We start from the raw sequence: 127,998 nt of genomic DNA on the forward strand, positions 1-127,998 counted from the left end.
CACTTGCTGAGTTGGCGTATACCTAGAGCGGGCCCTGGTAGTATTACTAATTAGTAAGCGTGCATGAACGTTCATGACATTTAATAGCATTTTAATAATTTAAAAGCACTCTGTTATAATTAGAAATATTGCAAACCATTAGAGCTCGATATAAGCCAGTTCAACAGTATTTTATATTTGGAATGATCTTTCAAGAATATAAATGTAAAAGCACCACCTATATAATTATAAATGAATAATTGCATTAAAACCACATAATTATGAATTCTTTTAATTACACATTACAAATACAATTATTACAATCTCGAATAATTATTACAATCTATCTGTATTAAGAAAAACATTTTTAACAATTCAAAATAAAGTTTTAAACACCATAATTATTCAAACATTATAAAAAACAGGAACTATATAATCACTCTCTGACTTCCACATATTGAGATTTCAAACTTTTTGTGACACCGATTAAAAACTCCTCTATTAAGATACATTAAATGCTGGGTGATTCGTAATCATTGCCCTTAATATACTTTTTTTACAGTCTTTGTCAAAAATGGAATAAAAATATACACGAATTAGGAGGCACAAATTAATGTTCTAGCCAAGCAAAATAAGAACAAATTATTACCGAGGAAGTCATCTCGGATTCCTAAAGAAAACTGAGAAGATATGAAAGGTGATTATTAGAAACAAGGTTCACCAGACAATCAAACTTGTTTTGATGTTTTTCATTCTACCTTCCTAGCATTGTTTTTTTTTCTCCATAATTCAATAATTATTTATAACCCTTGATGCATACCTTTTTGATAAAAATTTTAAAAAATATACATTAAGAGCAATGTTATGGAATAATATGTGTGTACTTAACTAATTGCATTTCAAAATGTTATAGGTTCTCATTATGTCTCAGTTGGTTTTTGCTGAGGCTAACCAAGACTATACTCTCTTGTGGATGTTATGATTTAAAGATTATCATATTATTTATATATGATTATGATTTAAAGATTATTATTTATATATGATTAAAGATTAGGATTTAAAGATTATCATATTATATATATATTAAAGATTATCATAGATATTTCTAATGCCAGCTGAATGAGTAGTAGAAATATTTTACACAATATATTGAGTTTTTTTAGTCTTACTATATGTGTTATTACCACCATTCTGTTGACCTTTCATCATAGGAATTGAAAAGTATGGGTGAATCGCATAAATTTTCAAAAATTGATTTAAAAATCGAAGCAATTTTTGTTTGTTTACATTCTCACGAAAAATCTCTGGAAAAATCACTACAGCAAAAATCAATAGTTTCCAAATACTTTATAGTACATCCATAGTACTTATCCTTAAATAGTTTAAAGAAAGGATAAAAAAAAAAGACTTAAAACATGCACAATTAAACCTATAGATCAAAGACAAAATTCTTACATATCTTTTAAATGCTCAAAGTTTTATTAACATTTAATTTTGTAAATTGAATGAATGAGCCTTTATTGGCTAGATGCCTTCTCTGTTTGGCTCTCCAAGAACCTTCTGCATGCCATTAAGAAACTTTTTGACGTTTCGTACAGCATTCTAAATCATGTGTTTCGCGATTTTCTCTCTCTGTTGATTCCAAAGAAGCTTTATTACCACATCTGTAGGCTAAAGTGAGATTTATCATATCAATTTTAGATAAATATGTTGCCAATGTTTTAATTGTATCACTGTTTAAATTTACTTTAAATTTGTCTAAAGAAGAATCGGATATCTGCTGCCAAGTGTAAATTTTCTCATTACATAATACTTCTAATATGCACCTTTTTTTCAAAGAAGCAATGATAAGATCTTCACAATAAGGATATTGATTAAATTTTGATAAAACTTTATCAGTAAGAGATGTCTTTAAATCATCTTCATTCATTTTCGCAGTACTGCATCTCTCATTTATATACGAAAATAGAGTATAATTTTTACTTATCCTTTCTCCCCTCATCGCATTTAATTCTTTTAAGCAACCCTGTTTGTATGCAACCAACTCGTCATAGTATTCTAAATGCTCACAAAATTTCAAATTCAACAAAGAAGAATAGGTACTAAAATCAGTCAAGTTTGGTTCTAGTTCAGCATTTGATATTCTTTTGATGAGAATATACTGTAACAAAAGTTTCGCTACAGGCATGTTTTTGTCTAAAAATCTTGCACAGTCATTAGCATTAGCCCCAAACTCAAGTAGCATAATTATGGAACTTAAAGGTACACAGGGGTTCATAAGAGCTTCTCTTAGAATACTAGTATTTTCATTATCAACTGCATTCACATCTGCTCCATATGATAGTAATAGATGAATTGTGCGCTCTTGAAAATCTTCGTGCATCGCTTCCAGCAAATCATGTAAAGGAGTACGATTACGGGTTTCTCTAGGATTAACTCTTGATCCATGTTCAATTAGACGTTTCATCACACGATATTGATTTTTTGAAGACTCCATTCTAACTATGGAAATCAGTTGTGCAAATTGGTCAAGCTAAAATAAATTAACATAGTAAGATGAAAACAAAATGTATATGCGCACACAATCCACAAGTATCTGCAAGCTCATACCATTTTTGATAATAGAATAATTCTATTAAATGGGAAGATTTCCAAATCCTGATCTGAGGCAGAATAATTGCCAAGTCTTGGCAGCGACTCCGCGAAAAACTTTTTAAAAAAAACATCGCAGAAAGGAACCAACTTGAAAAGTATAAAGTTGTAGTCTACCCCCTCAAACATCTACATGTTGTTTAAAAAAGTTTTGCCAATTTAAAATCCCTTTGGCACTTTGGCAATTGTAGTCAGCGCGACAGATCAAGATACGGAAATAACACCACATTAAGAACATTAGAGAAAGATTAATATTACACCTTTTGAGTTGGTCCCCTTTTGCAATGTTTCTTCTTTCGTTCTTGTTTCTTGAGCGCCGCTGCCCGGAAAGTGCCAATACGTAACGATTATTCTGTCACAGATTATGAAAATCTCCCCCTGCATTCATATAAAGTAATTATATTAAGTATCGGTCGCCAACAATGGGATCGCTAATCTTTGGTTTTTTGGGCTAAAGTGTCAGTAATATCTTTTCTCTTTGGGAGCAGCCTGCACACAACTAAACACTGACTTTCTTCTACCTTGCTACCAATGATATTTTCTCTCCCCCCCCCCCACTGCAATTTTTTTTTGCACACGGATACTTTTTATCATATTGCAAAAAAAGAAGTTTGAAAAAGTGTCCCCAAACTTGGAGAATCACCTTCAATGTATCCGCTCGCGACGTGCGCCTATATTATCTATGATCACTAAATTGAGTTGTTACTCACTCGAATGCATTAAAAGAAATATCTATTCTCATGATAAATGTATATCTCAATACATAGTAGTACATAAATATTAAAAAATTTACAATAATTTTAAAATTACATTATTATTAGATTTGTGGCATAAAATTCACCACACACCAAAATTGTAAAAGTGATTAAAATTCCACTTGGGCAAAAAAAAAAAAAGAACACTGTGAAAAATGATGAGTTAATTTAAGATTATTTAGCATTAAAATTTAAGCATTCTATTTTTACAAACGAAGATTAAATTAACAGTGTCAGGGGTAATTGTGAGCCCAATTCAAAATTCCGGAAAATTTCCAGAGTTTTTACTGATACGAAATTTATATTAATCATGAATATGCTTATAAAGTATCTCCCTGGCTCTCCCTTACAAACAAATAAAATAAACTGTGTTTTTAAGTTCCACCTATGAAAATTTGATTTCCGGAAACTTCCGGATCACTGTTAGCGAAAAATACGATTTTTTCCAGAGCACAATCATCCCTGCAGTGTTGTAAAATCACATGTGTTATCTATATGCAGAAAAAAAAATTTAATACATTGTCCATTAATGTTAAAAATATAATATTAGAACTCAAATTTTACAATCTTAAATTAGAATTTTGCACCTTAAATTAATTTTGCAATCTTAAATTAGAATTTGATAGTGTATTTAATGATACGTTTCATAACACCAAAAGTGTAATAATGATTAAAATTCACCAGGAATTACAGATTCTAGGAATTACAGAATTTTTCATTCCTACTTTTTAAAAAAATCCTATATCATATCTGCCATTCCCCCTTCAAGCACAGTGACAGCCAAAGAAACGGAATAATGCACCTGTTTTTCAATTCCTTCGTTCTGAATGGGGTGTGAGGAGGGGGGAGAACATGAATTCTTTTTATTCTTCAGCGTCTGTCTCTGCTTGCTAATTCATGTTTAACTGGAGTGTAGGAGAAATAAAATCGGTCAGCATAAAGATGAAAAAGATTGTGATACACGTGTTTTTCTTTCTGATTTCGATTAATATTTTAGCAAAATCTTGAAAACCAAGTTAAATTCTAAATTAGATAGTATTAATGTGTGCCAGAATCACGGTGACATTGTTGCATTACGGTAGAGAGTTTTTGCTGAAATATGCTCGTTATTTTTCTCTTCTTACTTGACAATCAAAAATTAACTCATGATTAATTATTATTATTAGTTAATTTTACGTTTTTTTTTAGAAATTAATTATTATTAATTAATTTTAATAAAAAATTAAGAATAATGAAGTATCTTTTCTCTAGATATTTTTGAATGATTTTCTTTCCATCCAGAATTATATTTATACGAAGTCTTTCTGGCACATAAAATTGTAAAGAAATGCTTGCGATTTTTCCATTTTCATTTGCTAACAATAAAAAAAGTAAAAAAAAAAATTTTTTTTGCAGAAATTTTTGAAAGATATCTAACTTGAACTAGTTTCAAAAGATGCTTTTCTCACCCATCATAGTGGGAAGAAATGCTCCTGATTTTTCTATTCTTATTTGAGAAAAAAAAAAAAAAACATAATGATTCAGCTACAATTTCAATAAGATAATATAAAAAAAATGAAATCGCGAAAGTTTAAAAGATAGTTTGCTCAAGAAATCTGGCTCTTTCTTTCAATTTTTTAAAAACAACTATTGTTCATTTAAATAAAAATTTGACTGGATTGACTTAATAAAAATCTCTATACTGTACAAATAAAAAAAAATTTTGATTTCAGATTTTTTGCAAAATAATTAATTAGTAAATGTGCTTATCCCATCGGAATAAAATATGCGTAGTGTGTTGATAATTTTTTTCGAAAATTGCTACGAATTTTTGCCTCTTTTTTTTCAATCTAATTTTTTTTAAATTAATACTCTCGAGATTTTTTTTTTTTTAATATTATTATTACGGCACGCTAAAAGTTAAAATCGCTGATTCTATATCTTGGTCGAGCTAGGTTTGCGCTCGTTAGTCTGTGCGTCTTTTAATCGTTCGTTAGAGAGCTATTGTTAGGAATTTTCCCTCTATAGAAAAAAAAAAAAAATATCCCGAGGTTTTTTCATGCAGTTGAAAAAAAACTTGAATCACCAACCACAAAACTCAAATTACTTATTTGTTTTATTACTTTTGATGTGACAATTTCGTCGTTTTTTTTTTTTTTTTTGTTTTTTCTTTTTTAATTGCTGGTGCTACCGATTTCCGTGGGGTTTTAAAATCCCGGTTATTTATCGCTTCATATTATTGCTACACGTGAAATTTGAATCACTTTTTGATGTGTTGAATTTTTGCCGATATTATTAATAATCCATGTCGTGTTTTCGATCTCGTTTTCAGCGATAATTGTTATTAATTGTCTTGGGGTTTTTAAATATCCTATTATACAGTAGAGAACCAATTATCCGGGATGCTCGGGGCCATCGCTATCCCGTATGTCTGAATTTCCCGGTTTTCTGGATCGGCAAAGAAACGTAGTTTATCGATGTTTTATCGAACCCAAATTACAATGAAAACAAAGTAAAACATTTTAAGAAAAGAAAAGTTCTCTTCAATTAACAAAAATAGAAAAATAACATTTACAAGAATAGAATAATAACATTTAAAAGTTTTGACAAGAAAAGTAAGTTTAAAAATTACAAAATTCGCATATAGTACTTCTGAAAATATGGGGAATTTTAATCGCACATTTCAATATTTAATGATTATCGTTACGATTCGATCGATTTTTCTGCTGTTTTTAAAATCTGATATTTTTGATTACAACTACCGAATCTTGAAACAAAGCATTTGATTTAGTATCTCGTTTTTGAAGAGTGACTTGAGTAACTTCGCCGTCGATCTTTTCTCGATAGTTAGTACTGCAGATTTCCTAATTTTGTGTTGATAATTTACAAAATGCGGAAAAGGAAATAATTTATGCGTTTTCTCCCCCTACACATTGCGAGAATTTCGCCCATAATTTTAGAATGACAATTATATATCTAATTTTAAAAAAATTATTTGCAATTTGATTTTATTCTAATATTTGTTTTGTAAATACAACGTTTTTATTACGCTAAATTAGTACTAATTTGTATATCTGTTTTTAAAAGTATTTTGCAGAAACTCAGAAAAAATTCTGCCACAGGGTTAATAATAGTTGCATTATAAATTAATAATAATTTTAAAATTGAATAAATGATAGAACAATAACGTAATCTAAATTTCTTTAACATAAAGAAAAATTTCCTTCGCAAAATAACTCTTAAAAAGAATTTTATGAAATTAATGTATTTTTAATTTTATAAAATAATAGTTTCTAATATAAGAATATTTTATTTTTAAAATGCAAATTTGGCAAAAACAATTTTTTGATAAACCTATTCGATTCGATATCCTATTGCGATATATTTCTATAAAATATATTCGAATAAAATTCTTAGCTGAATTTTATAAAAATATATTGTTTATACAAATTACTCATGCATCATAATTGTATTGTTAAAGCCTCTTTAAAAGTAAAATATGTCTTACTTGAATTTTTAATTTTTTTCAGCAATTTTATTTTTAATTACTGTTTCTAAAATTTAAATTGATTATGTAGGGAAATAGATATTTTTTTATTTAAATTATTTTTCATGAAAATTTGGTTTTCAACACTCCTATTTTTTTTTTTTTTTAAATCTTCCTATTTCCTGAAAATTTCGGCTGCTGTCCCTGCATGTTACACTTTTACATGGATTAAAAGAGATATCTATACACAGGATAAATTAAAATAAGAAAAATACACTGCAGATAATATTAAAAATAAATTTTATAATTTAAAATAGAATTGAGAAATAAAATTTATCATTATAACACCAAAGATGTTAAAGCGATTAAAATTCCGTCTGGATTAAAGGAATGTAGAAAATCCCACTCAATAAATTGAATTAATACTTCTTCCATTTCCATACCAAAAATAATATATTTCAAATTAACATTAATACCAGTTATATATTAATTTTAACGAAATAAAAATAGTAAAATAAGAAAAAAAACTATTTTAACACCACGTGTGTTACGAAAAAAAAGTAAAGGTTCAATATATTTTGTTACATTACTATATAACATTAACTACATTAAAAATTAAAGATAAGAACTATCAAAATAATTTTACAATCCAGATTAAATCTGATATATGTTAAAATTCCACTTACTAAATTTAATGCAGACTATATTTTCAACTTTTTTTCCCGCTTTCTTAACTCTTCACTGATACGTAATGAAATGAATAAATATTTCTTAGTGGCTACGGGGCGGGGTTATGGGACTATCACACCAATGCGCATGCGTGTTCAGCCTTCGAACGCGGACAGTGACATCACTATTCTCCGGAGTCAATAGACAGGGACAGTGATGACGTATTTTATGACGTCAAACCCCGCCTCCTTCCAAACAATTTTTCGAACGAATCATTTCAATGGGCATTTCCTATGTGAATTTAAGACGGCAAGATTTTTAGTTTATTATTGAAATAAATAAATTTATATAGAGCTTCTAAGGGACTTATTCCTAATTTAAGTAGTTTTCTTTATACGGAGTATCAGTAGATTTTACGAGTTAAGCGCATTAAATGCTATAAAAAAAAGTTTCAAAATGGTCAAGTTATCTTTAATTTTGATGTATAAAAATCTAAGCGTCAATATTTTTAACTCTTGTTTCATGTTTAAAATAATGTCTTATTTTCTTTAGAATTTGTTACATATTCTTGACCTACATCTAATTTTTTTCTTTAGTTATGGAGAGGCATGCATTGTTTTAAAACGTTTTGTAATTAATTTTTAATCTATAATTAGATTGTATTTATCAATACTAATATGTCTGTTTATTTAATTATGTCTGATGATAAAATTTGTAGTTATTGTAAACTTTGTTCGCTTAAGATTTTCTGATTATTGATGCTAATTCTCATAAGCTTTAGTTTTTAACTACTAAATAGGAATAAATTATGTAACTAACTTATTTAATTTTAAATCTGCACAGAGTTTTAGTTTAAACTCAGATTTATTTTGACTTGAGATTTTATCTTGTTTATATTTCTCAACATCATCATTAATTAGTTTTTAACTATAGTTTTATGCATTAATTATTTGAGAAAATTAAGTTACCTTATTATTAGATAATAAGGTATCTATTATCTAATAATAATATTAGATTATTTCTTAACGTTAGTAGTGTAGTGCTATATTAATGTGTAGTGTTATCATAGTACAGTGTAGTGGTATGTTAAAAGGGTCAATATTATGTTTAGTTTCCAGAATTTTAATATATAGAATAGCTAAATTATTTTAGAATTTTAAATTTCTAATTTTCTTTTTAAAATGTGAGAGGAACAATTTTTTTTAGGTGTTATATATGAATTTATCTTAAAATCTCAGATTCCTATTTTATTCGATAAGAAAGTGCAACATGAATTTTTTTAGAATTCTTTAAAACATACTTATCCCATACATAAACTTTTATTTAACATTCATATTTATTAATCTATGTATTCACATAGATGTTGAAATTTTACTTATTTAATAATATTAATTTCGCATGCACTTCAAATAAATATAATTCAAATTTTTAATTTAGAAACTTAATTCTTTAATGTATGTATGCATATTTAGTTATACAGCTTTTATTTTGGCAAATGTTACTGTTATCACTTTTTACAGAATAAAATTTGCATTTGACAGTCTAAATCAAAATTTTTTAAATTACCTTCATAGTAATATTCTATTTGTTGCAGTGAACGTAACATTCAAGTCATCCATATTTATTTCATAATTTGGTTGTAAATATGTTTTAAGACCTGTCAACTCTTTTGTTTATATAATTTTTTTTTTTTTTACTTCCTATCATTTTAGTAAATTTACCAATTAATTTGAGCTATTTTAAAAACGTGTATCTAAAATGCTTTAGAATTTTCACTAATTTATCTGACTTTATTCATGCTTCTTACATAACTTTTTAATTTGTTTCAAAATTCTCATAATTATTTACAATTAATAAGTTGTCTCAATATTATAAAAAAAAATTGATTTAATATAATATACATATTTTAAGAAAAATTAAACATAAATTAGAAATAACTTTTTCCAAATAATAAAATTCACAAATTTCCGATTTCCAGATTATAAATACAATTTATATGGTAAATATTAAATACAAATTCTCTCAATCATATATACAAAAAGTTTTCATAATCATTTGCAATTAATAAGCTATTCCAATTAATATCATAAAAAGAGATTAACGTAATATTAATATATGCAACACTTTTTATTGCCATGTCAGTGGTTAAATTCGACTCTATATTAATATATTCAAAGATTTAGTTGACCCACTTTTAACTACATGAGAAACGCCATATTGTTTGCTCCGTTCAGAACTTTGTTTGGAACGAGGAGTGTGGTTAGTCGAGGAGGGTCTATACCGTCTAGATCCCCGTCTAGTCTTATCTAGTTCGGTCCGTTTTTTTGTGGTCAAAAATGCATTTATTTCAGAACAAAATGAATGAACAGATTAATCAAAGTATTGTCTATCGCTGGCTACTACTTTTTCCCACCTCTCGGGTAATTTTCGAATTCCATCTCCTCTTTTGAGGCGATCCAAGTTAGGAGCCAATTTTTGATTTCTGCGAAAGAAGTTAATTGGTGATCTGCAAAATCATGCTGCATACGTCGGAACAACCAGTAGTCAGAAGGAGCAATGTCCACTGAATACAGCGGGTGTGGTAAAATATCCCACTTGAGCGTTTCCAAATAATTTTTTACGATATTTGAGAAATCAGGTCGACCGTTACCATGCAGAAGAATAGCTTGGTCATGTCTTTGCTCGTATTCCGCCCTTTTTTTCTCGTAATGCACGGCTCAAATAAATCAATTGTAGCCTATACCAATGGCCTTTAATGGAATCACTAGGTTGTAGTAGCTCATAGTATACAAAACTATTCACCATTTATCATTCAGCATTTACCATTTACCATTCTTTATTCACCATTCTCGAAAGGTCGAAACCATTCCCTACTGTTTGTCTAAGATATGTACTCTGACCACCACTAAGTCTGCGGCAGTCTGGTGCTATGGAAACAAGAAGAGTGCATTTTAGGGAGGGTAGCTTCGATGAAGAGGTCACCTATTCTATCGCCGAAACCAGTCCTAAAGAGGGACCCCGCACCCCTACTTAAAATAATCATACCTCGTTGCCATAGTCACCGCCACAGCTCCAGACGAATGTCTGGCAGAGTACCTAAGTTAGACAAACAATACATGATTTATCAGTTGGAGCATTGTCAACATAAACTTCTGAAAGCATTCGATACAATTCAGCTGCACTTTTCTTCCAATTAAAGCAGAAACATAAAACCTCCCGCAAATGGTGCTTCATTACCCCAAAATTTGACACATTCAACAAAGTAAAAAACAGGGTTTATGTATGAAACTCAAAGCGGTATAAACTGAATATTATTGTCAGATGTTTAATCTCTCTGAAACCACCGAAACCAGCTGTCACTATATAACATTCATAACAGCAGAGTCATTTTTTAAAAACGGACTGAACTAACTTGTACCCCCAATATTTCAAATATTAACATTTCTTTTAATGTTTAATTACGTTAAATTTTGATACCTGAATTTTACCAGCAGTTAAATCCATATGATTACTAACAAGGTGATTTATCCTATTGGTTCCTTTTTAGTGTTTTTTTTTTCTAATTTTCTTTGTTTCTTCCAACCAATAAAAGAGGGACTGATGTAAACACAATTTTACAATCATTTGAGCTTCCTAACTATGTAACACAAATGCAGACCAGTTCAATCAAAAAGTTCAGCACGAATACCATTGTCCTAATGCTTGATCCAAGAGTTCCCTTGTCTTTTGGGTATCGATCAAAATTTCGAAACTGCGGAGTTGAAACATTAATAGTCGCAAACCCAAAAATGAATGGGCTGTTCAACATCAGTTTTAAAATAAAATGAGATAACGTGAGTTTCTGTCTTGAGTAAATTTTATTTGAGTGATATTTATTATTACAAAATTAGAAAGAATAAATGTTAAATTCAGAATAACGTAATATTATTTTAAATCTTATATTGAAAAGCAACAAGAATAGTGTTATTTCTAAAAAGTGTGACAGTTAAAATTTAAAAAAACTTCTTGGGGTGCACAACAAAAATGTATACGTATACAGTCCCTGGGACGCCCGGTGGCTGAGTGGTAGCGCTCCCGTGCCACAGGTCCTGGGTTCGATCCTCGGGCCGGGCAAGGTTGACTAAGCCTTTCATCCCTTCTGTGGGTCGATAAATGAGTACCAAGCATGCTTGGGAACTAAACACTGGGGGTTCCGCGTTCGACTGACCACCTAACCGGATCATCTGCTCTTGCACCCCAGAGTCCAAGGTCAAGAAAACTAAGATGGGCACCTTGGCCCTCTATGGGCTGTCGCACCGCTGAGTTTTTTTACAGTCCCTGGCCAAATTAGTAGACGCACTGTAAGATTCTATGCAAAATCTTAATTATCAGGTGATACTATATCGCTTTATTGCTTTTATGTGACTGAAACCGGTTTGAACTTGTTTACGTTAGTGTATCAGTTGGTTAAATTCGGCGATATATAATATAAATTTGAGGATAGGACAAATCAGACGATATATTATATAAATATAGAATATTTATTATATCAAGCATTATATTAGTACATTATAAGAATTAGATCAAATTATTATACACACTGTAGTATTTTAATAATTACATGATTTGTACGAGTTTATATGCAATCTTTATACATAAAAATGAATGTCTGTCTGTGTGTAGGTCACTTATAGACTCCTAAGCTATTGTGACGCTTATCGTCACTTAATTCAGAATCACAATAAAACATTTAAAATAGATTTATCGTAAATTGCAAAATAATTGATTAGATTTAAAATACTGTGGAAACTTCCATTAGTACATAGAACTTAAGCAAATACAAATAAACACTCTTGATTAAAGTTAAGAAATACGTGTCGAAAAGGGTTAATCACAAGTCTATAGTCCAAGTTTGATCTCTTATGTGACCTTCCCAGAATTTAGCAATAGTTTTATCGAGCAAAAAGTTTAGTATAAAAGATCCAAAAAAAGACAACAAAACGAGAGCAGAAGTAGTAGAGAGAGTAGAACCGAGTCATTAGAGGTTCACCAATTTCCACTATGAACATCAGTATGGGTAAGTTCTCTCCATGCCAATTAGTTTATTTGTTACTAATCAGAGCCTTTTAATTAGTTTCATTTGTTATTTAAATTTGTATTTGATTAAAGCATTGTTAATTTAAGTATTTTAAATAGTTGAGGTATGTAAATTAATTCGACAATATATGCATAAAATAAACGATCACTGGTTAAAAATTAATAGTAGTAGTTGTGTCTTTAAACCACCGTAACACTATCCAACCGAAAGTTTTGAAATTTGGCTAGTTTCAAGCACGAGGAAGGTCACTGTCAACATTCGAACATTCTACGACAAATCGTTCTAATTGGATAAGCGAAAAACGAAATGGAATGTTCTGACTGGTTAAGCGTTAGCCATTCTTTTAAATTTAACGAATCAATTTTCGCATATTTTAAAGATACATCGGTGATAATTGCTAGCTCATAGCTCTTTTTGATCAAAAAATAGTTTATTGCATGTATTTAAATATTTAATTATTTTATGTTGTAGTTGTAGTTCATTTACGTCGCATTAGAGCTGCGCAATGGGCTATTGGCGACGGTCTGGGAAACATCCCTGAGGATGATCCGAAGACATGCCATCACAATTTTGATCCTCTGCAGAGGGAATGGCACCCCCGCCTCGGTAGCCCAACGACCTGCACGCGAAGTCGAGCACTTTACGGTAGCACAGTTTAACGAGGACCAATACCGCACACCCTCGGTCCCTACGCAGACTGATCCAAGTGGTCACCCACCCGCACACTGACCGCAGCCAGTGATGCTTGACTTCGGTGATCTGCTGGGAACCGTGTCTTAACGATCAGTCCACTGCGGGACGTGCAAATGCCACTAGTCCTGCTTGAAGAACAAAGAGACAATAATGAAGTTCTAATCGAACTTACTTTGCACAAGAGAGAAAAAGTAAAATCATATTCAGTCAAGGATTTTCTCGCTACAGATTTCAAATTATTAAATTTTGTATTAAATTATTTCAAATTAATTTGTAAGTTAGCCAAATATCAAAAGTATTTACCAAATGCAAATCTTAAAAAATTTCTACGATAAAAAATTTTTTTCTTCCAACTATTTTACGGTAGTTTGTTTTAGGCTCTTATTATTTGGACCCAATTCTAATTGGTTATGCAGGGCATCTACGGAAAATTACAGTAATAGAATAAATAATACTGATCTGTTTTGAAAAATTCAGTTTGACGAAGTTTTAATTTCTTTCCAGTGGAAAAATTCATTCGCCTATGCTTTCTCCAAGGCGCAATTTTATCGCATTTGCTGAGGTGACGAATGCTTAAAGCAGGCCCTGGTATTATTACTAATTAGTAAGCGTGCATGAACTTTCATGAATTTTAATAGCATTTTAATAATTTAAAAGCAATCTGCTATAATTAGAAATATTGCAATCCATTCGAGCTCGATATAAGAAAGTTCAACAGTATTTTATTTATTTCATATTTGGAATGATCTTTCAAGAATATAAATGTAAAAGCACCACCTATATAATTATAAATGAATAATTGCATTAAAACCACATAATTATAAATTCTTTTAATTAAACATTACAAATACAATTATTACAAACTCGAATAATTATTACAATCTCTATTTAGAAAAACATTTTTAACAATTCAATATAAAGTTTCAAATAGCATAATTATTCAAGCATTATAAAATCATAATTTATAAAAAACAGGAACTATATTAATCACTCTCTGACTTCCACTTGTTGAGATTTCAAACTTTTGCTGACGCCGATTAAAAACTCCTCTATTAAGCTACATTAAATGCTGGGTGATTCGTAATCATTGCCCTTAATATACTTTTTTAACAGTCCTTGTCAAAAGTGGAATAAAAAAATACACGAATTAGGAGGCACAAATAAATGCTCTAGCCAAGCAAAATAAGAAATTACTGAGGAAGTCATCATAGATTCCAAAGAAAAATGAGAAGATTTGAAAGGTGATTTTTAGTAACACAAGTTTCACCAGACAATAAAATTTGTTTTGATGTTTTTCATTCTACCTTCCTAGCTAATGATTCAACATATTGATAGCATTGTTTGTTTTTTTTCACCATAATTTGACAATTATTTAAAACCCTTGATGTATACCTTTTTGATAAAAATGTTGTGAATTTTTTGATTCAAAAATTATCACTTAACGTAGATTTTTATAATTCATATCGAATGTCAGCTAAATGAACAGTAGAAATGTTTCCACACAATAAAAGGAATTTTTATAGTCTTATTACTTGTGTTATTACCACCATTTTGTTGACCTCTCATCATAAAAATGGAAAAGTATGGGGCAGAAATTTTCAAAAATTGATTTAAAAATAGAAGCAAAATTTATTGGTTACATTCTCACGAAAATACAATTTTCGGGAAAAACCACTACAACAAAGTCAATAGTTTCCAAATACTTGATAGTACATTCACAGTAATCATCCCTAAACAGTTTACAGAAAGGTTAAAAAAATAAAATAAAAAAGACTTAAAATGTGCACTATTATATGCGCATCAAAGACAGAATGTTCTTACATATCTTTTAAATACTCAAAGTTTTATTGACATTTAATTTTGTAAATTGAATGAGCCTTTATTGGCTAGATGCCTGGGTGAATTCTCCGTTTGGTTCTCCAAGAATCTTCTGCATGCCGTTAAGAACTTTTGTTGATTCCAAAGAAGCTTCATAACCATCTCATCTGTAGGCTAGAGTGAGATTGATCATATCACTTTTAGATAAATATGTTGCCAATGTCTTAATCGTATCACTGTTTAAATGCACTTTATATTTGTCTAAAGAACAATCAGATATCTGCTGCCAAGTGTAAATTTTCTCATTTCTTAATACTTTTAATAGGCACCTTTTTTTCAAAGAAGCAATGATAAGATCTTTACAATAAGGGTATTGATTAAATTTTGATAAAACTTTTTCAGTAAGAGATGTCTTCAAATCATCTTCACTTACTTTTACACTACTGCATCTCTCATTTATGTACGAAAATAGAGTATAACTTCTACTTATCCTTTCTTCCCTCATTGCACTTAATTCTTTTAAGCAACCCTGTTTGTATGCAACCAACTCGTCATAGTATTCTAAATGCTCACAAAATTTCAAATTCAACAAAGAAGAATAGGTACTAAAATCAGTCACGTTTGGTTCTAGTTCAGCATTTGATATTCTTTTTATTAGAATATACTGTAACAAAAGCTTCGCAACAGGCATTTCAGAGTCTAAAAATCCTACACAGTCATCAGCATTAGCCCCAAACTCAAGTAGCATAATTATGGAACTTAAAGGTACATAGGGGTTCATAAGAGCTTCTCTTAGAATACTAGTATTTTCATTATCAATTGCATTCACATCTGCTCCATATGATAGTAATAGATGAATTGTGCGCTCTTGAAAATCTTCGTGCATCACTTCCAGCAAATCATGTAAAGGAGTACGATTACGGTTATTTCTATGATTAATTTTTGATCCATGTTCAAGTAGAAGTTTCATCACATGATATTGATCTTCTGAAGAATCCATTCTAACTATGGAAATCGGTTGTGCAAATTAGTCAAGCTAAAATAAATTAACAATAAACAAAATAAATTAACATAGTAGGATAAAAACAAAATGTATATGCGCACGCAATCCAAAAGTATCTGCAAGCTCTCAATATTTTTGATAAAAGAATAATTTTATTAAATGGGAAGATTTCCAAATCCTGATCTGAGGCAGAATAATTGCCAAGTCTTGGCAGCGACTCCGCGAAAAACAAAAAAACATCACAGAAAGGAACCAACTCGAAATGTACTCGTAAACACCTGCATGATATTTGTTAAAGATTTACAAATTTAAAATCCATTTGGCACCTTGGCGATTGCACCTGGCGATTTTTTTTTTGTTTCTCGCGGACCGATGCCCGGAATTTGCCAATACTTGGAGATTATTCTGCCACAGATCACCATACGAAAATCTCACCTTACATTCATATAAAGTAATTATCATATTCAGTAATAGTAATTTTTCTCCAAACAAAATTACATTAAATGATTTATTATACTGTCACCGCAATCGTCTATTTTCGTTCTATTGTAAAACGATAGTCGCATCGATCGAATTGTAAAAAATCAGCTGATTGTTGGCTCGGTCGCTAACGATGGTTTTCTTAACGTTTTTGCGTTAGTTTCGTTGAACTTTACTTAGCAACATATGTATGTAATTTCATTTCGCGCATCCTAAAAATGTATATTAAAAACTGTGGTTACGGAGTTGCCAAAACTGGTTGATATAATTGCTCGTTCCCTTCCTGCTCTGAAAGAGGCATTTCTTGCCCTTGAGGTGGCTGCAAGGCGAATGGGCTTGGTCATAAATGTAGAGAACACAAAATATAAGTTATTCTTAAGAAACAGAGTCCCAGACCCCTATTTTGAAGTAAATTCTTATAGATTTGAAACGGTGAGGAGTGTTACTTACTTAGGATCAATTATTACTATTGACAACAGAATTACTCCTGAAATAAAAATACCCGACTATCTGGAGAATATGGCTGTACGGGCTGAGAAGATTTATTAAATTTAGGTTTCTTTCTAGAAAAACAAAGTTCTTAATCTACAAAACTCTCGTCCGGCCAGTCTTGACATACACTTCTGAAGCTTGGACAATGTGACAAAACTGGAGGAAAATTGTATCGCAATATTTAAGAGAAAGATTTTGCGGGGTATGCTTGTGTAAATGAAAACAATAACTGGAGAAGGAGATTTAACTTCGAACTGTACAAGATTTATAAACAACCTGATATTATTAAATGCATAAAAATAAATAGAATGAATTGGATCGCTCACTTGATTCGAATGAGTGACGACAACAGAATAAAAAAGATACTACTTTTTAGACCCACTGGAAAAAGAAAGCGGGGAAGGCAGCGATTGAGATGGGCTGACTCAGTGGAGTCTGATTTTCTCGCAATTAATGAAAAGAATCGGTGATCAAAGATAAATCGGAAGTCGTCATGGAGAAATCTTCAAAGGAAGGCATTGGCTCTCATCGGTCTGTCTGGCCAACTATGATGATGATGATGGTTACGGAACTTTCTATATATGAGCTTATCAAAATATATGATAGCATATATCTTAAAACTTTAGCTCAAATAATTAAGTAAGAACACAAAGATTTCGAAAATTTTGTTAAATATTCTTTCCAAAACCATTGAAACTAATAAATTTTCTAAAAAGTTACCATTCCGTTTTCACCTTTTATCAGATGTGTTTAGAAGATTCACATCCACCATAATGTATAATTTGTAATTATTCGATTTAAGATATCAATAAAAACTAAAAAAATAAAATGTTTAATTATGGATTTTAAATTTTTCGAGCCTAAAAAGACTGAGAAATTATTGCCAGCATCAGCAATATTTAATATTATTACTGGTGCTACTGGAGTATGAGTAATAATGTAATGCATTCAGGGCATGTTGAGAAACCATAGGAACCCTCAATTGTGATGTTTTGTTTTATATATATATATATAAAAAAAAAAAAAAAAAGCAAAGTTTCACATTAATTAGTTTGAGTAAAAGCTTAAGGTAATTCCCACTCAAAGTATTGTATACACAAAAAGAATATTTTTAAGTGCATTTTTAAATATTCTATTTTCTACAAAGGTAAATATAACAAATACTTTAATTTAACTTAATTCAGTTATGATTGAAAAATAGTGTAAATTATCTTGAAATACATTTGCAATAGAAAAATTGTATTTACATAAATTTGTCTAGGCTTTTATTTAGCGAAATAATCTTTTTGTCCAGAACAATCAAATTGTGAAAAAGTTGAATACAATTTTTTTCATTCATAACTTATTTCCGAAATGTTTTGAGAAAATAAGACATTTTATCACATACATTTATAATTTAACCGTGTAACTATTAGAAATGGAATCTCCTAAAGCTAAAAGAATAAAAACTTTGCTTAATCTGCCACTTAATATTGTTATGCATTTGACACAATCCGGTCTCACAAAGTAGAAATGAAATTTTTGAAAGTTATTTGGTAATCAAATAAAATAGTTTTAACACCACTATTTACTGAAACGTCATATTTCACATTAATCAGAAGTAAAAAAAGAATATATCGTATGAAATGAAACTTTAGTTAAAAAGTCTAAGAACATTCATCATAGTCTGTCAAGTTTTACCAAGAAATTAATCCTTGAAGCAAATCAGATTATAATTTGATAATGCAGTAAGTTATTTAAAATTTTAAAAATAACTAAATATAAAGGGTAATTAAAAGAAAATTTATCTTTCGTAAATAGCTACTAACTCCAATTATAAGCTAAATAACTACAACATTAAAATCTTACAATTAACAATAATGCTTAAATTTTGCTGCGTAGTTATATTTAAACTTTTATTCTGCTAAATTACATATCAATTATCTAAATTTTAAATACATAAAAAATATCATTTTATGGATTTTATAAAGTCTAAAAATATAAAAAAGATAATTGGTTTGCAAAAGCATAAATAAAAGTAAAAATATTTAAAAATAACAGGCTGGCAAAAGCATAAATAAAATAAAATAAACATATAAAGAGATAAATTTAAAAAAATAAAAGCAGACGATAAAATTAGAAGTCAATTTTTAGAACGACAGAGTTGTTGGTTTTCTTTAGATTAGTTTTTGTTTGGAATTTGAATTTCCTGATATCCCGTTACGGGTTTTTCTTGTTGTCTTATGATCTTTTCACTATCCCATTACAGGTAATTCATATTTGTTACTGTTTGTGAATAAAAGTTTTTTATAAAAAAACTGAACAGTTCTTTAATATAGCTTGATACGCTAAAATTTAAAGAAAGAACTTATTTCGAATTCCAAAACATCCTGCATTGAATACTATGAGACAGGGCTCGAAAAACAGCCCGTCCGCCCGTCCTCGACGGTCAAAAATTCTCCGCGGACAACGAATTTCTCGAATCCGACGTCCGCGCGGACGGCCATTTTCCCATTAATGTTCGTGATACATTTTCAGTTTTTGTTATCTTACAAGAGTCTTGTAAGTTACAAGGCAGCAAAATGACCCACAATACAGCAACATACTGCGCATATATTGATGTTTTCTCTGTCTGGGAGTACTGCAGCGGTTGAAAGGGGCTTTGCAGCAATAAACTTACAAAGAAACACAATACGTACTGGTCTTAAACAAGAAGCTTTAAAAGCAATTATAAACATCTACCTAAATGGAAAACCCCTTTCAGATTTCTGTTCAGAAACCTCTGTAAATCATTGGCTTGATTGTGGAACTGGCAAACGTCACATTTGATTCATTTAAAAAACGCAGTACAATCGGATAACTTGACATTCCAGATAACTTGACCCTTGTCATTTAAATTATTTCATAAAAGAAATATACTAGGTTACTATTAGTAACCTAGTATTTCTTTTATTACTGTATAATGTAATGCTAGTAACGACTAATTCATTGTGCAATTTATATAAATGTTTGTAATAAATAGGAGAAAATTATATTTTTATTTATTTAAAAGCGACGGGTTAGTTTCAACGGAGGACGGGTGCATTGTTGGACAAGCCGTCCTCGGGGACGGGTAAAATTTCTGAGTTTTTTCGAGCCCTGCTATGAGACAAAATTCAATTATAACAGTAAATGACCGAAATTGTTGGTTGTTAGCTTCCACCAGTGAATGCTGACAATAACATGCTGACTTTGGTAAAAGTCCGAATTATATACCAGGTCTATTTAAGTGCCTCTGCTCGATATACATTTGCCCGGTATGCACTACATCGATGTTTTTTTAAGGTCAAGGGCCACTGCCCAATATGCATTTTATCGGTTCTCGGAACACTGATGTTTCCCCCAATCTATACTAATATATTAAAATAGCGAATAAATAAAATATCAACGAATAAAGTAATATCTAATCGGATATAATAAATATTTCGGACATTCACCAAAGCAACTATGTGATTGTTGACATTCACTGGTAAGAATCGACATTCTTTTGATTTCAATCATCCATGGTAACAATCATACCATACAATATTTGTCAGAAAGAAAAAGTTGTTTTTGTTAATTTACGTCGCACTAGAGCAGCGCAATGGGCTATTGGCGACGGTCGGGGAAACATCCCGGAGGATGATCCGAAGACATGCCATCACAATTTTGATCCTCTGCGGAGGGGATGGCACCTCGGCTTCGGTAGCCCGACAACCTGAGAGCGAAGTCGAGCACTTTACGGTAGCACAGTTTAACGAGGACCAATACCGCACACCCTTGGTCCCTACGCAGACTGATCAAAGTGGTCACCCATTCGCACACTGACCGCAGTCAGTGATTATTGACTTCGGTGATCTGCTGGGAACCGTGTCCTAACGATCAGTCCGCTGCGGGACCAGAAAGAAAAAGTAGTAATGAAAAAAAGTATTACAACCAACACATTTTCACAATGCACGTACGAATCTGTCTATTGCCACAGTAGCATAGTTTTTGCGTGGTTCCTACGAACTTTCAATTGTAGTTGAAAATTACCAATACCCAAAATTTTGTTTTATTTCGTTAAAAAATTGTATTTGAATTATGTATTTTTTTTAAAAAAATCTTTAAATGATACTTACAATAACACTTACATGAATGCGATAATCGTTAAATGATTTAAATTAAAAACCCTCTAAACTTTTTAAATTTTTAATGAAAAAATAATCATTTTTTAGGATGTTAAAAGTGACTTTGAAAAATTATGCGCTTACTACGCCTATGCTTAAACGAAAAAACATAAAAATCTGATAATTTTTTAATTTCAGTCACGTATAGCATGTATGTAATTAAAATCATAAAATACCTGTTTGTCTGTCATAGACTAAATGGGGATGTAAGGTGATTATTTGGATTGCTAGATTTATTAGTTAGATGAACTGGATTATTATTATTTTTCGAATTAATTTTAAATCCATCTTTGCTGTGATTAGCCTCAGCACCGATTCCTGAGATTTTGATAAAACTGAGACTTTTTTTTGCAACATCAAACATGAAGTTTTCAATCAAATTGTGTTTCATGTGCCACAAACATTTTTAAAATATGTGAACAGGGTGTTCCGTTTTCTCGTTCTGATTGTTTAAATATTTATGAAGAATTTAATCTAAATAGTTCGCAATTATAGGTCGCAGCCTATTATTTAAGCGATGAAGTAACAAAAAGACAGTTGGAAACTATCGAATCACTAGTTAAGAAAAGATGACAAAAAGGCAAAACCAATTTGATTGCCTAACTTAGATATAGTTCCACCGATCTCCTTTCAATTTCTTTCTGTTTAACCCGAAAATCAAATATTTTTCGCTATTTACCACAACTGTTATTCGCTAGTTTTCACAGATATTGTTTTTTTTTTCTGGCTTAAATTTTAATATGCATGAAATGTATTTGAGGCCTCTGTCTATAGTTTCTTTTAGCATAATTTTGACTATAATTTTTTTTTCCTTCTTTAGACGAAGTTAAAAAGCTAAGGAGTCAAAACAACGGTTTTTCAAGGAAACATTCTATTTCAGAAAATGCTAACATTAGCACACACAAGATAATTTTTAAAGCTATAGATTAAGAATAACGTGCTTTTCCCCCCTTTTGTTTAAGTTTAAATATCTTAATTCAAAAACTAAACTCACGTATATGTGACTAATATGTTTCTTTCTTTTCACAGAAATGCATGTCAATAATGCTTCTTCGAAGAACGCTTATTGCGCACTTACAATCTTAAATTAGAATTTTGGTATAAAATTTATCATAACACCAAAACTGTAATAATGATTAAAATTTCACAGAAATTACAGAAAAGCGCTAGTTCAGGTCATTACATTTAACATTTAATTAAACATTTTACTTAAAATCAACTAGCATATAAGTTCATTTAAAATCAATCAACATTTTATTTTTACAACTTAAGATAACTATAATTTTAAGTTTTACATCTGAAATAAAAATAACAGTCACATGTTACACTCCAACATAGATTAAAAGAGTCATCTCTACTCGGGAGAAATTAAAATGAATAAAAATACACTGCACATCAATATTAAAAATTAATTTTATAATTTAGAATAGAATTGAGAAATAAAATTCATTATAACACCGAAGATGTTAAAGCGATTAAAATTCCGTCTGGATAAAAGGAACGTAGAAAATCACACTCAATAAATTGAATTAATACTTTTCACATTTCAATACCAAAAATAAATGTCAAATTCAAACACAAAAATGGTCTATTTCAAATTAACATTAATACCAGGTCTATATTAATTTTAACAAAATAAAAATAGTAGAATAAGAAAAAAGCCAATTTTTAAAACCACGCGTGTTACGAAAAAAAAAAATTAAGGCTCAATATATTTTGTTACATTGCTATAGAATGTTAACTACATTTAAAAACTTTAGAAGAAAAGAACTATCGAAATAATTTTACAATCCGGATTAAATCTAAAATGTGTTAAAATTCCACTTACTATATTTATTGCCGATTATATTTTCAGCTTATTTTCCACTTTCCGACACTTAACAGAATGAATAAAAATTTCTAAGTAGCTACGGAGTGGGGGGGGGGGACTATCACACCAATGCGCGTGCGCGACAAAAAGGTGCGCTGCGTTACGATGACGTCTAAACTCGCCGCCTTCGAAAGCGGACGGTGACGTCACTATTTACGGGATTATTACTATGGATGGGTGGTCTAATGTAAACAATAACAAGCGTCCTTAAACCGGAAGAAATTTAGAACATTTCCGGTGTATCCCTCCGCTTATGTTATGACTACGAGGCGATGTGTGAACAAGCCTAATATTCTATGCAGTTTTGTTATTGTAATTTGGGTTCAAATCTAAACATAATTGTACCATTCATAAGAGCTTTCAGAAATGTATTGATTCTCAGAGATCGTAAGGCCAAAAAAAATTATGGAAAGTTAATATCTCATTGTGAATAATTCTTAAGGTTTGCCATGTTTTGTATTTCATCCCTTATTTGGCTACATTTGAATAAAATGTCGCCAAAAATATCTTTAAAAATATCTTTTTAAGTTAGCCTAATTAGAAAATATTCTAATGATTATAATATTAATATGATAATGCTGAAGTTTAAAGGCTGAAAGAAAGAACTCGGTACATGTGAAATACTGCAAAAGATATGATGCAATAATATGATGGCGCGTTTTTTCAATCTGCGGCGTAAAAATATATCGGAAGCAGTAACCCGGTCTGAAAACGCTAGTCTTGAAAGAGCAATTTTACCACTAGCACCACCACCCTTAGCTTTACACGATCACCCATCCATATCCCCGTCCCGTATGTAAAACAAAATCCTAAGCTCGCAAACCCCGAAGAGAGTGGTGGATGGAACTCCAGCACTCGAACAAAGGTTTGGACCCTCCCCCTAGGTATGAAGAAACGTTGTGTATCCATAGTCATAAGAAAGTTTTCAATCACAGAGTTTTTTTTTTTTTTTTTAATGGCGGGGAATTGGGACGAAGACCCATTGGCCTCAGAAAATACCAGAACTGCTACTCTCTTCTCGTTACCCAGTGGGCACCTGCGGCGAAGTCACGGCGGTGGAGCAGCGTCGCCCACGTCACACAACCACAAACTCATTTACAGGGCTGGTCACATTCACACACAAATGAGAAAGGACATAGAACACAGAGGGAGAGAGAAAGAAACATCCATGCCCTAAGCAGGATTCGAACACGCGACCATCGGTTCCGCAGTCAGGCACACTAACCACTCGGCCACCTGGTCAGCCCAATCACAGAGTTCACCTCATTATTTGTGAAAGGGGATGAATTCTTTCATTTTGACAATTACGCTGTCTAAAATAAAATATCTATTTATTTTTATCTTTGATCTTTCTTCAAGAATTTAATGTTTAGTATTTGTATTAAATTTGTTTGCATTATTGTATTTATTATAAGTGTAGTGAGTCTACCACTACAAAAATATAATTCCAATTCACTAGTATATAAGACATGTTAACTTGAATCTTCGATGGGGTGCCTCTTCATAGATGAAGGTTGACATAGTCAATTACTCACCCCCCGATTGGTGACCCGTGAATGAATACGTGCATTTTTGTTTCTGCAAGCTGTATTTGGGAAACTCTACTATTTGGTGGATTACGAAGGAATGTTGACACTTTTCAAGTTTTAAAAATTTTGGCAAGCTGTGAGTACAAATTTTTTCTCTTGTTGGACTTTTATATTTCGGATTAATGCAAAAGATGCCCGAGTCTTAGGAAACTACTGACTAACAAATTGCTCGTGCTACTGTAAAGCCGCCACCTTTTTGGAGAGCTAACGCAGAGATATGGTTCAGACAAATCGAAAGTCAGTTCACGCTTGCTTGAGTGACAACAGATTCAACGAAATTTCACCACGTAGTTTCTGCTTTTCAACCGGAGGAACTAGCGATTATCAGCGATATTATTATCAGTCCACCTGTAGATGAGCCTTTCACAGCACTGAAAATGAGATTGTGCGCTCAATATGCTGAACCTGAAGCCCAGCGTTAAAAGGATTAAATTTCGGGAATGCAACTCGGTGACCATAGTCCTTCAAGACTGCTTCTGGAAATGCGGAATAAAGCCAGTACAAGAACTAACGATGAGCTTCTTGAATCTTTAATTTTGCAGAGGTTTCCCTCTAATGTTCAGCAGATTTTGGCGATTTCCAGCAATAGGCTAGGCAAGCTGGCAGAGATGGTCGATGGTATTATGGCTACGATGGCTAGAGTGGACAGTCAGTCAGCACAGTTGCAGGTTCGACGGATCATCCGGATTTGCGGTCTATATTAACAGAGATCACAGCTCGTCTCTTACGGTTGGAAGCTCGTACAAGTGACCGGTCAAGAAGATCCAGTTCGACTAGCCGAAGCCAACAGACTTCGAATTTGCAGTATTGCTGGTATCATAAAAAATTCCAGCAACAAGCGACGTGCTCGTTCCAGTCGGAAAACTGCTGAGGCCGTCATCCAGTCAAAAGGGCGGAGGAGAAGGGATGATTCAGCGGCTTTATCTGACAGATAAGTCTTCCTCCTCACGTTATCTCATCGATACGGGAGCGGACGTCTCTGTTGTACCTCGTGCTGCCTATACATCTAGAGAACATACAGCACAGATGAAATTGTTCTAAGCAAAAGGGATGATCATTCCAACGTTTGGCCTACGCCTGTTGAAATTAGACCTGGGACTCAGAAGAGAGTTCAGCTTGTTTTTTATCATCGCTACCTTGCCTCGTTCAATTATCGGAGCTGACTTCTTACGCAATTTTGAGCTATTAGTCGCCATCAAAAATGCTGCAGTAATTGATCCTTTGACCAAGTTGCAAACAAGAGGTACCCGGTATGCTGAGATTTCCTCAATGGTAAAAGTAATTTTAGAGAGCTCTAAATTCCACCATTTGTTGACAGAGTTTCTTGCTTTGATCAGGTGAGGTGTCACGCCAATAAAGGTTATGCATCGAGTGGAACATTGGATGCAGGCAAAAATACCGCCTATTTTTTCGAAACCTCGACGTTTATCGCCAGATAAACTGAAAGCAGCAAACCAAGAGTTCGAATTTCTGGTAGCATCAGGGGTTTGCCAGCCTTCCAAAAGCTGTTGGGCAAGTCCGTAACACATGATTCTAAAAAAGAATGGCGACCATGTGGGGATTTTCGTCTTCTTAATGGTGTGACCGTGCCAGATAGGTACCCTATTCCCCACATACAAGATTGTTTTCAGGTTTTGAATGGTAAAAAGATATTTTCAACGTTGGACCTGGAAAAAGCATATTCCCAGATTCCAGTGCGCAAGGAAGACGTGCCAAAGACTGTTGTAACAAACCCATTTGGATTGTTCATGGTTTTTGTATATGCCGTTTGGATTATCAAATGCTGTCGCAACTTTCCAACGTTTCATCCATCAAGTGTTAGGTGAGTTTGACTTCTGTGTACCTTATTTTGATGGTGTGTTAGTAGCTTCGAAGAGCGAAGAAAAACGTTTAATTAATTTTTCAACGTTTTGCTGAATATGGTGTGTCAGTTCTCGACTTCGCGTGCGGGTCGTTGGGCTACCGAAGCGGGAGTGCCATCCCCTCTGCAGAGGATCAAAACTGTGATGGCATGTCTTTGGATCATCCTCAGGGATGTTTCCCAGACAGTCGCCAATAGCCCATTGTGCAGCTCTAGTGCGACGTACATGAACTACAACTACAACTGAATATGGTGTAACACTCAACGTAAGCAAATGTGTCTTGGGACAGTTTTCAGTGGAATTTCTAGGGCATTTGGTAACGGAAAAAGGCATTATTCCGCTTCCCGATAAAGTTTCTGAAATTATTAATTTTCCTCAGCCAGTTACAGTTAGAGAGCTTCTTCGATTTCTGGCGATCTTGAACTTTTATAAAAGATTTACACCGAGAGCTGATCATACTCAGGCAATTTTAAACGAATATTTAAAAAGTTCTAAGAAAAATGATAAAAGCGCGATCAAGTGGTCGGAGGAGGCAGTTGCTGCGTTTGAGAAAGACTTGGAGGAGTCAACCAAGTTGTACCATCCTGTCACGAATGCACCGTTGGCGATTGTAGTGAGCGCTTCAGAAACTGCTATGGATGCTGCTTTGCACAACGGGTTGGAGAGAGAGTGGCAACCACTTGGTTGTTATTCAAAGAAGCTCGCACCATCTCTGAAAAAGTGCACTGCTTACGACAGAGAGCTCTTGGATGCGTACATGGCAGTCAAATACTTTCGGCATATAGTAGAGGGACGGCCGTTTACTATCTACCACTGGCGTCGGAACCATAGGGGTCCGGACACCCCCCCCCCCCCAATAATCCAATAATTGGGAAGCCAGGGTCCATTATTTTGAGAAAATATTTCTGTTTTGTTTCCGTAACTTGAATTTTTTTTCTCTCTTTCTTATTTTTACATAGTGCAACTTATTATATAATTAAAAGAAAATTAGTCAAAAGCAAAATACACACATAAAAATGCACTATATAAAAAAAAATACAGGTGTTTAGAGAACTACAAGAAATGTCACTGCAACCCTTTCCTTCAATAAGCAATAAAACACTCTTCCCACCATTCCTTTTCTTCTCACTGTTAACTGATGAAGATGATTCTCCCTCAACATAAAACACGTAGTCATTTGATACCCCAAAAATAGCCGCCTTATGGGAAAGGATATGGGAAAATGGTCTTAGCATTTTAAAATTATCTTTATCGTATTTATGGCCCTGGGCTCTTTTGTCCTCTTTTTTAAAAATGTCAAATATCAACAGACCCTTACCTATTCATAAATTGTCTCAAACAGGCAATTATCTAGAATTTCTAGGGGGGATTTCTTTTAGGTAAGGGAAAATTCTTGTAGATATTTTCTGTTTTTTTTTTTTTTTTTTCCTTGGTGGTTTTGTCAAGAAACTTTCTCTGACATACAATCATTCTAAATCTTGTCTTACGTATAAGCGCTCGCAGTGTTATTCCATCATTATTTAAGTATAAATAATTCTGCTTACTTTTATATTTTGTTTCATTAATTGTTTTAACTTAAATTATTAGTTGTTATTTTTTTTAAATAAAGTTTTTATAAAGTTTTTGTAATAAAGTTTATCGTTGGATAACAAGAGATCATTAAATATATTCTGGGGAGGTAAGCAAATGTTTGTATTAAATCACTTAAAACATATAATTGTATGTTTATATACAGCAAGAATTGTTTTATAGTTTGTATATTAAATTTATTTCTATCGTACATTAGTTCATGGTTTTACTGTTGACTGTGCATGAATTTATTTTGAACGCACGGAGTTACTTCTTGTTTTATATTTATAAAATTAATGCAACTTTTAAATTTTTAAAATTATAAATCAAAACTTGGAATTTTTATGACCTTCCTATAACTTTGTTTTCATTCAGAAATTTAATGTCACATTAATGTTTATAAGGAAATTTACATATAATTTAATAAAAAAAAATTTTAAATACAAATATTGATCATTTATGCCCTAATATAAATAATTAACATTAACTTGCATTTTAATTCATTAAAATAATGAAGAATTACTTTAAATGTAAAAGTTTCATAAAAAATTCATATGATTTTATTACAGTCAGTAATAAAAACTAGTAAAAATAATTTTTTTCCGAATGGGATAATTTGTTAAACTTAATTTATTGTATGAGTGTTTAATGCTTACTTCATGTAATTTTATTTATTTTGTTTTTATCAAAATAATATGGGATTTTTAAAGTAATTATTTTGTGCTAATTAGCATTTTCATAATTTGGTATTTTCAACAAATATTTTTTCTGGATTAAAAATATTAATTTTTAAAATTTTAATACTGAAACTATAAATGCTGCGATAGAGGAAGGAAAATAAGACTTCTATGTGTTGTCTTTTTTATTTCTTCGTGTACATTTATATGAAGTTTTTATGGTTACCAAAATGGATCATGCTATCCAAGAAATCCAAAATATCTCATCTTGTCTGTTTCTTTGCTTGAAAATAATAAAAAGGTAAATACATTAACTAAAATTTGCATAAAAATTATTCCCATCACAATTATTATAATTTATCATTTCTTCAAAATATGAATACTAGTTCTGTCAATCAACTGAATAATTTTATTTTCCTTTTTAAACACAACAATTTCGATTTTTAAAACTATATAAGTTGAAACGGAACAAGATGAGAAAAATAGCTAAACTTAAAACTGCTTTAATATTTTTGAATTTCTCACTTCTTTTTTTTGCAATTTAGGGTTTTATAAATATATTTATTTTAACCATGATAATCTCTACTGTAACCAATATTAAAGATAGTTTCTTTAGTATTATTTTTAATGTTGTATCTTTCATCTCAGAAATCCAGATCAATTCAAATTCATAGTAAAAAAAAATTCTTTTTTTTTTGTTAAGCAAAACGTTTTATGACTTTTTTCTTATATTTCTTTAAAAATTCGACTACAATTTATAATGTTAAAATATGTCCCAAAAATATATCTCATTCGTGATTGTTTTATCACGTAGGATTACATTACATAATATTATGCATTTATAAATTTCATGTCATTCTCATCAAAAACTTTAACAGACAAAATGTTCTTTTCAAAATAAAACTATATTTTTAAGACACTGTACATATTGGATTTAAGTAACTTTACTTCTACTTCAATGTATTACTTAAAGAAATTATGCTTATTTTTCAATTGAGACTTTTGAAGAAGGGGACATACGTGATACATAAAAATGATATGTGATACATGATTACTTCATATATTTTTAATACTTTATATGTTTCAAATTTTACATATTTTTAATTTTTTTAATTATTTAATATATAGTATTGTTATAAATAATGTATCAATCAACAGTCTCTCAGGGGCTAAATCTTTTAATTAGTTAAAAATATAAACAAAATTTTAATTTAACAGTATCTTTAAAACAATACCTAGTCGAAAAAGCATTGTTTGATATTATTACATCGCCATACTATAAGTGTGTTTTAGAGAACTTAAGAACAATTTTGAAACTATTTAATCCTTTACTGCACATTCTCCATGTCTACAAACCTACAATTTGAATTGGATTCTAATTTTAGATTTGAATTGGATATTTTTCATGAAATATGTATAGATAAACCTCTATTCGTTCCTCACAAACTTGTACATCCCGACAAAAGAAAAAAGAATTAAAATAAATAAACTATACCGAAAATACCGGTTCGGGAAAAAAAATCTAACTTTTCTAACATTACTAATTTTAGATTTGAAATCCCCTTATCCGAATTCGTTAAGATCAAGCACTCGTATAAATGCAGCAAAAAATTTGGTCCCCAGTGTTATTCTTCTATTTTAAAAAAATGCGTAGTGGAGGTGTTAAGAACCGTAATCACTTTCCTAAATACTTTGACGTGTTTAAATAAATCCTTATGTATTTAAATTTTTAAAAATATATTTATAATTTCATTCGAATGAATATTTCATTACTTTAAATTGTGGTTTAACGGGCCCATTGAGTAGGCTGTTAAATTCGTATAGTTACTTATGAGGTGTTTTTTTCTGTACCTTTTCTTCAAGTGTTTATTTTTCATCCACCGTCAAAACAACGGGGAGGGCATACCTAATTATTAATTAATATCAATTTGTATAGTTTCAGTCGTTTCGATGATACAATTCCTTTTATAATCAGAGAATAAATTTGCTGTATTTCATTCATTATATTGTAATCAGACATGGAATACAAAAACATGAGAGGTTCAAAAGTTAAAAAATAAAATTGATGAAATTTTGCTTTCAAATAAGGCTATTTTATAAAAAATGTATTAGAAAAAGAAGAAATAATCATTTAATCAAAAAATGGAAAGTAAAAATCGAAATTATCAATAAATAAAATATTCATTTGTGAAAATGCTTTTATCATGCACTATTCTGCGGTTTCTGCCTATGTAGTAAAAATGTGACTAACTAAACTCTTTTTTTTTTTTTTTTTTCTTTTTCTTTTTTAGTATGCTACTATAATTGAAGTAAATAGAATTTTTATTTAAAAAAATATTTAGCTTTTTTAGACTAAAAAGTTTAGCTCTCAAGGCAGTTTTTAGGGACAAATATATTTCTTCACCTGAAATAAATTACTAACTTACGACTCACCACAACTCAATTTTTATTGATATTAATGTAATAATTGTATTTACTGCTTATTCTTTTCATTCCCATTTTGAATCACACCATAACATTGCAAAGTTACATCAGTATTATCCGGAAAAACACTCTTGTTTAAATTTTTTTATTTATTTACCATCTGAATACCAGTTATGCGCACGGGGTAGAAAATAGAAAAGTAAATGATCAATAAATCGATATTAATCAGCATGCACAAGCCTGTACCAAAGCAATTAATAAAGTTAAAATAATTAAATTTTGTTATTTATTGGTCTTTTTAATGACTTTACGTTAGATTAAGAGAAACAAATTTTTTAAGAAGTTCAATTAACCAAAATAAAGATTAACAAAACATAGCTGCCACTGATGAGACATGCCAACTCATTATAGTCAAAATTTACCTCAGACATATTTCTTCATTAATTTTACTGTAAAAAGACCTAACTTTTGCTATTTATTTCAATTACCGTTGATTTTAACATATATATTTTCATAAAAATGTTACAAAAGCGTAACTAAAAACAAAATAAACACGACACATAGACGTGGACCTTGCGCCTAAATGCCGCTTATGTTGTTCCTTGAGTTAACCTGGTGAAACAAATCAAAAAAATATTTTATTATTAAAGAATCTGCAATAAATGACGTTTTTTAATTAAATCTAAAATTATATTTTTCAATTTTCGTAAGAAAATATTAGGAATTTCGGGTTTAAAGTCATGTTTTAACAAGCATATTTGAAAAAAAGCTTTTTGAAACAAAATTTATTTTTTTAATCTCTCGATATGAGATAACTCGTTTAACTACTATGACAAACTTCATAAATGAAAAATACTTCCGTGATGCTGTCAAAAATGTAATTGTTTCAAATAATGCATAACAAATATCTTTGAGAATATTTTACTATGAATACGAGGTAATGACTGGAGTTAGCATACTTCAGGTAGACGCGTAGATAATGGAAAAATCTGTATTCCTTCGTTTAATAACTTTAAATTGTCATCAATTTACTAAAAAATAAAGTTAACTTTTTAAAAAAAAGCATCAGTAGTATTTTTATTAATGTAGGATAGGAATTTAAAGACAAACAATAATATTTTATTCTTAGGGAATGTTTCTGTCGTTTCGTCATATTATCCTCATCAGTAGTGTGCTAACATGGATCCGTCAGACCCAGATTTTTCCTTCTTTTTTTTGCGCCAGAGTTACATTAGAGCAATGATCACCTTGCTTTAGTACGCTTTGTTTTACGTTACGCTTTGTTGTACGTTACGCTTTGTCGTACGCTTTGTTTTTAGTACGCTTTGTTGTACGTTAAATTCTGCATTTCATTCGTCTGTAACTATATTAAAAATTAATACTACCTATCTTCTTCTAATATTCTAGTTTTCATTGAAGAAACTAGATTTTGATAAAGTTAGGTGTGTGTTTTATACCATTGTAATCTCGTCATTCATCACACGAGGACACGGTTTCTTCTTTCAACATCCTTTTTTACCATTATCGTCTTTCAATTTTTTGAACTTACTGACTAGAGTCTTTGATCTTGAACTCCCTTTAAATTGTTGCTCTTGAACTTTCTTTATCATCGCAATAGCACGAATATTTATTGAAGAAAAGGCTTCTATCTGTTCTTTTCATGATCAGTTAATCTCTTTGCCTTTGGCAATTTTCACAAAGAGCACCAAAACTTCGAACAAATACAATAAAAATGCATAACAAAAATACCCGGCAAATTTGCAAATACAAGTGTTTTCACGATCTTCGTAGTTACCTAAATATTACTAGTGGCCTCAGTTGCCTAAATCTTACTAGTGGCCGTAGTTGCTTAAATATGAAGTTTTTACTCAGGCTAAAATACAAATTTTGAGCATAAAATTTTTGATTACAAATCTTGTATGTAATATTATTTCTTAATAATATACTTTAAGAATTAAATAAAAGGGATTTAAATGTATTTTTCGATTTTCTTAAATGTTTTTACTAGTTTGAAAGTTTCCACTCAGACGGTACTTTATGTTATATTCCATTAGACATACTACAATTGATTAGTAATTTTCTGCGCACTTAATAGTATTTTTTCATAGAATAGTTTTCAAGATGTTGCATAAAGACTACTACTTGGATAAATTTCTTGAATTCTTGTCACAAAAAAAAAAGGATTACAAATTAACACATTAGGGGAGAAAAAGAAAATCAAAACATGATCTATCATCAATTAAGAAGGTGAGATTAAAAATGTATGTTTATTTGCCGAAAAAAACATAGTGCAATTGAAAGACACTTCAAACTAAATTCGGCAATCAAACTGGTTTTATAGTTTTAATTCCGTTTATCTTAATAGTGATTCTTACTACCTTCTTATCGTTTTTCCCTGCTTTTAAATGGTAGTTTGCGATTTCTAATTTGTATATTTTTTAAAACTTAATTCTTAAAGATGATTCTAAAATTATATATGAGGACGTAGATTATGGAACACTCTGCATCATGGAATCAAGATGTTTCAGTTTTCATAATTATATATTGAATGTTAATAAAAGATATTGATTTGATTCTGAAATATAATTTTCTTCTGTTTTATATCATGTTTTTGTCATACATTACGATATATATATATATATATATATATATATATATATATATATATATATATATATATATATATATATATATATATATATATATATATATATATATATATATATATATATATATATATATATATATATATACATATATATATGCGCTAAAACTTAAAATAACAGTTCTAAGTATGGTCCCCCCCAATAAATTTTATCTGACGACGCCAATGCTATCTACACCGACCACAAGCCGCTTAGATTTGCCTTTAAACAAAAGGAAGATAAGTGTTCGCCAAGATATTGCGTCATTTGGATTTTAGGCCAATTCACTACGGATATCCAGCACGTAAAGGGAATAGATAACGTTGCTGCGGAGCTGCAGATGCGCTGTCCATAGTAAACATCGCTACCATAGAAACACCTTCCCACGTCAATTATCAAGAAATGGCCAACAACCAAAGAGGTGACCAGGAACTGGCCGAAATTTTAGCTCAAACCGGTTACTCATTTTTGGTACTTCAACATTTCTTAATAGGTGATCCTGGTGTGGAGCTGTTTTGTGATGCATATACTAACTGGATTTGAAAATTCGCGTCCGAAGTGGACAAAAAAAATATTTTTTCCAAACTGCATTCTATTTCACAGGTATTAAAGCTTCTTTAAGGTTGGTGGAGGAGCGATATGTTAGGCCTGGTATAAAGAAAGATGTTAGGACGTGGGCTCAGCAATGCTTGGCAACGTTCTAAGGTGACACGTCACACGCAGAGCAAGCTTGGTACGTTTGTTCCACCTAATGCCAGGCTTGAACATGTGCACATCGACATCGTAGGTCCCTTGCCGCCATCAGAAGGTTTTCGCTACTGTCTTACATGTGTCGACGGTTTTTCCAAGAGGCCAGAAGCTTACTCGCTAGCAGATATATCAGCCAAATCTGTTGCTTCAACTTTCTACCCCGGATGGTTGTTGTTAATTTACGTCGCACTAGAGCTGCACAATGGGCTATTGGCGACGGTCTGGGAAACGTCCCGGAGGATGATCCGAAGACATGCCATCACAATTTTGATCCTCTGCGGAGGGGATGGCACCCCCGCTTCGGGAGCCCGAAGACCTGCGCGCGAAGTCGAGCACTTTACGGTAGCACAGTTTAACGAGGACCAATACCGCACGCCCTCGGTCCCTGCGCAGACTGATCCAAGTGGTCACCCACCCGCACACTGACCGTAGTCAGTGATGCTTGACTTCTGTGATCTGCTGGGAACCGTGTCTTAACGATCAGTCCACTGCGGGACCTACACCGGATGGATTGCTAGGTTTGGAATACCCCTACCAATCACAACAGACCAGGGAAAACAGTTCGAAGCCTCACTGTTTGATGCCCTGACTAAGTTTCTGGGTTCGGCCATCACCTCCTCCATTAAAAAGCCTCCACACGGTCTTTTACAAGTAGTCCACGCAGACTATTTAAAAAGTGAACCTTTTGTAAAAGTAATTGAGAGAAATTCATCATATATATTTGAGAATTGAATCTGTAGTGGTTGACAAGTGAATAAGGCAAACCAATAATATTCATAAATAAAACAAATTTTTAGTCATATATTTGCTACCACTCTCTTATTTTAACTAGATTTTGTATTAAATAACTCGTTTGGAAAGCAGGGTTTGTTGATTTAAATCAGCTTGATTTTAATCACGATTTAAATCAAATGATTTTTTTTCAAAAAATCATTGATTTAAATGAATTAATTTTTTTTTATGTATACATTGATTTAAAAAGTTAAAAAACAGTGTTTTAAATTATTGATACTTTTATTATTTCTTTTCTTAGTTTTAAAAATTTATTTTAAATAAATTGCTGCATTAATTAATTTAAGCTAACTAAATTACTTTCTTTCTTGGTATGTGTTAAATTCATTTGTCACACATTTGAAATTACATCTATAAAAGTCTTGACTCTTGAGATTGAAAGTACAGATTAAAGTAAACATTTAAGTACTTTTTTCTCATAATATGTTTACAGTATCTTTGACATTATCAGATTTTCTATAAAGAAATTTTGTGAAAAAAAAATTTCAATGAGTACATAGATTTTTAAATAAATTTTTTTTTAGCTTAACTTAAATGTTTTGATATAGGATTAAAAACAAATATTTTAATATAAAAATATATAGATTAAATATTTATTTATTTTTTGATTAATGACTACATTTATAAACACAATCTGCTACATTTATTTAGTCGTTTTAAAAATCAGGAGAGAAAGAAAAAAAAAGAAATCACAATTTTAAATTAAAATTATGATTTGGTAATTGAAACTTTGTTTTAATAAGTTGAAGTATTCCTAAAATACTCTATTTCATCTAGTCTTTAAATTTCAATCATGCATTTGTTTCAAAATAGTTGCTATGCATTCAAAGCTATAGTTTTTTAGTGTGGTGTAGTTTTAAGTAGTTAAGAGCTTCTAAAATATTCCTTTAATATAATTTTATTATTAATTTAATTTTAATTAAACATTTATAGAGTTTTTTTTAGTCATAAATCAAAGTTCTTACAGTGTATTTGAATAAAAATCAAAAAAATCTGATTTAAATCGAAAAAATCCGATTTAAATAAAAAAAAATCACGAGCCTTGTCGGAAAGTGGATATCATTCATAGTGGTCTGATCGGACTACCCATAAAAAACCGTGTGGAGGCTTTCAGTTATAGGAGGCGTTGGTTCGGCCCGTCATCGAACAAGCCCTTACCATCCCGCAGGAAATGGTCAAGTGGGAAAATTTCACAGACAGCTGAAGAGAGCGATTAGAGCCTACATTACAAGTCAGTGGACCAGAGTTTTACCTACCATTCTATTAGGCTTTAGGGTCACGTGGAAGGAGGACTTGCAAGCAAAGAGAGCAGAAATGGTTCATGGAATTCCGATACAACTGCCAGGAGAATTTTTATGTTCGTCTACTGGTACAGCGAATCCCGCAAACTTTGTTGGAAAGCTCAAAGAGACCATGCAGGAGTTGCTGCCAGTGAGGTCGAGACATAAAACAGTTGTTGTAAGTAAAGACCTTTCATCGTGAAGTCATGATTCTCTGAGGTCCGATGTCCTAAAAAAAAGCCTGCAGCCACCATATGAAGGTCCATTTCAAGCAGGGCTCGAAAAACCTCAGAAATTTTACCCGTCCCCGAGGACGGCTTGTCCAACAATGTACCCGTCCTCCTTTGGAACTAACCCGTCACTTCTAAATAAATAAAAATATAATTTTCTCTTATTTATTACAAACATTTATATAAATTGCACAATGAATTAGTAGTTACTAGGAATACAAATACTAGGATTGCATTATACAGTAACAAAAGGAATACTAGGTTACTAATAGGAAACCAGTATTTCTTTTATAAAATAATTTATTTCTTTTATGAAATAATTTAAATGTCAAATGTCAAGTTATCTGGAATGTCAATTTATCCGAGAGTACTGCGCTTTTTAAATGAATCAAATATGACGTTTGCCAGTTCCACAATCAAGCTAATGATTTACAGAGGTTTTGCACAAAAATTAGAAAGGGGTTTTCCATTTAGGTAGATGTTCATAATTGCGTTTTACGCTTCTTGTTTAAGACCAGTACGTATTGATTTTTTTTTTTTTTTTTTGTAAGTTCATTGCTGAAAAGTCCCTTTCAACCGCTGCAGTACGAGAGAGAGAAAACATCAATTCTACCAATCGCAGTATGTTGCTGTGTTTCTAGATTAGAGGGTCATTTTAGAAGTGAGGCGCTAGACTCTTGTAAGATAACAAAAATTGAAAATGTATCACCAACATAAACGGGAAAATGGCCGTCCGCGCGGACGTCAGATTCGAGAAATTCGTTGTCCGCGGCGAATTTTTGACCGCCGAGGACGGGCGGACGGGTGGTTTTTCGAGCCCTGATTTCAAGTGCTAAGTAGAGGGGAGAAGGTTTTTTAAGAGACTTCATGGCCGAGAGAGTACGGTAAACGTGGATCCTCTTAAGCTTGCATATGTATCCCGAGAAGAAGGAAATATTTCCTAAGAGCAAATCAACAGCTATAAACGAATCAACAGAGGATGAATCTACTATCCCGGAGCCTGGTAACATGCCAATGGATGGTGTTTTCAATAGAAATGTAAACAATAACAATCTCGAGCTTGGGACCTACTCTAGTTCCGGTTAAAAAGTTTGCAGCTGCTTACTACATGTTATTCTGATAGGCGATGTTTTCAAAAGGATAATTTCTGAGCTCAAATCTGCCGTATTTCATAAGATATTAATGTTATTATGTAATTCTGGGGAGTTTGGAGTATAAATTTGTTTTAGTTATTTTGTTATTTATTATTAAAAAAGGTGACATGGTTGCTAGATTTTGAATAACTCGCTTTTTTGGCAGTCTTGATTTGGCCTCTTTCCATTTGTTTATTACTGTTTGTTCGTGTTGCAAGCTGTGCACCATCTTACGTTAGTGTTAACACTTTTAGTATTGTAAACAATATTGTTAGCATTGTAAACATAAGTAATAAGTAATCAAATACATTGTTTGCAAGAATCTCAAAACACAATGATGCCAAATGGCTTTAAAATACAACTGAAACAGTAACCCGGAAATTTAGGCAGTCCCGAGCTTGCAGTGCTCCCTAGTGTAGAAAACACCATCCATAGAGGTTAAGACCCGATCAGGCCGTCGAGTTAAGTTTCATGAGAAGTATCAGCTAGGAGCTGATGCTTCTCATGAAACCTAATTTTTTAATCTCATGAAACTTATTTTTTTAAAGAAAGATATCATTTTTGAAGTGGTAATTAATGAGCATAAAAAATAGGGGAGTGTGGTAATGAATAGGGCACTAATATATGAAAAAGTATTAACATGAAATGACTTTAAATGCTAACAATAAATAGAGTGACTTGATCTGCCAAACACATTAACTGCAAGGTGATCAAATGTGAAAAATTTGTTAGTGATTTTTTTTTTTTTTCTTTTTCTTTCTGCAGAATAAATATTAGTACCTAAAAATTATCTGTTATTTAATCACAATTTGAAAGCCTTTAGTAGACTAACTTTAAATGTGTGTCACTGTTTGAATTTAAATGAACTTCAGAATACATATTCAAAAAATATACGTTCGGTTGAATAGACCACCTTGAAAGATTCTTTTTCCAATTTTGCTTGCTCGCTTTTTCTTTTTATTCCAATTTAGAATTCTCTCTCTTTTTTTTTTATACATAAAAACAGAGAGATGATTATCAAAGCATGTATTAAACTATTATATGTTAATAGTTTCATACATGTCTGAAACTATTATATAGCTATTAAAAATTTTAGATTAAATGGCAGTTCAAAAGGCCTAGTTAATAGTCATTTCTAAAGAAAAATTTTGCAAATATATTCAAAATATTAGTTTATTAGAAACTGATTATAATTTGATTACTTGAAATTTATTTAAATTGAGTTTTTGCTTCAGGTGGACTGTGTTTTTAAGTCAAAGACAGACCAAGGATATCAATTTTAACAGATCTAAACAGTTTACAGAAAGGTTAAGAAAATAAATAAAAATACTTAAAACATACACAATTAAACCTATGCATCAAAGACAGAAAGTTCTTACATATCTTTTAAATGCTCATTTTTTAAAAATCAATTTGTTAACGCACTTTATCTGTGAACTACGAAAAAATTTTCTGTTAAAATTTCCAAATCACTGAAAATTGTTATTTCACAAGAATAACCACTATCATTAGAAAACAAAATAGAAATTTCCTGCAGCCTAAATCTACAATAACAAAATCCATGAAATAGAGATTCTGATTATAATGACAATTTAAACATTACTATTACAAAGACAATGACTAATTAGTCAAATAAAATGAAGAAAAAATTAATTAAGGTCAGAGACAAAAAAAATTGTACTTTCTTTAGGCAGATGGAAGAAAACAAGTCTATCTTCATTAATTATGTAAACAAACTACATATTTCATAAAATTTAGAGCTGTATTTAAATAAACATGAAACTTAAGGGAAAATATTGAAATAAAATTAGTAAACAAAATATTTTACTTACATAATATTATAATTATTACACAGTATAATATACTACATTTTATTATAATTTGCAAGTTTCACATCACTTTTACTCATATTTAGTTTATCTTTTAGTGTATTTTGAACATCAAATAATAATTAACATGTCTTTTTCATCATTTCGTTTTAAAAAAAATTTCAAGATAAATAAAATCAGACTTTTAAGTATAAATTACACTTACATCCTTAAGAGTATAGTTATAAATTATTTTAAAAAGTATTTTTTAGCATAAATTAATGTTTTCTGGGGGAGGTGATTTAATTTTTTTAAAAAAAAATTGAGTTATTTAATTTATGCTAAGCCTGAACACAACATTAAACATTTTTAAATAAAAATTATCAATGTAAAAAAAATAATCATTAAATTGTCAATCAATTAAACTCTTAAAGAGCTTTATGAAGTACGTATCAGTTTTACTATAGTTCAAAATTATTAAAAAATATTGGCAAGTTTTTAAAAGGTACAGAAAATACAGCTGATGAAACATTTAATACATTGAGTGTTTCACAACAAAAATTAAATAAACAAAATTCTGTAAAACTTCAGAATTCAATAAATGTGTTTTCACTTTTTAATCAAGATCATCAAACTAATAAGCATTGTCAAACTAATTCAAACCAAGATAATCAAACGAATAAGCATTTTTATTATTATTGGTCAAAAGTTTTGTATTAACCCTGGAAATAGATTTAGTGAACTTTTATCTATCATCCAAGCTCTTCCTTAAATATGGGTTCTATAGATAATTCATAAAACCCTAAATATGACAATTTTTAAAAAAAATGCATTGTAAAATTCTGTTCGTATAATGCCATTTGATGCACATCAAATTAAAAAAAAATTATCTTTAGACTGTATAATTTGCTTTAGAAAAAATGATGAAAATTGATTCATTTTAAAAGATTTATTTTCTTTTTTAAAAGTGGTGTTGCAATTCATAAGTAAATTCAGTTTTCCTATTGATTGAAATAAAAAAATTAACAAAAAACAAACAATTGAACTTAATGTTATTTTATTGCTGACTTTATCACTTTGGAGAATTGCCTTAAATTTCCTCCTAGTATATTTTCCAAAGCATAAAATTTTTCTTTTATTTAGCTTTTTTAACACATAGAAGAGTATTATTTGATGCTTTAGAAATACCAAAAATTTTTTAATTTTCTGTTTCCTTGTTATCTCATAAAATTATGCAGTTTTAAAGCCTGGAAGCTTAACACATAAAAATTTTTATTTAAATAAGTGTTTCAATTTGTTAATTGCAAAGTCTCAAACTATGCAAATGTATTTGAAAAAGTAAAACTAATGATATTTAGGAGAGTTTTAATAATTCATTTCTGTACAAAAATAAAACAATTATACGAAAAATGGAGAAAAAAATTCATGATTAATAGTTTGTGGTCAGAAAGAGTTATCGACAATACCAACCTTCATCTATCAAAAGGTACCCAGAGATTGAATCAAGTTAGCATGTCTTATATAGTACTAGTGAATTGATGTTTAATAATCGTTGATGTGAGAGCTGTATTAAGTTCACTGAGTTTTGAGAGTTTGCAGCGACAGTCGTACTAAGTTCACGGCTGTGTGTCCGGACTCTCCTGAGTTGCTATCAGCCGTCGAGTGAGTGCAGGATCCTGTTGTGTGTAAATGTGACTGAGAAGCAACAGCACAAAGAGGACACAATAAAATTCGATGAACGTATACAACTAATTGCCGTCTTTGCAAAAGACGGTGAGAGCTGTATTGAGTTCAGTGGGTTGGGAGCTGCACCAGGTTAATTGAGCTTTGCAGTGACAGCTGTATTAAGCTCACTGTTGAGTGTGTGGTCTCTCCAGTGTTGCTATGGGCAGTATAGTGTGTGCAGGATCCTATTGTGTGTAAATGAGACGTAGAAGCAACAGTGCGAGGAGGACACAATGAAGCAGTCACAAATAGCAAGTCAACTGTTCAATGTGAACCATCCATTAAAGTGGACATTAAATTTCAATTATCACGTCCGATGGTCATCAATGTGGGATAATGCCAACCTTCATCTGTCAAAAGGTAACTTAAGATTGAATCAACTTAGCATATCTTATATACTACTGGATTGATATTTAATAATCGTAGTGGCAGTTGCGCCACACGTTCAAAGGAATAAAATTTTTAGAAACTGGGTTTTTTCCGAAAAAGCATTGAAAAATTACATTGTTAATTGAAAAAAAATTGATAGGGACTTTATGGAAAAAGACTCAAAAGTTCATAGAAACATTACTGTAGCAGATCCTGATAATGTCCACTGCAATTGCCAAGGTGCCACTAATCAGTACTTGCAACAAATTAAAAAAAAAAATAAAAAAAAATTCATGCCAAGAGAAGTCCATAAATTTTACCCTTCAAGCCAGCAACTTCTCTGAGTTTTGTAAGTTTCTAAGGTTGCTGCCAATTTATTATTGAAACTACACCCATTTTCGTACAGAATCTGCTAGAAAAATATTCCAAAGTTCAAATTAGCATTCAAAGTTCAAATCAGAAAACAATCAATTAAAAACAAGTGACAACTAAAAAACAGTAAAAACAATAAAAGTTGACAGTAAAAACAAGTGACATTTAAAAGCATCAATCAGAGTTTTCAAGAGTAATGAGAAAGGGCAGGGTGCTTATTCACAGAATAAGGCACATTGAGCTTTGAAAGTGCACTCACTTACCAACGCAAAACGCGTAATAACTGAGTTTGATCCTCAATTTTTAAAATACCCTCTAATACTACTTTATGTGTATATTTCACAAAATTATTCTCACCCATTATCAAAATAACAGAAAAATCCAAAGCTTTTGAAAAATAATTAAAGGCAAACTAAAAGAAAATCTTTGTGTTAAAATTTCCTTTACAAAAAAAAAAGTAAACTGAAAACAAAAGAGTTGATAAACTTTAAAGCTTTTTTTTTCTTATTATTTTAAACTGAAATTTACATTTAAAAGTGCATATTTAAATAAAATTACCATAATTTAAAAAAATAATGGTAAAATTTAAAATTACTAGAAAAACCCATTACACTCCCTTTCCTCTCTCCCCCTTCAAAAAAAAAAAAAAAAAAAGATATTAATATCTTTAGGGTCGAATATCTTGTGAATTTTAACTATGTATATAAGAAAAATCTTAATGAAATGAAATTAAAAATAAAATAACTATGAATAACTAAATAAATCAGAAATGTACTTTTCATTAAAACAGGAGGTTAAGGAAATAACCTTTTCTTGAAAAAATAAAATAAAAAGGCAGTGTTTTCAAGGCACGGCAGTTTATTTTCAGAAAAAGAGAGCACTTATAGGGATCAAAAGACAGGCAAATCTGGGGGTTCATTTAAAACACTTAGAACACAGCATCAATGACATACAAAAGGTGGGTAAATGCTCAGTGACATTTTTTGATTAGACACTCCTAGAAATAGGAATGTAATTAGTAAAGGAAACAAAAATAAAATCTAAATGAAATTTAAAAAAAAAAAAAAATTCAATAGAAAATAGATTCATAAAAATAAAAATCAATTTTTCATGTAAATATGAGCAGAAATTATTGTAACCATAAGTATTTCCAAAATAATATCTTAATTTTGTTTCAAATGTAAAGAAAATTTAATTTTATAGAATATATTTATTTTCATATTTTAACTTCCTAGAGTTTCCTTTATTAATTTTGTTTAGAAACCTTACTAATTTCTTAACAAAGTCTTAAATAATAACAAATTTAATGTTTTATTGACATTCAATTTTGTCAATTGGATCAGCCTTTATTGGCTAGATGCCTGGAGTAGATCTTCATTTGGCTCTCCAAGAACCTTCTGCATGCCCTTAAGGAACTTTTTGACGTTTTGTATGGTGTTCTAAATTATGTTTTTCACAATTTACTCTCTTTGTTAATTCCAAAGAAGCTTCATAACCATATCTGTAGGCTAGAGTGAGATTTATCATGTCACTTTTAATTAAATATGTTGCCAATGTTTGAATTGTATCACTGTTTAAATGCACTTTATATTTTTCTAAAGAACAATCAGATATCTGCTGCCAAGTGTAAATTTTCTCATTACATAATTCTTCTAATATGCACCTTTTTTTCAAAGAAGCAATAATAAGATCTTTACAATAAGGGTATTGATTAAATTTTGATAAAACCTTTTTAGTTAGAGATGTCTTTAAATCATCTTCATTTACTTTTGCACTACTGCACCGCTCATTTATGTACAAAAATAGAGTACAATTTTTACCTATCCTTTCTCCCCTCATTGCAATCAATTCTCTTATACAACCATTTCTGTATGCAACCAACTCACGATAGTATCGTAAATGCTCACAAAATTTTAAATCAAGAATTTTTTTTGGCAACAAAGAAGAATAGGTATTAAAATCAGTTAAGTTTGGTTCTAGTTCAGCCTTTGCCATTCTTTTGATGAGAATATACTGTAACAAAAGCTTTGCTACAGGCAATTCTCTCACTGAGTACCCTATACAGTCATTAGCATTAGCCCCAAACTCTAGCAGCATTTTTATAGAATTTAAAGATATACAAGGGTTCATGAGAGCTACTTTGAGAATACTAATATTTTCATTATCAATTGCATTGACATCTGCGCCATTTGATAATAGAAGATAAAGTGAGCGCTCTTGAAAATCTTCTTTCATCGTTTCCAGTAAAATATGTAAAGGAGTACGATTATGGAAATCACGATTATTAACTTGTCCTCCATATTCAAGTAGAACTTTTAACATAGCATATTGAAGATGGCTGTTTCTACCAGCTGCTGTGTGTAAAGGAGTTGTGTTAAAATGCACATTATCAACTCGGGCACCCTGTTTTAAGAGTTCAATCACATTTTCCACGCTATGGCCATGGCATATAGCGAAATGCAAAGGAGTGTCTCCTGCGAGATTATTTTTGTTTAACATGGATGGGTCTTCCTCTAAAAGCTTTCTAATTTCGATAGGGTTGCAGTTCTCGTTGGCTACAGCAATCATAAGTTTAGTGTTTGAAAGAAATTTATTTACAAAAAAAAGTTGATACCGGCTCATAATTAATATCTTACAAGTACATTTATTATTTTTTTTATATAATTCCAGTAAATTGAATGCAGTAGTTATGATAATCCCCCCAGTGTATAGAAATCTTAAAACAAATCACTCTTATTCAACTTGTGATAATTAAAATAAACAGCAGAATTACAAACCGGAACCAAAACAATTATATAAGGCTTGAATGTTAGAAGCTTTAAACTGCCTGTTTTTGTATCACCAAAAAATGTTGAAACTAGTTAATTTTTTAAAATTTTTTGACTGGGGGATCTATTTTCAATTTTTAAAGCATTTAAATAATGCAGATAAACATGTTTTACCAATTTTTTTCCTTGATAAAATCGTCCCGCAGTGAACTGATCGTTAAGGCACGGTTCCCAGCAGATCACAGAAGTCAAGCATCACTGACTGCGGTCAGTGTGCGGGTGGGTGACCACTTGGATCAGTCTGCATAGGGACCGAGGGTGTGCGGTATTGGTCCTCGTTAAACTGTGCTACCGTAAAGTGCTCAACTTCACGTGCAGATCGTCGGGCTACTGAAGCGGGGGTGCCATCCCCTCCGCAGAGGATTAAAATTGTGATGGCGTGTCCAATTTTACATTCTGATTGCAGACCAATTTTACATTCTGATAAAGTTGCGTTTTCTCTCTTAAAATTGTTCGCGCGCGTGTCGTCGGGCTACCGAAGTGGGGGTGCCATCCCCTCCGCAGAGGATCAAAATTGTGATGGCATGTCTTCGGATCATCCTCCGGGATGCTTCCCAGACCGTCGCCAATAGCCCATTGTGCAGCTCTACCCAAGTAGCACAGGGATGTTGTAACAGCTTTAGTTTACATCGACCGACATTGTCAATATTGGCGTAAATCGAAATTGTGTGTACGATATTGTACGATTCCCGTCGATTTCACATTAAAAATATGTTTGTAAAACTTATCATTTAAAACTTTATTGTGTCCTTAAATCAAAATTAATCATTTAAAAGACAAAAAATTACGTCAAATTGTTATAATTCCAAAAAATAAGTTTGAAATATAAATTTAGAGACATCCGAACAACCCCGGACAATATTTGATATCAATATTGCAATCGTGTTTTTGTCACCGCACTGTCTTGGCTGACCGCCCTCTTATAACCCTAAACTTTGGCGATCAGCTGAAATGGGTGATTGCCAAACGAAATCTGTCGCCAACTGCTTGGATGCCCGCTTTTTGAACGTGATTGAAAATGGCGAAAATGTTTGAGCTGGACGTACTCGGAATGATTAAGCAATGAAACGAATTCGCTAGGTAAGTCATATTTTTAATTGTAAATTTACTATATTATCTCCAATGTTCTTTCGAATGCTAAGAGCTGCACCATTTGCTCAATTAATTCAAAATGCCTTGGATATTTTTACTTGCTACCCATATATTCCAACTACCTCACTACTGAAACCAGTTATTTTGCATCTATAGTTTCCTGTCATATCATAAACAAAATTATTTTTCAAAGCCATTTTCTAGATTTGATTGAGCTGGATTTTATATTTTGTCATCATGAAAATTTTATTTACAGGTAATTCTTATTAATTAAAGATTTATAATATAAGTGTATGTTTTAAAAGCATTATATTTTAAAAAATCATGAGATTTTGTTAATATTAAGAGATCATACTAAATTTCCTGAAAATGCAAAGATTTAGAATTTAAATTACATAGTTTGTTTTCCTTTATGTGTAAAATTTATGTATTTTTGAAAATCATAAACCAAAAGAAAAAATTTTCATTTATCAAAGTTTTTCCATGTTTCCAGAAATCTTTAGTTAGATTGTCTAAAATTAGCAACGCAGTTTAGTAATGAAATTTTTTAAATTTAAATGATGAGTTGATTTACGTTTATTTCAGAGACATAATACAAAGAGATTTTTTTTCTAGAAAATATATTAATTAAATTTTATTTTGATAGGAAGCTTTTGTATTGAATTTTCTTCATAACAGGGGAGAGTTCTTAAATCATATTCAAAATAGTTTTGTTTCAATTTTATTATAAACTTATGTTAAAAAGAAATTCTAAATATGAATCTGTAAAGAAACAGAAAAATTCTTATTTTGAATTTTAGATAATATTTATCATTTTCGTTCACAATTACTGCTCTTATTATTCTTTTAGATTGTCTAAACTATTACATAAATTATGAGCATGCATACTATAATCAAGAAATTTTATTCTATATGTATCACATTTATGTGCAAAACAATTTGTACACATAATTTAATTTTTATTTCAAATGCATATAAAATTATTATATTTCTTTAGAATATAACTCATATTAACAAATTAATAACAATTTAAATTAACTTATTTAGATTTTAATTTGAAATTAAATTTTTCATTTACTACAAACTATTTATATTTTTTTCTATCTATAATTTTTATTTTCTCAAAATTCCAAGATTTTTTACAGTTAATGTTTAAGTCAAAAACTACTATGTAAACCAAACCTTGCTTATTTCTTCTGTACTTCTGTCCCCTTTACTCTTTTTACTAAGGGATTCCATGGTGACATATTTAACTGTTTTCTTAAATGTTTAACCTTATTGAGATATTGATGTTGTCGCAGATGAATGTATTAGCAAAGATGGCATTCATTAAAACTGACAGGGCAATATTCAGTCTGTGAAGAATGCATGACTAAGTTGCTAAAAAGAAAGTGTATGTATACACGACTTTATGTTTACTTACATATATGTTAACTAAATTCATGAAAACATTGTACTCTTGTCTTGACATTTAAGCCTGATCACCACAACTCAGCCCATTCAAACAAGAGAGAGTAGTCAAAGAACTGCATCAGACTTAGCACTTTGATGCTGTAAGGAAAAATATTCAGTAGAAAGTGTTTTTTTCCCTGATATTCTTCTTTGTACTACTTTACACAATGGAGAAAAATGTTTAGAGGCAATAGAATGTTATGAGTTAATTTAAGTACTAATTCTCACAACGGTTGTGGTTCTGCCCCTGAGGGACAGAGGGAAGATCGCTAAGAACATTGCCCCTGAATTATAAATACTCTTTCACTTTAAATATATTGGTATATACAAAGTAACATTATACAAAACTAAGTTGAGAGATTACTGTAATAAAAATTTGTCTATTGCACAGAGATTCATCTAATTTTATTCTTTTTTTAGCTTAAATGACAGACAGATTAAGAGGAGCCAATACGAGTATTTCAGTTAGTATCAGTAGTTAGTACTATTGCTACCAGTATAATGTTTTTTATTTTGATTATTCAACTAATTGTATATTAACTGTGGCATTTTAAGTGTTTTAGGTTTTTTTCTTCAACTATATTGTTGTAGTATTCTGTTTGCAAATTAAAATTTTAATAAAATAATAAAAGTCAAAATAAATATCTTTTAATGTTTATCAGTATTTGTCTTTAATCAAATGTAGGTTAAGAAAAAGTCAATGTTTTGCTGGTTATTATCTTCCTCTATTATTAAACAATAAATTTATTAATATATTTTTTATATTAATTATTTTAAAAATTATTTATTCTATTTGCTTTATCAATTTTAGAAATTTATTATTTTAGCATTCAATCTCTAAAAATGGTGAAAGATTTTAAAAGTATTTAAATCTTACCTCTTAATAAATGAATTATCATGCATAAGTATTCAACATGGTTGATTTTTACTTATAAAACTTTCAAAGTAATGTAAGGTCTCTTTTTTCTCCCTAAATGACATATGGGCTAAACAGGGTTGGCAGGTTTTTGACATGTGACAGTTTTTGACAGTTTAAACCATGGTTTAAACCGTCACGTCAAAAACCTCACTGTCAAAAATGTCGAAAATGTCAAAAACCTATATTCATATGTGAAATTTAATTAATACAAAAAATTTATATATTTTTTATAAAGGATAGTGTTTCTAAATATGTTCTAGAAAAAATAAATTTAAAATTTTGAAGAAACACTTACATTTTGAATACTCACATCTTTTGTAATATTATGTATTCATTTTCATGTGTTATTGAAAATCTGCAGTGATATTATTAAGAAATTTATTTATAACCAAATTTAGTGTATAGTATAGATTATACTAAAAATTAGACATTTTTAAAGATAAACATTAGCAGTTTTGTACATTAGACATCTTTTAAAGAAAAATCTTTTTAATATTCTTTTAAATCTTCTTAATAATCTTTTTAACATAAGACAATACAAATTTAAGTGCTTTCTGTTAAATACACAGAGTAGTTAGTGTCGATTTACAGTATATTCAGCCTATTCATTTACTATGCTGAAAATTTAGTTTATCCAAATACTTGTGAATTTCATTTTGCTGAATACTATATACATAGTTTTGTTGAATATCTAAATATTCAGCTGTTGAATAATTACTTCTTGCTTTCAAGATATGCATTATTTGTATTCTTAATACAAGTGGGGGAAAAAATTAAGAGGTAAAAATTGTTTTAAAATGATAAGTGTAATAATTATAAATAAATATAATAAACAATATGAATTATATTTATCATTATTCACAAATATAACTACTTTTAAATTCAAATTAACATACTGGATAATAAAGATATTCGGTATAACATTAAATTTTTTTTTCATACACTTGTATCAAGTTTGTATTTATACAACATAACTTGTAAGTTCCTTATAAATATTAGTTATATGTTCCTTATATGTCAAAAATGCATAGTAATGAACTTTTAATTTTCTTAAGTATCAAAAAAAAAAATTTTTTTTTTCAAAATATAAATATTTAAAAAAATTTTGTGCAAAATTTTTCAGCACATGCATTTGAATATAAATTTCTGAGATTTTAAATCTGTTATTTTACCTTAATTTTAATTAAAAAATATTTTAAAACCTGCTGATTACCTATAGTATAATTAAATTTCAATATAATGCATGGCAACTGTTGGTAGTTTTGAAGTTTATATATTTTTTTGGCAAACTTTAGTTTTTGACATTTTTGACGGTTTAAACCAGTATTATACCCTTGTCATGTCAAAAACCACTTTTTGACGTCAAAAACCCAACCCTGGGGCTAAAGAAGAAAACAGAAAAAAAAGCAATGAAAAGTTTATAAACTTTTATTATTAAACCATATTTTTGTTAATATTGGTTTGATGCTGTGGTTATTTTTTAAAGATTTGTATTTTCCCCTTTAAGGTTAACATAGTTCTTGTATCAGAAAGTTAGTTGTTTATGTTATTTTTTAAAAAATTTCTTATTTCAGCCATCAGTCTGTTACTGTCTGATCGGAAAAACCAGAATTAAGTTTGCAAGTTGTGTGGTATAAGAGGCAGTCTAAAAGAAATATGAGGTTTGTTTTTTAATATTTGATTCTATTTAAATTTTACTTGCTGATTTAGTAGTATTAGCATAATTCATAACACAAATATTTATCATGTTTTCAAATAAACTACAGTTACATAGTTTGGGCATAGTTATCCAGTAGCACAGTTTATTACTAGCAGTTTAGATGTAGAAACCATTATTTATTTCTCTTGAAACCATTATTTATTTATTTCTTAAGTTATACTTTAACAATACAAAGTTGAAAAGAAGCCCCTTTTTTTCTCTTTTGAATAAAAGGTTAAATTAATAGTATGTTACACCCTAAACTTAAAGTTACCAATAAGAAGTTATCAACTTTCCTTGATTTAGCAAGTTGAAGCAAGCCAGTCATTGGCAATTTTTTTATTTTTTTTATTCTAAAATTAGAACTGAAAAATCAAGTATTTCTTTCCTTATCAATGAGCAAGAAAAGTATTTTTAGAATATAATTTTGCAAAAAAGAAATTAATTGCTTTTGTATTTTTCAGCTATTTTATTGCTTCAACTCTTTATTTATTCTGTTTTTTAAATTAAAAATCAACTGAGGATGCAGATTACAACAGTTTTGGCTATACCAATCATTTCAATTAATGTTATTATAATGCTTTTTTAAATTTGCTGTTGTGTTTTTGTCAGAGTGTTGTGTTTTGTAAAGTTTTGAAAAATTCTTGGAATTAATCATGGACTTGGTAATTTAAAATGTAGATTTTATTATATTGCTAGTTTTTGAAATTTGGATTACATGTGCTAAAGTTTTTATGCTTACATACTTCATTATTTGTTTGATGATGCAAGAATAACATTACTACTATAAATGATATTTTTAAATTAATATTAAAATTTTGAATAATATTAAGGGTTCATGAATCAATAATCGAAAAGAACAAGTTCTGTTGTATCACAATTTGTGCTTCATGTTTTGTTTATCCAGTTGCAATGCTTTTAGTTTTCTTCCAGGTTGTTATGATCATCAGTTATTGTGATGCATCCTTAAATGTAGAGAGAAGGCTCCTTCATCGACTGAATTTTCAACCATGCTGGCCTGAGAATTATTACGATTTCCAGGTCAGTGCTTGTTGAAATTCCAGTTTTGATCCGTCGTGTCCAGTTTTCTGTCAAATCAACATTAAGAAGGAAGTTATGATATTGAATAAGTATAAATTTTAATTTGTTTTAAAGATATATTTAATCTTGGTTTGTTTACGGAGTTAATATATTACGTTGTACTATATTTTATATTAACCTTATCTATTATTAATATTTATAGTTTTATATAAAGAAAATTCTATTAAAAATATATGTATATATAATTTATATGTATTTTAATATCTTACATAATTATTAATATGGTATCTCATCAAATTTTGTTTCATTATTGCCGCATCATTATTTTTTACACATTTTTTGTGGTTAAAAGTCCAAATTATTTTTTGTTGTAGTGAGTAAAACAATTAATTGCAAGAAATATGAAGAATTTCAATGTACTTTTACTATGTCTTATTGCCTTTATTAAATTTTACATACATTAAAGTTTTAGATTTTGTGTTTACGTTTTTTATTATTTGTAAGATTCTACTTATTAAACATTTCTGTAAATGACATTTTTAAATCTAATATTATAGTTCAGAATAATATGGAGAGACTAGTATAGAATTTGAATAGTTGAGAAGAAGCACAAGTAAGTAGCAATTGTATCACAAATTGTAATTTGTGCGTCTTCGTGTTTTGCATATCTAGATTTGTTGCAAGTTGAGACTTTCTTTTCATCAACTAATCAGGTGTATCCTTTAAAAGCTCCTTCAGCATGTCTTTGTCTTAAATGGGAGTGATGAAATTGCTTGTTATGACCATAATTTGTCGGAATAGAAATACCTACTGGAATACATGCTGTCAAAGACTTGTGTTGATGCTGAGTAAGTATAAGTGTCACATTTCTTGCCTAAATAATTGTTAGTGTGACAATTTCACTTGCTAGTCATTTATTGTTGCTGCCTCTCTGCATAAATCTAAAATTGGTATGCACCTCCGACATATTTTATATTTGTAGATATTTTAATCTCTTACATTATAATTAATTAGGTATCTTTTTCATTGCATTATATCTATGTGGGGTAAAGCAATTTTTTGTGCTTCTAATTATTATATTGGATATAGTTACTTATAATAGTATGAAAATATGCATATTTGAATTAGTTACTTGTGTATATTGAATATTATTTGAAAGGAAATATGAATGACTAATAAGTTATACTTTAATAATACACGGTTGGGAAGAAATCAGTTTTTTTTTTCCTCTTTTGAAGGTTAAATTAGTATATTACACCCTAAATTTAAAGTTACCATTAATAAGTTACCAATTTTCTTTGTATAAATATCTTCAAATGGTATAAAAAATTGTTTTACATTTTATTATATTGCTACTTTTTAAAATTTAGATTACATGTGTTAAAGTTTTCTGTTTACATACTTCATTACTTGTTTAATGATGCTATGATTACATTACTACTATAAATAATACTTTTAAATTAATATTAAGAGCTCATTAATTTTAATAATTGAAAAAGCACAAGTTGTGTTTCATGTTTTGTATATGCAGTTGCAATGCTAATAGTTTTGTTCCAGGTTGTTATGATCATCAGTTAATGTGATGCATCCTTAAATGTAGAAAAAAAGGCTCTTTCATCCACTGAATTTTTAACTACTCTGACCTGAGAATTATCAGAATTGCCAGGTCAGTGCTTGTTGAAATTCCAGTTTTGATTCTTCAAAAATTCTGGGTACTCCAAATCAACATTATGAAGGAAGTGGAAATATTGATTTAGTATACATTTAAATTAGTTTTAAAGATATATTTAATAATGCATGGGTTATTTACAGAATTTATATATTATATAGTAGTATATTTTATATTGACTCTATATTAATTTGATTGAGTTAAGAAAATTGATTCAGGGTTATCTTTATAAATATAATGCTTTTAAATTTATTTTTTTTTACAGATTATTACAATTTTCAGGAATCTTTTCATGAGTGGAATTTTAGAACTTAAGTGACTTTTTTGTAAGCTGTACTGTGATCGTTTTCTTCTAATTAGAAGAATCTGTTTGCTTCACTATTTATAAAAATTTATGCTAGGCTGTAATTAAAGTGTAGAAAATTTAACAATTACTATGATTTTTCATGAACATTATCAATTAGCTCAATATCAATATTATCAGTATCAATATTTTAATATGAAATGCAAATGCATACTAACAATGTACCACAAATTATTTTATAAATAATATATATATGTGTGTGTGTGTGTATCTCTTTCCATAATGATTGAACGAAAGTTCTAAAATATTTATTAAAAAAATTTATCAGGGCCATGAAATTCAGCTAATTATGGAGCAAAAAACCAGGGTTGGGAATTTTTAACTTAATTTTTTCAGTGGTAAAATATTTTAGGCAATTAATTAAAGTTGTTTTATTAGACTATTTAAAAAGTATTTCATAAAAACGTTTTCTACCATTAATATTTTAATAAAAAGTAAGAAATTTCCCTTTTTCCTATACATTATGTTAACAAGTCTACTTACAAATATAAATGTATTGGAAGCATATGTATAGGAGTGAGTTATGCTGGCTCTTTGCTCCTCAGTTCTATACATAAAAATGCTGTTCTTCAGAATTATATAATGTCCTTTTTCCAGGGTAGGTATATAGTTCAATTACTTATAAATTAAAGATATCTTGTTTTATTTTTCTCTTGACATAATGAAAGTTTTAATATTAAAGAACATGGAAATTCTTATGAAACTTTTAGGCATAACACAATATACTTATAAATAATGCAGTATTGGATAAATGCATTTATTACTTTAAAAAACTTTAAAAAAAAATTAAAAAAATATCGAATCCCTGAAAGAACCGATTCAGGTTTTTTCAAGGAATGGGTTTTTCCAATTTCGTCTGATTTTGTCTTCATTTCTTTAAATTTTTGTAGTTTAGTCTTGCTGCATAAATAAATACCATAAATTTTATTCCTAACCAAGCCATTAATAATAATTATTTAAACATTTCATTATCTATGTCATTAGTCACAAGTAACAATACTATTTTAAATGAGAGTAAAAAAGTCCAATTACCTTTGTAGGATTTACCTATTCTGTTTTAAAATAGAATTATTAAAAAAAACTGCTAAATGTTTTAACAAAGAATTAAATTATTTATTTTAATTCAAATAAAGTTTTTTACTTGGTTGTTGTTAATTTACGTCGCACTAGAGCTGCACAATGGGCTATTGGCGACGGTCGGGAAACATCCCGGAGGATGATCCGAAGACATGCCATCACAATTTTGATCCTCTGCGGAAGGGATGGCACCCCGCTTCGGTAGCCCGACGACCTGCGCGCGAAGTCGAGCACTTTACGGTAGCACAGTTTAGCGAGGACCAATACCGCACACCCTCGGTTCCTACGCAGACTGATCCAAGTGGTCACCCACCCGCACACTGACCGTAGCCAGTGATGCTTGACTTCGGTGATCTGCTGGGAACCGTGTCTTAACGTCCACTGCGGGACGGTAAAAATTTTAATAATATTACAAAATAGCATACAATGCCTTTTATGTAGAGTTTCATTAGAATGAATTTATTTGTAAATATTAGTTAGAATATTAGACTTAGAATATTTTCACATCCTACGAAAAATATAAATATTAAGGAATAAAAGTTCAAATTATATTATCAATGTTTGAATTTCCTTATGGGTGTAATATTCTAATTTAAAAAAAATTGTTCATTTAAAATTAAATTTTACATTACAACCGAAATTTATTGTAACAAAAAGTTTAGGACCAGATATCAAATTCGTAGAAGTATGCTCCGAAATGCTATTGAAATATGGGAAATGTTGCAACAAGTTTTTACGGATTCGTTATCGAACTAATGAATGAACAACCGGTATAATAATTAACGTTATAATGATACACTCAAGAGCCAAAACATTATGACCACCTCTTAATAACGAGTTGGCTCACCTTTAGCCCGTAACACAGTTGCAACCCGCCTTGGCATGGATGCCACAAGTCCTTGGTAGATGGCCGGAGACAGATTGTACCAGATGTTTAAGCAACGGTCACACAAATCCGAGATATTGCGACTCAGTGGTCTTTGAACTCTGAGCTGCCGTTTCATGACATGTCAAATGTGTTCTATCGGATTGAGATCCGGTGAGATAAGTGGCCAGGACATTAACTGGAATTCAGCGTCATGTTCCTGGAACCAGTCCAACACAATTTGAGCCTTGTGACACGGAGCGCTGACCTGTAGGAAAATTCCATTTCTAGCTGGAAAAACAGAGGCCATGTAAGGGTGCAACTGGTCCGCAATGATGTTCAGATACCCTGTAGCATTCATGGTCTGCTCTGCCACAACCACGGGCCCCAGTGACGCCCAAGAGAACGTCCCCCAAAGCATGATACCGTCACCACTGCCTGTGTATGACCTACAGTACATTGAGGGAGCAACTGTTCGCCTGGAAGACAGCGTATCCTGACACTGCCACGGTGGGATGAATGATAAACCGTGATTCATCTGACCAGGCAACTCTCTGCCACTGATTCATGGACCAGTCGCGATGTTCCCGGGCCCAGCGCAGGCGTAGTTGGCGATGACTCTTGGTTAGCAAAGGCACACGAGTGGGACGTTTGCTGCGTAGCCCCATATCCAACAGTGCCCGCTGAACAGTGTGCTCTGATACTACTCTACTTGACCCTGCATTGTATTGGGCTGTCAGCTGAGCCACTGTCTGGCTCCGGTTTTGCTTCACCAAGCGAAACAATCCCCGACGACCTCTTTCTTTGATAGCGTGTGAAAGTCCAACACCATGTCGTCTACTGCTGGCTTCACCGTCATTCATCCACTTTGCATAAGCACTAACAACTGTAGATCGCGAACAACCCACGAGTCATGCAGTTTCGGAAATACTTGTTCCGAGCCTTCGAGCCCTTACAATCTGCTCTCTATCAAAGTCGCTTAGATCCGCAGCCTTTCCTATCACACAGAAGTAAGTGAAAGAATGATTCTTCAAACTCTCCAGCAACAGTTAATACCGCTTCCACCTGATCACGTACCTTCCACGTCATCCAGGAGAGTTCGTTGCAAAATGTAGGGGTGGTCATAATGTTTTGGCTCTTGAGTGTATAAAAAATAAACTTCTCCAGAAATCTTGATAATTTTAAATAATTTTTTTATTATTTTATGTATTTCTTTAATAAATTATATATTAATGTCTTGTCTACAACCAATCATTTCTTGTTTACATAGCCTCTAAGATGATTTAAGGAGAAATTTAAGACAAAACAATAATAAAAGGATGGATACGAACAAAATTGATAAATTGGTTGCATATAAAACTATCCTCATTTGTCCTGATATTTAGTTTTCAGTCATCTCTTCAGAAGATCTTTGTTGATAGAAAATATCAATTCAAAGATTTTGTAAAAATCGATTTGAAGAATCAAAAGATTTAGAATTTTGATCTAACATCTTTTTATTCGCATAATAGTGCTAGTAAAAATAGCAAAATCTAATAAATCAAACTTGAGGACCGCACGCTGTGTATATACAAAGTTAATTTAAGCTCTGTGATTTTAACCAGTTTATAACATCTCAAATTTACAATCCGCTATTAATATTTAATAGGATAAATGTATCCTAAATTTAAACATTATACTATAACTTAATAGTAAAGTAGAAAATTTCTTAATTAAAATTTTTTTTTCTTTCTCCCTTTAAGTAGCACTAAAACTTAATTAACTTTATTTCAGATTCATTACGCATAAAAAAGTAATATTCATGCCGTGTAAAATGCATATACAAATCTTACTTAACACTAGATTGCCTAAGGAAGTCATTTTGACCGCTTTTTCATTTTCAAAAATTGTACGAATAATAATGCATAAATTTTTTTCCCAAGTGAAGTAATTTTTATTCCCTTAATATTTATTATTAGCTTGTTATATAACTGTAGATAATATAAAAAATTATAAAAATTACATAAATTAATTTTTTTACACATTAGCCATTCTTTCAGAATGCAATCATTTTGACTGCTTTTGGGCAATATAGGTATATAGGTAAAAATACTGTAGGTAAAAGGGCAGTATGGGTGAAAATTACATAAATTAATTTTTTTACGCATTAGTTACTCCTTCAGAATGCATAGTAATACTTTTTCAGAGTGCAATATAGGTAATACTAAGTTTCAGTCTTTCTAGTATTAATTAAAAATGTAGTAAAATTTTTGTGATATAACTTTACAAAAAGGTTTTCATGTCTCCTTTTCAGCCGTGTTACTGAAGACCGTAAACTCTTAAATTACCGGTAGAGGAATATTTAGAGTATGTATTTTTTATTGTTCTTTGTACTGCGCTGAAAATTTAAGGAGTTACTCGTTTTTTTTTTTTTTTTTTTTTTTTTTTAAATCCTGAAATGTGCCTCAAGAACGATTGCAAAATTCACTTTTTATTTATAGCATGTGAGCAGAATACCTTTTCTTCGTATGGACTGAAAAAAGCAAACAATGAATTAATCAGTGCTTAACCACATTGTGGAATATGCACAAGACAGAAAGACATAACAATTAAAAAAAAAGCGAAAATTTTTTAAATATTTTTATATAGTATTTAATTTAGCCTTAACGCTTGACTTTACATAATTATAATGAGCGAAACACATTTTCAGTTGTTCGTTATGATTAAACAGGGTCATGTTATGCACGAAAAAGATTTGCTAGATTTTTAAGAAACATATTATTTTACATAAAATGGTTTGATTAAAAAATATAACTAAATGTATTAATTTATATAAATTTATTTTAGAAGTTAAAACCCAATTTTTAAGCTGAAATAGTTTATCTACGCAAATATCTAATTTCAGAAAGAAATTTTCCATCCTTATAAGTTTTTTTTTTTAATATCTAAATTTAATTTGTTAAAATCAATTATATATTGTTTATCTAATCTCTTCTGCCTTGATCTTATTTTCTTAAAAAAAATAGTTTTATTTTTAAAATTCAGTGATTTTTTTACGGAAAAAAAAAAGGCAGTTATTGTTTAGAGAATATAACTATGATGAAGTTAAATTTATTCCTGTTCTGTTTTCTGCTCTAAATGAACTCTTAATTATCAAATCGTATACTGTTTATTAACTTTACTAAATGAATATAACAACAGTTATTAATTAGTTATTTGTAGAAAAAAATTATAACGAAATCATGTAAATATTAAAGAAGTTATCAAATACCTGAGTAAAATTTATATAAAATTTTTAAAAGCTTGTTTTATACATCTGAGAATGCATCCAAAGATTTTTTTATCGCTAAATAGTGTCAATTTGAATAAAAAAAATTTCAAAATTTCAGGAAATTGACTTGCATAACGAATAAAAGAAATTGAATAAATTTGCAATACATCGTAGTAAACTTGACATTTAGTGATAATCGATATACTTATATTTATTTCATTTAATGCCCAGACCAATCATATAAAAAATCATTATTATTGATAAAGGTTCAATTCTAAAAAAAGGACACATAAGTCATCTCTGCTAGAGTTAGCTAACTAGAAAAAAAATTCAAGTAAAGAAGAGTTAATCACTATATAGAATATATCATACAGTTATATTCAATATGAGTTTTACAATATTTCATTCATGTCAACAGGGTGCTCTACAAATGGGGATCTGAAATTTGCAAGTAAAACAAACACCATATTCTTAGAAGAATAAATAACTGGTGTTCATTTAGCATATGATACGAACATGCATGAGTAGTGCCTCTTAATGTAGTTTCTAGAGAGTTACGGGTGCGTGTGGAACACTTGAATAAAATGCTAGTTATTGAATTAACTGCTAAACGTTAGTCCTGAGATATAGTTGCAGATACATAAATTATAGTTTTGAAACAAATATTTATCACTCTAAACACAAACCAGCAGGAAAACTTCATGAAAAAAAACATTCTCACGTGCTTATGTAAAAACTGAGATATGCTTTTATCCTGACATTATATGTAATTAAATTAAATAAGTGGCAATGAATGATTTAAAAAAACAAACGTAACACATTATTAAAAAAAGAAGGAAAAAAAAACCAAAGCATTTACGCATGATATTGATTACTTTTTTTTTCAAACCTCTTCTTAACGTACTTTATGAATATTCAACTAATCATCTAAATAATAATTTTCTAAGAAAAATTACGATCGCAACAGAATTACATAATTGGGTATAAAATATTATACAGCTAAATTTCCGAAAGCAAATATAGAAGGAAAAAAAAATCTATACGCAGAAATCAATACAAGTATATGTACCTTTGTACTATGTTAGCACTTTGTTGTAAAATACCTTGATAAGTATGAATACTATTTAATTCGTTAGAATCCGGAAGAAAGAAAAAGAGAGTACATATAGTATATTTATTTGATTTGAATTAACTCGCATGAGTCTGAAAAAAAAAATACGCTTGCAAAACTTTCTTGCAACGATTTTTAAAAATAATTATTAGACGATTTCACCACTAATTTAAAAAACATATCATCAAAGAAAGCTCTTATTTTATTAAGCATTCAGTTAATTCCTTCTCCTCAGTTAAGTTCATTGACAGTTAGATTTTTATTGGATGTCATTGATACGTGACACCGATATGGTTGACACTGAGATATGATCACACACAAAAGTATCAAATTTAAATTAAATAACTGCCATTTTTGAAGAAGATAATTCAGTTGTTCTCTAATCCGGGCAGTTAATATATATTTTACGAATCCTTATAAGTAATGGAATAAAAAACGTGTGTAGGGATCAAATTAATATTTAGGAGAGAAAGAACGCACACGCTGCTGAACTTTGATCAAAAGCATGATATAACGAGGTTAATAAGAGATGAAGGATTAAAATCATCTGAAATTATTTTTATCGAGAACAAATTTTTTAGGCGTTTGTGATAGAAAGCATATTTCAAAAAAATCAACAGGTATTTTTTGTCTCTTCCTGACTCAAAGAACATTTGGTTAGAAATTTTTTTTTCTCCAGATATATCAGATATTTCAATATACATATATCAGATATTTCAAAATACATATATCAGATATTTCAATATAACATATATCAGATATTTCAATATGACATACTAGAATAAGTTATTAGTAAAATAATAAAATCATAGGAACCCGAGTACTTAAGTTTTTTAATTTTAACACTGTAAAAAAAGTTCATGTTTATTTTATCATTTGGATATTTTCGCCATTACAAATATAATACTATTTGCTCGAATTTTATTCAGATGTTGACAAAAGACAACCTGATGAACCGTCAAATTTTCTAACAGTAATGTAGAAGAATCATTTTTCACTTAAAAAAAAATAATAATAATGGTAAGAAGGGAAGCAGAAAATAAATCAGTTTATTGAATCAAATTATACAGGCAAGTTCATCATAATTCCAAATTCTGGACGTATCAGTTTTATAATAAAGCATTTACTCTGGTTTTTGGAGTGGTTAATAATGGTATAAATATTTTTCTTCCTTGCTTGAATAAAAATTTGAGAAAACAATCATATTTTGCATTATACGTGAAGGGAAACCACGAAAATATCTTTCAGATGGCTTGATTCCATTTAGAAGTTCAGTAATCGCAATGAATTTTTTTTTATAATGAATCATTTTTCAGCATCTTTGAGAGACTTCTTTGTGACTATAACGAGATGTTATTCAAATTTTTGTAGTTTTTAACCGAAAATCAAAGTAACTCGCTATTTTAGTATCGGAATAAAACCATATTTACGTTATAAAAATAATTATGTTTATAAAAATAATTGAGTTATAAATAAATTAAAGTTAAGTTAAAATAATTAAGTTAATTAATTATTTTAATTAATTAATTATAAATTAAGTTAAAATAATTAAGTTAATAAATAATTAAGTTGTAAAAATAATTAATTATAATCAAGATTAAATTGAAATTAAAATTATCAAATTTCGCGTTACACGCTATGAAAAACAGACAAAAATGTTTTTCAGATCGCTGTTATTGGTATATAAAATAAAATAATTTGCAATTTAAGTATCGGAGAAAAAATTATAGATAAACATTTTTTCATTGTTATTATCCTTAATAGATAGGGTACCATCTTTCTGAACAGAACGAAAAGCTCTTCTTATTAACTCAACCCAGAAATCAAAGTGTGAGTTTTTTTATTTTGTGAATGTAATGAAACACCCTTATTATGCTTAATTCAATTCAGAGATCAAAGTAATTAACAATTTAAGTATCAGAATACAATCATATTCATGAAAGTTATAAGAATAATTTATTTTAATGAAGATTAAATTAAAGTAATCAAATTTGTGTTACATGCGAAGGAAAACCACGAAAAAGTCTTTTAAATTGCTTAATAGTAATAGGTTTCCAGCTTAATGTTGATTATCGCAATAAAATTATTTTTTAATAATCAATAATTTTTTTTAAATCATCTTTGATAAATAGTAAATGCTGTGAAATGCTCTAAATTTTTTTTGTACTTTTTTGAATTTTTGTAGGCCACCCAGATATCAAAGTTACTTGTAATTTAAATACAGGAATGAAATTATATTTTGAAAGACTTCTTGAATGAAAATAATTAGAATTTAGATTACGCACAAATGAAAACCATGAAAAAGTTTTAATAACTAACTAACTGAACGCTAACAGGCAATTATGAGACTCTATCTCAGCAATTATTAACATTTTCCAATTTATTGTTCTTCATGAAATTAAATGCTTTGGGCAGCTTAGATTGCTTATAAAACTGTTCTATTTTATTTTAATTATTTTATTTATTTTTTAGTTACTTTTATATTTTTTATATATTTTTAATAAGCACTTAAATTGTTTTTTTAATATTTATTTCAAGTATTTGAATTTCAGAACAATATAAAAATCAATTTTTTAAAATACATTAATTTTTTCATTTAAAATTTACAAATTATAAATCTTTAAAAAAAATTTGTTCAGATTTTTCTGGCACAGAGACAGAATGTTATTATTTATCATAACAATTTATGAAAATCAAATAAAAAAAATAGAGACCGGTGATGTGTCCAATGTTTCGTTCACCCTGACATCTGTTTGGTACAGTGATTGATCTTTCCATCTTTATGTCTTTGTTTGAGTATACGCAAGCAAAGGAGAGGATACAAGCATCTATATTCATTGTCTACGAAGTACTTCGATTGGTTTAAATAAATTATCAAACTGAGCATGCGCGTTATTAAAATTCTGCCAAGCAAAAATGCTAAAAGCGCCATTCTAGTAAACCTGACAAAACGATTAAGCGATAACGATGAAAACGATGATGTAATCGACCAATCAAATGCCTCTATTTATTAAAAAAGCGGTCAGCCAAGCAACAGCCTTTTGTCACGACATCGATTTTTTCTCTAAATACTGAAATCTACGATCTATACCACTCGGAACCGTAACCATAACCCGTTAAAATGCTGTTTATCATTTACCGCTACACCTGCGATCTATTTATCTTTTGTCTACTTATATTTAAATCTAAATTCGTCTCATAAGATTTATACCTTAGCTCATAATGTAAATGGAATGAAAATTATTTCGATTTAGCGAGCCCGAAAACTCAAACCAGCTGAAGATGAAGGGGAATTAATGCACCTTGTTGAAGTGAACGAATTCTCTGATCTTGGCAGGTATGTGCTGTTTTTAATATATATAATTAAATTATATATTGCAAGAATTACATTGATTTCCACCTTTTTCTTGTCCAGGCTGCTTAACTATTTAATTATATCACGTTATTCAATTCTCATATTCACAAACAGTGGCGTAATTTTATAGTATGTTTGGAGATGTTAAGCCTTCTGACATGCTTATGTTTATATTTTTCACACCTGCCAAATTGTACGTTTGATGAAAAATATTTTTTAATACTTGAACTAATTAAAAATTTAAGAGCTAAGTGAGTTAACAAATGGATCATATTTGCATATTTTTTAATTATTAATTTGTCATGGTAGATTGAAATGTTTTTTTTCTTCGAAATTTTAAATTGAAGATTTAGTATGTCTACTAGATTGTTTTAATATGTATACTGAAGATTTAATAAGATATCTAATGTTGCTGCTAGTAAGAAGTTTTTTTCTCAACCGTACAAGTTTGCAGTATATATATATGTGTGTGTGAGTTTATGTGTTTAATTATTATTTAATATTATGCTTACTGTATCTAATTAATATATAATGTTTAAATTACAAAAAAAAAGAATTGAATCATGAAAATTTTATGTCTACATCTTACTTACCGAACCGAGTAGCTCATTAATCAAGAAATTCATAATTTCAGAAGGGGTTTTAACTTACATAAACTGAAGTTTGTTAACTATTAAATTATATCACATTAATCAATTCTGATATTCCCAAAGATCTTGTTTACTTTTATTAGTTCTGTGCACTATAACAATTTGTCTGCTTTTCTCGGACTAAAGAAATGTCTGAAAGATGACGAACTTGTTCAACGTTCCTCCCATTTGCTCGTGCCAAAGAATAGATATCTCTCCTGATACTATTCTTTGGGTACATATATGTATTTATTAGGGTACATATAGGGTATCAGCACACCTAGAAAGTAATGGATTTCTATATGGAACAAAATTTGTCATGATCTTTACTATTATTTTTTTAAAAATTGCGGATTTAGGTTACTGAAAAATCTTAACTTTAAAAATAGAATCCCCCTAATTTCATAGCGTTCTGAATATCTGAATTTGTAACAAAATATCCAATCTTAATCGTATTTTATTAAAATATAAAATGTTTCAATTGTGTTCTTTAAAATAATTAAGGAAAGAACATCCTTTCTAGAGCGAATAATCTTTTAAACTTCAGTGATTTCAGAATCTCATTAATTATTTTATTTGTTTAATTTTTTTATTTATTTTAATCAATTTAAAATTCTTGTTTAGGCTTTTTATGTTACACTTACTTTTAAGAAGAAAAAAAGCAGCCTTAAAAAGCTATATAAAAGTTATTTACTTTTGTATTTTTATTCAGCTATTTAAATGCTTTAACTCTTTCTTTACTCAATTTAAGTTTAATATCAATAAATGAGAAGATTTAGAGCCCCGTAGCAGATTTGCAGAGACACAGCAACATTTTCGCTGAACATTACAAAGTTCTTGCAGAAAGATTTTTCTTTTGGAAAAAAAAAAAAAACCTTTATTTATTTTTTGACAGAAATTTACCAGTTATATTTGAATCATGCATTTGAATAATAACTTTTTGGCGTGTTCAATATACGCCAATAGTTGCATGTAATGTTATAATAAAAATTATACGCTCAATTTTAAAAAAAGTTATACATAGTTTTTTGTTTTAAACACAGTGCTTTTGTTATTTTAAATTAGTAACATAACTGTTTATTTTTGTGAAAAGTATCTTGCAGAAAGATATTAGTGCTAGAGAGTTTTGTCGCAAATAGCTCGAAAAAATTCTGTTTCAAGGATTCAGAGTATAACAGCTTTGGTTATACCTATCATTTCAATTAATGTTATTATAATGCTTTTTTGAATTTATTGTAGTGTTTTTGTCGGATAAAATAGTAACTTTGGTAAATCATGACAACTTCTTGGAATTATTGATGGAAAGTCAGGGATTTGAAAATCTAAAATGTCGCAGATACCATATACATATCAAAATGAAAAGCAATCCATAGCTGAATATGTCCCAACTTTGCAACATATTTTAACTTATGTGATTCTTAGTCAAATATGACTGCACAGTCAATAAAACACTTATCACATGATAAGTGTTTTAATGGTATGGGTATTTCTCTGCACACTATTTATACATAGAATTCTTGATAATTGGATTCGTTAACATACAATCTGATATTGCAATGTTTAATATATTTATGCACAGGCCATTGCTTTGGAAGCTTCTCATATACAAAGTAAAGAACTAATGCAAGAACTCTTTTAGAGAATAAAGTGACTGAAATAAGAAATAATATATTATAAAAATGAAAAATGTAGATAATTCCTTTCTTCAGCAATCCTATGCCCGTTTTACTTGTGTGGTCTTAATTGATGATAAAATATGAGGTACATTTTGTAATGGTTATTAAAACATTATATATATATATATATGGTATATCTTTTTTTTCTTTCAGATATGTTATTTTGAAACCATCTGTAAAGGCTATTTATGTTCTTTTACTTCAACACCATCTTGGAATTGGCGATGAGGAAACAGTGTTTTGAAAGCCTCTCAGCTGTTACAAACACCATCTTAGGTAATTTTATAGACTTAGAATTTTAAAATTTGTAATAAGACTTTACTTTTTCGTGAGTCATTATCTTGCACTAAAATGGATCAGTTATTCCTTAAATTAACTACCCTGGTCCTTCCTGTTTTATTTTGCTTAGTTTGTATTCTAAACTCTAATACATTTACAGCATTGTATGTTTCAAAGTTCAAAAGTTAGCCGCTCTTAAGGTTTTGTAATGTTTTTCATGGCATCTTTTTTCAACCATGGCATCTTCTTCTAGTTATCAGGGTTTGTTGATTTAGATCAGCTTGATTTATTACATGATTTAAATCAAATGATTTTTTTTTAGAAAAAAAGCATTGATTTTGAAAGTTAAAATACAGTGTTTTTAAATTATTGATGCTTTTATTATTTTTTTTCTAGTTTTAAAACTTATTTTAAATAAATTGCTGCATTAATTAATTTTAGTTACTCAAATTGCTTTCTTTCTTGGTGTGTGTTAAATTCCAACACATTTGAAATTGCATTTTTAAAAATTTTTTTTGATTCTTGAGATTGATTGATGGCATTAAATGTACAAATTAAAGTACACATTTAATGCTGTCTTAATATAGACTTCCATAGCTGTAGAGAGTAATTAATAAACATGAATTTTTTCAAAAAAAATGCAAATAATGTTAATTAAAATTCTACCTTTTGATTAAAAAAGCATGGAATTAAAATCTACATTATATTTTATTAGTGGAAAATGTTTATTTCTAAAGCTATAGTAGAAAGATGGGTTATATTAGAAAGAAATTACCCTAATATGTCAAAAATAGAAGGAAAGAAAAGGGGGCTGATGAATTCAGATGTTTTTTTCCTGATATAGTGTCATTCTTCCCTTTCAAAGTCTATTTGAAGCAGCAGAGTTATTAACTGGTAATTTTTTCTCATAATATGTTTACAGTATCTTTGACATAATCAGATTTTCTATAAAGAAATTTTGTGAAAAAAAATTCCAATAAGTACATAGATTTTTTAAATTTTTTTTTTAGCTTAGCTTATCTATTTTGATATAAGATTAAAAATTTATTACCACTTAGCAGTACCTTTACAAAATACTTCACTATATCTAAATCAGCACTGTGGTAACCTCATGTTAGATGTGGAATTTGTATTGACTAGCCGGGTTCTAATCTCAGCCGATACTGGGATTGGAACCCGGATCACCTCATTGAAAGGTGACCAAATATTTTTTAAAAATTATTCAAGGAAAAACTTTTTTCCGTCTATCATATTATAAAATACATAGCTGCCAACCCTTCTGCATTTTGCAGAAGCTTTCTGCATTTTTACTTATTTTAGCTATTTTTTCCTCTTTTATGCGCAGAAGATAAGATCTTCTGCATTTTACCCATCTGCCTGATAGCTAGTATTTTCTTTAAGTCAGACGTCGCTGTTCCTCTTGTAACAGCGTTTGGCAAGGCCGTAACTACATTTTTAATCGAATATTGTACCATCAAGTAGCTGGTCGAAAGTTTTTTTTAAAATTATTTCCTTTTTTGTTTTAAAAAAAGATGAGTATTGCTTTTTTTTGCTCAAAAACTGCTCTGATTCTATACAAAAGAATTGTCAACCTAGGGCTGTTAGTAGTACTTGCATTGTGCTCATGTCTACTTTAGTTCATGTAATTTTTCAATATAACTATTTGTCTTTTAATTTAAAAGTATTAAATTTAACCACAGTTTATGTCTTATTTTTTTTCAGCTGCTACCTTCAGACTGTTCAAAGAGACTAGCTGCTACCTTCAGACTGTTCAAAGAGACTAGCTGACTAGAAAAAGCTGAAAAATTTGGTGAAGTTCTTGCCACCGCCAATGGCCGGGAAGGCAGGAAGACTAAGTTTGCGCCTCAACTGCCACAGTTTTGTTTTAGAAACAATTGATTGTATTAAAGAATACAATAAATTATAGAAATTAGTATATTATTCTTTACTGTTTAATAAAAATTATATTTCATTTACACATTTGACAACCGTTCAAGCCCTAATAAATATTTTGGCAACACTTTAATGGATAAAGGCTATAAGTAAATTAGATCGCAGCTTATTGTACCATGCTTGCCCTTTTTTAAGTCAGAAATCTGAGGAAGTGACTCCTGTTATTTTATTATGACAATATCAGTGTAAATATTGCTTTTTTTTTTTTTTTTTTAATCAGTTTTTTTAAAATCGAACCTGATGCTGTGAAGATAAGGAGTTTTGTTTTCCATAGATACTATTTTATTAAAATACAGATTATATAATACTAAAACGTCACAACAAAAAAGTTAATCGTTTTAAATTAAACATATTGTAATTTTAATCTACATAGTAAAATATAGATGCTTTAAAAATTATTGCACAAATCACTTAAAATATTAAAATAATTTCACAGTATAAATGGCTGCTTGTACCCTGAAAAAGCGAAGAAATATCTTAACAAAACTATTTACTTTCTAGCTTATTTTCTAGAATAATAGTAAAATATACCTGCCTACCCAAACTTATTAAATATTAATAATCAAAAAATTCTACAGGCTTTGGTAATAACAAATAATTTAATTTTAAACAAGCTAGAACGGTTTTGTTCGGTTTTTCCAGGGTACAAACAGGCATGAATATTTCAAAAACTAATTTTTATTTTCTCAAATAACGTAATTTTGGCGATTGTCTGCATTCCACAGCATTCGTTTTTTGAATATCGTGTTGACGATGTCGGTTGACATAGTACAACGTTTGTAAATGCGGAGAGATGTCGATCGACGTTCCCCAACGTTTCTACAATACCGTACAATATTGGTTTGCAATATTGAATATACGACATAAAAGGGGTCCATTTTTATATAGTACAATATTTCGCTACGATATTGTACAATGTTCAAAGCTACGTTTTTACGATATCGTTTTTGTGAATTGTGCTACTTGGGCAATGCTTTAAGTGCTGATGACACTAGGCAACCAAGTGGAGGCAACTAAGTTAAGAAACCGGTTTTTGGTTTCTCGTTTGTGATCACACGTTACAACCTTCGCTTATTCAACCAACTCTGAATAGTCCAATACCAGAACGGCACTGGTATTGGACTATTATAGTATATAACATTCCAATACCAGAACTTATATTTTTCAATAAAGTTTATTGCTAAAAGCTCTTTTAATTATCATGGAAGCGATTATTGACGATGTACTTGAAGTAGGCGTTGAGCTGATAGCTGAGGTTCTGAAAGAAGAACTAGAACAGAAAAAAGGTGATTTAAAAGCAAAATAATTTCTTTCGTTTGCTTTCAAAATTTCATTAGTATTCGGAAATATCTATCAAAATCTGTCAAAATGAGTTTAAAAAGCTTAGCGTTCAAGCTATATAATTTTGAATTTTCAAATATTTAAACATTTGTAATTAGTAATATGCTAGTTTTTTTTTTCATTCACTTTTAAAATTCAATAATAATTTGTAACTTTTAATATCTCCACAGAGGAAATTAGTTTATAGGGAATTAGTTTATTCGCATAATCTTTGTTATTTAAGTCCCAAAGACAAGGATACGTTTGAAAAATTTCAAAAAAAAAAAAAAATACATATATTACTAGAATTCCATTTAAAACTAGTCATAGTTAGAAGATTAAACCAAGTCCAAATTTAAAAGATAAAAATTCAGGATGCGTCAGAATCAGCACGCGTATTTTGTTTACTAAATGGTTGCTAGTTAAGGTTGAAAGTATTTGGAAACTACTATATGACACGTTTCAACTAATCTGATTGCTCCACTAAAGTTGAAAGGTTTTAACTTCAGTTGCTAGTTGAAAGCAACCGGGCAACCATCATATGACACGTTTCAACTTCACCGAAACCGCTAGTTGCTTTCAACTAGGTTGCCTCGTGTCATAAGTCCTTTACCAATTCTTTTCCTTGATAAAATCGTCCCGCAGTGGACTGATCGGTAAGGCACGGTTCCCAGCAGATCACAGAAGTCAAGCATCACTGACTGCGGTCAGTGTGCGGGTGGGTGACCACTTGGATCAGTCTGCATAGGGACCGAGGGTGTGCGGTATTGGTCCTCGTTAAACTGTGCTACCGTAAAGTGCTCAACTTCGCGTGCAGATCGTCGGGCTACTGAAGCGGGGGTGCCATCCCCTCCGCAAGGGATTAAAATTGTGATGGCGTGTCCAATTTTACATTCTGATTGCAGACCAATTTTACATTCTGATAAAGTTGCGTTTTCTCTCTTAAAATTGCTCGCGCGCGTGTCGTCGGGCTACCGAAGTGGGGGTGCCATCCCCTCCGCAGAGGATCAAAATTGTGATGGCATGTCTTCGGATCATCCTCCGGGATGTTTCCCAGACCGTCGCCAATAGCCCATTGTGCAGCTCCAGTGCGGCATAAATTAACAACAACTCTCTTAAAATTGCTGAGCTTAAAATAATCTAAACAATTGCGAAATTTAAATTTTCCGATTGTTATTAAATAAAATAATGACTTGTAATTATTATCAAAAAAAAATTTTTTTTTGTAAAAAACTTTGTTTAAATATTTTGTCCAGTTTTCCCCAAATTTTATTTTGTTATTCTTCAGTTGTTTTTACTCTCTCTCCCTTTAAATTACCTAATTTAAAATAATCTAAAAACTTGTATCTTTCAAATTATAATTTTTCGATAATTATTAAATAAGATAATTTATTATTATTAAAATTTTTTGCCTGAAATTATCCTTGTTAACCCATTTTAGGCCAAGCATAGAAATTTTATAAAATGTGGTGTTATTTTAGTTGAAATATGCTTGCATTAATTTGTCAATAACCGTTTTAAGTTAATAAGCTAGAGTAGCTTAAAAATTTCTCAACAGAAAGTGTTTACACGAATTGAAGAATTACTAATATTTTATCATAATATACTTCAGAACTCTTGACAATAGCAGAAAAATAGAATTAGTGAAAAATATTCGTCACAGTGTTAATAAAAATTATATATATGGATGGTGCGTTGGTGCACCTTTGGTCGAAAATGGGTTAAGCAAATTTTCTAACTGCGCGAAAAAGCTAATGTTTCGCTTAAAAACGTTCTCTAGATATGGAGAAATACCCAAAAGGAGAACTTTTAACTTTCAGCAATTTTCCTCATTTAACTATTGGGACCATATTTTCCAGATACTTGTCATATTTTTACCCATTAAAGTCTGCATTTTTTTAAAATATTAAACAACACAAAAAGCTCCTATTAAAAAAAATGAATATAATTTTTTAACTAAATTAATATTTTCTTCTGTTAGCTACTACTTGATTTTTGAAAAGAATAAAAAACATTTGCTTGATGTGAAAACAGTCCTTTCAGAAGAGTTCAAAACAGAATTCTCTCAATTCCCATGTATATGTTACGCAAAATTAAAATGGGTTTTGTAAAAAAATGAAAACTTTTACCAAATTATCCACTACTCATTCTGCCCCAGAAGAAATATATGGCTGACCGATGAGAAAATTCTTGGCTTCAAATGTACAGCAAACAGAATTTAAAAAAAAAAAAAAAATAGTGAAACAGAATTAATAAAATACAGTAGGGAACCGATTATCCGAAACGATCGGGACCATCGCTATTCCGGATAACTGATTTTTTCGGTTTTCTGAATCGCTACAAAAAGCAGCTTTTTTTATTGTTAAACCCAACTGAAAATAAAAATATTTGGAAATAATCTTGAAAAACCGAAGTAATACACTAATGATTATTTCCAAAATGATGGTAGGGTAAACATCTTTCAAAAAAGAAAGAAAAATCCTAAAATCTTATGAGGAAAAAAAATAAAAATGGCGGGAAAATTTATCGAATTTCGTTCCGGTTTACTGATAACGGGTTCTGTACTGTATCATTAAATGAGAGATAAATAATTTATAGGTAAATATTTTAATTTTGAAACAATTGGAATCATGAAGTTGAAATGGTATGTTCAAATTCTTGATCTTGCAGATAATTATGATCCATTTAATAAAGGAGAGAAACCCCCCACCACTCATGAGTTACTCCTTTGGTCACTGGTAAAGATTGAAGAAAAAAGACCCTATGTGGACTTTTAAATGAATCACAGACACCCACAACTCATCCCATTTAAATTGTCTCCAAAATCACTGCCTCTTTGTCCCCCTGGAAACTATCTGTGATAAAATTCAATAATAGCCCTATAAGACATTGGGCTTTTTCCATTCAAATGTTTTTGAAATTTGATGTGATAAGTTAAGCTGTTTCCTGATGAATTCTGAGAAACAAAGATGAAACAAGATCACCCATAAATGTCCTATCCCTTCCTCCATGAAAAGGCTTTAATTACCTTGACATCAGCCGAAACAAACGAGTAAGGAAAGATTTGAATAGGTAGAAAAGGAAGAACTAAAATAATTTATTTTTCGATTTTTTTTAACAAAATTGAATTGAAGATTAAATCAGTGAATTGAGTTTTTTCCTAAGAATGCATTAGGGGATGAGGTGGAATGAATGATTTTCACAGTGCTCATGAGAATTAATTACACAAAATAAGCTGTAAATAATGCCTCCCCCCCCCCCAAGAAGTTAAAACTTATAAATTAAAAAAAAAAAAACAATTATTGTTGATAAAGCTCTGTAGATTTTTATAACCTATTTAACTTAATTTCTTTTTAATATTAAACAGAAGTTAATAATCGCTGCTAAATAATAATAAACAGGAATATGTTTTTGTTAGTACGCTTTTGTTTCATAATTTTATTCATTAATACAAAGCTGAAGTATCATTTTGCTAAGAAGTATTTTTTTTTTTGTATTCCTTCTATTTTTAAAGGGGTTGATTTTTAAGAGGCCCCATGGTCTAAACTTTTTGAGGGTAGGTCATCATTTGTTTGTCATAAGCCATTAGGCAAATAAATTTAAAGAATCCAGAATAACAATTTAGATTTTACTTTATGGATTGATTTTCAAAATAAAGTTTTGACACTCTACTATCAATAACAATGTCAATTATCCTTTTATTAAAAGTTAATAATACTCTGCTGCAGAAGCAAATTGTTCTGCATAGGCATAAAATATTAATACATAAATAGATATTTTACAAAAAGCACAGAGCATATTTATATATATGAAAAAAGGAATTTTAAAAACATGTAACTTATTTTAAAAACAAATGAACAGCGTTTTTTTTTTTAAACAACATTTCACTTAGTATGAACAAAGGAAAGTAAAATATTTCAAGAGGTTGGGCAATATTTTTTCCTCAAAAAAAATTATAAATAAAAAATTGAGACAAAAATTAACTATACTAATTTTATAAATGGAATATTGGTCTCCTATAAAGTAGACAGGCCCAAAAATATTTAAATAATTTATGGCTTAAATTAATGAGAGCTAAACCTTTTTCAGTAGTTGGCTGCAGAGTTTTTTTTCTCTTGGGTTCTAATGAATTTCATATTAAATAAAATAATTAATTATTAAGTGCAATAAAAGCAAGATAAATTTGTCTGAAAAATTAAAAGATTCAGTGCATAGATAATACATAGTTCTCCCTAGGAGTAACAAAGGGCAGGGCGCTGCCTAGCAGAAAAAGGCATGTTAAATATTGAAAGGGCACTCAATTAACACTGTAAAAATTTATTAAAATGTGTAATATTATGTAATAATTGAATTTGATCCTCAACAATTTTTAAATTACCCTCTTTTATGTGTATACTTAAAAAAAGAATTTTCATTAAAAAATAGAGCATAGAAATAAATAAAGCCATGCTAAATCTCCGTGCACACATTTTTTAAAAAAATAAACTAAAATTTTTTTTTTTTAAATTGATAAACAACTTGAAAGCGTGAAAATTATGAGAAAAGGGGCAGTTAAAGTTGATTTTTTAAAAAAGGTATTTATTTAAAGAATAATTTTAACATCATTAAAAAGTTTATTAATCCCCTCGAAAAATTGATACTTATAAAAATTAAACGAGTTGAAAATAATCCTTAGTAAATATTTGTAGTAGTAATAACAATTAAACCTGTTAACACAGATAATTTTACCAGTGTGTAATTATTATTTAAACTGAGAATTTTTTTTTAAAAAATAGTATATGAATAAAAAGGTAGTGTTTCCTAGGGGATGGTGGCTTATTTGTACAAAAAGGGCACACTTGTAGGGATCAAAGGGCAGGCAGTCCCTTGTAGTGTTGCATACAAGAATTTTCAGAAATTTATAGCGCGCTGACTTCAAAATGTTTCTTTCTATATAATAATGGTATATACATTAAAACAATTTGCTTTTTTTTTTCATTTTGTTAATTTATTTTTTCACAGCAAACAAGATAAAAATAATAGTTATCCTTGTAGATCTTTTTGCACCAATCATTGAATAATAAACCATTAATTTTTTATGAAGCTACACATAGGTCTGAAGCTTTTAAGCCTGATGTATATGATCGAGGCATTATGAAACTTTTTTTTTGCTACATTATTTATTTCTTGTCTACCTCCATAATTTTTTTATAAAAAAAATCTTAATTTTGTTCTGCATTTGAAAACGTTAGGGGAAAAGATAACTGAAACAAATTTAGATCCAACAATAGTACAAATTTTGTTTAAAGCAAGCAGGCACTGAAGTTCAACCAATCCTGTTCTCTCATTGCAGTGCAACACCATTACTAGATCAGTTAATTATGAAAAATAGCAATATTTTCATTAAAATGTAATATGTGTATGAAATTAACTAGAAAAATAAGTAGAAAATTTTTGTATAAAATTAAAATTTTAAGGAAAAAAAAGGACATTTTAATTAAAAGAACTAATGGAAAAGAAATTAATTGATGAAATTCAGTATGATTTTCTTTCGAGAGACTGATTTCAATCCCGAGAACTGAAGAATGGCACCAATGCATCAATGACAATTTATTCTTATTAAATTGAGTGGTAATGGATGCAAACTTAATGAATGAACAAATATAGCTGCGGTAAAAGATTTTGCATGACCCCCGAAACAGATTGGTACAAAATTTAACATGTCAACAGAATTTGAAATAAATTAATTGGTTAATGTGATAAAAAAGCTACAAAGGCACTCTTGATCATGTTATCAAGATTTTTTATTTGTAGATTATAAAATATATTGTTTGCTTATCAAACTAGTAACAAAACAACAAAAAACAATTCATTTTACAACTTCAAACGCTTCATGCACAACATTGAGTCACTTAATCCATCATGGAGTCGCTTAGTCGATTTAGAGGTAAATAATTTCCTTTTTGTTAGATCTCTCTGATTATTTTCATTAATGTAAGCTAAGGCGAGGTTTATAAGGTCTTTTTTAGTTACATATGATGCTAAATCTGTAATTGCATAATAATTCAAATAGATTCGCTTGTGTTCCAATGACTTCCTAGATTGTACAGCATACAAACCATGTTCAGATAATATATTCAAAACATCGTGAAATTCAAATGCAGCATCTATTAGATCACTACAGTAGGAAAATTTATCATATTTCATGGATAACAATGCATCTTCAAATAAAGACCTGTTTTTATTGATATCCCTTATCCTAGCATTAGAAGACTGTTCAGAGATAAATTTAAACAATGTACAACTTTGGTTGATATTTATCTTTCTCATAGCCATTAATTCATTAATACAATTATCACTGAAAGAAGATAATTCTAAATAAATCTCAATGTTTGTACAGAAGGTTAAATCAACAAATTGGTCTGGTAATAAATCAAATAAGCCATCTTCAATATTTTTAAAAACAGTTTCAATTTTTTTTACAGCTATGTGTTGAATAAGTAACTTAGCAAGAGGTAAGTTTTGAATACAATATTTAAGATGTTCCTCAGGATTGGCGCCAAACACAAGAAGTGTTTTGATAATATTCAGAGATATGTACGTGTTCTGTATGGCAACTTTTAGAATACTGTCACTGTAATTGTCACATGCATTAGGATCAGCGCCTTTTTGAAGCAAAAGGCAAACTGATTGTTCTTGCACATAACGATTTTTAACTAACATATGCAATGGTGTTTGATTTTTATAATCAACACAATTAACATTTCCGCCAAATTCTATTAGAATTTGGAGCAGGTCATATTGATATTGATTATTGTTGTATGCTGCAATGTGCAACGCAGACATCATTGACCGTTCTACAGCATTTACGTTTGCGCCTTGTTTCAAAAGCTCAATAACAATGTCAAGATTTTTTGCACAATACACAGCGCGGTGTAAAGGAGTAACTTGAAAAATATTTTTCTGATTCAACTGCGAAGAATCTTCAGCAAGAATACTTTGAACTAAGGCAAGACTGCAATCTTTCGAGAGGACAGCAACGTGAAGTTTAGAACTCCAAAGAACGTCATCACTAATAACATAGTTTGGATTGGCATTTTTAAACAGTAATTTCATGAGGAAATCAGCATCAAATAGACCCTCGAAACTAAACACTGCATCGAAAAATACCCGCGCTTTCTCCTCAAAAGCTAACATGTTTTAAATTAATGAATACTATTTAATTTTAATTACATTTGTATTAATAGAAAAGAACTTCTCAAATTTGTAATGCTTATGTTTACGTTACATGAAAGTTTAAAAATGGTGAAGAAAGGTTTCTTTCTGCCCGTTGCAAAATTCAAACATAAAAGCAGACCGACTCTAAGGCCATTCTCACTGTATCTAATTAACGATAAGAACCCTGCTGATTGGTGAAATTTTATCTATCACGAATAACTTTCTCTCGAATTATTTCACGTATAAATATTTTTTGGCATCGTTGATATTGATGCTAGAAAAATTCAAAATAACTCTTTACGGCGGCTCTTTTAATTTAGATTTTTATTACATAGAATAAATATTAATTTGGAATTAAACGTTTTATTTAAAGGATATAGTTAGACCTGGGGACTTTAGTAAGTGAGAGTGTTTATATTTTCTATTGACATAGCTTGTTTACTCTTAACTATTTTTTTTATCACTCTCAGCTGTTAATGAAAATTGAAGTTCTCACACTAAATATGAAGTTTAACGCTATAAATGCAATTGAAAAAAGTATACTGGGAAATTGCCATTTAATTAACTTAAATATAAATATCTTAATTATCGCACTTATTTGAGCAATTGATTCCGTGATTTGAAAATAGTGATGAGGAATAGAAATAATGATATTTCTTATAAAAAATTTGGTAGCATTATAAATGAAAGAAATTAATTTTTTTTTTTAGTTCCATTGTATTTTGACTGATTTGTTATTAAAAATAAGCTTTGATAAAGTTGTGGCGTAACTACCACTATAAATATTAAATATGAAATATAAGACTTTAGATGAAGGTTGAAATAGTAATGGTAATGAATGGTAATTAAAATCCCCTCAATGGTGACCCGGATGTGATTTGAACACTCCAACATCAATGGATGGTTTACATTAAACAGTTGATTTGCTTAATGTAAAAACTGCTCAAAGAAAAAAAAAAGGAAGTAAATAAAGCCTCCTGGTAATAAACAATATAGAAAAAAAAAATAAGCAAAGTGATATAAAAAAAAAAAAAATTAAAGAATGAGCGAAATGCTATATAAAAAAATAATGAGCGAAATGCCATTAGGAAAAAAATATAATGAGCAAAAATTTTATAAATAAATAAACAGCATGAATCAACTAGTGGTATCTGTTCATCGAATTCTATCACAGATAAAATTCTGGAAGAGGATTAATGTGGGTAACTACCACTATAAATATTAAATGTGAATTCACTACTATATAAGACATGTTAACTTGATTCTATCTTGATGTACCTTTTGATAGTTGAAGATTGATATAGTCGATAAATGAAATCCCCTCTAAGTATTGAAAATTTGAAATATAGAAAGTACATAAAATTAATCCCTCTGTTTGCAGTAAAAATTGTATAAATACAGCAGCCTAATTTAAAAACTAGGGTGAATTCTTTCTAAGTATATTTTGCGTAAATAGTTTTTAGTAATAAATGATTTTGTATCATGTATGTTACTTATGTTTTGGACATTATTCGTAGATTAGAAAAATGGTTTCTAATAGAGCTGATGGAGATACTGATTCCAATGTCAGTAAAAGGTAAATAAACTATTTATTTTATTTTGAATTGACTATTAAATTTGCTAAAATGCCTTCAAGTGTACTTTTAGGTCATATTATAAAAAAAACTAATAAAAAAATGTTTCTATGATTGATGGAAATTACATCTATTTTTTATTCATTTAAACCACTTAAAAGTATATCTTATCATTAATATTTTTATATATGTTTTTTTAATATTCAAATTATAACATATCATATTCTTTTATAACATATAAGGTTTCATTTTGTTATTATTCACCATTATAGTTATATATTTAAAGATAAAATAATAAATTATAAAAATTACATTTGTGTTTTATTATTTTATATATTAACAGTTTTTCACATTTCAATATTTTCATAACATAATTTATTTGCCTTGTCAAGGAAACTTCTAAAAATGCAGGGAAAAAGAATTAAAATGAAAAACTAAACTTCAGCAAAATTCGAGCCTTAATGATCATGAATAAGATTTCACAAATTAAAATTACCACTGACTTCTATGTTATTGTAATATCACTGTTTTCTTCTTTTATAATCCTTACACAATTTATCATCTGAGAAAAAATAAAGTAAGAGTTAATGGAGAAATATTGCATCTAAAAAGTAAAATTTTATATAAAATTTATTAAATTAAAATATTAATTATATTATATAAAATTCAAAATGAAAGTCTTATATTGGAATTTAATTTACTTACGTTAATAAGGCAATTTATGAATAGGGATAAATTTAGGGTTTTATATTTATCGGCTGCTAACAAATTTTTGCAAGTAGAATGTTCTTCCTTATTGACTCAATAGCCCTTTTTGAGCCAAAATTTATTAAGAATCTTCTTTTCGCCAAATTGTTTTAATTGATACAGTTAATTGTTTTAAAGTCTTCTTTAATGTACCTAACTTACTTGGGGCCTGCCTCTAATTGGGATATCAATTTGTTTGAAGAATGAAACTTTGGATGTCAACATAGATGAGTTCATTCTAAAGATGTCATCAAATTCAATAAGGTTTACTTTAAAGTAATTGTTAATATCTGTCTCTTGTATCTATAGTTGGTGCAACTCATTATTGCATCTGTGTTTCTATGTACCGTTGATCTTCACTTCCCTCAAAATCTTTATAGCTTGTTAATTTTTTTATTTTTTTTACCTCAACTATATGTGAACTCAGACATAATAATTATATAACTTAATTCAAACAGGTCAACAGTAAATAATAAATGATGTAGCAATTTAAATCCAGTAAAAATTATATTTATATTATATTTTTGTCTTCTTTCAGCATCTTTTATTGTTATTTAAAAATTATATTTTATAACATATTGTTTTTATTTCTTTAAATTGTTGATTAGTGTTTTTAGTATTTGTGTTTACTTCAGTTCTTAGTGTTTTTCGTGCATTTCTTATAAATATGTACTTTTCTTTAGTAAATCTGATGCTTTAACTGATATGAGTGAGGAAGAAATGGTACAACATTTAGCGCTCTGTTTAAAGCTAGATGCTGAAAATGTAAGAATACTTTTTATTTAGAAATTCTTTACTAAGCTTTTTTCATATTTTCATAAAAGATTAACTGATTTTATAACGAAATGGGGAAAATATATTTCGCTATTGTATCTCAGAAAAATTCTTATACAATGCTTGCCAATTTGTAAAATAGAAATTCTATTACTGTTTTAACTTACTAGTTAGTGTAATCAGCTGCTTAATGCCATCAAATCTTCAAAAGAGAATAATTTGTTTATGATAGCTTTCTAAGAAATTTTTTTTATGTAGTACTACATAATTTATGTACTACATGATGTACTTACATCATGAATTGCATTGGGATTTTGTTTTACTATTGTTACTGGAGTAGAGATTATTCTTATTTCCCTTTTTTGTGCCTGGAGTGGAGGGTTTTTTGCATAACGATTAATCTTGTTTTCCCTTTCTTGCTACTGCTTTTACCTTAACATGATGTTGAATATGACACCGCCTGCAGGCATCCAATCAGTTGCCGTTTTTGCACATGTTTTCTCCGATTGTTGCGTCTTTTTGATGCCCTCTCTTGTTTAGCCGTTAGCTTAGAATCTGAGGCAGTCGAAATTTTTTTCTCTTCTAGATAGGACGTGTTTCCTTTTGCTTATATGCTATAATATATTTCTTCATTAATCCTACTCGCATCCACTGAAGCAAAATAATTTTATAATTTGTGGAAATTCTCTGAAAGGTGAAAGGGCTTTTGAAATTTCCTGTATGTATTTATTATGCCTGTTTTTCTTTTCTTATTTTATTGAGTTTTTTTAAAATCCAATTATATCTCTAAGTTATTATTCTAACGCAAACAGCATAAATGTAAATTGTCAATTGTAAAGTGCAGTGATTAATTGATTGTGCTTTATTTTTTGCTCCAAACACAAACCCTAAAAATTTTTAGGTCATCTCATATTTTTTAGAGTAGAAAAAACTATCAAAGGTGTGTGGGGAAGAAGGGTGCATAAGGAAGATTGTAATAAACATTTGTAAATGAATTAATTATATGTAAAAACTATTTTGCTTACCATAGCATATTTGTTATGTTTTACTGCATTATAAATAATATCAGGTATTTTTCTTATGGAATTTTTATTCTTATATTTAAAAAAAAGCCTTAAAGAGAAAGTGCTCTAAACTGCTATACATGTAGCAGAATAATCAATCCCTTCAAAACTCTTTATGCTTGGAGTAGAACGATTTACCTACATTTATAATTATCAAAATATTTGTAGTTGAGTTATCAGAAGTCTTATTGCAAAACATTAGACATAATTATGCTCTTGGGCAGAAATGTAACTTATCTTTTTTTCTTTAGAAAATAAACACAAAGAATGCATTTGGACTTCATCTCATTGATATTATGCACCATAAAATAAAGCACAGCATTCCGGATTTACAGTCTGCAAGTATGTCACTCCAAGCAAGCTCAAAGATATATGCTGGAAGAGTAGATGCTCTGTACAAAGAAACAATGCAATTCCATAATCAGTTGCAGACCATTGTATTAAACAAAAAAGGTTATATTTATATTTTATTAATTTTAAATATCATTTATATTATTTTTTCTTCTTCTTGCATTGAGGGTGCAAAACCTCTTTGAGTGAAGGACTACTTGTTCAGCAGGTAGATTAATGAAGGGGCCGCATGCATATTTAGTCATTTTAGCGGCAAATAATATAATTTTTATCTAAACATTAGTGTTCTAAGCACTAAATATTTTAATCATTAAGCTTAATAACATATTTGCAGAAAATAAATACTTTTAATTATTTGAATTAATTTAAAACCAAAAAGAAAAAAAAAACTAATACTTTTTTTAAAAAACTTTCTCCCTTATTCACATTCATTAATTTATCAAATGTATATATATATATATATATATATATATATATATTAGGGGGGATATAGACTCTAACCAAAAAGAAACTGACAGAATGAAAATTTAAACAGTATATGCATTTTATTGAGTAATATAAATTTTAATTAAAGAAAATTTATAATGTTTAAACAAAAACCAAATAAAAAGAAATTTTTGTATTGCATTCGAAAAAGCCCACGGGCCGCACATAAACAGTCGGTGGGCCGCATGTGGCCTGCGAGCCACAGGTTGGGCACCTCTATCTTACATAAAAGCTAAAACAAATTGAATTGTATCTTAGATACTGGTAATAAATTTATATTTATTTTTAAGTTTAATGTGAGGGAGGAGACAAGAAATAAAATTTTCTCTGAAAAAAAATCTGCACTATTTCTTTCTGTAAAGTAATGTACTTAAAATAGAGTTAATAAATTTATTTATTTTAACACAAGTTGAGGGATGTATAAAAATTTTTTTAGATTGTATGCAATTTTTAATAAATTGCTGTTTTATTTATTTTTTGAGAAAAATTTTTTTTTCATCCTTTTGTAAAATTTTATTTCTTTCAAAGATATTTTATTAGTGCTATGCATATAATTTATTTTTCACTGGCATGTGGTTTTTCAGTGCTAATATTAAAGCAGGAAAGGTTTTTAATTTTTTCATAAAAAGCTGATACATAGAGGTAAAAACTTGTGTACAAACTTATCAGTACTATAATATGTGTCGACAAATTTGCTTCATCATGCTGTTTCATTTCTTAATTTGGTCGCATAAAAAAAGTTTTTTTTAAAAAAAATGTCGTAGCTAAAATTATTCATAATTTTTTATTTTGTTTCTTATTTGATTCATTTTATATAAGTTAATGTTTTTGGAAAATTAATATTATTTTAATATTGTTTTTTTTTTGTTTATTTTATATAGTTGTTGAGGGTAGGGATCAAGACATTGATGGTGAGGATGACAATGTGGATGATGAGCCCAAAGAAAGGCGGAGAACCACTAAAACCAAACAAGTATTCTCATAAAGTTTTCCTGATATATTTTTTTAGAACATAGAAATAATTATTTATGATATGAATAAAAAAAAAAGAATGTGACCCCTGTGGCGGAATTTTTTCCAGCTTTCTGCGATGTGTCTCTCTAATACTAATATTTTTCTGCCAGGTACTTTTTAAAATAACAAATATACATGTTACTAATTTAAAGTAACAGAAGAGTCAACTTCAAAAGTAAATAAATTACTTTTTGGTTAAAATAAAATATAGCTTTTTTATTTGAATATGTAATATTTTTTTTAATTCTAATATTGTGGTCAATATTCTCGCATTTTGTACGGGGGAAACACGTTAATTATTTCCTTTTTGTAAATCATCATCACATTAAAAAAATATAAAGAAATCGTGAAATCCGCAGCAGTAACTAGCAAAAAAAAGTCGATGATGAAATCATGCGAGTCGAACTCTTCGAAAAGGGGATGTATGTTTTCATTTTGAGATTCAGTTCCTGTAATAAACAATATCATATTAAGAATATAAGTTTTTAAAAACTATATGGAAGTCAAAAGTAATAAGTACATAAAAAATAGAACGAAAATTTCTGCAAAAAAGAAAACCCAAATTTTTTACTTCCCAAAGGAAAACCAAAGGAAAAACCTCAGTAACGTTCTGCGACAATGTGACCCTGTCGCCACAACTCTGCGAACAGGACTATATTAAGATAAAGGTCAATATCATTAAACAATTTGAATTTGCAAAGCCTTTGTCAAATATAAGGATTGTTATTTTATTTTAAAATCTAAAAAATAAACTCACTGAAGTTAAATTTTCAATAGGTCTGTTGTCAAATGTTTTTAAAAATTTTCTGATATAGTGAATTTACTGTATTTAAAGATAAAACTATTGCAATTTTTATAAATACTGAATAAGAGAGGATGAATTTTCATCTAACATACAGCTATCATTTTATTGAATTTACTGTAATATTTAAAGATAAAATTATCGCAATTTTTATAAATGCTGAATAAGAGTGGATGAATTTTCTATCTTTATGTAACTATCATTTTATTGAATCACTTTCTCAAAAAAACAGTTGGTTTAAGTTTTCAAAAAAATTTATTAGCATTTTTTTTTAAATAAAAACAAATTGGACCATTGTATGAATTTTTTTTTATAAGTATATTTTGAAAATGTTTTATTTATTTCGCAAGATTTTTTGTAAACTTATTTAAAACAAATCAATTTATGAATCTATAATAAATTAGTTTAAATATATAATTTAAAATCTGTGAGTTATGTAATCGGGTATCAATTCTTATTTATGAAATCAGTAGTGAGTTATGCAATCAGTTGTGAGTTAATCATTCACATGGATAATTTGGTTTCATATTTTCTGTGTAAATTTTATCGTACCAAATTTCATTATAATTTACAAAATTGTAAAGTTAATCCAGTTTTTTTTTAAATATATTTTTTTTAACAGAAGAAATTGATTAGAAGATAAATAAAGTATGATTCCATTAAATGTCTTGCTATATATGCCGTTTTTATAATCAACAAAAAATTAAAAAGTTAATATTTTATATTTTCAATGGAATTGTTTTATGTTTACTTGTCAGGTAACAATAGTGAACTATTAAACAGTTATGCAGGTTAGTGACTAAAGTCCTTTTATGTATAAAGCAGTATTACTTCACTAAGTGTGTTTTTCAAGGGACTAAGGAAATAATTCTTCTATAAAACTGTTCACTAATGGAATATCAGTTGTATAATTACTTCACTAAGGGTGTTTTTCAAGGGTCTAAGGAGATAATTCTCCTATAAAACTGTTCTCTAATTGAATAACAGTTGCATAATAAAAGCTTGAATTTTAAACTAAAAAAAAAAATCAATTTGAAAAGATTTTCCACTCAGGTGAAAATCACGAAGATCAATAAATAATTCTTGAATTTTGCACATTTTCTTATGCTATGGAGTAGTTTTTCAAATATTGAAAAATAAAATTATAAATGTTTTTTTTAATTAAAAAACTGATTTTTCTCTGTATTGATATTTTGCACCATTATCGTGGCAGGGAGACAAAACTTAACCTAATAGTTTTTTATTAAGTTTAATGTACTTTCAACTGTAATAAAAATAGTTTATTATTTGTTAAAAAAAACTTTGTTGTGGTAAAAGATTCTATGAAAAAGAACTTTAATATTGTTTTTCCAGGAAAATGTTTGAAAAACAATTTAACTATTGCAGATTTAACTTTTATTTTCAACTCATCAAGGTTTTTCTTTAGATTATAATTGTTATATTTTAATTTAATTTTAAATAAACTTTTAACTATATAACAAAATATATTTAAAATTTTTGGAATGACATAATAAATTATAAATTTTTAGAAGGACACAATGTATTATAAATATATTTTAATTAGAAATTTTTTCTCGTTTTTCAGTCATGCATCTCAAATGAAGATATGTGTCCTTTAAATCTGAAAATACACATATAAAAGATCTGCAAATTTATAAATTGTATTTATATCTTAGTCTTATATCCTTAGCAAAGATAATGCACCTTTTAAATCTAAAAATATATGTTGAGATAATGTAAATTTATAAGTTGTTTCATTTATATTCCAGTCATATATCACAAATGAAGATAATGTGTCTTTCAAATCTGAAGCTACATATCAAAATACAATGCCTCACGCTAATTACATTGCAATCAAGTCAGCGTTTTGTGCTTCACGGACAGCTCCAAAACTGTTGGAGAGACTTCCACTGGAAAATGATTCTTGTAAATTAGCATGTGTTACTGCTCTGCCTTGTTTCAATCCTTTGGCTCCTGTACCTGTAGTGGATTTTTCATATCCAGCAAAACGGAAAGGTATGGTTTCTTGACCTTTTTTTATTTATTTTTATTTCCATTGAGCTGCACAAGTGCACACACATGAGCAGACCTAGTGCAGGGATCTCTTTAGAAGAAATTTGGGTCTGTTAATGGACCCTTCACAAAATATCTTTTTATGAAAACGGACCCTTCACAAAATATTTTAACTTAAAAACGGACCCTTCACAGAATGATTTTTCTTTCAATCGAGCCCTTCACATATTTGTTTATCTTCATTATTGTTTTGTTAATCGAATAAACCCTTCCCAGGGCAGAAAACAAGACAGATGGATGTAAGCGAATTAAGTTCTGTCTTCGGCAGACGATTCTTCCTTTACTCGTCCGAAATGAATATTCTGCATTCAGCAGTATGGGCTGAATACCAAACATTTGTATGTTGCATCTCTAATTTAGAAGCAGCAATTGCTGTTTATTTTTGAAAATTTAATTTTTTTTATTATAATTTGACAGTGCCGAGCATAATCTTGTATCTATTTACAATTTAAAAACTCCTTGAAAAAGATATTTACAATAACCGGACCCTATTTGCACAAATTCATAAAAGCGGAACCTGGTTGAAAGAATGTGAGTAATGTTTTCACAATTTCACGAAAACCGGACCTTTCACAAAATGTCTGGACAGACCCCTGTAGTACGTTCTCCAGAAGTAGTATCCACTCTTTCAGGACTACCAAAATGGGTGAGATACCGTTGGCCATGTTAATTTGGACGTCTAGTTTCTGCCACACTAGATGGCAGCACTGAGACTCTTTGGTATAGCATTTGTGTAACAGTTAATGCAGTTCAATTCTACAAATCTAAACTTCTGTCATTTGAACCAATAATCATGAGGTTTCTCTGAATATACTTAACCGCTTCCCTGGTTATCCCGAGTTAACTTGGGTATGTATATATTGCAAATATTTATTACGAGTGAACTCGGACATAGCACAATTCGTCAATACGTTTTGTTTTATCACGTTTTTATTCGGGCGGAAGCAAAACAAAAAATAATTATAATCTGTTGTGATTGGAAGTAACTGATTGTTCTGTATTCCGATAGTTCCCATTCCAAAATTAATCTGTTTGTTCTGTATTCCGATAGTTCCCATTCCAAAATTAATCTGTTTGTTCTGTATTCCGATAGTTCCCATTCCAAAATTAATCTGTTTGTTCTGTATTCCGATAGTTCCCATTCCAAAATTTATCTGTTTGTTCTGTATTCCGATAGTTCCCATTCCAAAATTAATCTGTTTGTTCTGTATTCCGATAGTTCCCATTCCAAAATTAATCTGTTTGTTCTGTATTCCGATAGTTCCCATTCCAAAATTAATCTGTTTGTTCTGTGTTCCGATAGTCCCCATTCCAAAATTAATCTGTTTGTTCTGTGTTCGGATAGTTCCCATTCCAAAATTAATCTGTTTGTTCTGTATTCCGATAGTTCCCATTCCAAAATTAATCTGTTTGTTCTGTGTTCCGATAGTTCCCATTCCAAAATTAATCTGTTTGTTCTGTGTTCCCATAGTTCCCATTCCAAAATTAATCTGTTTGTTCTGTGTTCAGATAGTTCCCATTCCAAAATTAATCTGTTTGTTCTGTATTCCCATAGTTCCCATTCCAAAATTAATCTGTTTGTTCTGTATTCCGATAGTTCCCATTCCAAAATTAATCTGTTTGTTCTGTATTCCGATAGTTCCCATTCCAAAATTAATCTGTTTGTTCTGTATTCCGATAGTTCCCATTCCAAAATTAATCTGTTTGTTCTGTATTCCGATAGTTCCCATTCCAAAATTAATCTGTTTGTTCTGTATTCCGATAGTTCCCATTCCAAAATTAATCTGTTTGTTCTGTATTCCGATAGTTCCCATTCCAAAATTAATCTGTTTGTTCTGTATTCCGATAGTTCCCATTCCAAAGTTAATCTGTTTGTTCTGTATTCCGATAGTCCCCATTCCAAAATTAATCTGTTTGTTCTGTATTCCGATAGTCCCCATTCCAAAATTAATCTGTTTGTTCTGTATTCCGATAGTCCCCATTCCAAAATTAATCTGTTTGTTCTGTATTCCGATAGTTCCCATTCCAAAATTAATCTGTTTGTTCTGTATTCCGATAGTTCCCATTCCAAAATTAATCTGTTTGTTCTGTATTCCGATAGTTCCCATTCCAAAATTAATCTGTTTGTTCTGTATTCCGATAGTTCCCATTCCAAAATTAATCTGTTTGTTCTGTATTCCGATATTTCCCATTCCAAAATTAATCTGTTTGTTCTGTATTCCGATAGTTCCCATTCCAAAATTAATCTGTTTTTCCAGTATTCTAATTTTGAGATAACGACAATGTGATAATAAAATAACTCAATTTTGAAAATAAAGTATTGAACTCTTTTTAAAGGTGAAATTCTCTCGCTAGGTGAAATCGCTCGCTCGCTCTTTTCGCTAGGGGAAAATCTCTAGTTTATGCTTCAAAATATTAATATCTTTATTACATTAATTGTACTAAAAGAAGCATATATATGATTTATTATTTATATGGTGTAATTTCTTTTTCTAGGTTTAATTCAGAAAATACAAAATGTTAGACTTAATTACGTAGAATCTCAATCGGGGACATTTTGCTCTGATGTAAGTACTATGAATATAAATTCAATTCAGTGCCTATATATATTTAGAACTTCATTATTAATTTATAATATATTATTAATTTATAATATATTATTTCTTGAATCAATTTATTTGAACTTCATTAAATTTCAAAAACATATATTTCTGAAAGTAAAAATAATAAAGTTGGCTTGCATCTGAAAGTGCAGAATAGATCAGAAATACAGAATAGATCATTTAAGCATTTTGCCAAACTCATTCCTTTTAGAGAATGACTTGCATATTTTTCTTTTACTTTTTCTTTTCTTCACACCTGCAACAGAAGAACGGGAAAATTGTAATTCCTTCAATGTTTGTTAGAGATTATTCGCCATTTTGTTATGGGACAAGAATTTTTCAGCAGAGCGTCTGTTGAGCTATTGTTACATTCCTGCAAACTGTTTTTCATCAGCATTGTTAATTTTTTAAATTATTATTGATCATAAATTATAAAAATACATCACTGCAAGAGAGAAAAAAGGGGAGAGTGATTAGAGAATCAATTCAACAAAATAAAATTTTCATGCTCAAGTAGTATTAAAAAAAAATGCGAGATATGCTGTCACCTGCTAAAGTTTAATGTTTTAAAAACCAGAAAACGTTGTAGTTTATCTCCGCAAAATTGCAGTAGTTATAATTTTCCTTCCCCATTTTTAAATGATTCGATTTGTGCAGTGTGTTTAGTTTTCCTGATACTCCTGGTTTTCCCGATAAAAAATGTTTTGTCCTTATTTGTAACTTTTTGTTCTGATATTCATGATTTATATCGTATAAAAATTAAAAGAGGGAGAATTTTGAAAAAACTCTTGTTAAGTTTATAATTCAAAATGTTCCTATGATCATACCAAATTTCATTTCTGTAGTTGCATTTTAGCGTACAGTAAGCCGATCAAAAGGTTTTATTTTTTCATCATAAGATTAACAATTAATAATTCTTGTAATAATAATGGGATCTTATTATTTTTTTATTCCCCCAAACACTTTGTACCTTTTTCTACACAAACACACCTTCATAATTTCAAGTTTCTAAATATTACAGATTTTGAGCAACAAAGCAAAAAGAAATTAAAACAGTTCACTTAAATTGCAATAACTTTAACAAATTGGAATTTTGAGAAAACTCTGTCTTAATTTCATAAGCAAATAAGGCCCTTTCACTATGTCAAATTTCAACTCAACTTCCTGCAGTATCAGTAACCCTGATGGCATTTTTTAAAAACAAGTTCAACAGTTAAATATTCTAATTATCGAATGTAAATAATTTCATTCCATTGTAATTGCTGTACTATTTTCTACATACCTTAGTAAGTTTCTAAATCTCATAGTTTCTCTGCATTTAAAACTAAACGTTAAGTTGAACACCCAAACAAAGCAGCAGCAGTCTTAATGTAGAGAGAAGTTTTTATGGGTATGAATTCAGGGGTCATACCATTTTTTAAAATTATTTTAAAGTGAATCTAGTTACAGGTTAAGTAGCGACACCTTTTAGTTTCACAATTACTGATTCATCTCTTTAGTATGTATTTAAAATTGGTCGATTCCAATCAACTATTAAATTTATTTTATAAAAGAAATCTTAACTCAATTATTAATTATAGAGGTATAGGGGAATATATTTATTAATCAATATTGCTGGTTATTTTTTTAATGCATCTGTAGAGTAAAAATGTTCCATGCATTTATTTGAAGTTATTATGAGTTGGTCGCGATTGATAAAATTTGACTGCAAACTGTTAAAACTTAATTAAAAATATTATATTTTTTATTCTATTTTAGTAAAGTAGAGCTTATTGTATAGTTAGTATTTTATATAATATAATATTATATACAATTATATAATATACATATAATATATAATTGCTAAATATACAATTATATAATATATATATATAATTGTATATTTAGTATTTTAAGTATTAGTTTACTGTTTACCTTTTTTAAAAGTAGTTTGTTATATTTTACCAAAAAGTGATCTGATTCTTTTTTTTTGTTTTGTTTAATGTTCTCTTGATTTTTTCTTTACTCCACTGTAAAACCTAATTTATGTATAAGCTTAATACATAAGCGAATTTAAAAGTCAGTTAGTATGAATCATCTTCATCAATCTTCGCTAGTATCAATCTTCTTCATTTCCATGAAGCAAAATGACTTAATTTGTTATATACCTATTGTGTTTTAAATCTTTATTTTTTTCTCAAACTGTTCTATTTTTCATTTATTTATATATAATTAAACATTCTATTGCTTTTTTAAAACAGTTTTTGTCTAAACCTTAAAATAATCATAAGGTTCATTAAATTTTCTAGATTAAATTTATAGCTGACGTGCTCATAATAGCTAACTCATTAGCTGATTCTAAATTTTTTATTTTTTTTTATAATGATATATTTTAATTATTGCCTTGTTGATAATCAGTAAATATTGCTTTAATGAAAATAGTTATTTGCATCAGAAATTCGGGAAGATTCATTTATAAATTACAAAGTTTATACAGTATAAGTTCTAGAAGTTACATTTAATGACATTCTGAATATTTTTTTCTAAATTGCAAATTAGAATAATAGTTGAAATGTATACAAAGACTAATGTATGCTTAATAACATCAGAAATATTATTTTATGACTAAATCATTAATACACTAGCTGATTTTAAATTTCAGTTTTTAGAATATTGCTTATTATATTGTGCTTTAATTTTAAATGTCTTCCTCACCTTAAAATAATGTCAGATAAGACTCAAGAATCGCCAGATAATCAAAAGCTTGTATTTTTAGTTTATATCTTTACTTATTGTTTAATATTATTAATTTTATGTTTTGTTAAAAATTATAGTTTTTTCCATATTTTATTCTATGAATGATTTTTATTGTGTTTTCTTTTTTTAAAATCTAGGTATTTCCTCCCCCTTCATTCAGAAGTCCTGTTGGGGCTCCTGATATGGATGTAAGTTTGTCCCTTATTTTGATAGCATTTTTAAAACTGTACTAATTATACAGCAGAGTAGAAGGACTAAAAATGTTGAAGTATATGTCTGAAGTGTTGATATATATGTTAGCATTAGTGTGGAAAAATCTGCCAATAATTTTAGATATATATAATATTTTTAGGTATACATAAGTGGACCTCAGGCTTTAAGTAAGTTAAAGAATATAAATATTTCAAATGTTAAATTACATCTAAAATAGGAACAAACATGCATATTGCTATATTATGGCCTATTTAAATACAATAATGAATAGATTTAATAATTATTTAGAAAAAGAAATTTAAAGACAAATATTAAATTTTTTCTAAGCACAATGCAATACTGCATCTCAGTTTCAAAACTATTTTAGCTATGCAAACCACACAAAAATAAATTATTAGTGAAAAGAATCTGATATTAATTATAAAAAATATTTCATTCTTGGGGGTAAAATCTCGAAATTATGAAGAAAAATAAAATTCAAAAGTTAGTTCTTAAATGTATGTATGTACCTTAACATGATACAATTGATTAAAATACACATAAAAATACTAAATCGATATAATCTCTCATAAACTCTAAATAGATATTTCTTATATAGATCTCATAATATATGAGATTTCTCTTGAATACTACTGTGTCATAAATTTTGCCATGCGATATTAATGTACACATACGTGATCCAGCATGTTCTTGACTGTATTTTTAAACATTAATTCATATAAATTTAAAAGCTTTATACAAATCATAGAATTGCTAAGTCAAAAGAGAAAAATTACTTTCAGAATAACTAAATATTTGAAATTACTAGTGTTTTTGAGCCCGTGAATTTAACGTCATTTTTCGAAAATCACTTCTGTTTATGTGGAATTCTACCCAAATAACTTACATGTTCTGCATCTCTTAGAATCCCCAAAAAGCTTTAACATCCACAAATGATTCAGTGAGGGTAAAACTGTAAGTTTTTTTTTATAACTTGTTTTTAGAAGGTTAGACGAGGTTAGAAAGAAGACAAAATCTTATAACTCTTTCATATTTTCTGTTGCCTCAATGGCCCGAAAGCCGCTTAAAATTCAGAGCATTAGATAAAAAATACAGATTTTATTTATTTGCTTGTTATTGTATTTAAATGTTGCCATTACTTATCTTTAGAATGTTTGTATAAAATTTCAGAATGAGTTAATTTCTTGTCGGGCTTCAGCCATGTCAAATTTTTAATATTAAATTATTGTATTTGGATTGAGTTAAGTGAAGTAAGTGATTTTCTATATATTTATTTAAAAATATGGGCAAATGATAACTAAAATGCAGTGCCATTAAGGTAATTCAGAATTCATGAGGTGACTCAGAAGATATTAAATGGTTCTAAAGTTTTGTACTTGCATTATTGTTAAGAGGTGGTAAATGTTAAGCACGATTGCAAGCTAATTAACAAATCCTGTAATTTTTTTAGTTTTATCTTAACTACTTTTCGACCATTGAGGAGGCATTAAATGCAAATTTAGTGTTATAAGATTTTGCAAAGTCTTCATCATGGTAATTACAACTTTTTTTCACTACTGCTGAAAGATTTAATGTATTTTATCGTCGTCAGCCCACCTTTGTAGTACATATGAATAAAGTTAGGTGAGAAGAAAAAGAACGTGTATAAAACACAAATTTTTTCATTTTGTGCTTTTATTGTATATTTTGTTTTATTGAAGGTTATTTCCCCTTACAGCCTTCTTATACTAAATTCAATATTTAAACATTAATTTCGATTCAAAATTACGATAATTCTTATATTTGATTAAATTTTTTGGGATATATGTCAATATTGCTGTTTGTTTTTTCCGCTATTCGATCGCAGAAATAATGTATTGTTTAGTCAGTAAATTTTGAAATAAAGATTGAGTTAATAGACAATGTTATAAAATCTCTAAACTTTGTTTATTTAGTAAAATTTCTTTATTTTTAAGCCTTTTTCTTTATTTTAGACATTACTTAAAAATAAACTATTACATACAAATCATTTTAGCCACCTTCTGACGATTCATTTGTAATTGGCTCTTCCCCTGTACGAGAGCCACAAGATGCTGATGTTGAAGAAATAATTGACAAATTTTCCGTTTTGGATATAACTGCGTAAGTAAGATTTAACTTCAATTTTTTATTTTTCTTAATGGTTTTAATTTTTTTTTCCAATGCCCACCTGGAGAATGACCTTTCATCATACAGGCGTCTGAAGGACAGATTTGTTGGCCACTCTTTCAGGGGCAAAATATTAGGTGGGCCAACGTTGCTCCCATAGTAAGGACAGATAATACAGATAATGAAAGAACATCCATGCCTACCAGTGCATACCAATTCAAGCATGCCACGAAATAAATTGTTAACGAATTGTTGTTTCACGAATCCAAAATTTTCATCGTAATAATGTATCAATTACAAAAAATCGGAATTTAAAATACCATCCAAAAACAATGAAGATTAACAAGAATATTGCCTAGAATTGAATTATTTTTCTTTTTTAAATAAATTGGGGAGCGTAATCATTTTTTAAAAACATGTAGGGCGAAAATGTTTCATCCAAAAGTCAAATTTGCGTAAATTACTCCACCTAAAATAACCCTGTATTGATGATATAACATATTATTGATGATTGTTTGGTGCTCTTTGATGGTAAATAAAGTGTTATTTGAATTAGGAATTCTATTTAGTTTTTTCAAGTATTGTTGCCATATAAATTTATCGAATTATTTATATATCAAATAGTATATTGTATATATCGAATTATTTAAAATACATATTTAAATATGATTGAACATTTTTAGACTTTATTCCTGATGAAAACTATGGTGTAAATATTTTCAATTATTTATTTATGTACTTCCCTAGCATTTCTATAATGTTATTTCTATTTGACACTTTCTTTCTTTATTTTCTTTAGAGCTTGGTTAAATATTATAACATTAAATGTAAATTTAAATTTTCATATATGTTTTTCTATAAGCTCTATGCTGCTATGAACATAAAAATTATTAGCGCCAATTAATTTAAAAAACCAAACCTACTTGCTCCAAGACGCATTTTTTATGTTCCAAAATGATTATACAGCCCTTTCATCCCTGCATATATTAAAATAAACTTTAAATAATTTAATAATAATATAAATAAATTAGTAATGTAATGAAATGCAAAAAATTATTTATCTTTTTTTTATTATTTTTTTTTATTTGAGTTGATTGGTATTTTCAGAGTTTTTGTTGTTTTCCCATTCTATCACTATTCATGTGACACTATTATCTCATGCTTTTAAGATTAATAAAATATGTGAAAGTTGCAATTTTTGTCTTTGCTAATTTCTTCTTCTTTACAGTGACATACTGGTTAAGGATTTGTCGCATGCAGTTGTTGATGCAAACACTGTAGATAGAAACCGTTTTCCACCTAATTCTGCTCTCAAAAGAGTTTTAAATAGTAAGTGTTTTCAATAGTAATCTTCTATAGTTAATGATGCTTTTTTTTAAATTAGATTCATGGTAGCTTAATCTTTATTAATCTGTTATGTGTGCTAGCGTCTTTGAAACAGAAATAGGAAAACATTATGACACTCGTTATTTGTAACCATTATTCTATGTTATTCGACTTGAGCAGTTACTGGTACTAAAGAAATACACTGTAACTCAACCTATTTCAGAGATAAATACATATTGTTGGTTCATCATTCCTGGCACTCATTTTCAACAATGAACTGATAACTAAGCAAACTTGTTTTTTACTATGATCAGGGTTGGGTTTTTGACGTCAAAAAGTGGTTTTTGACATGACAAGGGTATAATACTGGTTTAAACCGTCAAAAACCCGTCAAAAATGTCAAAAACTAAAGTTTGCCAAAAAAATATATAAACTTCAAAACTACCAACAGTTGCCATGCATTATATTGAAATTTAATTATACTATAGGTAATCAGCAGGTTTTAAAATATTTTTTAATTAAAATTAAGGTAAAATAACAGATTTAAAATCTCAGGATTTATATTCAAATGCATGTGCAGAAAAATTTTGCACAAAATTTTTTTAAATATTTATATTTTGAAAAAAAAATTTTTTTTTTTTGATACTTAAGAAAATTAAAAGTTTATTACTATGCATTTTTGACATATAAGGAACATATAACTAATATTTATAAGGAACTTACAAGTTATGTTGTATAAATACAAACTTGATACAAGTGTATGAAAAAATTTTTTTAATGTTATACCGAATATCTTTATTATCCAGTATGTTAATTTGAATTTAAAAGTAGTTATATTTGGGAATAATGATAAATATAATTCATATTGTTTATTATATTTATTTATAATTATTACACTTATCATTTTAAAACAATTTTTACCTCTTAATTCCCCCCCCCCCACTTGTATTAAGAATACAAATAATGCATATCTTGAAAGCAAGAAGTAATTATTCAACAGCTGAATATTTAGATATTCAACAAAAATATGTATATAGTATTCAGCAAAATGAAATTCACAAGTATTTGGATAGACTAAATTTTCAGCATAGTAAATGAATAGGCTGAATATACTGTAAATCGACACTAACTACTCTGTGTATTTAACAGAAAGCACTTAAATTTGTATTGTCTTATGTTAAAAAGATTATTAAGAAGATTTAAAAGAATATTAAAAAGATTTTTCTTTAAAAGATGTCTAATGTACAAAACTGCTAATGTTTATCTTTAAAAATGTCTAATTTTTAGTATAATCTATACTATACACTAAATTTGGTTATAAATAAATTTCTTAATAATATCACTGCAGATTTTCAATAACACATGAAAATGAATACATAATATTACAAAAGATGTGAGCTTTCAAAAGTACAAGATTTTGGTTACTATTCAAAATATAAGTGTTTCTTCAAAATTTAAAATTTATTTTTTCTAGAACATATTTAGAAACACTATCCTTTAAAAAAAATATATAAATTTTATGTATTAATTAAATTTCACATATGAATATAGGTTTTTGACATTTTCGACATTTTTGACAGTGAGGTTTTTGACGTGACGGTTTAAACCATGGTTTAAACTGTCAAAAACTGTCACATGTCAAAAACCTGCCAACCCTGACTATGATTTTATTAAATTTCTTTAAGGCATGATATCTTGCAATCAAAATTCAGACTGTTTTCCGATTTGCTTAAATGCTCAAAAAAGCTTTGCTCCGGAGATAATATCTTCTCCAGATAGACACAAGCAGAATTTACTGTTATTTTATTACCAAATTAAATTTATTGTGAAAAAAATTTTCAACAACATTCAGACTAGCTTAATCAATCAAATTTTATCAGCTCTGTGCTGGATTATAATACAAGTTCCCAATGTTTATCGACTAATGCGAGAAAGATTTGTTTTAACAACAGTTAGAGATTACCATTGATCAAAGTTCCCACCAGATTAAGTGTTTAAATTTTTTAACTGGAATTCTGTGCTTGTTGGCAATACAAATTTTTATGGTTTCCTGACTGTTACAATTACATTTTATTGCTTGCTCATTAAATCAGAGTGTACTACAAAAGATTTAAAAGTGCCTTTTTTCTCACATTTCTCTTTATTGTTTGTTTAAATGCAGTTTTTAAACAAATTGAACTAAGGTGGTGTTTTTAAACTCTTTACAACATAATGAAATTTCTATAAAAGTCAAATATTTTTTTTTCTAGCAGCTTTACTCTAAAGAATATTATAGAAATTTGAAGAAGAAAAAATTACTCATCGAGTTTGAGTTCTGTTTATAATCCAATCATATTCTTAAATAAATATCTATTAAAAATTTGTGAACGTGCACCATAAAACATAATATAACAAATACTAAAGCCGCATATTCCAAAATTTGTCTTAATGCATATAATAACAGAATTTTGTACAAGCTTTTTAATATTAAAACAACTTGATATTTTTTCTTCATGTAATGCAAATGTGCATTAGTTCCATCAAAAAGTTTTTCCACTAGGCTAGTATATCCCAAAGCTTAATCCAGGAGTTCCTTTGCCTTCTGGGTTGGGCTCAAACTAACAATCAAGAGTATCTGCAACAGTTTAGATTTTCAAATTCATGACTTTCCATGAATAATTTTAAGATTTTATCTGACAAAAACACATCAAAAATTTAAAAAAGCATTATAACAACATTAATTGAAATGATAAATATAGCCAAAACTGTTATACTCTGCATCTTCATATTTATTGATTTTGAACTTAAAAAACAGAGAAAAGGAAGAGTTGCAGCAATAAACTAGCTGAAAAAATACGAAAGCAAGTAACTAAATACAGTCAGATATATGTAGTTATTTAAAGTTGATTTATTTCTTCTTAAAAGTAAGTGTAATATAAAAAGCCTAAACTAGAATTTTAAATAAACAAAATAAATAAAAAATAAAATAATTTTGAAATCACGTAAGTTTAAAACATAAATTCGCTCTAGAATTGTTATTTCTTTTTTTGAAAAAGCACCATAATTTGTAAAGAATAGGATAAAAGCATTTAATATTTTAATTGAATATGACTGTAAGTGGGGATTTTGTTACAAATTCAGATATTTGGAACACTGTGAAATTGGGAGGGAAAATGTAAAATTCCATTTTAAAAATTAGATTTTTCGTGGTAAATTTTGTTCAACGCCGAAGTCCGTGATTTTTCATGACTTTCCAGGTGTGCAGATACCCTGTGCAAGGCTACGCAGTTGAACATTGAAAGCTCTAAACTCAGAGTTGTCTCGGTTGTATGAGGCTGCTTATTAAAAAAAAAAAAAAATCAAAGCTCTTATTGAATAAGTTATACTGTACTTTACATTTATATGTTTTGCTTAATTGTTCAACTTACAGTAAATTTTAATAACGTATTCTGATATCTATCTATTTTAAGCTGCTGAAAAATCTAAGGTTGGAAAAACACCTGTGAAAATTAGAAAAGAAAAAGCACCCAGAGAGCCATTTTTTAACCAACAGCGTGTGGTGGATAAATCCATTCTGAAGAAAACACGTAGAAATGAATTAACCGACAAAGACATCGATCAGTGGACAATGAATGACATAACTGCAGGATCTAATGGGATTGAGCTGTTTTCAACCCTCTTTTCTGATAATATCAACATTGACAATAAGAGAACAATTTTGTGCACTTTGCAAAATTTAATGCTGGAAAATACGCCACAGTATTTTGATGGATGTTTTTGTAAAGAATTACAAGTAAGTTGTTCACTTTTTTTTATCTATAAAATAAATAGTAAGATCCCTTTATCAGAGCCGTGGTGGCAAAGGGAAGAGAGCGATGGCTGGTCAATAGGAATTCTGCATCTGGCTCGGACCGACCACAATGCTGATAAGAAATATCCTCATTGGTTGACTGATCATGGATTAGAATCCCCTTGCTATCAGGCTAACCGTAGGAGGTTTTCGTGGTTTACCTCTGCATGTAAGGTAAATGTGGGTTTGTTCCATCGAAACGTGCTCTACAAAGGCATATTTCTCCTAATACATGATCCAGGAGTTCCCTTGTTTTCTGGATCGGGTTAAAAATTACAAGGATACGGAGTTGAACATTGGTCGTCGTAAACTGACAATTGGATCAGCTATTCATCCCGGTTATAAAATAAAATATTTGTTGGTGCATGAAGAAAAAAAGTATGGTTAAAACTAACAGAATATGGTAAAATTTACCGTGCTTCTAACTCTATGGGAACATCAAAAATCTCGGTAATATTTACCAAAATGCTTTGGTAATGATTTTGATAAAATTAATGCTAAAATAATAGTTTTTTAATATGTGACAAAATTTGATAATTTTATCATTGCATAAAGCTATTTATTTGATAAAATTTACTGTTTTGTTATGTTTACTAAGTGTGTGATAATAGGAATTATAATTTTAAAAGACAGAATTTCCGGTAAACCGATACCATATGAACGGAAAAGTTATAAAATGAATGGTTTAAATGCCATATATTGTGGTTTAATCAACCAGAATTATGTTTGTTTTTTTACCAGAAATGTTATAACAGAATGGTTATTTAACAGAATATTTTTGCCCGGAAAAATATTCTGGATTGTGCTCTGGAAAAATCCGTATTTTTCTCTAGCCGCGATCAGAAAGTTTCCGGAAATCCAAAGTCCGGATGTTTCAAGAAATCATCCATCACATTTATATATAAAAATTCTTGTATATTTTATTTGAAAATATTAGAACTGGAATTTATACTTGGCATCTCTTTCATTTGTAAATATTTTTTTCTGGTAGATTATTAATGTGATTAGAGATAAAAGTAAACTTACACATAATTATTCATTTAAATTATGCTGCATATAATTCATTTAGAATATCATGTTTTGAAAATTTCAATGATTTAAATTTATAAAGATATTAATTTTTGTGAATGATTTTACTCAAGAAATTTTCAGGATTTTTGAGTTGGACCCACAATCACCCCTGAAATTACAAGGTTTCAGGGTTGAACATTAGTAGTTGTAAACCCGAACTTCGGTCGGTTGTTCAACGCCAATTATAAATAAAATTTGAAAGAAAACGGTGGACTAGCAATGGAAATTAGCAGACTTTCGGTTGATTTTGCCAACATTTTAAAAGCAGGGATGCCAACTGCTCCACTTTCTTATGTAATTGCGTTTTTTTTTTAAAAAATGGTAGTTTTAGTTTTTTTGCTAAGTTTATCTAAATTACTTGCAAATTAGATGGTACAACTTAGAGAATAAATATTCCTCTCCATGTAACGCAAATGCAGGTTTGTTCCATCAAAAAGACAATTTCTCCGGATAATTGATCCAGGAGTTCCTTTGTCTTCTGGATTGGGTTCAAAATTACTAGGCTATGGAGTTAAACATTAGTAGCTGTAAACCCTAAATTGGGTCTGCTGTTCAATGACAGTTATAAAATAAAATAGAATCCTTTTATCAATACCTTGCATTGCTTATGCTCTTAATTTCTTTGTGGCTTTTAAGGCATTCAGCCTACCACTTCTATCTCTACCTCCATGCTTCATATCCTTTAATCCAATCAGCAGGGTCTTCTTAACTCCTTCAGGAAAGAAGTGCTTACTCTGGCTTGCACACTTTGGCAGTATAAGTTCTAAAAAGTATGCATACATACTAATACCAAAGTACTGAATTGAGATTTTAGTCTTGGTATTCTCGCATTTTTTTTTGGGGGGGGGGGGGAGACACTAATTATTTTCTTTGTCGCATTTTGGAAATAATCATCACAATAAAAAAATTAATTAAAATTGTGAAATCCATTATCGAAGAAAAGATTGACGAACTCACGCGAATTGAACTCCTCAAATGTGTGTTTCGAGATTAGGTTGTAATAAATAGTATCGTATATAAAATTTCGGATTTAAAATCTATAGCAATCACTGCAAAAAGTTTGATAGTAGTCAATCAATAGCAATAATAGCAAAAAAATCTGCCTTAAAAAGTAAATACTCAAATGCACGATTCGAATATTTCATATTGTTTGAAATATATCGGGATATTTAGAAACCATGTGAAAATGAATATCAATATCTGCTGTAACTTCGATCGAAACATTACATCGATTTATGATACTATCTGTGTAAATTGAGCGCATCAAAAAGTGATTTATATCCACCTTCCCACCCAAAAAATTGTCTTAAAAATAAAATTAATTGTAGCTAATAAGCTAAATGAATTTTTCTTTATCAACCAATCTTTATCCCAAAAATATTTTAACTGGAAAAAACTATCCTTATACAGGGTTAGCTCAATTATATAGCTCCTAACTAAGCTATTAGGACTGTTTCGACTGTTTCTTCATTTTTGCGAATAAGAACTCTGTATTTTGAAGGTAAAAAATCAGAATAGGTAGAAATACTGTATGTTTAATATTCTTATTTAAATTGTTTAATTGTTTCTGCCTAGTAAACATATCTTTAATGTACATCCTTTAAATAATGAAAATTACAGTTCTGTGCTTGAAAATGTGATTAATTATTTAAAAATTAAAAGTTTAAAATATGTCTGTTTTTTCACACTCTGAAGCTAAATTTTAACTAAAAAGACAATTTACCCATGCTCCACTTTTTTGTATGTGAACATTATTTTTGTTTTTAGCTTTTAATTTAAATTTTTTTTCTGTTTTATCAAAAAGCTTTGGAATAAATATGGAAAGCAAAGAAATGCTCAGCTTATACGTCCATCATCGTTTGGCGTATGTATGAATGTAAGTATTGTTTCCTATTATAAATTTTTTTTATAAACAAAATATTTGTTTTCATGTAATTTTACTATGAATATAGTTTTTAAAAGGCGTAATGTTTTGCTATTATAATATTTTTTATATTTATTCTGTACCTATTGCACAAAGCGTAGTTTGGACTGAAATTTGTGTGCTTAATTGTAATGTATTGCTTTTTAGCAATGTTACTCAATAAAGTTGGAGCGGTTAACTTTTGTTATCAACAAATAGTTTTAGGTGACTTCAAGCACTAATAATTTAAGAACTGTAAAACATGCTGTTAGTGCCGATCATTAGTTAAAAGAAAGCAGGAATGGCATTTTGTCTTTAAAGAACCTTTTTTTCCAAGGAGAGTGGAAGAAGTTGAAAAATATTTGAAGAAATTTTACAAAATAAAAAGAGCACAACAAAATGGTAACCAAGATAACCAATGCTATTTTGTAGCAATGAGTATTTTCAGACATGCTTAAATTAAAAGAAATTATTTTTACTATTGTATCAGAAATAAATATACTTATGTTATTTGTTTTAGTTTTAGGTAAAATTTTCAAATGTATTTATCATTACATAGTTCTCCCTAGAAATAAAAAAGGGCAGGTTGTTTACTCACAGAAAAGGTCACTTTGAGTTTTGAAAGGTTTACACTTAACAAATTTATCAAAATATGTAATTTGTAATAATTGATATTGATCCTCAATTTTTAAAGTACCCTTTTATAATATTTTATGCATATATTTCACGAAGTAATTCTCTCTCATTATTAAAATAACGGAAAAAGTTAAAGCTTTTGAAAACTAATTGAAGGAAAGCTAAAAAAACAATCTCTGTATAAATTTTCTTTAAAAATACAGAAAAAAAAAATATTTGATGAACAACTTTGAAGCTACTTTTTTTTTACATTTAATCTTAAAATTTGAGAAAATAAAAATTTAAAAGTACATTTTTATATAAAAAAGATATTTGTTAAAATTAAGTAAATGGTAAAACTTAAAGCACTAAAAAATACATAATTATACCTTCCCACCCAAATAAAAGAATATCTCTGAGGCCAAATCTAATGCTAATTTTCTCTATATAACTAGACACAATGTAGTATTATTATTAATCGATTCATGAATCGATTAATGAGATGATTATAAATATTTTATTATATGTTGGATGGCAACAGCTACAGGAAAAAGATAGAACAGCAACGATGAATAAATACTTACTTACTAACCTTCTGAATAAGATGTCTTGTATTAAAGCGGTGAAACAATGATACTCTGTAGTATTATTATTAATCGATTCATGAATCGATTAATGAGATGATTATAAATATTTTATTATATGTTGGATGGCAACAGCTACAGGAAAAAGATAGAACAGCAACGATGAATAAATACTTACTTACTAACCTTCTGAATAAGATGTCTTGTATTAAAGCGGTGAAACAACACTTCAACAACATTAAAAAAAATGATATTAAAATGAAGGAATGAAATCAAAAATTAAAGTTAAATAATTATCAATAACAAAATAAATCAGAAATGGATTTTTCATTAAAATAGGTGGTTAAAAAAACAATCTTTTCCTGAAAAAAAAAAGGTAACACAAAGTGCTTTTAAGAGATGGTGACTTACTTATACAAAAAAGGTCAAAAAGGTGCATTTATAGGGATCAAATTTATAGGGCCACCCTTCTAAAAACGCTTAAGGAGAAACACTGTCGTTATTTAAGAGTCAGTTTGAATGCAAACATTTTACAGGATAAAAAAATTATGCTATTTGTAACAGTGAATTTAATATGTAGTTTATGTGTTTAGTATTTTATTTGTAAATTAATTATGAATTCAATTTGATTATAATATTTTAACATCCCTGAATATAATTATAAAATTAGGTTCTATACTCAGGGATGAGATTCTTCCGCGGATTCGCGGATTTCCGCTTTTTCTCAGATTTTTCCATTTTTTCCGCTAATTTCCGCTGAAATTGTTATTTGCACAAGTTAAAATATTTTATGAGGAATTTAATTTTCCGCGGAGCGAAATTATTGAAGTCCTCATTCCTTCATCTGAAGTTTCTCTAAAAATCATTTCCTTGGGATAAAACTGGTTGACCTTTATACAGGGATGAGATTTTTTTCGCTTTTTTCTCTCGAATTTCAGCCTTTTTATCAAAAACTCAGATTATCTAAAAGTTTTTTTTTTTTATTTATTTATAAATATCCCCTTTTTTTTAAAAAAAAATTCAGTCGTTGAAGTCAAATAATTATATTTATTTACGATTTTCAACGAAAAACAGAAAATTCAAACTACGTCCTAGCTGCTAACCCTTCCGCAATGATTACTTATATTAGCTATTTTCTCCGATTTCACGCACAGAAAATAAGATTTTCCTTATTTTTTATCCGTCAGCGGGTCGTATTTTCGTAAGTTAGACGTCGCTGCTTCTTGTATTCTGGAGTGAAAGCAAACAAAAAAAAGCGAAAAAAATAGAGGTGAAATTGCGGTGAAAATATTTATTTGCTCATTCAATTAATCTTGTAAATTTTTATTTATTGTGTAAACAAAAAATAATTCAAACAAGCTTTTTAGAAATTCCAAGTCCAGACTCTGCAAATATCTCGATTTTTATTCACGCGATTTTAATATCAATCATCGATTTTCGTATTTACCTGATTTAAAAGTTGCGCATTTCAATTCTGACTTACGCTTTTTAAATATCGCACATTATGACTCGTATTTACGAGATTTAAAAATCTAATATCGTGTTTTGTATTTTTGAATTTTTAAAATCGCGATTTTATTATCAATCATGGATTTTCGTATTTACCTGATTTAAAAGTTGAACGTTGCGATTCTTATTCAGGCCATTTAAATATTGTACATTGCGATTCTTATTTACGAGATTTAAAAAACCAATATCGCGATTTGTATTTACGAGCTTTTAAAACCCTATGTAGCTACACGAGCTTAAAATCCAATATCGTGATTCGTTTTTGCCGTTGTAATATCTCGCAATTTTAAAATTATGTATCTTGATCTAAAAATTACGCATCATGATTTGTATGTTCGCATTTTTAAAATTCGATGTAGAGTTTCATATTCACGTGATTTAAAAGCCTCATATCGGGATTTATAATCACATGGTTTACAAGTTTAAAAATCGCACTTTTTTTGTCAAATTTTTGTTTATACATATATATTCTTGGATTTCCTCTTTTTTACTTTCTGACTACTCTCATCCCTGTATACTCCTTTTGAGTAGAAAATTTAAAGAAGTTTTTTCCTGGGTTTGCTGGGACTTACTCAAAGGAGCACACAGCCTGGAGCTTTATTCTTGCATCAATTCTGGTTTTTTTAAGTTTGTAATCGCATAGTTTTTCACTTTAAATTTGTTAATATGTTTTCTATAATTAATTGTTTTTCTACAACAATTTTGTGGTTAACATAAGCCCCCTTCAAAGTTTGTCGACTATCAACAACTTCTTATTTATTTTGTTCGTTTTGTAGTTCAAAAGTTATGGGTGAAATTATTATTTTTTTAGTAATGTGATTGAAAAGCTAATTGTTGACTGTTTATTTTATTAAATTTATATGATATTTAATTGCAATTGCAGAATTATGACTTTAGTATTGTGTGTTTGCATTTTGAATGTGTGAAGTGCACATAAATATCTGAATGAATGACAACTAAAATTTTTTTTTTATGTAGATATGTATAAAATAAATAACTAAATTGAAAAAAAAAAATTTAAAAATTGCACCATAAGCTTAGAAATTGGGTATTGTTGATTATCTTTATGTATACTACTATATATTTCTAAATATTAGCCCATCCATGCAGAAGTCTTAAGTAAGTTTTTTCTTTGAAAATTTTCCCTAAATGAAATAGCTATATGTAAGTAGACATAAAAAAAAAAAATAAGACACCCTATTTTTGTGCGTAGCTATCAATTTTCTTTTTGGACTACTCAGCCACCATTGCAGCAAAATAACTTGGGCCCTTATTGGAGTAATATTAACGAATTTTGGCTCAATAAGGGTTCAAAGGGCCAATATTTTTCCGATATGTGCCTGATATTTTATAATCTTTATTCAGCCAATAAGAGCCCTATATAGGCCAACATTGACACTGCATAAGACCAATATTAAAAAAAATCTAGACATAATTAAATCTAGAAAAATTAAATTTATATTGTTCCCTCAGATCATGCTCATATCGGAACTATATTGAGCTAATTTTGAGCCCAACTGGAACCAAGCTATAATTGTTGCTAGAGCATCTTCGTCTATTTGTTTACTTTTTTTTTTTTACCCTTTTATTCTCAAGAAATCAACTTAGTAGTTCTACTAGCAGTTCAACTTGGCAAAAATCCAAAGTAAATCAAACACTTAGAGCAAGAGCCATCTGATTTCTGAAGCCAGCTGATTTAACTTTTTCTATTCCTTTTGCTGTTTTATGAGAAAAATGAGCAGTAAAAATCAATCTTAATTATACTATTTTCTGACTGTCTCTTTCAAGTGTTTTCTTTTCAATTGCTATTTTCAGGTATTTTATTTTCAAGTATTATTCTATGCATTTATGTTTTGTATGTACCATTTTACAATAATATTGCTAAATGCTAGACCTTATATTTGGAATAATATGATATTCATATTTATTTTATTTTTTAAATGATTCTTTTCTAAATTACATTTTTTATAATGTGCACTTTTCATTTTTTAGAATAATGAATCAGAGGAAATAATATCTGAACACTCAAATTTCGTTGTACAGTCCTTTCAAAATCTTTCTCTTGAAAACTCTCCGGCAAACTCTCCAGCAAGGTCTGATGATTACGATCCAGGCATTGACAACATGGCACCGCCAGATGCAGGCAACATGGCTGACTCTTTTGCATTTGAGAATCCCATATCAAACCACCCATCTAGGAGAAGTGGTTTATTTGACGATGATTTAAAATCTGTCATGGTCACTCCCCCAGAAATGGTAATCGGTTGTTTTAAGATTCTTACTTTTATATTTTTTTAAAATCTTTTTAAAGTAAAAGTTCACCTAGAAGCTTAATATCTCTAAAGCATCTTTTAGCTTTTAGAAAGACTGTAAGCATTTTTCTAGTCTATGTTTTTTTTAAAAATTCTTTAAATCATTGAAATAAAAATTAAATGATCCTGCACAAAATTGACTCCCCATTTGTTGATAAATACATTATTATCTTTGAAACACAAGATAGATAGCAGAGATGATTGTGCTCTAGAAAAAATCGGGATTTCCGGATTTTTCGCTAACCGTGAACAGGAAATCCAAGGTCCATAAGTTACAAGAAATCATCGATGTATAAATATTCTTGTATATTTTATTTAAAAACATTAGAACTAGAATTTATACTTGGCATCTCTTCCATTTGTAAATATTTTTTCTGATAGAATAATAAATGTGATTAGAGATAAAAGTAAACTTATACATAATTATTAATTTAAATTGTGCTGCATGTAATTTATTTAGAATTTCATGTTGTGAGAATATCAATGATTTAAATTTATAAAGACATTAATTTTTTGAAATGTGTCATTAATGATTTTACTCAAGAAATTTTCAGGATTTTTGAGTTGGGCTCACAATCACCCCTGTAGATAGTACATTGCAAAATGATTCCATAGTGTTGATCAACATGTTTTTCACATCATTGAGCTTCAAAATTAATGATAAAATGTAAAATTAATCAGTCTCCTTAACTAATTAAAGACTGCTAATTGAATCCATTCATATCAAAAGCAATACTGTTTTTCATATCAATGCATATTAGGTAAACGAAGTAATAAAGAATTTTTAAAATATATTTTATTATATATTCTAAAAAGACAACCATAACTAATCCCTACATTGATGCTTTACAAATAATTTATATTAATCAGATTAGAAGTTTTAGAGATCTATTTAATTGGGCTTAACAAGTTTCTAATAATTGAACTCTTCCGATTGCTGAATCTCCCGATTTCGTGATTGACAACAAAAATTATAACTTTCAGATTTCTTTAACAAACCAAAGCATCACACTTCACCAACAAGTAGTACATTTATATGTCTCTCAAAGTTACAGGTAAATCGTGCCGGTTTATTTATTTATTGCTATTTTTTGTACACGATCTTTATGTTTTTAGAGGGAAAAGATGTTCTTTTTCAAGTATTTTTTATCTGTCCTTTTTTTCTCATTCAGTTGCTATTTTTTTTAATCCTGCAACATTTATTACTAATAAACTTTTATTGTTTAATAAACTTATAGTTGGCAACTGTTAAAAACCTACAGTAATTTGCATCCTGTTAACTGCTTTTTTTACCCCTTCAAAATTTAGGCTCAACCTATAACCATGAGATTTGAAACCAAACCAATAACATTAAGTACAGAAAAGGTGAAAAATGCCATTTGGAATGTTGTTGAACAGGTACTTTATTTAAGATTTTATTGTAGTTTTTAAAATTAATCCTTAGCTGTAAATATATTTCATTATTTGAGAGGCTCATGAACATTTTAACCAAATCAATTTATTATGTATTAACAATAAACTGTTTTTATTAAACAGAATATTTTCAAACGTTCTGCAACATGACTTATTAATTCATACAAATGTTCTGGAAGCATTTCACAGTGAAAAAATCAACTTTACGTTAAAATACTATATTTTCGTTTATCAAAATACAGGATGACACTCAGATACACTACATTATTTTTTAAACCAGGGCAAACATTCTTGATTTGTTACTTTTTCAATCAAGTACAAAATTTTGTTGATGATGATGAATTTTCGAAGAGACAAGTGCCTAGATGCTGCACCATTTGCAAACACAAACATTCGCGGGTCTGTTGTTCCAACAATTTTTTCATCTTCATGGAAAGCATTTGGTCTTTTAGAAACGCTCTCACTTATTCAAGATACAAATTGTTCTGCAGGACTTCTGTTCTGCGACGCACGTAACAGTTTTAGGCACTTTCTGCTTCTGGGTACATATATATACATATATATTAACAATTTTAAATATACATTTTAATGTGTTGTATATTTAGTTCATTGTTAAATATAGAAGAGTTCTTGTCATTTTTTAAAAGAGTCAAAAACAGTTACAGAAAAATCGATGGTTGATATTTTATGAAATTAAGTGCCTTATATGTGTATACATATATATAAATGCTATGCGTGAAGGTTTTGTGCTACGAGGGTGATGGGTTAAAACAATTTTTCAAAAATGAATAAATGTTTTTAAAAGATGCAATTTTTAGGTTTTGGTAGGAATTCAAATTTGTAGCAACACTAACTTCCATGATGATTTTTGAGAGTAATCAGTTTGGTTTCTAAAATATGCAAGCTTCTTAACTGCTTTCCTTAGCAATTTTTTTGAAGGAAAAAAAAATCAACATATTTTTTTATTTCTTTAATAAATCGAAGGAAGGAACTTATACAAAATATAATACACAAGTTCTAAGTTGAAATTTTAATTTTTTATGTGTAAAAAAAATTTAATTTACTATCAGTTTCCTATCCCAAATTATCTTGGGTAAATGAAAAAAATTTAAATATTAGTCTTTGTATTTGTTCACATCTTCATTATCTGAAAAAGCATTACTTTCGCGAAAGCCATGTTTTTTAAACTCTTTTTTTTCTATATAAATTCATCAATCATCGTATATGCAATTGTACAAAACACGTCTGCAGTCTCACAAATAGCAAAACTCCCTAAGAAAAATTGGCAAACTACCAATCACAGCAAATTATTGTTTTTTGTTTTACTTCCAACCAAATAAAAACGTAATAAAACAAAACATATTGATGAATTCTGGTCTGCACAAGTTAATACGGGATAATAAATATTTGCAATACATACATATCTAAATTGACTCAGGATAATCAAGAAAGCGGTTAAAATGCACATTTTGTGAGAAAAAATTTTGAAAATTATTTCTTTCATTTTAATAGCAACTAGTACTTTTCTGAAGCTTTAAAGTTGATAACACATTTTAGAGAAATGATCGATAGCATAATGTCATTTTTAAGAGTATCCTGGTATTTTAGGGAAAACAAATTTCCTTCTTTCAAAACAGTGTTCATTGAGTTGCATGTTGTGACAGGAAAATTATTCAGCTTTGGAAATCTAAAACATAACAAATTACAAGGGGTGATCAAATGAAAAGGTACGAAACGACACGGTGGGTACAAATGTAGACTTTATTCAAAATATACACCATAGGCCTGTGCACAGCAATCCCACTGATGAACAAGCCGTAGGATTCCTTGTTCCCAGAATTCCTGGGGTCTTGACGAGACCCAGTCCTTCACAGCGTCCTTGAGTATGTCGTCCGAATTGAAGAGCTTCCCTTTCAGGTGTTTCTTCAGTGGACCAAACACATGGAAATCGCAGGGCCACTAGTCCGGATTGTAGGGCGGATGGTCCAACGTCTCCCACTTGAACTTGGCCAGTTCCATATGTGTGAGTCTGGAGACGTGTGGACGCGCATTATCGTGAAGCAGAACCACACCCTACGTGAGCAGCCCGGTCTTTTGTTCTTGATGGACTTGCGTAGGCGTCAGAGTGTCTCACAGTACACATCGGAGGTAATGATTTTTCTGTGCTCGAGGAAATCGGATAACACCTCGCTGCTCCTCAATCGTCGAATTTTGCAACGCGAACGCCATCCGGTCCTCATACGGACTGCCGCATCATTTGGACGCCGCTTTTGATAAGAGCCTCTGTTCTCTCCTGCTCATGCGGGCACCAGCGCATGCTCCGATCCCAGTCAGAGACTCCAATCGCATCCCGAGATGTCTCGCTACGTTCTCCAATAGCGGAATATGCAAATATTTAATTGTTACGTTTTTGCGTCGTTTCGTACCTTTTCATTTGATCACCCCTTTTACATAGTATGTTCTTATTAATTGCATTAATGCTGGAAGAATGTTTCTGAAGTGTAAAAATGTGTTAAGCGATGTATAATATTTTATACCAAAAAATCTATTCAGTTGAGTAGAAATATTAATATTGCATAAAATTGAAAGAAATTTTTTTTCAGCACTTTAATATGTGTTTATATTACAATATTTACCATGTTTGGTTTTCAGTTCATATGCTAATTATGTTTCATTATATTTGTGTATATTGTGACCTTGTTTTTATTTTTAAATGATCTGAACAATCAATTAATATGAAGATAAAGATTTCGTTAAACTTTGGCTGTTTTATATTTTCAGGCTGAAGAAACATTACTGACAGAATTGCACCAGAAGTTACAAAAAGTTTTTTATGATGAGTTTATGCCTTTGCAGTATGTTTTCACCACTCTATTAATATTGGCAAATGAAAAGGTAAATTACAAATTTTCTGTATAGGGGCTTGGAGCAATTTAGTTATAAACTTTTTTGATACTTATTTTTTCAAACTATGCTTGAGTATTGTTTTCAGATAGGTATTTTAAAGCTGTTTTTTTTTTTGTAGTTTTAACTAAATTCACCAAATTTTATTTTTTGTTTTGTTTAATGGAAATTTATAATACATGCTCTCCTTAGAGATTTGGAATTGTGGCTTATCATTATTACTCCTAGCTTTTCACTCACATTATTTTATGTAGTATGTACTACCAAATTACAAGTTTTATACTTATTTGTTATAAGTAGTGCATTATTCTGTTTATAAAATTTTATGCCTTTAAAATTAAATATTTCATGTCAAATAAAATTATACAGGGCTGCCACAAAACAGGAAAAAGTCGGGGAATTCTATCAATCAAGAAAAATTAGGGAGATATCAAGAAATTTAATTATAATACCCAAAAAGTTAAGGAAAATTACTTAACAGAAGCTTAATGTGCCTCAAAGTACAATATTTTGTCAAAAAAATTTATCTTATAGTAATTTATATTTATTTCTTTATTTTCAAGTCTAGTAACAAGTATAAGTGTTAAGTAATATATTTTATGAAAAAAAATAAGGTCTGACTGAAATATAAATAAAACAATGTACAAAAATACAGGGGAATTCTATAAAATCAAGAACTTTGAAAAAAAGATTCAAATGACACAAAGCCATATTTCACAATAATTATCTACAAAACAAATGTAATAATTTTAAACATTTGAGAAATTATAATAACTATTAAAAAAATTGCATAGTACTTCAAAAGTTGCAGGCTATTAGAGTACAATCTGATACGTTTAGAACATTATGTCAAATGAAACATTACATCTCGCTCTTTCTCATTAAATGCAGGCTCAATATAAATGGGTTGTATGTGAGCTAACTAATTGATACTGTTTTTTTCTTTCAATGCAGCTTCTAGCGACAAATTTTTTATATCTTGTTGTTCTATATATATTACTAGTAGTTTATTGCTCCCTCAATAAAATTATACAAGAAACTTAAAACTTTTTGTACTAAACAAAGTAATAATTCTTGGATTAAAATAGCATATTTTATTATTCATTTGAGATAAAATTAGCATTTATTATAATCAAATAGAACCAATTATAGTTTTCTAGTTTGTCACGGCCTTTTTTAAAAAGTAATTGGCATATGTATATTGTTCCAGAAAAATTTAATTGATTTTTTTCTTTGGTCCACTCTTTGATAAATAATTATTGGTTTCAGCAAACTGAATAATTAAATATTCTTTCTAACCAAATACTTGTTGCCTTCCAATTTGATACCCTGGACAATTTTTTGTAAAATTCTTTTTTCTGTCATTACACGAGAAAGACTTAGAGGTGCCAAATATTACGATTTATCCGCGATTATTAAAATTTTGTCGAGACTATGGTCTTATGTTTGAGTAATAAAAAATAGCAGTTTTTTAATATTTAATTTAAATTCTGCTTAAAATAGCTTTCTTTTCGCCCAAACTATCTACAGTTATGAAATCTTGTTGTTTGAAACTTATCTATAATAATTTTTTCTATGTTTCTAAATAAATAAGAATGATTTGATAAAAACAAGAAATAAAGAAATCACATCTTTCTCTCTACAAAAAGCTAAAGAATATAAACTCAAATCTGAAATGCTATGAGCATAAATTTTGAGTGGTTCAAGTGCAGAAGGATAAAAAGGCAAGGCATGTTCTAGTTCAACCTAAAACCAGACCATTGATTCCAAGTAATCAATTTAATTTTATTTTATTGGGAAATAATAAAAAAATTCAGTGTTATAAGTTTTTTTAGTTAGTACTTTTATCAAAGTTACTTTTTTATAATAAATTCAAGCATAATTTTATTAATATTATGTAGATAAATAGAATTAAGTAATATATACTCCTTAAAATTGCACCAGTTTGAATTTTGTAAATGCTAATATATAGAGTAACCCAGGTTCAGTGGGGCAAACTTTAATAGAAGGTAGGGGATGGATGGAAATATCTTCATTCGCCGTTTGGTGTTGTTGTTAATAAGAGCATTAATGGAAACAGACCACCACCATTGGCCACCATATTCTCCTGATTTAAGCAGTATGGATTTATTTATTTGGGGAGCACTGAAGAGTTTTTTGTACTCAATATCTGTGGATTCTGCAATGGATTTGGTTGCAAGAATCTTCTGTGCTGCTACACATGGTGTGTAGCGTTTCAAAAAGTGCTTATTTTCGATTTTGTTTTTTTAAAAGCCCTTGAAGGTACTTTTTTAATTGGGTGTTTTTTAAAAGTGCTTAATTTTCCCTTTTCAATGATGAGATTTTTTTCTTCACCTTGTCGATTTTCACCACATATTATGCAAAAGTGTGCTTTTTTCATTGTTCTATACAGCGTTTTCACAATTTATTCAACCACAATCTATTTCGGTGTACCCTCAGTCGTTAGCATATGAAAGGGCCAATTTTTTTCAATGTCTACTAATTACTTTTATTTTTACAGTGCCTACTACTGGAAAATGATTCGTTGGGAGAAATAAAGGTTATGAAAGATATTCTAGAATGAGCAGAGGACATAGTGCATAAAGCACCAAAATTATTTGCTTAATATTTATATTTTTCTAACATTGTGTTGTAAATAACATTTTCATATTTATATACTATTGATGATATTGCATAATGGACCAAAATAATTTTCTGAAAAATATATTTATCTTAAACTTACGTTGTACAGTGCACCAACAAAAAAAAAAGACCACTCTGAATAACTTTTAATCTTATGATCGGATTTACACGTTTTAAAACTCAATGGTTCGAGAGGGTGACCTCAAATGTTCTAATTATTAAATCCTGACGATATTTTAAGTTATGAAATCAGATACAAAAAATTACCTTCTCTGAATAAACATACCTTTTTTCTTTGTTGTTGACAGACTCTGATTTCTGACTTCCGAAATTGGGTGCAGCCACAATCTGGGAAATACGGTCCCAATAGTTTGGTCAGGAGAGCTCCAAAAGCTTGCAACCCTTAATTTTTTTTATTATGTATTGCGTTATATCTTGTGAACTTTTTAAGTGAATTGAAAGAAATTTACACTCAATTCTGAAATAGTTCATTAAAAAATAATTCCATGCAAAAAATAACTTTTAGTAAATATTTATTATTCAATTTAAGAATGGTTGAAAAAATTTTGAATTGTAAGGTATAAAATTTTTGCATCATTTTAATGTAATTTTATAGAGCAAAATATGAAACAAAATCTGTTGAATAGATATTGAATTTCGAAACAGTCAACTACTTAAATTTCGATTTGTCAGGAACTATTCTACCGATTTTGTTGAAATTTTGTACTTTACGATATAAAATTACATTCTTTAGAATGATGCAAAAATTTTATTCCTTACTATTTAAAATTTTCTTGACCATCCTTAAAATAAATATTTACTATAAGTTATTTTTTGCACGGGATTATCTTTGGATGAATGATTTTATAATTGTGTGTGAATTTTTTTTTTAATCCGCTTAAAAAGTTCTCGAAATATGCAAAGTAAAATTAACATCAAGGGGCTCAAATTTTGGATCTCTCTCCTGACCAAACTATTGGGACCATATTTCAAAGATTGCGCCTACCCTGTATTTTGGGGGTCAGTAGTCCGAATCCATTTAACAGAAGATATGTTTGTTTATTCAGGGAAAGTACGTTATTATCGTCTACACTTAGTAATAAGCCACCTCGAGCCATTAAGATTGAGTCCTAGAATGTAAAAAAATCTTAAATCAAGTTATTCAGTTTTTTTTAGCGCAGTGTACATAGAAGTATATCTTGTGTTTGTTGATTACTTAAATAAAGTTGTTATGATGTAATATTTTGCCCTTTTTTTTTACGTTGTGTGAAATCAACTTTGAAAAATATCCATTATTTTTTATTATTCTCTGTAATTTTTTTTTCCTTGTTGAATTGAACATGACATTTCAATTTATAAATAATATCTCATTTTTTTAAAAATATCTACCTTATTTGGTTCTAGATGATTAAGTGGTTTGTAGACTTTTTTCCCCTTGTGTTGAAGAAGATGATGGTACGTCCTTATACTAATTACCCAAAGATTGAGTAGTCGCTAAATTTTATTGTTTATCTGACATATGTTGAAAAAGCTTGTGGGGGGGGGCAGAAGGCTAAAAAAAAATTCTGTTTCATGAACAGGCTCATATTACAAGAAAATGAGCCTCCAATTCGCCTGGTCTCGTTATGCGTGAAATTTGTTTAGCCCTAACTGGCAAATAATGCGATTAATTGTTGTTATGAAGAATGGATGATAATTATCCAAGCAATTTTGACTAACAAAAAGCGAAAACTTAATTATTTGTGTACAAAGATTTATTTATGTGCACTTTTTCGTGTTGCTTGTTTCAAATAACTTATTTTGGCTAGAAGAAACCAGCAATAACACATTTATATCATGAAATGAAATAAAGCAGTATAAATAAAGCTAGTAACATAATTTTATTGCTTTTTAAAATTAGTTAATGATTCTTATTCATCCCCAGGGTTTGTAGTTGTCCTGATTTTTTGCAAGTTCTGAACATCCCATTTAAAAAAAGTATATTTGAAAAATCGAAAGATTTGGATTTTTAATCCAATATCTTTTTACTATAATTAATAATATCAAAATTCCATTGTTCAAATTTTTGCAGGGACTGTCTTTTAATTATACACATAATTCAGGCATATAGCATAACCTCATTGTTTAAAATTTTTTTGGAATTCACTCATTTTATGTAAAAATTTTTTTTTATTTAAGTGATTACTTCAGGTGTCATACGGTTATTTGTTTATGCAAGTGCAGTTACAAATTAAGTAGGGTGGACTTAAGTAGTTTAAATTTTTTTTATTCGTCTCTTTAAAATTGATAGATTAATATTAACCAATATATACTGATACTGTTTATTTTCTGTACTTCAACAGTAGTATTAAAATTTCCTGTGCATTGAAGTTGTTCAATATTTATAAAAATTACAGTTCCTAACAAATCAATTCTGAAATTAAAAATATTATATATTTTTTGCAATAAATTTTATTATCAATACATTAAGAGAAGCAAATAATGTATTTTTAATATTGTTTACGTTATTCAAACATTGCCTGATGTATACTGATATTACCAAAAATTTTGCTTTTTTTTGTCTTTGATTTACTACAAAGACTTTCATCCTGTCTATTGTTAGTTTAGTAAACAACATCTGCAGATATCTTTTTTCTATTGTTCTGCAGTAACTCTTCATTATATCAAGTTTGTTGAGGATATGAAGAAAAAAAAAAGCAAGATAAGACCAAGTTCATCATAAAACAATGAAGACAACCCGAAATTTCTAAAAAATATTAATGAATGTGTTTTTTTTGTCGTATGTAATCTTTGAAAAACAGCAGATACTGAAAGAAAAATCATAACTACAGTAGGGAACCGATTATCCGGAACGGTCGGGACCACCGCTATTCTGAATAACTGATTTTTCCAGTTTTCTGAATCGCTACAAAAAGCCGTTTTTTTTTATTAAACTCAACTAAAAAAAATTTGGAAATAATCTTAAAGATAAGAAAAAACGATGAAGTAATACACTAATGATTATTTCCAAAATGATGGTAAGGTAAACATCTTTAAAAAAAGAAAGAAAAATCGTAAAATCTTACAAGGAAAAAAAATGTTTTTTTTTTTTTAAAAAAATGACGAGAAAATTTATCGAATTTTGTTCCGGTTTTCTGATTTCCGGATAACGGGTTCTGTACTGTATTACTTCTGAGAAATGTATTAATAGGCTGATAAATTAAAAAACAGCAATTTTAATATGGGCTAGATAGGAATGTCCTATTTTATTACTAAATAAGCATAGATTAGCTTGCATGCCATGATGTAATACCAGATCTGCTGTTATAAATCAGGGTGCATAGCGTTTTTAAAAAGTGCATATTTTTGATTTACATTTTTTAAAAGCCCTTAGAGGTGCTTTTTTGTTCAGGGTTTGTAAAAAGTGCTAAATTTTCTATCTTTTAAAGAGAGATTTTTTCTTTGCTGTGATGGTTGTCATTCTAAATTACAAAAAATGAATGACTTACACAATTTTCTCTGCATTATTTATCAGGAACTAGTTATTTCATCATGATTATATGCAGTTTCTAAATTTTATGTTTATAAATTAAGAACTTTAAATGCTAGAATTTTTTTATTTTTTATTACTGCACAGATCCTACCCATGCAGCAGAGATAAGTATTAATTACGTGAAAATAACGTTATAATGCCACAAGGTTAAAAGCAAAAAAACGTTTCCACCGAACGTTTTATTTACGTTTCAAGTGGTAGTCTCGAATCCGTTAAATAAACGTTAAAATTTGGGTTATTTTTAACGCAAAATTGACGCTTTTTTGCCTCTAGTTTGACTATGGTGAATTTTGATACCAATCTTTGACGTTAATTTAACGAAGTTTGTTTCTTTTTTATCGTATTTTTTACGCTATTTTAACTAAGTTTTTAACGTGAATTTTCAGTTTTATAAGATCCGTCTTTTTCACCATGAATATTTACGTGTTTTTAACGCTTATTTTTATTAAAATAACGCACATTTAACGTTATTTTAACCAAAATACAAACGGATTTAATCCGTACAATTTACGTATTATTATCAATATTTTTAACCCTTATTTTGAGTTAGGTGAATTAATAAACTTTTCGCGTAAATTTAACTAAATTAATTTCAATTTTAACGTAATTTTAATTTTTTTTAACTAAGAAGGGAAGAAAGCATTCCGTATTTTAATGTTTACGCTGCACTAAAAAATATAGCATTTAAACTTTTAATTCTTATCAAACTAAAACTAAAATAACGCAAAACAGCCGATATTAATGCTTTTTTTTTAAGAATCCTAGAAAAAGCTTTTTGTTTTTAATCTCATACTTTTTGTAAATTTTTACAATTCAAATTATAACTCAACGAATAAGGAATGCAAATCTTACTACCTCTTCACAGCAACATACTAGTTTATTTACGAAGTTTCATGTCTCTCAGGAATTTTTAAAATTTTTCATGCCTAAAAGTTTGTAATATAAAGAATTGGTAGGAGAAAAAATTACTCAATACTTACATGATTTTCCAAACCCCTATGGAAAAAATATTTTTTTTTTAGTTCAAATTAATAATTAAGAAGTCTACTGCTCTCCTTAAATCCATGTTTCCAAATTGCTTGCTTGAAATTATCTACTCTTCTGGAATGCTTTTGGGTTCATTATTTTTTTTTTATTTTTTAGTTTTTAGCTTGAAAAATTTAACTAAAATTTACTTTAACACACACATGAAGTAAAAATATATATATAATAACCAAATTTACCATTTGATTTGTTTACTTACAAAAATTAAAATTTTTCTAAGTCGTATGTTCGTAAAAATTACAATTTTTAATCCAGATGAGCAGTTAACTTAATAATTTTAAATACAGAAAAAAACATTAAATCAAATAAGATTTATTAAGTTTTATTTATTTTACAACTATCATACAATATACAGATTTACAATTATAACACATCGCCACAGATCTGAAATATATCTATTCATAACTTCTTCCACCCTGCTGTTAGTATCACCTCTTCACTGCAATGCCTGGAAAACAAATAACTATTTTAGCATATGAAAAAAAAATATGCCGGACAATAATATTAAAATGTTTCAACCAACAGTAGATTTCTAAAACGAAGCAATACTGACTAGATAAAATACAGAGTTAAATAAAATGTAAAAAAAAAAAAAATATTAAAACTGTTTATTATTTTCATGGAATTTCTACTAAATATATATCGATTGAGTACATCCAAATATTTAGATATAAGAAAATCTATTTTACAAATTTTACTCACATATTACACGACAAAATTACATACATATACAGCACAAATCTGAATTAGAATAGTATTTAACAATTTTTTTTATTTTTTATCCTAGCTAAATCTTACATTGAAGCCAACAGCAAGTTATAAACAAAACAAAAAATTATTTTTTGTGTGGCTCGGAGGAGAACTCCTCCAGGCTTTTAGTCTGGTGTTGTTGGCTGCTATGGTAACAAGTAAGGGCACATTTCTAATGGGGGAACAATGGAGAAATAAAGGTGTCAATTGGTTTACCCCCGCTGATCTAAAATCAAGACAAAACTATTCACAAAACACCCCTATTTGAAATGACTTTTTCTCATAACCACAGTACTTGCCACGACTTTCTGTTTATTTACTTATCATCAGAATTTTATTTTCCTCTCTCATTTTTTTCTTGCTCCTTAGCTGCAATTTTCATTCCTCTTCAGAATATTTTGCAAGAACTTTGTAGTTCAGAAACACAATTCCATTAGTTTCAGTTACGTAATTTTTAATTTCTCATTTATTAAAACAGTAAAAATACTATGCCTTTTAACACAAACAGTATCTTTAATATACAAAAGGAGTAATTTTAACAAATTCAGTAATTTATTAAACTATATATTATTTAGTTCCAGTGAAGAATTACATTTTACAATTGCCTCTGTTAAAGCTTTTTTAAACAAAAAATGGTTAATTTAAAAGTTCTTTAATTTCTGGAAAATCACTGCTAAAACTTAACACTTCATTCCAAAATACATTAGAAAGCTGTTTGGAGATTTAGAAATTCATTTCCACAACGGAATTCTTAGTAATGGTGGGGCATTAGCTTCCAGGGTGGGAAAAATAGGTTCTGTATTCCTTGACCCTAGTGTGTTACTATCAGGTTGCTTGGGGGCAGTAAATACCTTATTTGTTTAAACCACTTTAAAAGGACAGGATAAAAAAATTAAAAAAAAAAAATTTACACACAAAACACAGTTTTTGGAGAAATATTTTAATAAATATTTCTTCGAAAAATGTGATAAAATGAAAGGAACACAATGGTGTTAGTTAATTGTAGCAACATGACAGAATGTTTGGAGTAATGCAGTATAGCAATTTTGGACTATAGAAACAATTCGGAGGAACAGCTTTAAACTTAAAATTGTTTAACAAAATAATAATTTTATTCTTGGAACTAATTAGAAATTATCGTTCTTAATGCTGCATATATATATATGAGCAAAACAAAATTACCAACTTTCCACACCCTTGCAAAAAAATTAAATTAAAAATTTTTTTGAACAAGTATAGAGCAGATATATCAAAAAAAGTTTTAACTTATTTAAAGATGTGAAAACAAATATATATTTTTTTGTCAAACTGTAATTCATATAGTTTGTAGTAGTGATAATTTCCATTGCATGAACTACTTAACTTACGAGATATATAAGTTTTCTGCAATATTAGACATTTAACATAAATTTTACTTAATAGTTTTTGTTAAAATAAAAAGTTTGAACATAAGTATGCTAAATGTATACAGTAAAATGCAAGAAATTATAATAAATTAATGAAGACTAGTCAGGCTAACTCTTTTAGAAAAAAGTAAGCATTTTTTGCAACCTTGATATACACAATGAATCGTGTTTTAAAACATTTTAATCATTAATACTTTAACACCAAATAATAAACACAAAAACATTCACTTGGTAAAAATAAGATATTTAGATAAAAGATGTTTTCAAACAGTATGAAATCAAAAATTTTCTCATTTAATGTAAGCATTATAATATAGTGCAGAAGTTATTGAAAAAAAAAAACTTTATAAAAATAAAAGTGATTATTAATATTTTTTTATTGTGATGATTATTTACAAAATGCGAAGAAGCAAATAAAGTGTGTGTTTTCCCACCAACAAAATATGAGAATATCACCCATAATGTGATACTATGATACTTTATAAAAATAAAGTATCATAGACAGAATATATCATAGGTATATAAATAGAAAATATCATAGGTATAGTCATAGATATAAAATCATTGATTAAAGTTAACAATATTGAAAGTTCAATTTCTCATATGCGGAATTGTAGAAAACTGCAGAAGTACACAAATAAATAAATAAATATAAACATATATACAATTGGCTTTTTTAAAAATTGAAACAAGGATAATTTGAAATCTTGTGGCAGAATGTTTTTGAGCTATCTGCGACTAAACTCTCCAGCACTAATATCTAATTGCAAAATACATTTAATACAAACAAACACACATGTTGCTAATTTAAAATGGCAAATACTCTGTGTTAACAAAAAAAAAAAAAAAATAATACTGATTTTCTTAATTTAGCATGAAATATTTCTTTTTAATATTATGGGTGATATTCTCATATTTTGTTGGTGGGAAAACACACACTTTATTTGCTTCTTCACATTTTGCAAATAATCATAATAATAAAAAAATATTGAATATCATGAAATCCATAGTAGTAATTGCCCCCCTCCCCCCCCCAAAAAAAAATATATGATGTAATTATGTAAATTGGACTGCTCAAAAGCGTGTTACACTTTGAAATTAGGTTGTAATAAATAATATCGTATAAAAAATATTAGATTTAAAAACTAAGGAGAAATCAACATCTATAACTTCCAAAAATTAGATAGAATTTCAAAAAAATAAATAGATAGCCTTAAAAAAATAGATACTCAAATGCACGATTCGAGTTTTCCATATTGTTTAAATATATCAAGATGGTTAAGAACCAAATGAAAATCAGTATCAATAACTGCCGAAAATATCATCGAAACGTTACGTCGATTTATGATATCAGTGAAAATTGAGTGTGCCAAAAACTGATTATCAAAATGCATGATTCAAATATTGCATGTTCAAATATTTCTGCAAAAAAGAAATGTAATATTTTCTTCTTTTCAAGAGAAAAATCCATAGCTGCAAACCTCTAGTTATAAAAATGCTGATGATAGACAAGAAAAATGCAGAAGGTTCGCAACTGCATACTAATTACTAATAAATTTATTTTTAAAAAAATACTCCCCTTTTTTTTAAAACAAGAAAAGGTTATAAAAATTTTGACCAGCTACTTGAAGGTACTATATTCATTTATTAATTCTTGATTAAAGGGAAATATATAAAACTTTAAGACACATTAAAATTAGTTTAATTACACTATAATAGTATGCACTATATATAAACTCAATGGAAATTATGGAGAAAGAATTACATCAAAAAAATTTTTTTTTGCAAAGATCCTTTAGTAGCACCTTTTGCTTTAACTAAAAATTCTTTCAAAACAATGTATTTCTTCTTTAGACTTAATTATTAAAAGTTTTTCGAGCAGACTGCTCATCAGACATTGATGAGCAGAATTGAGTCCTAGTTTTTTTACCACAGAAAACAACCTTTCGCATTCAGCATTGCTGTGGGGTATAGTCAATACAGTCTGACTTAAACAAAATACTAGCTATCGGGCGACCGGGTAAAATGCAGAAGATCTTATCTTCTGAGCGTAAAAGCAGAAAAAAATAGCTAAAATAAGTAAATATGCGGATAGCTTCTGCAAAATGCAGAAGGGTTGGCAGCTATGAAAATCTCTATGCAAGAACTATGTAAAATTCTGCAACAATGTCGCCGTGCCGTTGCGATTCTGCCACGGAGATTTGAAATACTAAGCAATTTGTATAAATCTTAATTCCCCGAGAATTTCCAATTGATGTTGTTAATTCCTTTTATAATTCATTTGAATGTTTGGTTTGAGTAGCCTCAGTCTTTAAATGATTCATCATGTATGATCGCTGAAGAATTCATAAAAGCAAAATAGAAGTTTCAGAATTTGTTTAAACTTATCAAAGACTATGAATAAAAAGACTAATTTAATGCAGATAAAGCACATATTTTTTAAGTGCCAGTGAAATAAAACATTGGAACAGCAAATATAGTGGAGGTAAAAACAGTAACAGTTTACCATTCTACTTGATACTAACGGTGAATCTTACACCAGAAACTTTTATTATAAATATAGTGCAAATGCTGATGATTGTGCATCAAATCATTAGGATTCTACAGTACATGTAAAATATATTTACAATATATGATAATTCATTTTAAGAGACAAGTTTTTGAGTACTTTTATTTGTTGTTATTGAAGCATGGGCAGCCTATGTAAACAATTTTTAATTACTATTTTTAATATCAGTAAAAGTTATTTGAAATAATTTTTAACAGTTGATTTGTTCATGTTTATAATTTCAAGAAATTTTTTTTACCCATTTTTAAGTACAAGAAAAAAGGAAACAATTCAAATACAGTTATTTCTTTAGACATACTTAATTCAGGAACCTTCAAATGAGACTTGATGGAGCTTCATACTCAAAGCCAGATCCTTTCCAAAGACCTTCCTCAGAAGTACATCAATAGATTATGAAAAAGAAAATTCATTCAGTTAATATGTTTAAAAACATAGAAATTATTCAAACATATTTTGTTTTGTTTATACGGGCATATTTATTATTCAGAACTAGAGAGGTAAGGAGTAATGGTTTGGCAGAATGTTAGCTAAAAAAATGGTGAAATGCAGAATATATTTCTATAGCAATATTTTTTTTAAAAAAAAATTCATTAATAAATATTTTTTACGAATAAATAACCTTATTTATAATTGGAAATTACTCCATGCTTATCTATATTAGTGGAATGGGCTAAAGGGAATACAAAAAATTAAACAAGAAATACTTATAAAAAAACTAAAGTTTTAAAGTAAAATAGAAAGAAAAAAAAATATCATAATTGTTACAACAAAGCTTCTATGCTAAGAATAATATTTTCTGCAAAGCAGTATCCATAAAGCAACATTAACTAAAATATAATCTATTAGAAATATGTTATTAAAATGCTGTGTTACTAACAAAAACAAAAGATTATATACAAATGTAAAACAGAAAAATCTATTTTAATTCTCAAAATAAAATTTTAAAGCTTTACATCTCAGCTTTCCAATTATCATATTTTCCAGATAAGAATAAAGTCATTAGAAACTTTCTTAATTACTGTGTCATACACTTAATAAAAACAAAGTTTTTTAGAAATGTAAAAAGCTAAGTAAAAACCAAGACAAAAATTGTTTAAAAGAAAAATCTAGCAATAAAAATTTCAATTGAACTTTTTCACCTACAAGGGGTCTGTCTACGTTTTTCTGAGAGGTACCTATTTTGTGAAAATTTAGATATAATTTGTGAAAAATTAAAAACTATATTAAAAAATCAACACAAAAATATGGATTTATCGTTTCTTAAGGAATACGAAAATAAAATTATAAGAAAAAGTATTTTGTGAAACTGTTTTTCCTAAAGTTGATTTTGTGAAGGTACCGCTAAACGGTAGTAAATTCGGCCTAAACAGACCCCTGCCTAGGCATGTTTTTAGAATACAGTAACTATAAAAGAATTAAAAAAGTTTTAAACAGCAATGTAAATTTAAATAAAAGCTTGAATAAGAATAATTCTAAAGATAATTTAATATTGAAAATTAGTGCAATTATTTTCCTTATCGTGTTAGCTGATAAATTTCAAAAACTGTTTCAAAAATAAGAAGAAAAATTTCCAGTAAATGTTCAACTGGGTGATTTTTTATTATTTTTTTTTAAAGATATCATGTTGCAAAATAAATAGTCAAAAGACTATTTTGTCCATGTGAGATTTTCTCTTGCAATAGCTTGTTAAGACGATACTTCCACGACATTTTGGCTGAAGAACCATCTGCTATACTCTTGTAAAATTTATACCAATCAAGCGTGTTTAACCCTCGGTTCTTTAAAAAGGTAAAGTTAAAAGAAACTGCCATGAATCACAACTGCTACTACTCAACTGTTTTAAAAATGCAACAACTAATAGTTTTTATACTTTATAAGACAATAGTAGGTAAGTAGATAAGACAGCTCAAATTAATAACAATATGACAGGACTGTTTCACACATAAAACTTGTCTCGTCTTATTTGCTAATAAAAATACCATCTCGTACTGAGTAGGCAAAACAGAAATAAAAATGCCCGTATCATGATCTGCCGGTGAATAATCACTATATCTTCTAAGCAACTTCCATGCAGCAACCAGGAGGAACTAAAAAAAATTAACGGACGGAGATCAATTTGAAGAGTATAACTCGTAGCTACATTTTGCACACCTTTACATATTCTTTTAAAAAGTTAGCAGTTGGCATAACTGCTCACAATACAGAAGTAACCCTAATAGGGGATTAAAAGTTTAATGAGTATTTCTATGTTGTTACCTATGGCTAAATATTCATAAACTTCCAGCGATCCACGAAAAATTAAATATCTCAGAATGGGAATAACTCAAAGAATATAAGTTGTAGCAACCCTCAGGAAAACTTCTACTACATACTTCTTTTTAAATTTTTGCAAAGTACAAAATCTTATTTTTATTTTATTTTTTTGCTTCAACATTTTTAGTTGGCACAAACTAGTTCAAATAGGGAAACATCCCCTTTTATTTGATTCATTAAATCAGGGGAAAAATGAACAACGGCAGAATAATCGGCACGTGTTGGCAACTTCTGGTATCGGAGAAACTGAAAGAAAGAAAAAAAATCACAGAAAGGGACCAACTCGAAAGATATAACTTGTAACCATCTGGCAAATATTTATGTTTTTTTTGTTTTTTTTTAAACTTCAAGTTTACATCTATTTGGTAGCTTGGCTATAGTAGTTTGTGCGACAGATTAAGATACGGAAATATCCCCTAAAATTAGTGAAACTGAAAAATTTACATTATAAATCTAGCTAAAATTCTTTTCTACTCTGGAAAATTTGTTTATCATCACCTGTGGCAGAATAATCAACAAGTCTTGGTAACTTCCAGTGGCTATCATCACACTGAAAACAAAACATGGGTAGAAACTAAGGGTATATCTTGTAGCCACTACCCCCTGGCAAACCTCTACATGTTTTCTTTTTTAAATGTATGCAAGTTTGAAATCCACAATAGTAGGTACAGTACAACAAATCACAGATGGAAAATATCCCCTCTACTCATATTTTTGTGTGTGAAGTCAACCATGATTAATAACATTTAAGTATTATCTTCAGAATAATGCTTATAATTGTTACTTTTTGTTAATTGTTATTTATTATAACAACAAAATTTGCCAGGTGAATAAAATAATGCAGCATTAATTTAATAATTTTGATAATTAAAGCTTTAAAACGGAAATTTTCTTTACATAAGATCGCAACTAGTTTAACTTATTTCAGATTAATATTCCTTCATTAAGCTTAGGTGCCATCAGAATACTTTTAAAATATTCATGATTTTATTAAAAATATCTCAACTGCATAACAATCGTATATAAGGGTCTGTATTTCATCTCTTTACATTTTATGCTCAGTAAATGAGAATCAACAAATTCTCTTGCTTTTTTCCAAAATCGTTACGTTTTGTCATAGTTTGTTAAACTTCGCAAATGATAGGCTTAGAATATTTGTGTTTATTTCAAGCAGAATTAACTACAATAATTTACTTTCTTTGATAGTGAAGCATTATAATGAATTAACATTCTAAATAGTAATAATTAAAGTAAGGAATAAAAGAACTTACCATTGAATTCGGCGTATGTAAATACACTATAGAATAGCTATATCATGCGTGCAACAAATGTAAATAAGCGTTGTCTAGTGTAGGGGTAGCAGTCCTTGTGTAGAAATTGTGCCCACGGAAAAGGAGTGAAAAGTTGAAACTCAGTATCATTTAATGCATTTGTAAAACAAAAACTCAAATAACTGGAAGCAATGTGGAACATTACTTTTGAATCTATATTGTGAATCAATTTATTTCTCGTCTATTTTTGATTTTTCATCTTATTTTTCTTATTATTATTCTAATTAAACCTGGAATAAAATGCTACATTGTAGAATAACTTTCATATAATATTTTTAATAAAGTTAAATAAAACTGTCGAGCATTTTTAAAAAATTATTACTATTTTACATTTTTAAAAAAGTATTACTATTTGTTATGTAGTGTTATTATCATTTCAGAGATATAATAGTATTTTATTTTAACTAGTATAATATTATTTGAATAGCTTGTACATAAAAAACCCCAATTTTAATGCTTTTTATAATTTTTATGAATTCATAAAAATTGCTGTTTTATGCTCTGGAAATGTAAAATTTTTATAACAATAATTTATTATAAAAGAAAAACATGGATAAATATTATAAATTAAGATAACTGCTCCGGAAGACATACAAGATTATTTAAAATACGTGATTATTCATTTTAAAACTTTACACTTTTTTGCTTCCTCTAACCAGTAACTTCATTTCCAATCGAAGATTTGATAGTTAGAGGATCGTACTATAGTAATTTAACTAAATGAGACATTAACTATGTTATATTTTAAAACTGTAAAACTAACAATGTACATTGATTTTTTTGTGCATCAGATAGGCTGATCAATGAACCATAAATTGTAGGATTTCTATTTCATCTGAAATGAGAGTAAGAAAGATATTGTAGAATACATTCTACGTTAGGTCTTCCATCAAATCAAAAAGATTTAATCTAACTACATCCACCAATATAAAAGTTTTATCGAATAACATAATATGGGATCAACATGTACATTTATTTATCTCTGGTTAATTTTAATTATTATATCGTGATTACACGTTATTTCTCAAATTTCGTGCTTATTTTTTGTTTTTCTCGCCTGCGTGGGTAAAGATTTTACATACATTAATTGGCATGCATAAATGCATGGTCTCATGATTTAGGTATCATTTTTAGCTGTTGGTGATGACCGTGTTAAAAATAATAGTTTGAAAAAATTCCTAAAATATTTATTACATAAAAAAATACACATTTAAATAAAAAGCACATTTTAAATCACGATTTCAATTGAAAAAAAGAAAAAAAAGAGGTAATATAATGGATTTGAAAACTTTATTATAACAAAAAGGGTAAAAAAGGGCGTCGAGTTGTTAACATTCCCCGTGGATCAAGTTATTTTCATATAATATATTAAAAATTTTATATTTAATTTTAGCTGGAAGGATCCATTTTCGTTGAACGTTCCGTTTCCCCTCTTCAGTGTTTTAGATATAAAAAAAAGGAAATTTTTATGAATCTGTTTTTTCGCTTGCTGATATTTGCCTTCCTTTTAAAAGCAATGTATGTATATATTTAAAAGATTTTGTTGAAATTGTATTCCCAGATAACACAGTGTAAACAGATAATTTGTCAACGAACTAATGAAGGTAGGAGTTTTAGTTGCGTCGCTCTAGAGCTGTACATTAGGCTTATCATCCATTTAGACTTAAATCTGAAGGGGTAGGAAATTTTCTCCAGATCCCTGTACATTTGGCACAGCAATGCGACCGACCACAGGCCTCTCGATTCCACAGATTTTAATAGCACATATATCGCATGTACTCGGTGGTGTCGAGAATCGAGCACCGCCCCCGTCAAGGACTAGAATGGCCCTTAAAACCCCTATTAAGTCGGAACTAAGTTTAAACGAAAAAATCTTGGTCAAAGAACATAGAAAAAAATTGTCGCACTAATGTCAAAATGCAAAAAGACAAATATTTAAATCCTTTTCTTTTTTTTTTTTTTTAAAGGTGGGTTTGTTTTTTTAGGGTCTATGTATTAGCATTGCAAAATTTAGGTCTCAACTAAAATTTTTGAGGAACTTTCTCTTTCCCTAACTTAAATTTTTTTCTTTATAGGATCTAAATAATTAAAAAAACAATTTATTTAACTGCATTAACTATTTAAAACCCTCCAAGCATTGTGTCCATAGGTAAATTCCCTGTTATGTAACATTATTGCCCGATATGGAAAAAAAAACAACAAAAAAAACAGGCTATTCAATGCAAACTAAAACTGACAGTTAGGAAAAAGAAACCGAAC

The 127,998-nt window shown here is 29.1% G+C and overlaps 4 protein-coding genes and 1 long non-coding RNA gene across 9 annotated transcripts; 2 read left to right on the top strand and 3 right to left on the bottom strand.

Annotated features, from left to right (window-relative positions):
• Positions 1–255: 255 nt before the first annotated feature.
• On the bottom strand, positions 256–7,696 carry LOC122270303 (uncharacterized). Of its 2 annotated transcripts, XM_071185073.2 has the most exons (3): positions 7,539–7,632; positions 2,892–3,009; positions 256–2,512 (listed from the first exon to the last, which is right to left on the bottom strand). In XM_071185073.2, the coding sequence occupies exon 3, from the start codon at positions 2,474–2,476 to the stop codon at positions 1,550–1,552; it is 927 nt and encodes a 308-aa protein (XP_071041174.2). In that variant the 5' UTR covers positions 2,477–2,512; positions 2,892–3,009; positions 7,539–7,632; the 3' UTR covers positions 256–1,549. The 2 variants fall into 2 exon arrangements, with proteins under 2 accessions (XP_071041174.2, XP_071041173.2); XM_071185072.2 differs by lacking the exon at positions 2,892–3,009 and having other exon boundaries at positions 7,539–7,696.
• Positions 7,697–12,509: 4,813 nt separating this feature from the next.
• barr (non-SMC condensin I complex subunit H) lies at positions 12,510–114,034 on the top strand. Of its 3 annotated transcripts, none has more exons than XM_087164560.1 (16): positions 12,510–12,577; positions 77,639–77,697; positions 79,126–79,207; positions 80,532–80,733; positions 81,999–82,090; positions 84,703–84,949; positions 87,503–87,573; positions 90,483–90,533; positions 92,573–92,679; positions 93,914–94,014; positions 97,461–97,783; positions 100,716–100,787; positions 105,515–105,778; positions 107,143–107,232; positions 110,029–110,142; positions 112,673–114,034. In XM_087164560.1, exons 2-16 carry the CDS (start codon positions 77,648–77,650, stop codon positions 112,733–112,735), a joined length of 1,929 nt encoding a protein of 642 aa, XP_087020686.1. In that variant the 5' UTR covers positions 12,510–12,577; positions 77,639–77,647; the 3' UTR covers positions 112,736–114,034. The 3 variants fall into 3 exon arrangements, with proteins under 3 accessions (XP_087020686.1, XP_087020685.1, XP_087020684.1); XM_087164559.1 differs by lacking the exon at positions 12,510–12,577 and adding an exon at positions 76,363–76,519; XM_087164558.1 differs by lacking the exon at positions 12,510–12,577 and adding an exon at positions 76,629–76,658.
• Positions 14,107–23,239, bottom strand: LOC147809886 (uncharacterized). The gene is made up of 2 exons (XM_071185074.2): positions 23,079–23,239; positions 14,107–16,145 (listed from the first exon to the last, which is right to left on the bottom strand). Exon 2 carries the CDS (start codon positions 16,107–16,109, stop codon positions 15,273–15,275), a length of 837 nt encoding a protein of 278 aa, XP_071041175.2. The 5' UTR covers positions 16,110–16,145; positions 23,079–23,239; the 3' UTR covers positions 14,107–15,272.
• LOC147809887 (uncharacterized) lies at positions 34,550–36,910 on the top strand. The gene is made up of 2 exons (XM_087162922.1): positions 34,550–34,694; positions 36,543–36,910. Exons 1-2 carry the CDS (start codon positions 34,550–34,552, stop codon positions 36,908–36,910), a joined length of 513 nt encoding a protein of 170 aa, XP_087019048.1.
• On the bottom strand, positions 51,002–56,373 carry LOC147809888 (uncharacterized). 2 transcript variants are annotated; one of them, XR_015433851.1, is made up of 2 exons: positions 55,334–56,373; positions 51,002–51,423 (listed from the first exon to the last, which is right to left on the bottom strand). It is a non-coding gene; the product is annotated as an uncharacterized LOC147809888 (long non-coding RNA). The 2 variants fall into 2 exon arrangements; XR_015433852.1 differs by lacking the exon at positions 55,334–56,373 and adding an exon at positions 53,893–54,435.
• Positions 114,035–127,998: the final 13,964 nt, after the last annotated feature.

Source organism: Parasteatoda tepidariorum, chromosome 5, assembly GCF_982258835.1.
Source record: "Parasteatoda tepidariorum strain Cologne lab strain chromosome 5, Ptep-v5.0, whole genome shotgun sequence".
NCBI lineage: Eukaryota > Metazoa > Arthropoda > Arachnida > Araneae > Theridiidae > Parasteatoda > Parasteatoda tepidariorum.

What these genes read in the sequence shown, in the direction of transcription:
- LOC122270303 (XM_071185072.2), bottom strand. Translation starts at nt 2,476, where the DNA reads ATGGAGTCTTCAAAAAATCAATATCGTGTGATGAAACGTCTAATTGAA.
- LOC147809886 (XM_071185074.2), bottom strand. Translation starts at nt 16,109, where the DNA reads ATGGATTCTTCAGAAGATCAATATCATGTGATGAAACTTCTACTTGAA.
- LOC147809887 (XM_087162922.1), top strand. Translation starts at nt 34,550, where the DNA reads ATGTTAGGACGTGGGCTCAGCAATGCTTGGCAACGTTCTAAGGTGACA. An exon ending in TCCCTTGCCGCCATCAGAAG is followed by an intron (nt 34,695 to 36,542) that starts GTTTTCGCTACT and finishes GGAGGCTTTCAG; the next exon opens with TTATAGGAGGCGTTGGTTCG.
- barr (XM_087164558.1), top strand. An exon ending in CATTGTATTAAACAAAAAAG is followed by an intron (nt 80,734 to 81,998) that starts GTTATATTTATA and finishes TATTTTATATAG; the next exon opens with TTGTTGAGGGTAGGGATCAA. An exon ending in TGGTCACTCCCCCAGAAATG is followed by an intron (nt 105,779 to 107,142) that starts GTAATCGGTTGT and finishes TTCAAAATTTAG; the next exon opens with GCTCAACCTATAACCATGAG.